At 37.1% G+C, this 144,179-nt stretch overlaps 4 protein-coding genes across 4 annotated transcripts in view; 2 read left to right on the top strand and 2 right to left on the bottom strand.

Annotated features, from left to right (window-relative positions):
* Positions 1–21,348: 21,348 nt before the first annotated feature.
* LOC140160112 (BTB/POZ domain-containing protein 17-like) lies at positions 21,349–22,617 on the bottom strand. The gene has a single exon (XM_072183389.1). It carries the CDS (start codon positions 22,615–22,617, stop codon positions 21,349–21,351), a length of 1,269 nt encoding a protein of 422 aa, XP_072039490.1.
* Positions 22,618–37,648: 15,031 nt separating this feature from the next.
* LOC140161072 (stromal interaction molecule 1-like) lies at positions 37,649–107,918 on the top strand. Its single transcript, XM_072184460.1, is given in 15 exon segments — positions 37,649–38,023; positions 52,649–52,770; positions 53,632–53,687; positions 53,689–53,744; positions 67,370–67,481; positions 78,566–78,681; positions 87,567–87,741; positions 88,829–89,036; positions 94,209–94,376; positions 95,931–96,031; positions 96,586–96,719; positions 98,201–98,329; positions 99,395–99,599; positions 103,484–103,686; positions 105,404–107,918. Coding segments are annotated over 15 exon segments (2,175 nt in total). The 5' UTR covers positions 37,649–37,803; the 3' UTR covers positions 105,574–107,918.
* Positions 107,919–122,305: 14,387 nt separating this feature from the next.
* Positions 122,306–137,046, bottom strand: LOC140160111 (sodium- and chloride-dependent glycine transporter 1-like). The gene is made up of 13 exons (XM_072183388.1): positions 136,926–137,046; positions 135,962–136,093; positions 135,195–135,462; positions 134,442–134,574; positions 133,794–133,928; positions 131,171–131,274; positions 129,688–129,812; positions 128,163–128,278; positions 127,538–127,678; positions 125,531–125,630; positions 124,560–124,660; positions 123,799–123,966; positions 122,306–122,667 (listed from the first exon to the last, which is right to left on the bottom strand). The coding sequence occupies exons 1-13, from the start codon at positions 137,044–137,046 to the stop codon at positions 122,422–122,424; spliced, it is 1,890 nt and encodes a 629-aa protein (XP_072039489.1). The 3' UTR covers positions 122,306–122,421.
* A 5,432-nt stretch (positions 137,047–142,478) lies between these two features.
* Positions 142,479–144,179, top strand: part of LOC140160110 (sodium- and chloride-dependent glycine transporter 1-like) — an 11,103-nt gene continuing 9,402 nt past the window's right edge. Inside the window, exons 1-3 of the mRNA XM_072183387.1 lie at positions 142,479–142,599; positions 143,476–143,607; positions 144,110–144,179. The exon at positions 144,110–144,179 is cut by the window's right edge and continues 198 nt beyond it. Of these exons, the coding sequence (XP_072039488.1) occupies positions 142,479–142,599; positions 143,476–143,607; positions 144,110–144,179 (323 nt within the window). The remainder of the gene's footprint in view (positions 142,600–143,475; positions 143,608–144,109) is intronic.

Genomic DNA, 144,179 nt, shown 5'->3' with positions numbered 1-144,179 from the left:
TTCTTTTTGATTAAATTACTCACTTAAAGGGAAAAAATTGTCAAACACAAATTGAGCATAAAAAGCCTATGTAGAAAATTGCAACTTTTTTTTGGCCAAAAATTTCATAAATGGCTGCATTTTGCAATGAAGATGATAAAAAGTGGCTCAACAAAAACCTGCTCACTTGATGCATAACTAATCAGTTTACAATGTATGTTACAAACTTTAAACAAGAGAATTTATCAAGCTGTTTTTGGATTATACTAAAATGTCTTAGGGGGGGACTTGCTTTTTTGGAACCATTTAGTACACATGTATCAGGAATTCAGGATCCTGAGGCCAATGGGTAGGGGTGTACTCCATTGTTCCCTTTTCATCCCCAAGGGGGAGGGAATTTAGAATTTACCATTTGCATGATTTGGGGAAGAATTTTGTGTTTTGAAAAAAGAAAACAAATAGGAGGGAAAAAAAGAAGAAGTTACAAAAAGTGTATAACTGAGCATGTATTATAAAATATGAAGATAGAGATAGCTTGGGAATAAATTAGATGGTCATTTATGCATTGGCAGCCTGGCAGTGATATGCTCTTCAGGGTAGGTGCATTGACTGCATTCATCAAACTTGTGTCACAATAAGCAATTTTCGCTTCACAAAACCAGTAAGTTTTTACTTACTCTAATATTTCGTCCTACATGTTGGAGGACTTCATCAGATGTGACCATCTGATCCACTTTCCGGTTGTGATTGGTCTTGTCTCTACTCTTTAAAAGTGGGTCATATACGTGACTTAGGAAATAAGTGCCTTCCTCTCTAGGCCTATTCATGGTCTCTGTCCCCCTTTTTCTGATCTCCATCGATTTCCGTTCTTCTCTTGATCTTCTGACATGCTCTTTGCCAAGTATCTTGGAGTCCTCCCAGTTGACAACATGATTTGCCCTTGCGACATGATCCGATATGGCTGACTTTGTTCTTGTTCTGATGCCCTTCGTTCTGACCGAGTGAACTTTTTCTCATTCGCTTTCTTAAGAAGGGCAAATACCATTTCTCGACACGCTTATTGTTCGGAAACCTGATGGTTTGGTAAAGCTCCTAGTATACAGGAAACCAACCCATACTGATCAATATCTCAGTTTTAATTCAGAACAGCCCTCCATCAGAAAATGGGTGTAGTCCGAACTCTATTTCGACCATATGTACAGCGTGGTCACGGAAGAAGCGTATAGAGTGAACGAAGAAAAATATGTGCGTGGAGCCCTTAAAAAACTGCGGCTACCCTAAATGGGCAGTTGATCAAGTCAAAGCAAAAATGCATCAAAAATCTAAAGCAGCTGTGAAACCTAGCGCAAAGAAAGATCAAAAGAATGAGGACAAAAGCAAGGGTATGGTAGTGCTCTCTTATGTTTTATGGAATTTCTGAATGAGTTCAAAGAATTTTCAAAAAGCACAAAGTAGACACTGCAATGAAACCCCATCAAACCCTCAAAAAGATACTGGTCCACCCAAAGGACAAGAGAGACAAGCTATAAAGACAGGCAATTGTATTTATGAGATCGGCTGCCAAAATTGCGATCTTAGTTATGTTGGTGAGACCTCTTGCTTGTTCGGGATTAGGCTTGCTGAACATCAAGCGGAGGTTAAGAAAGCGAATGAGAAACAGTTCACTCGGTCAGAACGAAGGACATCAGAACAAGAACAAACAAAGTCAGCCATATCTGATCACGTCACTAGGGCAAATCATGTTGTCAACTGGGAGGACTCTAAGATACTTGGCAAAGAGCATGTCAGAAGATCCAGAGAAGTACATGTACGAGAAGCGATGGAGATCAGAAAGAGGGGGACAAAGACCATGAATAGAGAGGAAGCCACTTATTTCCTAAGTCACGTATGACCCACTTTTAAAGACTGGAGACAAGACCAATCACAACCGGAAGTCAGTTTCCCGGGAAAGTGGATCAGATGGTCACATCTGATGAAGTCCTCCAACGTGTACATGTAGGACAAAATATTAGAGTAAGTACAAACTTACTGGTTTTGTGAAGTGAAAATTGCTAATTGATATGTTTTACAAACCTGGTGAATCCATGTGGGTATATCATTAACATACATTGAACTGTAGTCAGTTCTTATTATCTCCTTCCAAAAAAAAATGATTTTGAAGCAAACCTGTGAACGCTTTAATATACATGTAGCATATGGTCATTTTCACGGTAAAGGGTGTAACTTTGGATTTTTAACATTTTAATCCGTAGTATTCTAATAAAGCCACAAAATTCCATGATTTTTGGCCACATAAGTCATCTAGTTAGCAGCTACCTTGGGTAGCATAATCAGCTTTGGGAGTTACTGCGTTCAGTTTTAGCAGGCTTAAATGTACCTAATATTGCCATTTTGAAAAACTATAAAAACAGTAACATTTTGTAAAACCCTGTGTTTTCTTCAAATAGTTCATGGATAATTTATCTTATCCTGAAAGTACAGTCATATGTTCAGTAAACACTGCCACATTAGATTTAATTGTGAACAGCCCTGTATTTTTGAGAAGCGGTCTTTGATATTTGTCGTTTCGGAGGCTTCATTTTCCGTTAACAATTGTTAACAAACTTTGTGGGTGTAGCTTTGGTTCATAATTCTTGGTTATTTCTTCACTTCTTCTTGATTCATAACAGTTGTTATCTTTAATAACTTGAAATGGGTAACAAAAATTAGTCGATTTGCAAGCTTTTAAATTTTTTATAAAATCTTGACTTCAAAGAGCCGTTTTTCCGTTAACTTTTTGAAGCCTCCAAACAAACTGTTCAGCAAGCTTGTGCAAATATAAATAAAAGAGCTCATCCAATCTATTTATCAAAATGTAGCAAAGTAGATCCTCAAGTCACATGTTTTTAAATCGTGGAGATATATATCACCGTTTGAAAATGGGACCCAATACAAACTTTCCGTTAACAATTGAAGCCTCCGAAACAAATGAAGCCTCCGAAACAACAATAAGATTAATTATCATCTATGCATATCTAAATTGGTGTGTTTCATACTGATATCGGCATTGTAATTATTACTTGACATGTGCAGAATGTCATAAAAAAAAAAAAAAATTGACATTATGGTTAATGTTTGAAAAATATACTGATACCCAAAAAGCCTGTTTGGAGGCTTCACATGCAAAAAACACCACACTTAACAAATGGGTGAAAAAAATTAACATGTGATAAATCTACAATATCTGCCGCATAGAATCATTGAATCAATACACACAAGAAAATAACAGCTTAGATGATCCCAACACTGCTGTTTTCAAAAAAACTACTTCTGCAATGTTTAACAATTGTTAACATGAAGCCTCGAAACAAAAAAAAATGACTTGCTGTGATAATTTAATTTTTGTCACAACTGAAATTCAATACTTAGAAGCAAAGCATGAAAATGGGTAATTGTAATATTTTTTACCTATTTTTTTATGTCAACTTGTAGTAGTTAGCCAAATATTTTACTTTTATGATCACCTGTGTTGTTAACTGAAGCCTCCGAAACACAAATCGCTTGAATTGCCAATTCTAAAAAATAACTCCAATTTCTGTGAAACTTGGCTGGGAGGTTCCTTTCATCAAGTAGTATTTGTACATGAAGTTAGACATTCAAATTATTTTAGGAACCCAATTAAAACTTAAAAATGTGTTTCAGGTTTGGAAATTTCCATTGTAAATGACACTTGATGTTAAAAATTTCAAAACTGCAATTACAAACATAGCAAAACATGGTATAAAATTTAACTTATATCTGTTGACTTACTTTGGAATGGGATTTCACATGTATTACAGCTTTCATGTCATAGTTTTCTGACGTTATGTAAAATACATTTTTTCTTAGATTTTAACCAAAATGTTATGGAAATGTCAAATTTTTTATTAGAAATCAAAAGGTTTAAGCCTTGAAACATTATTTTACTGGAATTTAAGTTGCTTCTATGCAGTGTTGGAGGACTCGGGACTCGGGTCCTTTTTTCAAGGACTCGGACACGGACTCGGACTTGGACTCGGAAGCTAAGGACTCGGACTCGGACTCGGGGACTCGGCTTCGAGTCCTCCTCGAGTCCGGCAAAATAGGGTCTTTTTAGGTCTTTTATTTTCGTTCATTGTAAACTTTTTCTTATGCTTGATCAATGATCACATCACATGATTAATTTAAGCAATTTTGCATGCAAATAAATTCAGTTTGTAAATAAAAGTACAACCAAAAAGCAAGATTGCTTTCAGTTATATCTTTAATTGGTTAAATGGATTTTAATCATATTCGTTTGTTTTGACATGACTGCTTTGTTAGTGCAAGTCTAGAATGTATACATGAATAATAAATACCCGGGGGCACTCAAGTTAAATTTTGGATTTCTGTGCCGAACTTTGGGAACTAAGAACTGATTTGGGGGCAAAATAGGGGCTTGATGAACTGAAATTTCAACATTTTGTGGAGGTCTGTGAACTAAAATTGGGCCTAATTATAGGCTTTGAGCTAACAAATTCAAAATGTTTCCAATTTGATCTAAAGAGCTATATACAATTTTCAGAGTGTTAGGCTCAATGAACTGGAGCATATATATGATGCAAATGCAGGTTTAACCTTTACATATGAGTGAACCCCCCCCGTCCCGAATAATACTGAATAGGCCTACAGCCAGATCCAACACCCCTTCGTTTTAACACCTGAAGTTTGGTAGTGACGTCATATTTGATTATTATATTGCATCTTTTGCCTCTTTAAAACACAAGCCTAAAAAGTTACTATGAGTCTGTGATTATACTCTGTTTCCAAGGTATGCTACCTAAGGGGCAAAAATTATGAGCATTCCATTGGGGGAGGTAAAATTGAGGGTAAGAATTTTTTGGCCGATAGAAAGGGACGGTGGAAGCAATTTTTGGCTAATCGAGAGGGGGGAACAAGCTATTTTGGGCACATATGGGGCACCTTTCAAATAAAACGCTCTAAAAGGTTTAGAAAACAGTACAAAAACACTTACATATGCAATTTTCCCTGCTCGCTCCGCTCACAACATATATCTAAACCATTTAACAGGCATAAGAATGATCATCCATGAAAAAACCTGAAAAAGCGCGCGATATGAGGCTGAAAAGGCCAAAAACGGGCTAAAATATAAGAAAAGTGTGGAAATTGGGACCACAAAAATGCTGGAATTCTCATGCCGTATTTTAAGGTTTGTAAATTGGGATCCCCAAAAAATGGCATGTGCAAAGGGGGTGCAAAGATTTTTGGCAGGCCGGGAGGGGGGGAGCAAGCGATTTTGGCAGGCCGAGAGGGGATAAACATTTTTTGCAATTTCACCCCTCCCCGGGCTCCGCATAATTATTGCACAGCCCCAAAACAATACCTGGCATGCTAGGTATGACTAGCACATTATGTATTTACATGAATATAATATAGAACTAAAATTCTGGTTAAGTATAGGCCTACGTTGATAAAGTATTGGTGAAAAACCCGGGGCTTGAATTTGATACATAAGGACTCGGACTCGGACTCGGACTCGAACATTGAGGACTCGGACTCGGACTCGGACCTCAGAAATTGACAGGGACTTGGACTCGGACTCGGACTCGGACACCAAGGACTCGGACTCGGACTCGGATGATGAGGACTCGACTACAACACTGCTTCTATGCATGATTTCAGTAAACAGAAACATATTTAAGTGGTTTGAAATTTTGACCCTAAAAATCAAAAGTTACACCCTTTACTGTGAAAATGACCATATACGACAGGGAAAAGTTGAGTTCAGTGCTCAGAAATTCTTCCCTGCCTGGGCAAAAGTGACTAGTGGTGATACTATAGAATCAATATGAACACAAAGATCAAGGGAGCTGGTTTCTGCTTTGGATTTAAAATACAAAATGCATTTTCTTTTCAGTTTGGACACCTAACTACATCTGTATGTAGGGAAGCCCAGGATTCTAAGGGAAGACACCCAATTAGCTCTATAAACAAGTTCTGTCTTCCCAACCTCAGCTTCAGTTCAAAATCTTTGATTACCCTTACTGAGTCATCCTGGAAAATCCCAAATAAAAACATGTTTTAAGACATGTCCATATACCAAGTGGCCCCATGCCCACAACAAATGGACGATTCCATGTGGGGTGTACAATGTAAGGCAATTATACAAAACATTAATTAACAATATTATTGTCACTTGCATAGACTCCTAACCGGAGCGATCTTACCTTTCCGATGTTGATTAAGTTACCTGATCAGATGCTGGCCAATCTTGTACCTCCATCCGTCGGTTACTTGCTAGATCAATCTTTCAGATGTTGATGCAAAAAGTATCTTAATCAACATTGGAAACGATAAGATCGTCCGGTGACGGAGTCTAGTCCAAAACAGAAATCTTTGTAGACTCCTAACCAGAGCGATCTTACCTTTCCGATGTTGATTATTCCCGGACCCCGACTGCCCCCTACAAGTTTGGCCTAGTAGGGGTGCCCGAGTCGGATAAGGGATGATTATCGGGTGTGACGTCACCAAATGGGTGAGTCAACTTGGGGGATCACAGGTTTTTTTTTGTTATTTATTCATTTATGTGGGACAAAATGACTATTGGTTTTCTTCCGCATCTCGGGATCGATACAAGAAGTATCTTAATCAACATCGGAAATGGTAAGATCGTCCGGTGATGGAGTCTTATCTATTGCTTTAAGACCAATTTTCTGGATAATTTGCATAATTTAGATGTTATTTGTTTATGCAAATGTACCAAAGTTACTAAACCTGATGCACCACAAACCTGCCTGAGAAAACAATTGCTATTGATTTTTTTTGCTCAATACATAATTTAAATAACTCATTTTGCTTGATTGCACCACAATTGAGTCACATTGTGGCCTGTAGGCCTACACCATCCTCGATAATCAACTTTTGAAAAGCACCCATAACAAGGATTTAACCCTTGGCTAAAACGATACCCTAAACAGGTAACACGCTCCTGTTTTCACATCCTAAACAAGAATTGGCTCAGGGGCCCCATACCATGGCTAAATTCATGAACTTCAATCAATTGGCTGGGTGCACACCGGATGAGCCGAACAGAAAATTGTGCAACTGCGATATTTTCGTAAAACCACTTGCTTTTTGAAGATCATTTTCACTTTCATATTTATCTCTCCATCTGTCCAATTTAATTACATCCCTTTCCGCATTAGCACATTTGCTACCCTTTTTTCCACTTTTACATGTTTTTGACACCCTAAACATGATACGCGCGTATCGTGCCTACCCATGAAAAACTACCCTTTTTACACATTTTTATTATCGCGGATGGTGTACAGGCCACAATGGGAGTGACCCCCAGGTCTGTTCTACTTTCATACTAAACATTTACTTGTGCAGCAGAACTGTCATTCCGCAGCCACTACGTTTTCTCATATCCCAGCTTCCTTTGAAACGAAGTGGTGATGTGAGCATAATTCTATTGGTTTCTTCATCTAGCATAGTCACTACTCCAGTATGCTTGATGACATACTCATATTTCTCAACTCTCTTTGAATTATCTAATCGGAAAGCAGTAATAGCTAAAGTGAAGCGCTTCCCGGCATGACTCTTGGCTGGTGTAACAGTGTACATTTCATAGATGGGGTCCCCTGAATAGTTTTTGTGCAAACTACATGCCCACACTTCGTCAGGATTCTCATCTCCTGTGAACTGTAATCTTTGTGAGAAACCTACTAAGTTTGAAAGGTCTACTGGTTCCACTTCAATAGCTCGATTCGCCAATCTCCACTTTGTTCCGAATGGCTCTGTGAAGTAAAGTCTTGGGTTGATATGGGGACATACCTGTGAGCTGCTTGTACCACATGAGCATGTTACCTCAACAGAACCTTGTGACAATCTTTGCCTCTTAAACTCTCTGCTTGCTATATTTGCTCTTTCAGCATGAACCTTGTAAGCTTCATTATAATGTTTTGTCAAATTATTCAAAGAAGTAAATGTTTGGAGAAGATCCATATCTATGTTATAAAATCTTACCAATGGCAGCAACCTCTCTGCCCACTTTCCGCTGTCAATAAGAATTAGCAAGCGTATCTCCTTGGACAAAACAAGCTCCTCGTGAGCTTCAGGAACAGACAGAACATCGTTGACTTGATCATAAGTCAAATTCCAGAAGAGGTCTGAGTGATTATCTTGATCAATTGCTATAAAGTTGGTCCTGATTGCACTGTAGCATAATGAGACCATATCACAGAGAAAACTTTCAACATATTGTAGCCATAGCAACCCCGCTTTCAAAGCATCACCGTGGACACCTGTGAGGACATCTTTCATAAAGCTCACACAGTCATCCTTCAAAGCTGGTACATCATACTTGTCTGCCAATGTGTGGATACCACACACATTATCAATAGTTAGTGTTAGTGTCCCTGTGTACAGAAACTTCAAGAATTGAGAGAAAGCCGCCTCTCCTTCAGGCGATTCTTGAAGTGTGATCTTCTTTTCTTCAGATTCTTTCTAGTTTTCACCCATCAGCATAGTCTTGAAAACTTTACTGTGTGTTGCGAGGACAAACCTGTGAGCAGAAAATACCTGATCTCCTACTATCAAAGTCACATCACTGATGTCTGCATTATTGAACTGCTCACCAATGTTGGCAATGAAGTTGGCCTTGTGCTCTATGTACTGCTGTCCTGATGCTTTATATGCCATCTTGATACCAGCTTTAAATGGATGCTGTTTAGAAGTCGACCTAAAAAGAAATTATCAAAGAAGAAGATAATCAAAATTAATTGCTGCCATACCAGGGGCGTAGCAAGCGGGGGGGACAAAACGAAAATTAAATACATGCAAGGGCTGATAATGGAGAGCAGGGCCGGATTTACCATTGGGCTAGATGGGCCCGGGCCCAGGTCCCCCAAACAGGGTCTTAGGCAGGATTTGAAGGTTTGGGTGTGTAAATTCAAAAACCTGGGTGTGTAAATTTAAGATTTGTGTACAAAGTATAGGCCATGTGGGCAAAAACTGGGTGTGTATTTACACATTTGGGTGTGTAAAACACTCCCTACACGACTGGCTGCCTAAGCCCTTGCCCCCAAAATAGCCCTATGCATCTTTCTTTTAACCCCAATAACAGCATATTTTTTGGCCAAAATAGTAAAATTTTCCGCACTTCGCGATTTTTTTCGCATGCTTTATGTGCAAATGTCCTAACATCGGAACAAATTATGTTAGCCCTGAGTTCGGTGCCTCCAAATTTTGGCCTGGCCCAGGGCCCACATAAGGCAAATCCCATCCTGGTTAAAAGGGCCTGTACTGTTCCTTGTAAATGGACCTTTGATGCTCTTGCTACACCCCTGTGCCACAGGGTGGCCAAAGTCTTCTCGAGCTTTGGTACTCCTTCCATTATGTATTTTATATATTTTAATCATTGCGTTGATATGGTAAATAAATAAACTGAAACTGAAAAACCTGAAAAGAAACTGATTTCCAGATTGGATGCAGGGAGGATGATATTAATTAGTGTAAGGAGTAAGGACCCTGGGGTTCTTGAATCTGGATTGGGTATGAATGTGGACTGGACATAGTGTGACCATATGGCCAGCTATGATATTTAAAAGCCTCAACTTTTTTAATAGTGGGGGCTGAGGCTGCGGATCACAAAATTTAAGAGACGAAATTTAAAATATTGCATTGTTGTAGGAAGTGTTTTTTTTTCATACAAAACATGTTAAAAATCAAAATCAAACCAAAATGTGTTAAACACATTAAATATACATTTTTGTGTTTGCTGGCTGTACTATATACATGGTCAAGGGAGGGGGCAAGTGGGGGTTTAAATTGGGGATCTCTCATCACCCTTCCCCAGGTAATGCCACTGTAGAGTGTAGAACACACACACATATGGATGGATACAAAAACCACAGTAACTACCATTGACACAGTCATTTAAGGGATCTAAAATGAGCGTTTATTGCGTTTCGACAGTATTTTTTGTGGCACATGAGAGCACTTCAGACCTATCGATTGTATTCTGAATACTGAAGCATGTCTTTCTGATATCAAATAATTTTCATTTTTGAAAATCACAATATAGTACAAATTTTATGACAAATTATAAAAATTTGATATTTTTCAAATTTTTTATATATAATAGTACTATAAGTAAATTACATAAATCTAATGATATATTCTTAAAGTGTATGTAGCAGGGAGGAAAAGCCGACGGTCAATTGAAAATGTTGACCTTTCATATTGAAGATATGTATTTTTTTCTCAAAAAGACCTAATTTTTTTTGTGTTTTGGGAAAAAAATCCATATCTTCAATACGAAAGGTCAAAATTTTCAATTGATCGTCGGTTTTTCATCCCACCTACATACACTTTAAGTATAAATCATTAGATTTATAAAGTTTACTTCAAGTACTGTTAAATATCAAAAATATCAATTTTTAATGATTTGCCATAAAAAGTGTATGAAATTGCAATTTCAAAAATTCAAAATTATTTGATATCAGAATGACATTCTTCATATTCAGAATGCAATCGATATGTCTGATGTGCTCTAATGTCCCAAAATAAATACTGTCCAAACGTTCATACCCCAGCCCTTAATGGCAGCACACAAATAAGACTTATCATGCAAGGGGGAAGTTACTCATTATTATTAAAACAGAGAAGATATTTTACTCTTCCCTGATCCTTTGCAACATGATACATAACCTCATTACATCATACAGCACTCCTATAATACTTAATTTGCACACATTCCCTTTGTTTTCATGCTGAGAATAGACTAGCTAAACATGGGTTGATACAGTGCCACCGAGAGCCCAGTGTGAAAGAAAACACAGATTTAGAATGGTTTTGAAAAGTAAAACGAGGATTCGCGATTAGGGTCTCATAACACTCATTTTTAACTAGAAGGGGTGTTTTTTATCTTTTGCTTATGGTAGTTTTTTTTAATTACCCAATTAACGGCCATTAGGCCCTTCGCACTTAATTATTAGTTTCCTGGCATGTTTACCGCCTGCATCCAAAATTGAAAATCACAAAATAATTATTTTATTTTTGTTTCTGATTTTCTCCATTAAAATAACTTTCAACTACTTCTAAACACCTCAAAAGAAATAAGTCCCCCTCTGAACATGTCGTCATAACATCGTAAGGTTTCATTTTGTACCAACAAAACTAACTTTGAAATAATTATATGACTGTTTACTAAGTGCTGTGTGAAAATGAGAGATTTCCATGACTTCAGGGCTGAATGAGCCTAAATTGAAGGCAAAAACTGCCCTTTTCAAAAGTCACAAAGTAGGCCTATGCTTGTCACAAAAGTTGATTCATGGCTTGTTACTAATGGAAAACCCCATGTGTTTGAGTGCAGTTTAAAATCCTCACCAAGTGAACATTTACTGTATTAAATGTGTATCGATTCTTGATCATTCAGCCATGCAAATCCCCTTGGTGCAGAGTTCAGCACAGTGAGTTGTAAGATGGTCAGTTCCATTCCTTGTCCCAATACGCCTTGCAGTTAATAAGCATAGGCCTACTTTGTGACTTTTGGAAAGGGCACTTTTTGTCTTCAATTTAGGCTCATTCAGCCCTGAAGTCATGGAAATCTCTCATTTTCACACAGCATTTAGTAAACAGTCATATAATTATTTCAAAGTTAGTTTTGTTGGTACAAAACGAAACCATACGATGCTATGACGACATGTTCAGAGCGGGACTTATTTCTTTTGAGGTGTTTATTTGCCATTTTCTGACTTTAATAACATCAACAATAATGATGAATAAACAAAGAGTACAACTCCACCTTCACTTATATTTATAAAATCAAATATTGTTGTGAAATAATTAAATGCCCGTACCCGTTCTAGTCAAAATGAGTTGAAGGACCCAAGTACAGGGAATAAATATAAGCTTTAAAAAAAAATGAGTTGAAGGTTGCTTGTAATTGTCCAAACTAAGTAAAGAAAATAATAGATAATTAATAATTAATAACTAAAAGTCATCTTGTCCCTTTTTCAAAATCTTTAACAGGAAACTAATAATTAAGTGTGAAGGGCCTTAGCGGTGACATATTTAAAATCAAGTTATTACCAGTGGCTGCGGCGCCACAGGGGGGGCATGAGGGGGAAAATGCCCCCAGTCAGAACTCTTGCCTTCCTGTTGCCCCCAGAAAAAATTAAGAAATTTTCCACTTTTTGCGGTAATTTTTGCGCAAAATTTGTTGATTCCCCTCCTCCTCTGAATTTCACTTTGCCCCCCGAAAAAAATTCCTGGTGCCGCTACTGGTTATTACACCATTACACTCATATGCAATGTCTATCCTTGTTTAGGGCAAATTTCAAGCCAATTCCTTGATTACAGTGTTTTATAATGTCTCTCCAAGGTTGTTTATGGGCAAATTTCAAACCAATTCGGGTGTTTTTATTTGCGCAAAATGTGCACTTTTGTTTCTCGCACAATTCTAGCAATGGCCCAGATGGCTTATGCAGTGTTCGAAATAAGCACTTATCCTCTTGTCCAAAAATCACTGGCGACAACCATATTGAGCTATATGTACTTATCCCCTGGACAACCACTATTTGGATTCTTTGCACGCAAAGGCATGGCATAGGCCCTATATATTTTGGGGACAACCAAAATGTTTTGAGGACAAGCAGAATTCATGCTTTAGTTGTCCTCGGGACAACCTCCATATTTTCCTAATTTCGGACACTGGCTTATGCAACATGCATTATTTGACAGGGGTAAGCACACACCGCCAGTGGCGAAGCGTGGGCCCGGGAGCGTGGGTCATCCGATTGGGGGGGCACAGAGTGACCGACCATTATTGGGGGGCACTGGGTCTGATGGGGAGGGGGGGCACAAGCCGTTTGTTTGGCAATTTTCCTATGGGATTTTCTAAATTTTGCAATTGAATAGGGGGGGCACGTACCCCTCTATGACGCTACGCCACTGCACACCACACACTTAGCAGGTACAGGTAGAACCTTGATTTGAGATGACCATGTAGGCCTAATCGACTTGTCAATCATGATTGATTGTCTTGGTCTTGGATTATTCACATTGTTCAATTTTGACTTTGAGTAGTGCAACCAACATGACCGCGATGACGGCTTTTGACTAACACACGCGTCGCGTCACGTCACGTCACGTCGCGTCACGTCGCGTCACGTCACGTCACGTCACGTTGATATCTTCATGAGCGACCGAACTTGCACCCGCTGGGCCTGTTGAAATCAAAACAAATCTTTGCCGGGGGTCCACTCTTGCAGTAATGTTCATGTCAAATCCGACCCCATTTAATGGGTTCTCTGGGTTCAAAAATCCCACTCAATCAGGCCCAGGAAACTCCACAAATTACCCTCACGGAGGCTCCCAATACCGTCTAAAAAAGAACCCCAAGTGCCCCATCTACTGCAAGAGTGGACCCCCGGCAAAGATTTGTTTTGATTTCAACAGGCCCAGCGGGTGCAAGTTCGTTCGCTGTCGATATCAGCATGTGTGTATCATATGCAATAGAGCAGGCCATGGAAAACACGTGTGCAACAATGTGACCAAGTAAAACAAACACAGCTGTATGGAATTTTCCATTGAAAACTCTGAGGTCGTATTCTTGAAGACGGGTCAACCTTAGGCCTGGGAGGCTCTTTGGCCATGTCAAGTGGGGTGGGCTGGGTCATGTTATTGCGCGGTTGTGTTGTTCATTTTTTCGTGGCGTCTGCGGGTTTTTCTCTGCGGGCCGGGTGTGTCCTGGGACGGTGTTAGCCCCTTTGCGAGAATACTGGCCCGGGTATTTTCCACAGTTTAAAAATAGCCACGCGTATCCCATGCATTCATATCGGGTCTTTTCAATGGAAGTTCCTAGTGCATGTTCATGGTATGTGCTAAGCGAAACATTGATTGGGGTGCAAACAAGGGTCATGTTGAGTTCTGGCTTGTTTTGGGTGATTGGAAAAAAATAAAAAAAGGCAGTAAATACAGGTGGTTGTCAAGCATTCTCAATTGGCAAAAGAAATACAAACTAAGTGGCGAAGGGAAAAAGTTTCCGGGAAAGTTTTTATCAAATAAAAATAAAATAGGAAAATAGGAGTTGAAAACAGAGAATTGAGGGACCCAACGGTACCCAGTTCGTTAGGCGGGTGTTATGTGGCCCACCTCGGGTGCATTCACCCAATGCCCCCAGCTTGATAGAGGTCAAGGTCAAATGGGATCTCAACCGTATGACTTGTTTGTAACTTTTAAGAAGATATCAACGTGGCGTGACGTGGCGTGACGCGACGTGACGTGACGCGACGTGACGTGACGCGACGCGTGTGTTAGTCAAAAGCCGCGATGACCAACTGCAATCACATGTTGGGACGTAAACGACATCATGAAATGCTTAGCCTTATTGATATCAGTTCAGTACTGTCAACAGTGCAGTATGGCACTGAAAACCACCCGGGACTGAAAACTTGTAGTTCAATATTTTGTAAGCTAATTATACTCAATTAAGTAATATCAAAAATTTGATAATCTATGATTAAAGGGGCATTTCGTGATCCACAGCCTCATCCCCCCACTTTTCTCAAAAAAAGTTGAGATTTTTATATCATTGCCACCTCTGGCTACATAATGTTTATGTACAAAATATTTCTTGCAGATTAATTCGTTTAGCAAAGATATCGTGAAATTTGAATTTCGTTCTGGTGCACCAGACCCGGGCACCAGAACGAAATTACAACGCATTATCTATGGAGCAGTGTAATACACATAATCATGCATAACTCGCGAACGCAAAATCGGAATCAACTGCAATTTTGGGAATAGGTTTTTTTCGTGGATATCTAACGAAAAATGACATAAATAGAGGATGCTAGGATCACGAAATACTCCTTTATTAAGGCCAAATTGGTCAAGCTGGGAGATTCCGCGTTTGTTGATAGAAAGACAGCCTAGGCTAATAGAAATTGGCACTCCATTCGTGGGGGATAATAATAAAGTTTAAAACATGTAGGCCTAGCCTAAGTCCGGCACTTAGGCAGGGTGATTCTTTGTTGGATTATTTTATTTGATCCTATTTGTGACCTCTTCTCATAATTTATTACTTTCCTTTTCTCACAAGTAAAGTCTGAAACATCGAGTCGTAGTACCGTCCATGCGAACTTGGATGCCCGGCTTGGATGTAAGCTTAAGCGCTTAGGCCTACATGTTGACGCAAATTCAAGAAAGTAGAAAACTTGGAAGTATGACTATATCCCGGGACTATATCTGCCTCTGTATTTTGCAAACTAAAACAAGAATAGGGCCTACTCTATTAAATAAATACGAAAATGAGAGTAGGCCTAGGCCTATGACTGAATTAATTTAGATGCCACGACACTGAAACTGATATCGTAAAAATCACACCGGCGCTTGCACAAAGTTATGAATGAATCATGCCGTACAATGGTTTATACTCATCACATGTATATCGCCATGGTCGGGGCACGTATGTAGGGCTATTTGCATGCTTGTCATGGGTCGACCTGGCTAAAAATCCTGGTGTTTGCGGGCCGAATGTGGCAACCCAAAATTTATGGTCGACCTGGGAGAAACCAATTTACGATAACTTAGGTGGTCTATCGTGTGCGATACGCTATTTTTGGTCGACCTGGGATTTTTTTCTCCCAGCTTGACCCAAAACGCTTTATTAAGTCATGCATAAACAGCATAATACTGCATGGGTCACCCTTGCACGCAGCAAGAAGACTGTAGAGCACCGTTTCCGTTCTATGACAAAGCAATTGTAAAATCGTTTTTACAGTATCTTACTACCTTGTGATGGGATCCTTTTTGGTAAAATTATCATGCATATAATTTAATGTTGAAATGAAATCGCAGGATTCAATGGCACGGGATCGTGGAGCCAGATCGTCAGATCGTGGCGGGATTTGTTGGTATGGAGAGACTGTCACCCATTACTTACGGGCGCACACCACCAATAGCGCGTCCCATTGAAATACACGTGAAAACACCTCTCTTCTTTGCCCGATTTTAGACCTTTTCGGCAACAAATTGAACATAAATATACCACCAATCGATTGCAAATCGATGAAAATTTAATATATGTTTCAATGTACGGGTAGTCTTCCGATTAGATTTCAAGATATGGGCGTTTAAAGAGCACCATGACCATTTTCGACCCGTTTTACCCTGAAAACCCGTTTCTGGTCATTTTCTCAATCCGAGGGCCTACTTTTTTCAAAAATTGGATTATGCAACTTATTTTGGATCCACGTTCGTGTATAGGTCTCAAACTTTTATTTAAGCTGTAACATGCTTCTCTTTTCCTTACAAGTCCACAGAAAGGCCCAAAATACCTCAAAAAAAATTTCGTTTTTACCGGAACTCATCCACATTACATCGCGCGCGGAGTGAATTAGAGGTGTGCGCCCTCCTTACGGGCGCTCACCGCTACAATATAAAATATTTTATACACTTGAGTGGAGGGGGGTGGGAGCAATTTTGCCCAGGCCGAGATGGGGGCAAGCAGTTATTGGCACACATTTATGGGGCACCTTTTAAATATTTAAAATTTCCTGCTACGCTCGCACTCTGGACCATTTAAAGTTTGCAAATTGGGAACCCTAAAATTTGTCATGTACTAAAGAGGAGTGGCAGGCCGGGGGAGCAATATTTGGCAGGGGAAGGGAGACAAGCAATTTTTGGCACTCAATTTGAATTTTACCCCCCCCCACGGCCCCTTAATACGATTTGCTATTCATTTGGCCGACGCTTCTATTTTCATGTTTTAAAAAACGTGATTTTTTTCAACTTTGAAAGGGGATGGGAGGGCAGGAGAGTCTCGGATCGGATCGGATTGGAGAGGCGAGGTGCTGCGGAAGAGGAGAGGAGCTGCGAGAGGAGGGGGGAGATGGGGAGAGGAGAGGAGCTGAGATGAGACATGTGAGAGAGGAGAGATGAGGGGAGGAGAAAAGATGAGATGAGAGAGGGAGGAGAGAGAGGGAGATGAGGAGAGGAGACTGTGAGGACTGAGGAGATGATATGACATGTACGTGAGGAGAAGAGAGGAGATTTGACTTTTATTTTTAAAACTAGAACACTATTCCAGGGATTTTTTGCTGTTTTCATTGGCTTGGTTTTTGGAAATTAAAATTATTTGCCATCCGAGTGTTTAGATTGTTTTTGGACACCCTGTATCCAAACACTTTTCTGTTTATATAAATTTTAAATGTACTTGTGTTAGCAGTTAGTGTACGATGTACATGTGTATGTATGTGACATTTTGGGTACATGTACAGTTTTGGAAAATGGTAGTCTATGGTCTCCTTCAAAGATCAATTCAAGTCCAATTGCAACCAAATTGAATGTTTATGGTTTTAGAATATTACAATGGTGTTGCCAGGATTTTGGGGTAGAGGATAGGAGAGGGGAGGATCTGACACCCACTTTCAAGAAGGATTTGACTGATATACATGTAAATATTACAGCAACCACCACCCCCAATATGCGGGGTAGAAGGGGCAAGATGTCCCACATGGGTCAGCTGCAGCCTCCTGGGTATATACCACTGCATAACCTCCACGTACAAACTAGCTGTTCAATGACTTAATCATTTGGATCGGCTTTATTTGCATACTTGGAATATTTGGAAAAACTGTTCAGAAAACATAATCGGCAGCAGCACCATGATTTTTCCAGGGGGACGGGGGGGGGGGGGGGGGGGGGTGACAAAGAGAAATGGGGGTGGGGGGGGAGGGAGCAAACATGTCCTTAAATTTGACAATTTTGGCCTAAAATACTGGATTTTGTGTCTTTGTTGCCAAAGGTGAAGGCAAAGGCGCCATATTTAGTGTCAGCTAAAGCTAGATATGGCACCTCCGCCTAATGCCCTTGCCGCCACTGAACATAACACAGGTAAATTAATGATAAAGATGTCATCTTCATCTTGATAACACATATAAAACTGTAAGAAGACAAAATGATGCAGTGTTGTTTTGTTGTTTATTAGTAAAGTTTTATTTGCATAATATTTGGGGATATATGGGGATAATGCCTTCTGCAATTCTGTGCCAGCTCTCTGGAACAAATTACCTGTAAAAGTTCGTACTTCACCTAGTCTGGCCACTATTAAATCTAATCTGAAAACCCATTTGTTTCCAAATTAAGTTTTTTTATTATTAATTAAGTTGTACATTTTATTGTAGCCTAAGATGTAGTGTAAGTTGTACTTTTAAGATCATTGTAAAGCGCATTGTTCATACTTATGCTAAGGCGCTATATAAATTCCGTTTATTTAATTGTATTGTAATCATCTTGTAATCACATAGATAAGACAATTGTGTTGGTAAATTGTGTTGGTACTCATAGGTCTACATTCATTTACATACTTAACAGTCCAATGGAACCTAATATTGGCTGGATAAGGCCAAGTAAAATAAATAACATGTATATCGTCCAGACTTTCTCATAACTTGGTGAGGGAGGCCCCTTATTAATTGGTTAATATGAGGCCCCCTTGAAGAAAGTGTTTGCAATGTGTTTATAAATGATAACCAAGATTTTCTTTTAAACATGTCTTTTCATCACAGCAATTTGAGAAAGAAAGGAAGCAAGCAAATTTAAAATAACAAAAATATTTGTTGCAAATCTCCAAAAATTGGCGGGGACGATATACATGTTATTATGTTATTTATTTTACTTGGCCTAAGTGGAAATATCTTTTAAAGCAAATGGGTTCAAATTTAACACACAATTAATCCATAAGAGGTAATCACACCATCAGAGTCTTAGCCAGAAATCAGAAACCATCCGTCCAATCTATACCAAAATTTGACCCTCAAATATAAAACAACTTGTCTGTACCCATGGATGAGTCAATGGGTTCAAATATGTCCTGATTTGGCCTTTGTCACTTTGAATTAGTCCCAAGTTCAAATACCCTTAAAATCATCTGTTTTAGAGCTATCACATCTGTAAAATCCATTAAATCTACCCGTCTCAAATTAGATTAGCCCGTCTTAAAGACGGGCAGACATATGGCTGGCTAAGACCTTGCACACCGTAGAATTTCATCTAGCATAATGCCTCTAAACGAGTTTTTTGTGACGAAAGGCAGACACCCTCCACAAAAACATTAAAATAGATTGGTCTTATAATAATGTTTGTACAGCCAACTGTATCAGTAATATAGTTGCTCAAACTCCAAATAATGTTTTTGTGGAGGGTGTCTGTCTTTCATAAACAAAACCCTTGTTTTAATAGAGGCATATGCCTGCAAATGGAATTCTATGGCATCCTTCTAAATGATTCAGAGCATGAAATTAAGGTTAAAGCATTAAAGACATTTTCTCAACATAATGAACATCACAAGACCAAATTAATACCAAAAGCTACCAGAGAGATTCTAACTTTTTTTTTTGTTTACTCAGGTTGGTCCGTGAGGTGATCCATGGATTAGCATAAAATTAAATTACACTGTAAACCAGTCTCTTTACACAAAATTACGCAATTTTTTTTTCTAGCTATCACTATAAATAAAAATAGAATAAATTGACATCATAATAATCCATGGAATATTCAGGTTTAAAATGGTGGGGTTAGATAATATTCAATTAATAATTCAATTAGCACACATGAGATTCAGACCTACACCTACAACTATGCTCTAGGACCATAACTCAATGGAAAATACTTCATTTTGTAAATTGATATTCAATTTGCTTTCAACTTTTTTTATCAATAACCTTATCCATCTTAGAAAATAATAAAACAAACAGATACACAAACTCCCACCACCAATCTAGAGATTACAAACTTGTATTAATACATACTACCGCTACACCATGCAGTCCGAGTTGCAAGGAGATTCTTTCTAATTCTTTGTGGTCTAGACTCCATCCCAGCATGTTTGTAAGTCAAAATTCCAAGAGTGCAATCTTATTATACAATATCAAGCAAAATAAAATATCACTGTGAAGTTTCTCCTAATGTGCTTGTGATGTTGTGTGTGGAGTCTGTTGGCAGTTGTATATTACCAGGTACACACAACTGCCAACTGGGGATGCACAACGACGCACAATACATAGCTCTAATCTACTAAATAGGGACTAAATTTTTTTTTGGGGGGTGGATTCTAACAAATTCAAATGGATGCACCCCATCAAAAATCTTTCACTTCATATTGAAGCTAGAGCCCAGATCAATTCAATTCAATTCAATTCAAGAAACATTTATTTCACAACTTCAAAAATACATAGTATAAATGACAAATGCCATAATTTACAAACCAATTACATACAAAGCAAAGTAGTGAATCCGATCCCACATCGGTGTTGAACAATTTAAGAAGCTGGGTATGTTGAAAGTGGAAGACAGAGTTAAACAACTTAAACTCAATCATGTTTTTAAAATCCACAATGATATTGAACCAGAGTACCTAAATTATCTTTTGTGAAATTTTGTCAGACTCACAATTACTATACCAGGGGCAGTGCAACAAATTTTTTGGTATCAAAAGGTAAGGGACAGAAGTGTAATAATTTGCTTCCAATTGATGTAAAAATATCCAAAACTCATTCACAGTTTAAATAGGCTGTTAAAAGCCATTTTTGTTTTGATTTGAAGTCGTGTTATAATTATTATGCAGTTTTATCCTATGCAGTTGAATTGTCTCACCAAAACTATTTATTTATGTAATTCATGCTTTATTCTATAAAGGACCCTTTTTAGGGCTTTCTTGGCATTGTATGTTCTTTTATAAATATATTGTGTGGTGTTTTTTATTGCAATTTTATATGTATGCTGTTACGGTGTATTGTATTTTAAAACCATATAAGAAAACATGAAGTAAAAGGGTGCTTAAACAATTAAGTTGAATACAGTAATTGTGGGAATCATGTGCATTTCATGTTTTAAAGAAGCGTAGCATCATAGGGGTACGTACCCCCCAATCGATCTGAAATTGTAAAAAATCCCATAGGAAAATTGCTAAAAATGGCTTGTGCCCCCCAATCAGACCTGGTGCCCCCCCTGGCCCCCAATCATGGTCGGTGCCCCCCAATATGATGACCCACCAGTAGTGGCGCAGGGGGGCAAAGTGAATTTCAGGGGGGGGGGGCAAAATCAACCAATTTTGCACAAAATTACCGCAAAAAGTGGAAATTTTCGTAATATTGGGTTTTTTCTGGGGGGGCAACAGTTCTGACTGGGGGGCATTCCCCCCTGTGGCACCGCCACTGTGACCCACGCTACGCCACTGGGATCTACATATCTACAATGTAGTATCTGTTTTACTTTCATACAAAACATTTACTTGTGCAGCAGTACTGTCATTCCACAACCACAACTTTTTCTCATATCCCAACTTCCTTTGAAACGAAGTGGCTAAGTGAGCATAATTGTATTGGTTTCTTTACCTCTCATACGGTCGCTACTCATGGTCACTACTCCAGTATGCTTGACGACATACTCATATTTCTCTATTTTCATTGTACGATCTTTTAACCTGAAAGCAGTAATAGCTAAAGTGAAGCGCTTCCCGGCATGACTCTTGGCTGGTGTTACAGTGTACCTTTCACAGATGGGGTCCCCTGAATAGTCAAAGTGTAAAGTACATTTCCATACTTTGTTAGGATTCTCACCTCCTGAGAGCTGTAATCGCTGTGAGAAACCTACTACGTCTGAAAGGTCTATTGGTTCTACATCATTAGTTTGGTTTACCAATAGCCACTTTGTTCCGAATGGCTGTGTGAAGTAAAGTCTTGGGTTGATGTGGGGGCATACCTGTGAGCTGCTTGTACCACACGAGCATGTTACCTCAACAGAACCGTCTGACATTCTTCGTCTCTTCTTGTGCTCTCTGATTGCAATATTACCCCTTTCAGCATGAACCTTGTAAGCTTCATTATAATGTTTTGTCAAATCATTTGAAGAAGTAAAGTTTTGGAGAAGATCAATATCGATGTTATAAAATCTAACCAATGGCAGCAACCTGTTTGCCCACTTTCCGCTGTCAATAAGATTTAGCAAGTCTAATTCCTTGGATAAAACAAGTTCCTCTTGAACTTCAGGAACAGACAGAACATTGTTGACTTGATCATAAGTCAACTTCCAGAGGAGGTCTGAGTGGCTATCTTGATCAATTGCTATAAAGTTGGTCCTGATCGCACTGTAGCATAATGAGACCATATCAGACAGAAAAAGTTCCAAGTACTGTAGCCATAGCAACCCAGCTTTCAAAGCATCACCATGGATACCTGTGAGGACATCTTTCATTAAGCCCATACAGTCATCCTTCAAAGCTGGTACATCATACTTGTCTGCCAATGTGTGAATACCACACACGTTATCTATAGTCAGTGTTAATGTCCCTGTGTACAAAAACTTCAAGAATTGAGAGAAAGCTGCCTCTCCTTCAGGTGATTCTTCAAGTGTGATCTTCTTTTCTTCAGATTCTTTCCAGTTTTCACCCATCAGCATAGTCTTGAAAACTTTACTGTGTGTTGCGAGGACAAACCTGTGAGCAGAAAATACCTGTTCTCCTACTGTCAAAGTCACATCACTGATGTCTGCATTATTGAACTGCTCACCAATGTTGGCAATGAAGTTGGTCTTGTGCTCTATGTACTGCTGTCCTGATGCTTTATGTGCCATCTTGATACCAGGTTTTAAATGGATGCTGTTTCAAAGTCTACCTAAAAAGAAATTACCAAAGATACTGTAATCAAAATTAATTGTTGCCACATTTTTAATCAGTTTCCCTCTTCATTCTCACAATTCCAGATTGGATGCAGGGAGGATGATATTAGGATGCTGTGAGTAAGGACCCTGGAGTTCTTGAGTCTGGATTGGGTAGGGACAGGGTCTTAGTTAGAAATTGAGGGTTGCCGAGGGGGGCCTGTCATTTGAATAAAATTGCCTGTCCTAATTTGACCTTTAAAACATTTACCAGACATCTATAGCCCATTGGGAGTTCAAGAGTTCAAATATGTGCTGATATGGCTATGTTCTACAAATCTGGTCTATTAAAGGGGTAACATCCTGGCCAATTTTTGCTTATTTTTGCATTTTCTCACAAATTATAAGCGCAATCTTGCGTTGGTGACAAGTAAGATATGTATATTATAGGGGCAAGGACTACAACTACTAAGGCTCTCATTTTCGGGAAATTCGGCTCCCGGGTACCCGAACTTTTTTTCGAGCGGGTACCCGGTACCAGAAATAACAAAAAAAAATTGCCGAAATGAAATTTCCAGTGCAGTAGTTGTAGTCCTTGCCCCTATAATATACATATCTTACTTGCTACCAATACGCTTATAATTATTGAGAAAAATGCAAAAATAGGCACACAATTTGCCAGGGGTGTAGTACCACCTTAAAAGGTCAATTAGCTTCTCAACACATACAATTTATTATATAGCATCTGCCAAAGGCATTAATTTTGCACATCCCAGGAGCAAACTCCCCATCTAAAATGACGGCCAGATGGGTGGCTAGCTCAGACACTGGGTAGGGATGTGATATGTGACTAAGGCCAGCCATGATTTTTAAAAACCTCAACCTTTTTTAAGAACAGTGGGGCACAAGGCTGTGGATCACAAAATTTAAAATATTGTATCGTTGTTGTAGGTAGTGTTTTTTCATACAAAACATTTTAAAAATGGCCCGGTAACCTGGATAAAATTTAACACAATCGATCGTCCAATCCTAGTTCACCAGGAGTGATCACGTGGTTTGCCGAATGAAGCCGAATGAACGGTATCGGTGTCGGAACAAGGATTGTTACTTGTAAACAAATCGTTTCGCCGGCATGTTTCAAGAAATTAAATTAAAGATCTTTTGATAATTAGTTAGGGATCGTTTTATTTTAACCTCTGGCATGAGAGATTGAGAATGTGGGTTAAAGATAAGCCACTCTGTGTTCTCATTTTGCAACTAAAATAGGCTTCTCATAAAGCTTAAATTTGCGGGCCATTATGCTGGCCATCCATGTATTTGAAACATGGCGGTCGGCGGATATACCAAGCACCCCGGCCCTCACTACGTTCGGGTCTGTGAGGGTGCTCGACCAGGCATACTTCTGCGTCAGCGTACTTTTCATAGAACAACACAATCGCGCGACCTGCATGACCGAACCTTGACATTGCCTAGCAACGACCGTGTGATTGGTCAATTCTCAAAAGCTGTGTTTGCATAGTAAGCGCCGGTATTTGCGTAGTACGCTCAACGCAAATAACTGTGCGTACTCAAGTTGGCTCTCATGATCGAGAATTAATTATTTTGGCTATAGTCATGAAAGACATGATTGATTGACACAATTGTCTTGCAAGTTGCATGCTTGATCATTGATGGATTATTCATTCAATTTTGAGCAGTGCAACCAACTGCAATCACATGTTGGGACGTACAAACGATATCATGAAATGCAATAGCCTTATCAATTCAGTACTGTCAATAATGCAGCATGGCAGTGCAGTGATTGTAATTTGCATTAAAGGTGAACCTCATTGAAAATAAAGTTATATATCAATGGAAAGCTTATGATGTCAGGATACTAAAAATTATTTTTTCCGATTTTTTGATGGCCAATAAAGCTGAAAAATTAAAAAATGAATGAATTTTTGGTCTTTTTAAGGCGCCAAAAAGCACCCAAATCAATCGTCTATGACCTTGAGAATGCTCGTGGACGTAAGCCCAGGGTTCATGAGTCACGTGATCCTACTCGGAAACATGTAAACAAGACTTGCTTCCTGTACTTTGCAAGTGTACGTGAGGAGAAGAGAGGAGATTTGACTTTTATTTTTAAAACTAGAACACTATTCCAGGGATTTTTTGCTGTTTTCATTGGCTTGGTTTTTGGAAATTAAAATTATTTGCCATCCGAGTGTTTAGATTGTTTTTGGACACCCTGTATCCAAACACTTTTCTGTTTATATAAATTTTAAATGTACTTGTGTTAGCAGTTAGTGTACGATGTACATGTGTATGTATGTGACATTTTGGGTACATGTACAGTTTTGGAAAATGGTAGTCTATGGTCTCCTTCAAAGATCAATTCAAGTCCAATTGCAACCAAATTGAATGTTTATGGTTTTAGAATATTACAATGGTGTTGCCAGGATTTTGGGGTAGAGGATAGGAGAGGGGAGGATCTGACACCCACTTTCAAGAAGGATTTGACTGATATACATGTAAATATTACAGCAACCACCACCCCCAATATGCGGGGTAGAAGGGGCAAGATGTCCCACATGGGTCAGCTGCAGCCTCCTGGGTATATACCACTGCATAACCTCCACGTACAAACTAGCTGTTCAATGACTTAATCATTTGGATCGGCTTTATTTGCATACTTGGAATATTTGGAAAAACTGTTCAGAAAACATAATCGGCAGCAGCACCATGATTTTTCCAGGGGGACGGGGGGAGGGGGGTGACAAAGAGAAATGGGGGTGGTGGGGGAGGGAGCAAACATGTCCTTAAATTTGACAATTTTGGCCTAAAATACTGGATTTTGTGTCTTTGTTGCCAAAGGTGAAGGCAAAGGCGCCATATTTAGTGTCAGCTAAAGCTAGATATGGCACCTCCGCCTAATGCCTTGCCGCCACTGAACATAACACAGGTAAATTAATGATAAAGATGTCATCTTCATCTTGATAACACATATAAAACTGTAAGAAGACAAAATGATGCAGTGTTGTTTTGTTGTTTATTAGTAAAGTTTTATTTGCATAATATTTGGGGATATATGGGGATAATGCCTTCTGCAATTCTGTGCCAGCTCTCTGGAACAAATTACCTGTAAAAGTTCGTACTTCACCTAGTCTGGCCACTATTAAATCTAATCTGAAAACCCATTTGTTTCCAAATTAAGTTTTTTATTATTAATTAAGTTGTACATTTTATTGTAGCCTAAGATGTAGTGTAAGTTGTACTTTTAAGATCATTGTAAAGCGCATTGTTCATACTTATGCTAAGGCGCTATATAAATTCCGTTTATTTAATTGTATTGTAATCATCTTGTAATCACATAGATAAGACAATTGTGTTGGTAAATTGTGTTGGTACTCATAGGTCTACATTCATTTACATACTTAACAGTCCAATGGAACCTAATATTGGCTGGATAAGGCCAAGTAAAATAAATAACATGTATATCGTCCAGACTTTCTCATAACTTGGTGAGGAGGCCCTTATTAATTGGTTAATATGAGGCCCCTTGAAGAAAGTGTTTGCAATGTGTTTATAAATGATAACCAAGATTTTCTTTTAAACATGTCTTTTCATCACAGCAATTTGAGAAAGAAAGGAAGCAAGCAAATTTAAAATAACAAAAATATTTGTTGCAAATCTCCAAAAATTGGCGGGGACGATATACATGTTATTATGTTATTTATTTTACTTGGCCTAAGTGGAAATATCTTTTAAAGCAAATGGGTTCAAATTTAACACACAATTAATCCATAAGAGGTAATCACACCATCAGAGTCTTAGCCAGAAATCAGAAACCATCCGTCCAATCTATACCAAAATTTGACCCTCAAATATAAAACAACTTGTCTGTACCCATGGATGAGTCAATGGGTTCAAATATGTCCTGATTTGGCCTTTGTCACTTTGAATTAGTCCCAAGTTCAAATACCCTTAAAATCATCTGTTTTAGAGCTATCACATCTGTAAAATCCATTAAATCTACCCGTCTCAATTAGATTAGCCCGTCTTAAAGACGGGCAGACATATGGCTGGCTAAGACCTTGCACACCGTAGAATTTCATCTAGCATAATGCCTCTAAACGAGAGTTTTTTTTGTGACGAAAAGGCAGACACCCTCCACAAAAACATTAAAATAGATTGGTCTTATAATAATGTTTGTACAGCCAACTGTATCAGTAATATAGTTGCTCAAACTCCAAATAATGTTTTTGTGGAGGGTGTCTGTCTTTCATAAACAAAACCCTTGTTTTAATAGAGGCATATGCCTGCAAATGGAATTCTATGGCATCCTTCTAAATGATTCAGAGCATGAAATTAAGGTTAAAGCATTAAAGACATTTTCTCAACATAATGAACATCACAAGACCAAATTAATACCAAAAGCTACCAGAGAGATTCTAACTTTTTTTTTTTGTTTACCCAGGTTGGTCCGTGAGGTGATCCATGGATTAGCATAAAATTAAATTACACTGTAAACCAGTCTCTTTACACAAAATTACGCAATTTTTTTTTCTAGCTATCACTATAAATAAAAATAGAATAAATTGACATCATAATAATCCATGGAATATTCAGGTTTAAAATGGTGGGGTTAGATAATATTCAATTAATAATTCAATTAGCACACATGAGATTCAGACCTACACCTACAACTATGCTCTAGGACCATAACTCAATGGAAAATACTTCATTTTGTAAATTGATATTCAATTTGCTTTCAACTTTTTTATCAATAACCTTATCCATCTTAGAAAATAATAAAACAAACAGATACACAAACTCCCACCACCAATCTAGAGATTACAAACTTGTATTAATACATACTACCGCTACACCATGCAGTCCGAGTTGCAAGGAGATTCTTTCTAATTCTTTGTGGTCTAGACTCCATCCCAGCATGTTTGTAAGTCAAAATTCCAAGAGTGCAATCTTATTATACAATATCAAGCAAAATAAAATATCACTGTGAAGTTTCTCCTAATGTGCTTGTGATGTTTGTGCATCCCCAGTTGGCAGTTGTATATTACCAGGTACACACAACTGCCAACTGGGGATGCACAACGACGCACAATACATAGCTCTAATCTACTAAATAGGGACTAAATTTTTTTGGGGGGGGGGGGTGGATTCTAACAAATTCAAATGGATGCACCCCATCAAAAATCTTTCACTTCATATTGAAGCTAGAGCCCAGATCAATTCAATTCAATTCAATTCAAGAAACATTTATTTCACAACTTCAAAAATACATAGTATAAATGACAAATGCCATAATTTACAAACCAATTACATACAAAGCAAAGTAGTGAATCCGATCCCACATCGGTGTTGAACAATTTAAGAAGCTGGGTATGTTGAAAGTGGAAGACAGAGTTAAACAACTTAAACTCAATCATGTTTTTAAAATCCACAATGATATTGAACCAGAGTACCTAAATTATCTTTTGTGAAATTTTGTCAGACTCACAATTACTATACCAGGGCAGTGCAACAAATTTTTGGTATCAAAAGGTAAGGGACAGAAGTGTAATAATTTGCTTCCAATTGATGTAAAAATATCCAAAACTCATTCACAGTTTAAATAGGCTGTTAAAAGCCATTTTTTATCTTGATTTGAAGTCGTGTTATCATAATTATGCAGTTTTATCCTATGCAGTTGAATTGTCTCACCAAAACTATTTATTTATGTAATTCATGCTTTATTCTATAAAGGACCCCTTTTTAGGGCTTTCTTGGCATTGTATGTTCTTTTATAAATATATTGTGTGGTGTTTTTTATTGCAATTTTATATGTATGCTGTTACGGTGTATTGTATTTTAAAACCATATAAGAAAACATGAAGTAAAAAGGGTGCTTAAACAATTAAGTTGAATACAGTAATTGTGGGAATCATGTGCATTTCATGTTTTAAAGAAGCGTAGCATCATAGGGTGCGTGCACCCCCAATCGATCTGAAATTGTAAAAATCCCATAGGAAAATTGCTAAAATGGCTTGTGCCCCCCAATCAGACCTGGTGCCCCCTGGCCCCTAATCATGGTCGGTGCCCCCAATATGATGACCCACCAGTAGTGGCGCAGGGGGCAAAGTGAATTTCAGGGGGGGCAAAATCAACCAATTTTGCACAAAATTACCGCATAAAAAGTGGAAATTTTCGTAATATTGGGTTTTTTCTGGGGGCAACAGTTCTGACTGGGGGGCATTCCCCCCTGTGGCACCGCCACTGTGACCCACGCTACGCCACTGGGATCTACATATCTACAATGTAGTATCTGTTTTACTTTCATACAAAACATTTACTTGTGCAGCAGTACTGTCATTCCACAACCACAACTTTTTCTCATATCCCAACTTCCTTTGAAACGAAGTGGCGAAGTGAGCATAATTGTATTGGTTTCTTTACCTCTCATACGGTCGCTACTCATGGTCACTACTCCAGTATGCTTGACGACATACTCATATTTCTCTATTTTCATTGTACGATCTTTTAACCTGAAAGCAGTAATAGCTAAAGTGAAGCGCTCCCGGCATGACTCTTGGCTGGTGTTACAGTGTACCTTTCACAGATGGGGTCCCCTGAATAGTCAAAGTGTAAAGTACATTTCCATACTTTGTTAGGATTCTCACCTCCTGAGAGCTGTAATCGCTGTGAGAAACCTACTACGTCTGAAAGGTCTATTGGTTCTACATCATTAGTTTGGTTTACCAATAGCCACTTTGTTCGAATGGCTGTGTGAAGTAAAGTCTTGGGTTGATGTGGGGCATACCTGTGAGCTGCTTGTACCACACGAGCATGTTACCTCAACAGAACCGTCTGACATTCTTCGTCTCTTCTTGTGCTCTCTGATTGCAATATTACCCCTTTCAGCATGAACCTTGTAAGCTTCATTATAATGTTTTGTCAAATCATTTGAAGAAGTAAAGTTTTGGAGAAGATCAATATCGATGTTATAAAATCTAACCAATGGCAGCAACCTGTTTGCCCACTTTCCGCTGTCAATAAGATTTAGCAAGTCTAATTCCTTGGATAAAACAAGTTCCTCTTGAACTTCAGGAACAGACAGAACATTGTTGACTTGATCATAAGTCAACTTCCAGAGGAGGTCTGAGTGGCTATCTTGATCAATTGCTATAAAGTTGGTCCTGATCGCACTGTAGCATAATGAGACCATATCAGACAGAAAAAGTTCCAAGTACTGTAGCCATAGCAACCCAGCTTTCAAAGCATCACCATGGATACCTGTGAGGACATCTTTCATTAAGCCCATACAGTCATCCTTCAAAGCTGGTACATCATACTTGTCTGCCAATGTGTGAATACACACACGTTATCTATAGTCAGTGTTAATGTCCCTGTGTACAAAAACTTCAAGAATTGAGAGAAAGCTGCCTCTCCTTCAGGTGATTCTTCAAGTGTGATCTTCTTTTCTTCAGATTCTTTCCAGTTTTCACCCATCAGCATAGTCTTGAAAACTTTACTGTGTGTTGCGAGGACAAACCTGTGAGCAGAAAATACCTGTTCTCCTACTGTCAAAGTCACATCACTGATGTCTGCATTATTGAACTGCTCACCAATGTTGGCAATGAAGTTGGTCTTGTGCTCTATGTACTGCTGTCCTGATGCTTTATGTGCCATCTTGATACCAGGTTTTAAATGGATGCTGTTTCAAAGTCTACCTAAAAAGAAATTACCAAAGATACTGTAATCAAAATTAATTGTTGCCACATTTTTAATCAGTTCCCTCTTCATTCTCACAATTCCAGATTGGATGCAGGGAGGATGATATTAGGATGCTGTGAGTAAGGACCCTGGAGTTCTTGAGTCTGGATTGGGTAGGGACAGGGTCTTAGTTAGAAATTGAGGGTTGCCGGGGGCCTGTCATTTGAATAAAATTGCCTGTCCTAATTTGACCTTTAAAACATTTACCAGACATCTATAGCCCATTGGGAGTTCAAGAGTTCAAATATGTGCTGATATGGCCATGTTCTACAAATCTGGTCTATTAAGGGGTAACATCCTGGCCAATTTTTTGCTTATTTTGCATTTTCTCACAAATTATAAGCGCAACTGCTTGGCGTTGGTGACAAAGTAAGATATGTATATTATAGGGCAAGGACTACAACTACTAAGGCTCTCATTTTGGAAATTCGGCCCCGGTACCGAACTTTTTTAAAGCGGGTACCCGGTACCAAATTGCAAAAAAAATTGCCGAAATGAAATTTCCAGTGCAGTAGTTGTAGTCCTTGCCCCTATAATATACATATCTTACTTGCTACCAATACGCTATAATTATTGAGAAAAATGCAAAAATAAACACAATTTGCCAGGGGTGTAGTACCACCTTAAAAGGTCAATTAGCTTCTCAACACATACAATTTATTATATAGCATCTGCCAAAGGCATTAATTTTGCACATCCCAGGAGCAAACTCCCCATCTAAAATGACGGCCAGATGGGTGGCTAGCTCAGACACTGGGTAGGGATGTGATATGTGACTAAGGCCAGCCATGATTTTTAAAAACCTCAACCTTTTTTAAGAACAGTGGGGCACAAGGCTGTGGATCACAAAATTTAAAATATTGTATCGTTGTTGTAGGTAGTGTTTTTTCATACAAAACATTTTAAAAATGGCCCGCCAACCTGGATAAAATTTAACACAATCGATCGTCAATCCTAGTTCACCAGGAGTGATCACGTGGTTTGCGAATGAAGCCGAATGAACGGTATCGGTGTCGGAACAAGGATTGTTACTTGTAAACAAATCGTTTCGCCGGCATGTTTCAAGAAATTAAATTAAAGATCTTTTGATAATTAGTTAGGGATCGTTTTATTTTAACCTCTGGCATGAGAGATTGAGAATGTGGGTTAAAGATAAGCCACTCTGTGTTCTCATTTGCAACTAAAATAGGCTTCTCATAAAGCTTAAATTTGCGGGCCATTATGCTGGCCATCCATGTATTTGAAACATGGCGGTCGGCGGATATACTAAGCACCCGGCCCTCACTACGTTCGGGTCTGTGAGGGTGCTCGACCAGGCATACTTCTGCGTCAGCGTACTTTTCATAGAACAACACAATCGCGCGACCTGCATGACCGAACCCCCGGGGACCGAACCTTGACATTGCCTAGCAACGACCGTGTGATTGGTCAATTCTCAAAAGCTGTGTTTGCATAGTAAGCGCCGGTATTTGCGTGTAGTACGCTCAACGCAAATAACTGTGCGTGACTCAAGTTGGCTCTCATGATCGAGAATTAATTATTTTGGCTATAGTCATGAAAGACATGATTGATTGACACAATTGTCTTGCAAGTTGCATGCTTGATCATTGATGGATTATTCATTCAATTTTGAGCAGTGCAACCAACTGCAATCACATGTTGGGACGTACAAACGATATCATGAAATGCAATAGCCTTATCAATTCAGTACTGTCAATAATGCAGCATGGCAGTGCAGTGATTGTAATTTGCATTAAAGGTGAACCTCATTGAAAATAAAGTTATATATCAATGGAAAGCTTATGATGTCAGGATACTAAAAATTATTTTTCCGATTTTTTGATGGCCAATAAAGCTGAAAAATTAAAAAAATGAATGAATTTTTGGTCTTTTTAAGGCGCCCAAAAAGCACCCAAATCAATCGTCTATGACCTTGAGAATGCTCGTGGACGTAAGCCCAGGGTTCGCAGATCACGTGATCCTACTCGAAACATGTAAACAAGACTTGCTTCCTGTACTTTGCAAGCTGCCCGGCAAGTCTGATTTTCACAATAAAGCTTGAAATTAGAGGAATCTTCAAGTTGCTGGTTCCTTCTATATATATTAGATAATAGAATTATTGTCAGCACATAAATTTTCCATAAATTTTTGACAAAATCAGTCATAACTCGCTGGGTATAATTGGGTAATTGAGTTTGAATTTCGCGCTGGGATCAATTCCATGCGCAAATGCTTGCTACCGCTCATGTCATGGACTGAATAAAGATGATCGAAAAACAAATTACATACTTGTTTGTGACATTCCTATTCTTGATTCATTTGAAAATATCTGATATTTAAAAATATCGTCTTGCAGTAATCAAAAATTAATAAAAACCCGCCGATTTCATCAAATCCAGCCCATAAAGGTTTTCATATTTAGCGCATTGCGGTAAATACATTCTTTCCACGCAATCACGATTGAAAGAAACATACTTTATTATAAAATAAGTACAATTTAGGCTTAGTAGATGGAATTCTGAAATCTGAATAAAATTAAAATATTGTCACTTGTGTCACGATTCTTTAATGATAGTAAAAATGTAAAATCAGTGTACGGTACTGAAAAAGTGAAACATTCATGTTTTATGGATTACCGAACACGATGCGTAAATTGCTGCTGAAGATATAGCAGGCACCTGACCAAAGTGGATATGCGCAAACACAGCGAGTCACCAAGTTCGTCCTCTGGTAGCACTTGCGGTCCGGTGTGTGTTGCAGCAGATTTGATCTCCGGGATTTGATCAAGTCTGCTTGTATGCATTTTTGCAATTAAGCTTGAAATTAGAGGAATATTCAAGTTGCAAATAATAGAATTATTGTCAACACATACATTTTCCGTAAATAAGGTTATTGAGTTCGAATTTCGGCGCTGTGATCAATTCCATGCATAGAAAATGCTTGCTGCGACCGGTGACCGGTCATGGCATAATAATATAAACATCAAATTAAATACTTGCTTATCAAGTAACATTCCTTGTTCTTGATTCATTTTAAAATATCTGATTTCTAAAAAATATTGTCTTGCAGTAATCAAAAAAAGATTTCATTATAAAATCCAGCTCATAAAAAGGTTTTGATATCTAGCGCCGTGATCATTCCCCGATCGGATATCATTCATCGCGGAAAATATTCTTTTCATGAATTCACAATTGAAAGAAACAAATACTTTATAAATACAATTTAGGCTTGGTAGACCGTTATTTGATGGAATTCTGAAATCTAAATTATAATATTGTCATTTCTGTCACAGTTCTTGATGATAGCACAATCGGTGTAGCCCTACTGAAATAGAAAAACATCTATGTAATTGTTGTATGGATGATGGTAGTAGCGAAATACTGAAGAAATTGCAATGAGCTGGTGTCTGCGCTTCTCGTCTTCCGGGAGCACTGTGTATTAGCTGATTTGATCAATCGTTCCTTGATATTTGGAACATTTACAGGAATAATTTTTGCTGACGAAGTAGCAATAAGTTGGAAATATCAGAATGTGAATATCAAATCGGTCATTTTGTCTGCAAGCAGTACAGTCGCGGATACCGAACACTTGGCGAATGAGACTCAGTCAGTCACTGAGTTTATCCCGTATGCCCCGGCCCGTATGTATCTACGAGTTCGCCTATCATACATGACCGGTTGTAAAACTAAGAAATAATTTAAAAATCCTGTACATGTACCTTATTCTATTCCTTCATTTTCTCATTGTGATAAGTTCATCTCAACTTGGTCTGACGATCTGAACTGGTAGCACTAGTAGTTATTTTTGCAATCTGTTTTCATTCCGGTTCTTCGGCGAATCTTCGCTCTTGCTTTACTGTAATATTCCCTATGCATATCGTGGATGGTTTGGCCTATCCCAAATCACCCCGGCCAGCACATTTTCCATTTTTATCCACACCCTTTATTCAGGAACTTCATTCTTGATTTGATCATGATGTTTCCTTCATGTTATTCTTATTTTATTGAAGATATTTTTCATGTAAAGTAAGTTGACAATGACTGAATTCGTACATTGGCCCGATGCATGCCACAGTAATGCATGGACATTGTGTTTACAATCAAAACCGGAAGTAACTGTGTGTCCCCGAGCTGACGTCATCAACGAAAGCGCCAAATTTGAACGATTTCGTTTTGTAATTTAGGGGGGGTGCCAATATCAAATCTTTGCATTGAGATTGTGTCTAGCCTGGTACGTTTGGCAAATAAAAAATATTCTTTTCTGCTTCCTGACATCATAAGCTTTCCATTGATATATAACTTTATTTTCAATGAGGTTCACCTTTAAAGGAGGATTTCGTGATCCTAACCTAGCATCCTCTTTTTATGACATTTTCCAGTAGATATCGTAGATATCCACGAAAAAAGCTTATTTCTAAAATTTCAGTTGATTCCGATTTTGCGTTTGTGAGTTATGCATGATTATGTGTATTACACTGCTCCACGTGTTGTAATTTCGTTCTGGCGCACCAGAACGAAATTCAAATTTGGCGATAGGCCTATTTTTGCTAAACGAATTAATCTGCAAGAAATATTTGGTACATAAACATTATGTAGCCAGAGGTATCCAGTGGTGTAAAAATCTCAACTTTTTTGGGAAAAGTGGGGGATGAGGCTGTGGATCACGAAATGCCCCTTTAACATGTAGTTCAAGAATTGTAAATTTATAATTTTATGTAAGCTTACTGCCCAGTATGCATGCACACTGCAGAGCACCGTTTCAGTTCTATGACAAACCAATTGTCAAATCGTTCTTACCGTGCCTTGTGATGGGATACTTTTTGGTCAAATTATCATGCATGTACTATTATATTATGAAATCGTGTGTTTTCGCAGGATTAGATGACACGACACGGTATAATCGTGGGCTGCTCGGATCGTGGCGGGAGTTGTTGGTATGGAGAGACTGTCACCCATTACTCACGGGCGCACACCACTATAATATAAAATATTTTGTACAATTTTTGCAAAGCAAAGGAGCAAACCGGGGAGCAAACATTACAACAAAAATGAGAATTTTTAATGCAAGGTCCATGTTTCTATACAACAGTGCATTATGACAACAAAACTAGAACGCAAAGTAAGATCATTAAGTACTCCCTATTCCAAAAAAATACAGAACTAATTTTTTTGTATTAAAAAAAATATTATGGTATCCTGTTTTGCAAAATGAAACATAGGTAAATCCTAATCCTTTAGATAGGCCGAACTGGCAATAAAAGTCAAATTTTAATATTTTTGCAATTAGAGGGAAAATAGTCCAAAAACACTTAATTTTGCATGTTTTCTTACAATTGTAGTCATAAAATTGTAAGACTTGGCACAAGTCTAAACATTCAAATTCTTGAGTAGGCCTATATTAAAGGTTTAATAATAATATTATATATTATTTTTGCTAATTGGTTATGAAAAAGATTGGAAAATATGTTTTCCAGAAATTAGAATGCATAACTTGAAATTAGTCTTTGTTCAAAAATGCCTTTAAATGCATGTTTTTGGCCCTTATTATCAAAAATTGACCAAAAATTCAAATTTTACTTTCATTGCCAGTTAGGACTCAACTAAAGGATTAGAATTTACCTATGTTTCATTTGGCAAAGCAGGATAATATTTTTTTAATCCAAAAAAATTAGTTCTGTATTCATTCTGGAATGGGGAGTAGAGACAAACAACAAACATGATATTGATTTTTCTATTAATTTTATCCTATAAAGGCCCATTCAGTGATTTGCTCATCCGGACGATCATAAAAATCATGATTCAGATTTTGGTATATACCTTTATCATTGTCATAGATATGCTAACATACCGTAAAATGGGGTAACTTCGGTCAGCGGGGTAACTTTGGTCGGTCAAATATATTTTTTTAAATGGTCATATTTTCATACAGCAATATTGTTTTTAGTCATATTTGGTGTCAATTTGTTAAGAAATATATTTGGAAGAAATAATAGTCGCTCATGTCCAATTACGAAAAAATCGGGATTTTTGACCAAAAATGAGCATTTTTTTTTGTCAAAAAAAATAAAAATCGATATTTATGAGCATGGATATGTGCTTGATTAATTTTTCAAACAGCAAAGATCAATTTTTTTGATTCTTCATGGGATGTAGGGGCCTAATACTCTGACCAAAGTTGCCCCAAATGCGGGGTAACTTTGGTCAGGCTATTTTTAACCCCTAGGGCACCCTTACAAAATTATTTTAAAATCTTTTTCAACTTCAAGGTGTAGAAGGTAACCCTAATGTCATAAAAAAGATATAATTAGAAATAGAACTGGTTTTGTTTGGAAGCAGTGGTTTAAAAACTCTGAAAAGTGCCCAAAGTTACCCCCATTTTACGGTAGCCTGCTAGTAGGTCAGCTGAAAGCCATGTATGAACAGACAAAATAAGATTTACATGAATCAGTAATTTATATACTGACATAGGCCTATATAAGTTAGCTACATCATGTATTTCAATGGGGCTTCATCTTTGTTAATAATGCTGTTTCCTTGTCATTTCAGAAATACCTAATTACAATTTTGACGACTTGGCCCATCCTTCACTTTTGAAGGATTTATACACAATCTAATTTGTTTTAAATACTTTTGCTGGGATCACTGAATGGGACTTTAATATACTATTTGGCATCCAAGATCCATCATTATTATTATCTCTATATGTTTAATGTTTGCAAATTTCAGGACAAAATCCCTAATATTAGGCCTATTAGCTATTATTATTGCCAAAAGGCACAATTTTTGATCTGTAATCCATTTTTCATTTAGGCCTATTTTTTTTTGTGAGCCAGGTATACAAATGTAGTGCATCATTTTGTATCTTATTATTGATATTTAATGGGATTGATATGATTTGTATTAGGCCTACCTTTGTTTTTTATTTGATTGTGTTTTTTGTTGATTTTGATAATTAAAAAAGTAGGCTAAAAGCTTGTGGAAATGATAAAAAAACAACAACAAAAAAACAACCAAAAAACAACAAAACAATTTCAAAGTTTTTACTTGGAGCCAGTCAAGCTTTTGAAAGCAGGATCAGTTTTAAAAGGTGATACAAAATGATTAAATTACTAGTATTATTTTTCTTTAAAGCTCAGGATTCTACTTTGAAAATAAGACAGGCCAACAGCCGGCCTTATGGACAAGCAGTTTCCAACAGTTCCCTAAACGCGGCCCAGTGCACTGTATCCACGTATAGTTAACTCACAGAGGGAGTACCAGTTGCAAATTAAACAGCCAACAACAAACTGCAGACACATGCAAACGAAATTCGTCTCGAAAGGTCTCCGTTTGTCAACGCACACTCATTCATGCATTGGATAATAATAAGCTTACGCAGTTGACAGCAGTATGGGGGATACTCTTAATCATGCTCTATTTTTATGTTATATCTTGTGTTTCTAACATTGTGTTGTGCCGATTTTATAGAAGAATGTTACGAATAGGATCTACGACAGTTTTATTTTCGTTATTCGTGGTAGCCGGGGTGTGGTGTAATTTCGTTACAGGTGGGCCAAGTAAATCAAGTTCGTCAACAACATCAACACAGCATCGATCAGCACAGTCAATACCAGCAGGAGCTCAAAGTGGTAAGAAATGGCAGTCTGTACATGTACGAGTGTATTGCACTGAATAAGTTCAAATTAAACATGTTTAATTTGTACATGGGCCTATTTGTACATGGGCCATTTGGCCAAAAAATATGGCCATGCCATGACTACATTTTTGACTAGCCGGGCTAGAGTGTACCTGTTCAAAACTGGTGATGCATGACAAAAATGGGTTGACTGTGGTTTGGGGTCAATGGTCATCAGTCTAAATTACCAGTAAGTTACCACAACATGTACATGTACAGTGACGGCATAGGGTAAAAGTGTTAATAATTTTAAAATAATTTATTGTCCAGATTAGTCTGATCATCGAGGTCTGATCATGAACATGTGAAAGGAAACATAAATTGATCAATTTCATTTTCAAAGACAAACAAGCGCAAACATGCAAAGAGACATACATCATGTATGTTACCTGTTTTCTGAAAGTATACATGCGCCTTACACTGCGTACACGCTTAGTACATGTACAATGTACACTACATGTAAGTGCCCATGTAAGAAATACTTAATTTGATTATATTTTGTCATTGTCCGAAACATTGTGGCCCTCTACTTCCATCCTCACAATTGTAGGACCATGAAGGCAATACTAGATAAATTTGAAAAACGGGGCACCTGATTTTTAATACCATTATTATTATATATTTTGTCATTGTCCGAAACATCGTGGCCCTAGTTCCATCCTCACCATTAGTCTTGCCAGCAAGACTTCAGTCTTTATCATAAACATAATGACATCTACGGACCTGAGTTATAGTTACTAGAACTACATGTACCTCACCATACATTTGTAGGACCATGAAGGCTATAGATAAATTTTACCACAAGTCCCACGGCCCTCACTCACAAGTCGCAACTAATCGAAAATGGCAGATCATGACCGTGCATGAGTATTGAGCCTGAGGACTGGAGGATTTTGCCCAACACCCGGCCCAATCCCGATCAGCTTTTGTCAAGGGAAAAATGGTGACAATCGATTTGGTCACAAGTCTAGTCATTTTAGTTCAATAATTTACACACATATTTGCACCAATTTTACGTTTTGTTAAAAGTCTACATGTATGAGAAATGGTAGGAAGCAGAGTTATAGCCAGCATAAATTTAGTGCCAACTAATTTTTAGTACCCCGGTAGCTGAGTGTGTGTAATACATGTAACTGTAAGGAGAGAGATTTTAAAAGAGATGAATTCGTCCGAGAGGGAGATTAAGACATGAATTGATATGAAGTGATATGATATCTCGATATTTTGTTAATAATTCTGGTTTCTGCTGTACATGATCTCAACAACAGGTCCATGCTATGCATCTAAGACCTGCGTGCGGAGAAGTCATTGGAAATTGTAGTGACGGCCGGAGGTGTGAGTACCTCGCCAGGTTGATTTTATGTATAATTCATTTAGCTTATTATTTGAGCTGTTGTTAGAATTGGAGAAGTGAGCACAATAAAAATCGATTTAAAGTTGTGCCTTATAAATTTCAACTGAGGGTAAACATTCCTCATCCAGGCCAAGGGAAAAAATAAGTGGTAGACAAGAGCCGTTTTGTGACTACCGTAACCACCCGGGTATAAGCCCACCTTCGACTATAAGCCCACCCCCTATTTTTCAAAACATTCTGGGAACAAGGGTGCACTCTAGCTCGAGATACTCTAGCTAAAATACAGGTTTACATTTACTATCTTACATTATTTTGCTGTATTTCAGCTAGAGCTCCAAACGACAAGCTTCCGGGTTTTTTGGAGAACAATACTGTTACGTAAGATGAAGAAGAAACCCGCCTCGAGCCCGCCCTACTCATTATTTCATTGTACTTATTGCAATTTGCCTCCACACATTACGTAATCAACACAAAGCTTTTGTGACGATTAGTGAGTGGATAAGAAATTGACAGTGGAGGATCTGAAGGACACGCCGATTGTTAGTTGTCAATCATGAATTGCCATAGCAACGTATTAATATTTTACTGACTGGCTTTCAGCAAACACCAAGACAAATTATGCCGTATTTTTCCAATTATCTTCTCATATGAAGTAAGCTGAATGCGATCTGTACTTTTGTAACATTCCGATCGCTTTTGATCACCTATTATCGGCGAATTTGCTTGAAAAACACGTGAGTTCATGTTGTGTAAACATAATTAGCATAGACACAAATGAAATTACGATGCAATACAATGCAATTTGAATGCGCAGCAGATCTATAGAAATAACTTTGCCCGGTTTTATGCAGAATTAGACCCTGTCTGGTGCACTCAGGTATAAGCCCAGTACTAAATTTTGGCCGAATGCTTCTTAAATCAAATCAATGCTTTGTTCTCATATTTAAGAACAAATATAAAAAAATATCAGTTGATAATTAACATTCCACACTTATAATTTTAAGAAATTGACATACATATGTAGATGATAGAAATTACTGGTACATTGGGCATATATACCATTGGGGGATGATTAATGTTCTTATTTTTAAATTCAAGCACTAGCCCTTCCCTGGTTTATAAGCCCACCCCCATTTTTGAAGTGAAATCTGCCATCTAGGGGGATGGGCTTAATATACCCGAGTGATTACGGTAATTTTTCTCAAAAAATAACTACACACTGTACTGGTAACAAAAGTTATATGAGCAAGGAATCCAATAACTTCACTGAAATTTCAGTGATTCAAGAGAAGTGGTTCATTAATACAAATGTATGTTAAAAAATGAGGTACATTCTAGCGGTACTCTTTTCTTATCATAACATATGCCGCTTGTTTTGAGTCACTGAAATTCCACAACGAGATTCCTTGCCCCTATACATAACTTTTGTTACCCATGTGTGTTATTATTTTTTGAGAAAAATGCAAAAATAGTCACAAATTTATCAAGGGGTGTCTGTAGTACCACCTATAAACTCATCCAGTACATTTTTATTGACCGCTTGGTGATTAGAAATATTTAATGGCCCCTGGTTCCTAGATTGAATTGGTTGAGCCAGGTGCCATTTTTATGTACATGTACCGTACACGTGCGCTGAAACTCCCCTCTGTATGTACATTGTAGCTCCGGTGGAGTAATTCTGCGGACGGTCGCAGGGAATCCACTGACGGATTTTTGGCGCACGTTTAAGAGATAAGAAGGGCCGGTGGAGTTTCTGCGCACGTGCGTCGAGAACGTTTAAGCCGTCAGTGGATTCCCTGCGACCGTGCGCAGAAATACTCAACCGTTCTGACTCTAAAAATATATATTTCTTACTTTCTAAGTTATTCTTTTTAAACATGAGACATTAATGCGCAGAACCGTTGTAACTTCTGACTCTAAAAATATAAATAATATTTCATACTTTCTACCCTTTTTCTTATCTCTTAAACGTGCGCCGAAAATCCGACAGTGGATTCCCTGCGACCTGCAGAAATACTCCACCGGCGCTATATACGGAGGGGAGTTTTAGCGCACGTACACGCGCCGAAAATCCATAAGTGGATTCCCTGTGACCGTGCCCAGAAATACTCCACCGGCGCTATATACGGAGGGGAGTTTCAACGCATGTGCGCCGAAAGTCCGACTGTGGATTCCCTGCGACCGTGCGCAGAAATACTCCACCCGCGCCTACATAAGGGCACGGTGGCTCAGTGGTTACGGCGTTGGACTCATAATCTGAGAGCTTGCACGACGATGCGTGGGTTCGATTCCCGCCCCACCACCGTGTTGCGCCCTTGGGCAAGCGCGCTTTGCCTCGCTTGCCTCACCCCACCCAGGTGCAATGGGAAGCTGTTAGGGGTAGTCACAGTCGTTGTACTGATGGACCCTGCGCCACTTGTAGGCTGCAAACGTGGTTCCGACATATTCTAATGACGGCGGAATAAATGTAAAGCGCTTAGAGGCTGTTTACGGCATAAAGCGCTATATAAATGTCTACATTTATTTTATTTTTTATACGGAGGGTTGTTTCTGCGCACGTGCACCGAAAATCCGTCAGTGGATTTCCTGCGACCGTGCGCAGAAATACTCCACCGGCTCCTGTATACGGAGGGACATTTTAGAGCACGTGCACAGAAAATCCGTCAGTGGATTGCTTGCGTCTACCGTGCGCAGTTAATCCACTCTCTGAAGTTCTGCGTAGGGGTCGCAGAAGATCCACTGGTGGATAGCTTACAACTCCAGGGCAGCAGAAAATAATTTATTTTCTGGGAACGTGAACTGCTGTTTGGAATATTTTCTGCGAGCGCGGAGCTGGAGCGCGATTATGAACGGGTGGGGTCCAGGGGCGAAGCTCCAGCAGTGGTCCAGGCAGAGGCCAGTCGTTGTTCGAATTACAATCAGATAAAACATTTTTGCAAAATTTATACCAAACATTTGAAAATTCAAATATGAAAAAACGTGACCTTATTTTTCAGATTTTTGGCAAAGTGAACTTAATTTATGAAAACAGATAATTAATTGTTTAAAAAGAATAATGATCAAAGACCGTTATTTATTATTTTTGTTCTTGACCCTTGACTCTCGTCCCCTGTCAAACTTCGCGAGTCTCATCAACAGACTGATATTTGCGACATGATCACTTTGTTTCTTTTGGGGGCTAAAACAGAAAATAATTTTATTGACACTTCAAACCTTATTATTCTTTACTGTAGCGAATTCGATCAATGTAAGATATATATCATAAAATCTTATTAAAAATTAGGCCTACGGCATGAACTAGGCCTACTGTAAAAGTGGTCGTACAGATCACAAAATAGCTTTCCGTAAATACAAAATAGGGGTCACGTACTCACGTTACTAGCCATAAGTCGAGTTAGCTCCAACTTTGAAATATATATATTTGATATCATCTTGTTCAGAACAGAATTCTATATAACATAATTATCTGAAAATGACTCAACATTTTAGGTCTACTTTTTAAAACCATATAAAACAGCCAGAAATATATATTTGATATCATCTTGATCAGAACAGAATTCTACGATAACATAATTAACTGAAAATGACTCAACATTTTAGGTCTACTTTTTGAGAAAATTAGGCACTATATAAAACAGCCAGATTCTCCTGTGTGGCATTCGACTGCTAACCGTGTTCTGTCTGGAGCTCCTGTTGACGCAGCAGCGTTAGAGACTACAGTGGATCGCGTCATATACAAAATTTAAAATCAACAAATTTAAAAGGCATATCTGTTTATTTTCATATTTTGTTTACAAATACTCCTTATGCTCAATGTTATTGATCAGTTATCCTTAAAGTTCACAGAAATATATTTTACAAGAGGTGGTGTTCACAGAATATTTTCAGATCGGCAGGAAAATGGTATTAACAGATAATGATGTTTCAAAATATATTTTTCCCGACTTGATTTTTTTCTGCCACTATGAATTTTTTTTCTGGGAACGCCGGTACCACGATACCGTGGATTTCGTAGCCCTGCATAACTCCTACTTTTATTCAATTTTGACCGATTTACATGTACAGCAAGATATCTGGGTTCAGGCGAATATTCCTAATGACTTGAAACTTTCGATGGGATAGTCCATTTACAGTAAGGGGTGTTTTAACATTGTAATTAGTGACTGACCGATCAGGTCCTTATCTGAATCGGCCGATTGGCCAATCAATTCCCTCTTTGATCTGCCGATTCGATCACCGATCACCGCTTACCAATTCCCCAATTGAAAACAATGGCTGCCATATCCGTGAGTAAATTTCACCCGTATGTTGAAAGGGTACTTGTTACCATAATAATGCACTGAGCATAAAAAAAACACTCCCGTATTCATTTAAAATACTTAATTTTACCATGATTATTCTAAGTTCAATTTACCTTTTCCCCCTGATGTCCGAGTCCATCAAATCATTCGATCGCCCCATTTTAATATTGTGTTTACGTTCAAGTCAGTGTGAGTTTTGCACCCGGCCCGTAGCTCTCTCCAATCTGACACGCACATGTTTAACCCAGAAGCAAGAACTACAATTGTACATGTTTATCTGTTGGCGGTACGGTGTACGGACATGTAGATGTGGGGAATTACCTGATTATCTCAGCTGCGTGCCTGAATCACGGTATGATTATGGGTTTATCGCCTACAAAGCTTGTTCTTTTGCTAAATTTCGCTTGATTTAACTAGTCTAATTCAAAGAAATATACCAATAAATGAATACTTGTTAAGCTTCAACAATTACTTTCAATCATGATATTGGGTGATCGGTGCATTACATCGGCGGATGAAGGAAAAATCGGCTGATGCAGATCACTACCGATAAGCTAATAATAAGCTACCGATCTGATCGGTCAGTCTCTAATTGTAATCATGCACATTGATCATATCATAATAATAGATGTTTTTATTATTCACAATAGAGGTAGTGCATATTATGACGTATCATACCTTACATATGGCGGACTACTGCAATGCATTCAACAAAGCATGATTGCAATCTACCGCGACAGTTTGTCTCACACACATGACAAATGCACTACGATCAAATAGGTTGATGACAACATTTGATTGAATGGACTGCACTGCGCCACGATTACGGTGATGGACATCAGTTCAAATCCTTTCTTTGGAGCCAATCAATAATTTCACGCACAACCTCTATAACTCAAAAGATGTCACAGTTTTGCATTATAACAAATGATAGGGCAAGTTACTATGCGCCTGGAGTGTATTGTGGATTATTATACTCCTCACCAATAACATCAGAGCATTCATAAAGCATACAATTTGTATTTATTATAGAAGATTCAAATACCGCACCAAATTGGCTGCGGGACAGCTGGGACCACTGAGTTATACACTTAAATAAAATGCCATTGAGAAACACTGTCTGCATTTTATGAACTGAATTATGTTGAACAAATCTTTTTGGTGAAGAGTATAATTAATTTACTATTCATCCATTCACTATCCAAAATCACCATACCTACAAATCCGTATAATGAGACCTTCCAAAATAATGGTACCCAACTTATACCGGATTATTTTTAAAGTGTTGAGAAAAACCTTCCAATTTCAATAGAATTTCAGGTAAACTCTCACTCAATGCTTTGGAAACACAAAAACAAAAATCCTGTTAGGTCTCAGCAAATGTTAACACGTTTCTTTCATGAATTTCTTTGAAAGTGGATATTTTTTCAAATAAGTAACAAAAACTGGGTGTCTATTAATTGGACAGACAAAAGTAGTCTGTTGAAAAGTCATGCAAATGTACATTGTACATGTACATTGAATTCATCGACAGGATTTTTATTTTTAAATAGGAAATTTAAAATAAAGCATTGGAATAATGCAATGCTGTGGAATAAAGTAATTCCAATCCAATATCAAGTCATACACTCTGTTGTCATAGAAACTGATACTAGTATACTGGTAGATGTACATGTAATTACCTTGGTGATATTATGGAACTTTTTTTGTTGGGAGCAATTTTTTTATTTTAAATTTATAAGCATTGTGTGTACATGTAGTGTATTTAAAGTGCATTCTGTGTGTATATTAAAGTGCATTCTGATGAAACATAGATGAAGTGATGAATAAATGAACACATGTAGGTTATTTTCATAACCCAGTTGACAGGTTTTTACAACAAAACGACCCCTTTTGTTCTCTACAGTCTATGTGGCTGTATACACATAGTATAGAAAGATCAAAAGTGCAATATATGTAGGCCTACATACATTGTAATGTGTTCAGGTCTGCATGATATGCTTGCACTTTTGCAGAGCAAAGCAGAAATTGATTACATTTAGACGATGGTGGCCGACGTCATTTTAATACGGCAACAGCTATATCGTAAGCAAAACAACAATATGACGGCAACACTGCCTGGATGTTGGACGCAATTATTTTCCCCCGAACCGAGGTGTGTTTTTAGCTCTATTGGCCCAGTTACAGGAAAAAGTGCACAAAATATATTTCCTAGTGCAATAATATACATTTCCACATGATAATAAATGATTTTTGATTCAAAATGAATGTGAAGAAAACAATTACCTGCGCCGGGGATGGGGATTGAACTCGGACCGTGCGGGTGGCAGGAAAAGTGAATTTCAAGGGTGGGGTAATTAACCAATTTTGGACATAATTGCTGCAAAAAGTGGACATTTTCTTAATTGTGGGTTTTTACTGGGGGGAAAGAGTTCTGACTGGGGGAATTTCCCCCTTGCCACTGCCACTGCCACTGACCCCAATGCCTCTCCTACACATGCATTTGCAAACACAAATTACATATGATCCCACAGTGATCATATGACACAAACAAATTGAACTTTTCAAATTGAAAAAATGTGATTCAATTTCAATTTTTTTTCCATCACATAGAACAATATATATCATAAAACAAGATATTACATATTAAATATAAAAGTTTAGTAAAAAACAAGATATCATAAATATCAAAAGTTTTTTATAATAGCAATTACATTTTAAATACATGCGATGTGGATGCCATCAAAACGCTAGGTGTGAGGCTGATGGCACCCAGACAGAGATGGCTCTTGATGATCGTTGATCCATGCTCATGCTCACTGCCACTCATTTCAGGTGAGTGGGGCATGTAGGGGTGGTACAATAAGGGGCTGTGCAATAATTAGGAGCTCCCAATTTCCAAACGGCTCGCCAAAAACGGCCCGCCAAAAATCCCTTGCCCCCCCCTCTCGGCCCGCCAAAAATTTTTGCCCCCCCCCCCCCCTTGCACTTGCCAAATTTTTGGGATCCCAATTTGCAAACCTGAAATAGTCTATATACATGTTGCGAGCGCAGCGTGCAGGAAAATGTGCATATTAAGCCTTTTTATTAGAGTGTTTTATTTAAAAGGCACCCCAAGAATGTGTGCCAAAAATCACTTGCCCCCCTGGCTTGCCTCCCCCTTCGGCTCGCCAAAATTTTCTTGCCCCCCAATTTTACCCTCCCTCAGAGCTCATAATTATTGCACAGCCCCTAACCATGTGTACAATGTACCCCCAGGTGGTCAATTCTAAAATGGTCTGCCAGAAATTGCTTTCCCCCCTGTGGCCTTACCAAAAAATCTTTGCCCTCCCTTTTGGATGTGCCAAAAAACCTTTGCCCCTCTTTTGACGAGCCAAAAATCTTTGCCCCCCCCCTACACACATGCAAGTCTTTGGGGAACTCAAATTTAAAACTTAATGTGAGTATAGCAACCAGGAAATTTAGCATCTTTGAACATGTTTCTAACTTTTTCCTGCACCTTTTTAGGGCGTAATATAGGACCGGTGCCAAAAACATCTGTGCCAAAAATCGCTTGGCCCCTTTCGATTGGCTAAAAATTGCTTGCCCCCCCTTTCGACCTACCAAAAATGCTTCCCCCCCTGTATGGCTTCCAAAAATCTTTTCCCCTTATACATGTAATATTGACCACCCCAAAAGTAATGGAACTGGGGAATTTCTTTCTTCTTTTTTTTCTTTATTCGATGAGTTTAAGTTACTAATACTTTTGTACTGACAGTGGTACTGTCACATGCATGTGGATACCCTAGCTTGTTGCTTTATGACTAAAGGGTGGATGTACACTGTATACACACAAATATAAACGCTGTTAGAGTTCAGTGTAACAACTGTAACCTCCTTTAACATTTTTGCCCCTGAGTTGGCAGCGATGAGATCTTGCATTGAATGACATGTACTGCAAGGAATGAGCTTTTATAGTATTGGCAATTTGGCATCAACATGCATACTACATTTGTACCATGACTTATTTATGTGTAGGCATGTAAATTAATACAGTACAAAGGATATTAAAGTACCAAGTTCATTGCATTTTGTTTAGTTTAGGTATAATTTTGTTTAATTTTTATTCGAAAGCCAAATCACAGCACAGCCTAAACATGGCTTAAACTCCTGGCCTATTTGGCTAATTATTGGGACAACATGCATATTTAGAGTGCTTTTGTATACTGCACATGACAATTAGGCCCAAGACTTGCACTTAAGGGGTCAAAACCACTAAAAACGAGCAATTTAGATTATTGTTATTCTAGTCATGTTTACACGTATATAAAATCAGAGATAACGCTTCGAATTTTGACCCAGACAAATATGAGCACGTAATATTGTGAACTTTTTTATTTATGGCACTTACAAGAAAACTAGCGTTCGTAAAATTCAGGAGTGTTTTTGTCAGGGAGGGAAGCGCATTACTAATGATCGGTTTTCACTATTTGAAATGATGTTTGAACTTGCTTCTTTTTTCCCAAAAGACTTATTTCACCCTTACCATTGGTATCCTGGAGTGAGTGTGAATTTGAACACAGGAGATGTGGAATAAGTAATCTAATATCCATCTTTCATAATTTAGACTATTATCTGGTACTTTAGAGAATCTTATGAAAGTAATTGATTAAAAGTTTCTTGTTTAATGTGTTTGACATACCACCAAATAATTTTCATAATGGTTCCTCATATTGTATTATGTCACTGTTAAGAATGGTAACGTATGTTACAAATCGTTTACATACTCATAGAACTCAAAAAGCTAAAAATGTTGTAAGTTGCTAGCCGTGCAAGGGGGCACTAGACTAACTAAAAATTACATGCAGGCAGAGTCTGATGTGATTTTCTTAAATTTAATCATGGTCGTACAAATACTGGTAACGTATGTTTCGGTAACGGATGTTTCAGTTAAACTTCTAAAATTTCCACATGTTCTGTTAATGATAGCAGTGCAACAAAATTATTTCACTTTTATCAGGGTATCACATGCTAATGTTTACTACCTACCAGGTATATATTCTACCGTTTGATTTTCATAAAATTGGTAACGTAGGTTACTTTCCTTAACCATACGGTCATACATGTAGATCATGGTACTTTGTCTTGCTTTTCTCTAAAATGGATACCCACATTACGTTTTCAGTCATGAATTTTATTTCCACGCTATTAATTTGACATTATAAAAGCAAAACATGATACCTAAATGGATAAAAAGGTTACCAAGGGTTAGATAACATGTCAATGTAACGTAGGTTACACAGAGTATTGCGACAAATTTCAATTGTAAATAAATCATCTTTTACAATTCAGGGATGGTGTTTTCCTTTTTTTTCTAGTAGGAATACACTATAAATTATATTTTGATACTATTTCAAGGCATATTCATTGTGTTCCTTTTAAGCACATTACACAAATATGTGAAGTTAATGATTTGCGACATAGGGGTTTTGACCACTCAGCCAACTTCAAACATCGCTACTTCCAAAATAATACGATTTGAATGATCAAATTTTCAGATATTATAGCCTGTTATGTGTTAAAGATATTCCAAGATCATTTCCTTATATTACGATCCACATTGGTAAAATATATTAAGTTGAATGGTTGCAACAGGATTTTCGCCGAATTGCTCGTTTTTAGTGGTTTTGACCCTAAGGCTAATATCAGGTCATTCTATAAATTTTTGGAAAATAAATTTTCTAATTTATCTTTTATTTATGAACCAAATCAAAATTTTAAATGCAAACTTATAGCTTACATGTACAATGTATACTCCAGATTTATGCTTGTGCCAAATCTTTCAATTTTGTGATTGTAAGAAAACTGACATAATTGCATTGGCCCATTTTCCCTCAAATTACTAAAATTTGAAATTATTGTCAGTACTTGTATTTAGGATTTACCTACGTCTCATTTGGCAAAACAGATTAATATTTTGTTAAATCCAAAATAATTAGTGCTTTATTTTTCTGGAATTAGAAACATGCATTGTACATATAGACGGTACATGTATGTACTGTATAAAAGGTGTATAAAGCTGTCATGTCCAACTTGCTAGACCATAGAAAGTCTTGTTGTGATGTTATCTCTATCTTATCTTAACTGTTAGGTAAATTATTATCTTGTCAAGGGTGATGCTAATGAGACTAAATGAGCCTGATGGCGTGACAGATGGACAAGGTTTAATGGCGTAATTATTAGTGTCAAAGTCTGCGAGATGGACGGCCGAGTTTGTTTGAAGAGTCTTGTCGGTGTTGTCACTTGGCTGTGGATGTTATGTACATAGTATATTGTCTACTTTAATGATGAATTACCATTTCAAGAGATAGTTCATTGCAGTTCATTGCATGTTTTTATATTAAAGCATGAATATATATATTACATGTGATGTGAACATTTCAAAATGAAATGTGTAGTATATGCAGGCATGGGACAAGTGTTAATGTTGTTTTGAAAACAAATCTTGTCGTTCTTGAAATTTGATTAAAATATTAATGAGAAACTCCATTTTGGCCCTTCTTTGCTTTGCGTTATTCCCCGAGTACATAGTTTGTACATCTCTGGATATTAATAACCTGAAAACAATGAAGCAAGCTGAACAAATAAATATTGGTATCTATTTGTGCTGACATTTTCATAGTGCAAAGTTTTGCACTTTTTAAAATATCAAATATTATTGTAGACACAATTTAGTGTACAAAGTAGGAGGCCTACATGTACATTTAGTTTTGTGATGGACCTATTCAGAATGTGTGACCAGGGATACGAGAGAAACTTGTCTACAAAATTTATGAATTTCATGTAAACATTTGTATTTTATCTTACATATCAGTGATTTTTGAAAAAAGGTATAAACAAAGAACAAGCCTGTAATTAGTGAAATGTGCTACATGTAATGAACCAAGCAAGCGAAATACATTTGTACATGTACATGAATGTACATACATAGTAGCAAATATACAGGCCTATGTTATGTATATAGAAAAAAGGGTAATATTTGCTTTAATTCTTGCGGAAAAGTGCTGTTGAATTCAGAAAGTATGATTTTATACATACACGTCACTGGGGACCCATTCAATATCATTTATTCGTAATGACATTGAAAATGTCATTATGAATAAGCAATAAAAGTGATGAAATTCTATAGAAAATCTGTGGTTACCCCTATAATCTACATACATATAATATATATGCAGGGCAGGCATATTTTTCTATTCACTGAAACCAACTGTAAAATACTTTTGACCTGATGACCTACCACACCCTCATTGTATGAGATTCAAAAACATGTTCCATTGATGTGGTTTGTGAGGCATATTTATAATACATTTCTGGCTGTTGATTTTTGTGGCAGGTGTCCCTGGTTACAGTCTCAGTGGGTTGAAACTTTCCACACTCCTCCATTTTCTATTAATAAAAAATGGTTGGGAAAGATGAGGGGACATCCCATTTATGTTTTTTTTCATTTTTCCTTCAAAGGTACTTCCTCCCACCTCACTGTGAAAAAGGGGAGAAGGTGAAAATGAAACCATTACCCCTGAAATTAAAAAATAAACAAAAATGATTAAAATTTGGGTATATTGAGCTCAATGAACCCCTCCCCAGCTCAAGTAGATTGTGTAGCTCATGACTGCTAAAATATCCTCAGTTGAAAAGGATGTTCAATCTGGACTAGTTATAAAGTGTTGTGAGGATATACAAATCAAGTTGCACGATTTATCGGGATCTCCCCTTTCATTCCGAAACACCGTCAATCCGAACCCCCGTCAGTCCGAATCCGAAAATCCGTTAGGGTTATGGTTAGGGTTAGAGTAGGGTTTTCTGACTAATAGGGGTTCAGATTGCTGGTGTTTCGGACTTACGGCGTGTCCCCGATTTATCTTTTGAAAACAATTGAACAAATGCAAAGCTGATAGCGTTTATTGCATTGTGTTTATGAGCGTACATGTTTGCCGGCAAACGAGGACAAACACAAGATTTTTCACGCTAAACTGTGGACTTACTTCCAACCGAGGACAGTCCTCAGTCTCAAACTGCTGCAAAAGACCCCAAATACATGCTTATGCATTATAGCGATATTTGCCAAGTTAAACCGTGGACCACACATGTAAAAACTACAGTCAGCAGTTGATGAATAAAATTCCGTTTCGTATTACACACACCCCCACACACAAAAATCCGCCATTTTAGTCCATGGTTAGGCGATGAAAACATGATACATACATCCCGGCTAGATAGCAATACACACTGTCCTTGGTTGGCGGCAAACATACACAGGGGTGTATTTGCGTTTGTAAATGCCTCCAAACGAGGACCTACATATGGATACACACCATACAACAAGGACACACCTCCAAACGAGGATGTCCCCGGTTTAATACTATGACCAGGATGACGTAAATGATGCAAAAATGCATTTAAGATAGCATAAAGTCCGATGTATACTCCACTTGATCGACCGCGATTTCAAGCAGAGCCGCAAGTAATTTGAGCTGAAATTTGACGACTTCATGAAGGAATTTCCTTCATGGAGCAGGTTACTTTTGGTTCAACTTTTGGGGGGTAGGCCAGCGAAGTTTCTATATATGAAAGCACAGAGCGGGCAATAATTCTTCGCGATACTCTGCGATATTTTGATGAAGTATACATGAATGCCTTCGCACGAAGCTGCAAATTAATTTTTCATCACAGCTTCTCGCGAAGTGGCGAAGTGGAGTGTACATCGGACTTAAGATAGGTCCCCCATAGGGGGTATAGGACGGGTCACAGTTGGATAGTAAGTTGACTGGTGTGTGAGCCGAAGTCGAGGTCCTCATTTGGAGGTATTAATACAAACATGGTGTGTGTGTATTTGGGTGACTTTGATATTAAAAGGCATTGAAATGTTTTTCTTCTTTTACAGAATGTGAGGAAGGTGACGCAGTTTGTATAAAAGAATGGCTAGAAAAAGAAGCGATCGGTGTCCTACATGGCCGAATAGATGACGACCACAATGGCAATGTGGATCTATCAGAAAGTGATGAGGTAATGGGCTAGTCCAGATAAATACATACATCCCCTATGGAAGATTTAAACTTGATCACCCACACATGGGGTGTAGGTTTGAAATGGAATCACACATCTGTTTATTCCAGTTAAAATCCATACCTCCCCCTGAAATATAATATAATTAAACTTGATCTTAATCTCCCACACAGGGGGGGTGCAGATTTTAAAAGGAGTCAAACATTTGAGTAACCCCATTTGAAATTCACTCATTTGAAAAACTGCATTGCAAATGTTTTTGCTTCATATCTAATGTATGTTGTAATTTAAATACTAACTTGGCAAGGTACAATATTTGTATAATTACAGCGAGACCCTGTGCGTGGAAAGCTAAATCTAAAAAGAAAGCATAAGACTTTTTATCTTAAAGGTACTTGCAATTTGAAGGTATAATTGTTTATTTATGTGTGCTCTTTCATATATTGATTCCATTTTCCACATGTAGTTTTCCCTTTTCTTCCTCTTTTTCCTGTTTCTTACCATGTTTTTTCAGAGTTCAAAAATTCTAGGAGCTAAATAGGGTTCAATTGAACCACTCGAACACCCAGCTACCATCAGGCTGAAATTACTGGATCTACATGTATATAAAAGTGAAATCTATAAATCTAGCTAAATATGAACAAGAATAACATGAAAACCATTGTTATTGATTTTTTTGCGCAATACATTTAAATAACTCATTTTGCTTGATTGCACCACAATTGCGTTACAATTGCATGATGTCGTCATCTTTTTAAATCATTATAAACAGTACTAGTGGGAGGTAATCATAAACAAGATGATGGTCCATTCATCATTCTGCATATTAATTATTGCCGTATGTTTTTTGCCCCCTCACAGTTTATTCGAGATGAATTACAATATGAAGATGATTTTGACAGACATAATGTACTTCATCGGTGATAAACTCATCAGCGTGGCGGATCTGTGGACAGGGTGGAAAAATTCAGAAGGTAGGTAGATAGGATGATTGATGGATAATAATTGCAAGAAAGTTGTTTTACACTTATACCAGGGCTGGCGATTGAAATTAAAAAAAGAAATTGATTTTTTTTTAATTCCAAGAACTGCTATACCCCCATGATAAAGTCAAAAGAGGCTAGTGGAATGCTAGACATATGTGCAATCCTATCAGGTATTTACAAAAAATCAAAACATGTGAAAATTTTAAAGAAAAAATTTGGTAAAATCTTGGGAAAAAACCTGTTGAATTCTGCACCTTAGAAATTAAATTTTTAGCCATAGATAAAATGACATCAGAGGTATTTTAATTGTATCCTAAAGTTGTAGAAGTATTAAGAATGAAGTAAAACAGTCAATTCAAGAATGAAATTAACTCTAAAAGTATCAAAATGGTAAGAATAATAATTAGAGAGGGCGGCCTATCTGCTGTGTCCTGGCAGAACATCAGTCAATATTGACTGATGTTCTGCCAGGACACAGCAGATAGGCCGCCCGCTCTATTTATAAGTAATTTACATTGGCCGTGCGACATTTACGAGAGAATAAAATCATTACATGTTCTATTAAGCGGTAGATCCGCCATGAGCTGTCGTGGGCGTGTGGTGGTGAGCTGATCGACATGTAATCGTCAGTGCACGTTGGTTCGAATCCGAACGGTTCTGATTTTTTCTCTCCTTTATTATAATGCCAGTTTGTCTGAGCTCCATTTCTTTAAAATGGTAAGAAATTAAAAAAGTTGATTCAGTAATTTAAAAAAAATATCATTTGATTTAAATCGTGCCAGCCCTGACTTATACAACCGCTTTTTGTAACTACACATCAATTTTATCCCAACCGATGGTGGCACATATTCACAAAAGGGTGCGTCATTCACGCAACATACAAAATTTCTCATTCGCGCAGGTGCTGTGCCCATCAGGGCCGTAGCAAGGTCGAAAAATGTGGGTGGCCATCACAAATATGGGGTGCCAAATTACAAATCTATGCCCATATTGAAATTAAGATACAAAGAAAAACAAAACAAATTTCTCAAAAAGTGGGGCGGCCATGGCATCCCCGGCCGCCCCGCTTGCTACGGCCCTGGTGCCCATGATATATCAATCCCCAGTGTTTGAAGTCCTGCCTATTATGAGCTGAACATAATATAGTACTAATCTGGGCTAGAATAAAAAGGAACAGCCGTAAAGTTTGTTCAAAAATTATTGCGGTGTTATATGTTTTTATTTATTTCGTCAATTATAAGCCGAACAAACTTAATAAAAGGATAATTTAAATTAGCCTTATGTTTTATAAAATAGGCCTCCTGAACATGCTGTTCAAAGGAAATTGAAAAACTGCATTGCAAATATTTTTGCTTCATATCTAATGTACGTTATAATTTAAATACAGATTTTACATTTTGACCTTATAGAAGCGCATCAGATATATGTCACAAGTATGTAGTTTATAGTTTTGAGGAAGCTCATGAGTGAATTTATGAGGTACAGCCTATGAACAGTTACAGGAAACTGAAACTCTAGAAGTTCATATTTATAAAGTGTCATCTGTACATAAAAGATTTATGTCACTATCATTTGATCATGTCTCATGATGTGAAGTTTTTGTGATTATCAGACTGCCAGCTTCCGGGGAGGAGACTTCTCACAGAGGGCAGCACCTCCCTTTTCTATACCACTGCACTGATAAAGAGTTAATAATGGATGCTTAAAATAGGAATAAACATACACACACATGTTAAAATAGCGATGATTCAATGAAGTCAATGTTATATAGGGAAAGATGTACAAAAGCTGGCAGGTGTTATTACACATTGCAATGTATGTCATTAAATCTGTGAATTAAAGTTAATGAGTCACATCTTTAGTTAGGATCAATGCATGGGTATTGATATGATACACCTGCATAGTTTATCACTGTTCTTTCATGCTATTTTCCTCATGTAGCTTAATGTCTGTCTTTCAGTGTCTGTTTTCCGTTGGTCTGTCTGGACCATGCACCAGTGGCATGTGGCATGTGGGTCATCATCAAAACTATTAGGGGCACATGCCCCTGTAACGCTATGCCACTGCCATGCACTGTAGTGTTGTGCACACATTTAGTGTCATCTCCTTTTGTCTTGGATAAGCTCAGCTTTGTCACTAGAACATCAGCACTCTAAGAATATCTCTACCCCTTCTCTCTCTCTCTCTTTCTCCCCCCTCTCTCCCTCTCTTTAGTCATATCTTAGGAAATTCAAGAAAAAATATATAGGCTTTAGTACATCCAGGCTGTTGAAACTCCTATTGCCCATGCAATACAAGAAGGCGAGGACAGCGCAATGCATTACCTGTGTATTATACTGTTTACACAGGGGTAATGCTCGCTATTAAAAGCAGAAAATTGATGCTGTCAAGGTGGAGGCTACATAAATTTTACACATGGCTGTACGACTTAAAATCCTTAATGATGTGACATAAAACAGGCGGCTCCTAATGGAAGAAAAATGATGCCGCCACCAGAGTAGGCTACGTAAAATTAATCAGGTTTTAACAGAAAAGCTGTATTTAGCTCTAGAAAACCTTCAAAATGTTTGAGAGAATAATGCCCGGGGGTCACTCCTATTGTGGCCTGTACACCATCCGCGATAATCAACTTTTGAAAATCACCCTAAACAAGGATTTAACCCTTGGCTAAAACGACACCCTAAACAGGGATTTCATTCCTAACATCAAATTTCATACCCTAAATTTCATTTCCGCGTATTTAGCAACAGTGTTGCCAAAACTTTTCAGCGTAAGGCGCGGCGCAGTGACTCGCCAGGTCGCGGTAAAGGATTCTCAAGTAGCCCAATTTTTTAAGCTTCCAAAAAAGCGCCCAATACCGGATATTTGGGCGGATCTAATTTGAGCGCAAAACACCCAATTGGGCGGAAAAGCACTTGACTTTGAAACTTCCGGTACTTACTGGGAAGTTACTGACCGATCAATAAATGGTCACAAAACCCATTGTAATTTCAATTTGGACCTTCAAAGACTCAAAACCTTTATAAATCGGCTAATTTGAAAGGAAAATACATCAAATTAGTGCCATGCCTGAGACTGACAAAAGTAGCCCAATTTTAGACAAGTAGCGGCATGCTTTTTTGAGTAGCGGCAAGTGATCGTAAGTAGCCCAATTGTAAGCGCCTAAAGGCGCCGGGCGTTAGCATCACTGTTTAGCAATTGCAATTTTGCTACCCTTTTTTTCCAATTTTTCATGTTTTTGACACCCTAAACGCGACACGCCAAGCAGATCGTGCCTGCCCACTGAAAAACGACCCTTTTACGTGTTTTCATTATCATGGATGGTGTACAGGCCACAATGGGAGTGACCCCGGGAATAATGACACAAGATAAAACATTATAAATATTAGAGATGAAAAGCCAATACAAATTACTATTTCAATTACAATTAAAAGTAAAATAAATAGAAAGTGTATTGTTATAAAGACTTCAATGATAACTGTGACATCGCTGTCCTCAGATTGTTACCTGAAGTATGGCATTCGCACACTTTCTGCCTTAAGCAGTATACAGACTTTTTATTGTACGTACAATATTGTACGTTATTTAAATATTTTTGCTTCATATCTAATGTACGTTATAATTTAAATACAGATTTTACATTTTGACCTTATAGAAGCGCATCAGATATATGTCACAAGTATGTAGTTTATATAGTTTTGAGGAAGCTCATGAGTGAATTTATGAGGTACAGCCTATGAACAGTTACAGGAAACTGAAACTCTAGAAGTTCATATTTATAAAGTGTCATCTGTACATAAAAGATTTATGTCACTATCATTTGATCATGTCTCATGATGTGAAGTTTTGTGATTATCAGACTGCCAGCTTCCGGGGAGGGAGACTTCTCACAGAGGGCAGCACCTCCCTTTTCTATACCACTGCACTGATAAAGAGTTAATAATGGATGCTTAAAATAGGAATAAACATACACACATGTTAAAATAGCGATGATTCAATGAAGTCAATGTTATATAGGGAAAGATGTACAAAAGCTGGCAGGTGTTATTACACATTGCAATGTATGTCATTAAATCTGTGAATTAAAGTTAATGAGTCACATCTTTAGTTAGGATCAATGCATGGGTATTGATATGATACACCTGCATAGTTTATCACTGTTCTTTCATGCTATTTTCCTCATGTAGCTTAATGTCTGTCTTTCAGTGTCTGTTTTCCGTTGGTCTGTCTGGACCATGCACCAGTGGCATGTGGCATGTGGGTCATCATCAAAACTATTAGGGGCACATGCCCCTGTAACGCTATGCCACTGCCATGCACTGTAGTGTTGTGCACACATTTAGTGTCATCTCCTTTTGTCTTGGATAAGCTCAGCTTTGTCACTAGAACATCAGCACTCTAAGAATATCTCTACCCCTTCTCTCTCTCTCTCTTTCTCCCCCCTCTCTCCCTCTCTTTAGTCATATCTTAGGAAATTCAAGAAAAAATATATAGGCTTTAGTACATCCAGGCTGTTGAAACTCCTATTGCCCATGCAATACAAGAAGGCGAGGACAGCGCAATGCATTACCTGTGTATTATACTGTTTACACAGGGGTAATGCTCGCTATTAAAAGCAGAAAATTGATGCTGTCAAGGGGGAGGCTACATAAATTTTACACATGGCTGTACGACTTAAAATCCTTAATGATGTGACATAAAAACAGGCGGCTCCTAATGGAAGAAAAATGATGCCGCCACCAGAGTAGGCTACGTAAAATTAATCAGGTTTTAACAGAAAAGCTGTATTTAGCTCTAGAAAACCTTCAAAATGTTTGAGAGAATAATGCCCGGGGGTCACTCCTATTGTGGCCTGTACACCATCCGCGATAATCAACTTTTGAAAATCACCCTAAACAAGGATTTAACCCTTGGCTAAAACGACACCCTAAACAGGGATTTCATTCCTAACATCAAATTTCATATCCTAAATTTCATTTCCGCGTATTTAGCAACAGTGTTGCCAAAACTTTTCAGCGTCAAGGCGCGGCGCATTGACTCGCCAGGTCGCGGTAAAGGATTCTCAAGTAGCCCAATTTTTTAAGCTTCCAAAAAAGCGCCCAATACCGGATATTTGGGCGGATTTACCCAATTTAGAACGCATAAAACACCCAATTGGGCGGAAAAGCACTTGACTTTGAAACTTCCGGTACTTACTGGGAAGTTACTGACCGATCAATAAATGGTCACAAAACCCATTGTAATTTCAATTTGGACCTTCAAAGACTCAAAACCTTTATAAATCGGCTAATTTGAAAGGAAAATACATCAAATTAGTGCATGCCGCCTGAGACTGACAAAAGTAGCCCAATTTTAGACAAGTAGCGGCATGCTTTTTTGAGTAGCGGCAAGTGATCGCCAAGTAGCCCAATTGTGCGCCTAAGGCGCGGCGTTGGCATCACTGTTTAGCAATTGCAATTTTGCTACCCTTTTTTTCCAATTTTTCATGTTTTTGACACCCTAAACGCGATACGCGTGCATATCGTGCCTGCCCACTAAAACGACCCTTTTACGTGTTTTCATTATCGGATGGTGTACAGGCCACAATGGGAGTGACCCCGGGAATAATGACACAAGATAAAACATTATAAATATTAGAGATGAAAAGCCAATACAAATTACTATTTCAATTACAATTAAAAGTAAAATAAATAGAAAGTGTATTGTTATAAAGACTTCAATGATAACTGTGACATCGCTGTCCTCAGATTGTTACCTGAAGTATGGCATTCGCACACTTTCTGCCTTAAGCAGTATACAGACTTTTTATTTATGCGTACAATATTATGCGTTATTTAATCTATTGCCATTCTATTTCCAGTAATGTTTAAGTTCTAACGAATGTTTGATGACGTAAAATCGATAATATATTTCTGCTAGATATTGTATGTAATATATTATCGATTTTTAAATCATCAAACATTCGTTAGAACTTAAACATTACTGGAAATAGAATGGCAATAGATTAAATAACGTACATATTGTACATACAATATTGTACGTACAATACTCGGAGTCTGAAGCGCGCTTTATCATCATTGGCACATGTAGTACAATGTTTATTGATTTTGCTGCCAGATAAAAATAGTGGTTTTGTTTGATTGTATCACAATGTACATTAACAGCTGTTGTGAGCTGTGGAATCCGGTAAAAAGAAGCATGGTTTCTATATGTTTCTGACCTTTCATTAGATACCATTTACTTTTGGTTTAATACATGTATTTACTTTATTATCTCCGTTCATTAGTAATCAGTAATTTGATATTTATGAGGCATCTATTTCTGTTGCTACCATCCATTGATAATCAGTGAGTAAAGTTCAAGCGACCATAACATGTGTTAGAATTATTGAAGAATGCGGACTTTCCCATCATGGTTAGTCCGACTTAATAGGTATCTTTTAACCTGTCAATATTAAACAAGGTTGAAGAGTTACCGAGAGCTGTGAAAAAGATGTCCGTCTTTATAATTCGGCTTTGACTCGATCCATTGACACAGAGAAAGTCACAATTTTGTTTTGACCTCGATTTTGATTGTGACAGTCTGACAGAAATTTATACCATCAATAAATCTGAGTCAGCTGACATTGACACTATCAGTATCAGCAAATTATAGTCATCTTCAAGGAAATGATATGACTTTTTATAGGCCTGTAGGTGTCTATATTTCGTCCACACACAAAAAATGCAAATGATTGAGTGTTTATATAATTACTAGTAAAAGATGCAATTTGAGTCCAATTCAATTTGATTTGATAAATTTATGACTCTTCTAAGCAACATCTGAAGGCATTTTGCATTTAAATAACAATGTACTGTACCTATTTACAGCGCAGCTTTTAAGGGGTATCCCATTATATTTTGTGTTACCATAATAGAACTGCATGCGGCATTGAAAATATTCACACAAAATCCCTGAATTCAGCTGACTTGATTGGGGGGCACAAGCCAGTTTTTAGCAATTTTCCTATGGGATTTTCTAAATTTTCAGATCTGCTACACCAGCACTGGCTTCAACTGCTCTGGTACCTGTTGACGTCAGTACTATATTAGCACTGAATTTGATTGTAACCCAAAAATTCATTATATTGTGTTAACTGTGTCTTTTATTAAAATTCCAGACTAAATGTTTTTTGTATATTATGTTCCCCATAGCTGGACTAGAACTGATTGGCAAGGTGATTGCATATAGCTATATATATGCCTGAACATGTGTATAAAGCTGCAGATATCATCTGCTATTGGCAATATTAAATGTGAGAGTTGAACACCACTTGACTTGACACTTGTCATACATTTGACTTCCCTCCTTTGTATCCTCTGTCTATCTGTCTGTCACTCTGTCTGTTAGTCTGTCTGTTAGTCTCTTTCTCTTTTCCTCTCATTTCCTTGTGTGTGTCTCTCTCTTTTTCTTTCCTTCCTATGTGTATAGGGGTGGGTGGGATGTTGGTAAAAACCTGCAACTGAGGACATTGGCCTGGATACATTTCACATAACAGTGTAAAAAAACAATGTAAAAATGTATATGACCATGTCTCATTTTGCCAGTGGAGGGTTGGGTCTCAGTTGGATTGTAAAACTTCAAGCGGTCTACAGTTACGCACAGTTTCAGGTTACAAAGTTCTCGTAATCAACTGCAAACAAGGATATACACATTATGAGAAATGTGTGTGTAACATTGGACACACATGAACTGCAGATGTCCACGGTTCCTAGATATTGATCAATGAAAACAGCCTTTATAAACATTTTGAAGTGTAGTGTATTTTGAAGTTTTTGTTTTTGCTCTTGGATGTAGTGAAAACTTTTAAGGGTGCAGCAAATAAAACTCAAACTCTGTCCATTGGTCATTGGATAGTAAAATTCAAAGTGGTTTATCTGTCCATGTTCCCGGTGTTTGTGTGTTAGATTATGAATCACATGATCACATTAGTTATGGTTTGTTTTTAATTCTACAGTTATGTGATGAAGTTTTAAAACTAAATTTGCGACATCTGACACAGCTCACATTTGAAGTATAGCTTTCCCCAGCTCTTCCTGATTCAACCAGAAACCACTTGTGACAAAAATGGGCTTAGACTGGACCAGGCTTTTGTATTTCATGCTTGAATTATCCATCCAGGGCTGCCAAATTCTATATTTATAGATTCCAAAACATTGAACCTCGACTGGTGTGTAAAATAGGGAACTGAACTAAAATATCTTCCTAGAACTACAATAGAACTAAATATTGCATACATGTCGTTATGGAGTAAACAAGGTCAAAATATATTACTTTTTTTACCTACCAACATCCAAAGATTGAAAACTCCCCCCCCAAAAGCGAAATTTAATAATAATTTTGGGCAGGCCCGTACGCAGGATTTTTTTTGGGGGGGGTGCTGATTTTGAAAAAGTGGACTTTTTTCCAAGGGGGGGGGGCAATTTTGTGAAAAGTGGACTTTCTTCCCAAAATTTGGACCTTTTTTGACCAAAAAAGCGTAAAAAAACTCATTTTTTTGGCTCACTACGCTCGCAAATTATAATTTTTGGGACTTTTTGTACACTTTTGCCAATTTGCCCCTGCGTACGGGCCTGATTTTGGGGCGGTTTTTTGAGATTTTTTTCAAATTTTTATACAAATGTGTTTATAATTTGGATTCCTTGGATAATTTATTTTCCCAAAAATGTATAAATTTATTAAATACACAAATATTTAAAAAGTACTTTTTAATTTCTTTCTGAGAGTGCACAGTTCTCAAATATAATTGATAATATAGCAGGTTGCGCCAAATGAGACTGGAATAATAAATGATTTTCAAAAATGTGTGTGAGAATAAACCCTTTGTATTTTTGTGCAATCAAATAGTTCATTTAACTAATGTATCTTATAACAAGTCCGGATAACAAGATCACCGCACCTGTAAAGTGTACCTGGTGCATCACAGTCCGTTGGATTCGTACAATGGTGCGTGACCTTGACCTGTTCCTACCTGTGCCATTTCAGGGAAACACCCAGCGCTAAATATAAAAGAAAGGGTTATCAAAATAAAATCTTCAGAAGAAATTTACACGTAAGCATAGATACATGTGCACTGTTTGGAACTTTTATCAAGACATGTGGTACTTTATGGGTAATGGGATTGGAAAAAGTAAAATGAAAAACTGAGAATACAAACAAATTTTTAGGACATTATTGCTCCAGAAAAGTACTTAGAAAGTAATGTTCAAAATAGAAATATTTTTGTTTTATACAGTGAAACTTGGTTCTTCTAACTAAATGGGCTTCTACCTCTCCATTTAAAAATAGAGGTGAGGGAAAGTATATGACTACATTTTGTTACATCCACAATCCCTTTTTTTTAAATTATTCAGTTGTTGAACTTCTTTTGGCTGTATGTTTACAATCCTATCTAGGCTATGCCCGGGGGCTATGCAAATGTAGCATAATTATAAATACACTATATCAAATACCAAATTGCAACATGTGCACCATTTGTGGAACGGTATTTGCATGCATCACATACTTTCTGAAGTGGCTTCATCAGGTCCAGTTTGCAGTTGAGGGGGATAAAAACTGTGATTGAAAAATGGGGAAAATTACTTGACTATAATTATATTTTCATGCAAAGATGAAGCCCACATGGCCACTTCAAGCCTTTCCAAAACCACAGAATGTCCAAGAACCCTCTTTTCACATGCTTGGGCTATATTCCAATTGAAATTCTTTAACCCTATGGAAGACCCGGGTGGAAGACATATTAACACAGGGAGTGTGAATTTCAAATGGGGTTAACTGAATGGGTGGTTCCATTTGTGAATCTACACCCCCTGTATTGGAGATTAAGGCCATGTCTTTCATAGGGTGTATGAATATAAACAGGAATAGCCCATTTTGCCTCTGGATGTCACTACCTATAAAATACTTCACACTTTAAATGTACTTCACTTTGGAGTGGCACTTCACACAACCTATTTTGAGAATAAACCTGCAAATAAAAAAAGTTCAAAGACATCTGAATCAATTTTTTAAAATAACTAGAGTTATATACCCGTATGCGTAAATGCTTATTAAGCTCATTGTGCCCGTATGCATAACAGCAACATAGCATGAACCCACATGAATTTTGACCTCTGTTTGATGACCTTTGATGGCTGTGTCACCCCGTTGACCCCATATGACCTTTGACCCAGGATGACCTTTGACCTTGGATGACATTAATTAATTTAATTAATGTATGCATGTATTTATTTTACTGACTACTCCCTTTCTTACTTAAAGGGTTAATATAAACACTGTATAGTGCGAGTATATACTTGTACAGAATGCATCAGAGCTATTTATAGATGAACAGACAGTGCACACAGGGTGGCACTGTGGATTTAGGATTTTTAACAAAGATCCACATTTTCGCCGATTTTGAGCCTAATTCATTACCGATTTCAACCAAATTGGACCTCCGCATTTCCCTAGCATCAAGGATTCCACCCACCGAGTTACAGCCCAATCGGACCAAGTTTAAAATTTGACCTTTGACCTTCGACCTCCGATTTCGACCGAAGGTAGCTTACGACACTCCCGTATTTTTCTGCATCCCCGTGCGAATTTGGCGAGGCTGGGATCAAAACTGACGGAGCCTTTGACACACACACATACATACACGCATACAACATTAGGCAAATTATAGTAAGATTATCAATTTTGTTTTAATGACTATATAAATATCTGAGTATATTGAAAAATCATTGATGCATTATTTTTCATTACAAATTTCAGTTTTAAGAGTTGAAAACTGCAAATAAAGGCACACAAGTATGGTATATTTTATTTATTTTTGTATCAATTTTTACTGAAATATTACAGACATATGTACAGAAATATTTAGCTTGAAAGATTTGTTTCTTTTAAATTTGAAAAAGTAGGAAACCACAGGATTAAAATTTGCAATATGGTCACTTTCAATATCATATGAAGGAATACAGACAGTGTGATATTGAAATGCTTGCCAATTTCTTTGACATTATAAGTCTGATGGAATTCAATTAAATTGTGTAGTTACCTTGGCAACGGCTTGGGTTTTGGTGTACGGTGTCATGTGTAGGCAATTGAGATGTAGTTGGCAGTTGACTGTGAACTGCTGCATGTTTGATCTGTCTGTGTATATAACAAATTGGGCATGTGTAGAAAAATATAATAATATAAAAAGGAAACAATTTAAACAAACAAAAACAAGTGGTTAATTTTGTGATGATTTAAATTTTGTGAGTTGAGTTACAACAGCGAAATTAACACCTTGTAAATATGTGACAAGACTATGGTCAATTGTAGAAACTAGAGGTATACCCGTATGGCCGTATGCTACGGAGCCTTTTACCCTTCAAAACCCACAGTGGAAGACATTGGCTTTATAGATTTTACCAAGTTCAAGTACATGAATCAGAATGCATCAGAGCTATTTATAGAACACAGGCAGCAAGTGCAATTGTTTATACCATGGTCACTGACTTTTGAAAATGCACATTTTCGCGGATTTTGAGCCCAATCCTTTACCGATTGCAACCAAATGTGATCCCCGCATTCGACCGAAAGTAGCTTAGGACACTCCCCATATTTTCCTTGATCTCTCGTATAAATTACAGCTCAATCGGACGAAGTTTAAAAATTGACCTTTGACCTTCGACCTCCGATTTCGACCGAAGGTAGTGTAGGACACTCCCCATATTTTCCTTGATCTCCCATATGAATTACAGCCCAATCGGACCAAGTTTAAAATTTGACCTTTGACCTTTGACCTCCGATTTCGACCGAAGGTAGGGTAGGACACTCCCCATATTTTCCTTGATCTCCCGTATGAATTACAGCCCAATCGGACCAAGTTTAAAATTTGACCTTTGACCTCCGATTTCGACCGAAGGTAGCTTAGGTCACTCCCCGTATACCCGTATGCGTAAATGCTTATTAAGCTCATTGTGCCCGTATGCATAACAGCAACATGGCATGAACCCACATGAATTTTTACCTCTGTTTGATGACCTTTGATGGCTGTTTCACCCCGTTGACCCCATATGACCTTTGACCCAGGATGACCTTTGACCTTGGATGACATGAATTAATTTAATTAATGTATGCATGTATTTATTTTACTGACTACTCCTTTTCTTACTTAAAGGGTTAATATAAACACTGTATAGAGCGAGTATATACATGTACAGAATGCATCAGAGCTATTTATAGATGAACAGACAGTGCACACAGCGTGGCACTGTGGATTTAGGATTTTTAACAAAGATCCACATTTTCGCCGATTTTGAGCCTAATTCATTACCGATTTCAACCAAATGTGACCTCCGCATTCCCCTAGCATCAAGGATTCCACCCACCGAGTTACAGCCCAATCGGACAAAGTTTAAAATTTGACCTTTGACCTTCGACCTCCGATTTCGACCGAAGGTAGCTTACGACACTCCCGTATTTTTCTGCATCCCCGTATGCGAATTTGGCGAGGCTGGGATCAAAACTGACGGAGCCTTTTACACACATACACACACGCACGCACGCAACATAAGGCAAATTATAGTAAGATAACATGAATGCGCGAAAATGTCTCTCTCACAACAAATCGCAAAAATAACTATGCGAAAATTGCCACTTGTTATGGTATTAGTCAGTGTACTGGAATTTTAATTATCGTGGTCATAGTCAAGTCTTGGTAACAGTTTACCCAACATCAATATAAAAATGTATGCAAGCTGATGGTTCAAAAACAAATTTAAGTTTGTTAAAAGGGGCATTTTGTGATCCACAGCCTCATTCCCCCAACTTACGGCCTACTCCAAAAAAGTTTTGAGTTTTGTACCATCAGGACTACATCATGATTGTATGCACGCATGTAAGCTTTCGTGCAGAATTGGTCATTTGACAAAGATATCGTTCAACTTGTATTTTCGAGCTGTCGATAGCCCGAAATTCCAACATAGTGGCCTATGGGGAGCTGTAATACATGTATATGTAATTATATTTCTCCTATTATATTCAATGTCTGAATCAACCATTTTGGAAATATATCTATGATGGAACCATACCTAAACCAGGCTTCCTCAAATAGATTTGTTGAAGCGCCACATGGAATAAAAGAAAACTGCAAAGCTCCACTCATGGCTGCGAAGGTGCTTTTATTGCGCGCGCTAGGGAGACATAGGGGTGTCCCCCTCAGAAGCTATCGACTTTTTTAATTTGAGGTGCAAATGACGCCATTTGGTGCAACATTTTGTACTATTTTAGCCTGTCTTTACAAAGATATCATTGGAATCGCATTGTTTATTGTTGAAATGTAAAATAAATTATTTTGGAGATATTCCTGATGGATGAAGTTTGATCAAAGGATTTTATTTGATGTATTTTTAAAAAATCTAAGCGGCGCTGCCACTCAGGAAGCCACAGCATGGCTATTTGCGGACCCCTGCCTAAACAGAGGATGCTAGAATCACAAAATACCCCTTTAATGTTTATTTTCTATTGTATCTTTCAGTTTACAATTGGTCTGTTCTTTAGAACCCCTTATCAAGTTTTATGTGTTTTCTGTTGTTTCTTTTCAGTTTACAACTGGTCTGTAGAACAGACTGTACATTGGCTGTGTGAATTTGTAGAACTTCCTCAGTACTCGGAAACTTTTCAAAATAATGCCATAGAGGGTGCTGCCCTACCAAGGTAAGAATTAAAAAACAAAACAAATTAAGATAAAACAAAAAATCGATTGAATACAAAAGAACAGAGGGAAGAGTGAACATGAAGTGATGTGCAATGGGCTATTCCATAATTTCATTTGGAATCTACCATACACCTGTTGATGATTTAATATAACCTATACGGTTTCTTCAGAGGGAGTATGTTTTTCAAATGGAATTGGCTGGGGTTAATTATTTTGAAACTGATACTCCCCCAGTATGGGTTTACCCAGGCAGCGAGTGGCATGATAGAGTCGGCAACTTGTGAAACCGCCCGGCCGTATGGCATTTTCCATATACTCGGTTAGTTTTGTGGGGTTCATTATCGAACCCCAACGGCTTTAGCTTGTATTTATATTATTTTAAACATAGGCCTATTTGTTTGTGATATTTCAAGCGTTTTAAAACTTCAAAATAATCCCATTCAATTACACGGTTGACGATGAAAATTTAATGAATTTAGAGGATGTACGGCGACCACCACCTGGGCTTTACCTATATGTTCCACTGGAGTGAGTGTTTCAAATGGAAGTTACCCAAATGTCTAATCTGTTTGAAAGCCATACTCCCTCTGTGGAGGCTTTAATAGCTAAAGCTTCCACAGGGGTAGTGTGGATTGCAAATGGAATGGCCTAATGGGTATGTAAGTAATTTGTAAGTCTTGCAAAATAAATAACAGCAGTTATTTCATTCACAAAAATAAAATGAGGATGAAATGGCACTACAAATGTACAGCAATGTAGATACACATAGATGGGGTGGCACAACATATTGTTTTATAAAGTTCTATCTTTTTTAAATGTTAAAAACCTACAATGTACTGACAAATATTGATTTATTATTCATAAACAATAACCACAGACACATGAATTCTACGGATTTTCGCTTCCCCCTTCCCTACTACCAGGCTTTAAAAGATGGTTTACTGCAACTTTTAAACATCAAATTCAAGTGTTCATTACTTGTGACAGCATCAATGGATTCACACAATTTTAACATTAAAGATGCCCAACATGCCATTCTACAACAATGGAAATTTGTTGAATTTTTAAAATTGCTTGAAAATAAATTTATTAAAATTTTTTCAGGTGGAACTTAGAAGTTATGTTGCCTGTATGGTAGCGCCACCTGTAGAATGCTGTCAAAACCGGAAAAGCAGCAAGTTTAACTCCCTTTGATTATTGATCAATAAATACAGATTCGGATATATATTGGTCTACAAAGCAATCTCTAGTAATATGCTTGTGCAGTCATAAAGAATAGTCATTAAATCCTTTTATTGTACCAGTTAAAATCATATCTGTGTCAAAATGGAAATTACATGCGGGCTTCTGATTTTAAAACAATACAGAATAATTATTTCTAGCATGCATATATAATTGGATTTGAAACTCGCTGAAATAGGTAGTTAAACATGCTTCATAAACATATTGCAAAAAAAAACCACTATCCACTAACTAAATTAATTGATTGATTTGTTTTTAAATTAAGTGAATTGATTTGTTTAATTATTAATTGTTAATTAATTAATTAATTAATTAATTTATTTATTTATTTATTTATTTATTTATTTATTTATTTATTTATTTATTTATTTATTTATTTATTTATTTATTTATTTAGATTTATTTATTTTATTTATTTATTTATTTGTTTATTTGTTTATTTATTTAAATTTATTTATTTATTTATACTAATTTTTTATTTTTTATTTTTTATTAATTTGTTTATTTATATAAATTTATTTATTCATAAATTAATTTATTCATATAAATTAATTCATTTAAAAAATATATGTAAATTTATCATTTTTTTGTAATTGTAATACTAGTATTACTCGATTCATCATGCAGCTTTGCTAATTATGTTATGTGCTTAATGCCTTTCATTAACTCCTACTACTAACTAAAAGGGGCCATTTCACCATTTTGCCAATTTGTAAACAAAAATGATCATCACTAGATAAACAACATACATGGCCTGCATTTAAATGTTTGTATTGTTTCTATGTGAATGGTAAATAGCAATCCAATACCATCAAGGCTATGTATTTGTTAACAATTGAAGTAATTTGCACTTCTAGCACCAGTCAAGGTAGTGTCAAAGTACAAGTCCCATTCAGACTCCACATCGCCATATAGCAGCCACAACATGATGAAAATGGTCACCACCTGTGGCGGCACTACGAGGGGGGGCAAGGGGCATTTTCCCCCTCCCCCAATATTTTTCTTGCCCCCCAGTTTTGAGGTAAAACCCCCAAAATCACGTAAATTTCCACTTTTTGCGGTAATTTTGCACAAAATTTGCCAATTTTGCCCCCCTAAAATTCACTTTTCCGCCCAATGCCCCCCCGAAAAAAATTCCTGGCGCCGCCACTGGTCACCACCGAGCTCTGCGATAATCCAACTCAAGTTATGTTGACCTTCAAAATAAATTGCAAATTTGAACCCTATGTATAGATTTTTTTTTCAGTAAATGTAGATAACACCAGCATTAAAGATGTGTTTTGATAATTGGATTTTAAATTAATGACAGTTATTCCAGAATCCATACACAAATGTTTTGATTATTTGCTACATGAAAGTTATTTAGATAAAAAAAATACACATCTAGAGGTTAAAAAAATACCGTAACCATTCGGATATAAGCCCCCCCCCCCCTAGATGGGTAATTTGACTTTAAAACTGGAGGAAGGCTTATAGTTGAATTTAAAAATATAAACAATCGTCCCCATTCGTATAGGCCTATATGCCTGATGTACCAGTAATTCCTATCATCTATGTCATTTAAAAAAAATTATAAGTATGAAAATATTAATTTTTAACTGATTGTTCTTAAATGTAAAAGAAAAGGATTGGTATGATTTAAGAACTTAGCCAAAATCACAAAGTACTGGGCTTATACCCGAATGTAGTCTTGTTCCCAGAACGTTTTGAAAAAGGGGGTGGGCTTATAGCAGAAGGTAGGCTTATACCCGAGTGGTTACGGTAATATTCCAAAATGTCAAAATTAATCAAAAATGTTTAGTTTGAATACACTGAGATACATGCATGGTTAGCTGTTAATGTTAAACTGTATGCAGTTATTTTCATGTGGGGTTTGAATCGTTTAGCGAATTTCATGAATGAACATGAAACCAAAATGGGGAAAAAAAGCGCAGTGATTTATAGTGCAATATGCACAGGCATAAAGTTACCCACAAACCTCCACACACTTTGCAGGAATTTCCTGATGACATGCCATATAAACCATTTAGAAACATTCAACAATCGGGGACTTCCAGCGAACAAGCTCACACCCTATTCAAACTACAATAAATCATCGCAGCCAGAATCATCCAGCTCCCAGATAACAGAGACTATTAACCAGTTGGTTCCTTGCCCTAGGGAATTTCAGTTTAGCTCAAGGGCTCTGCAATAATTATGAGCCTCCCAAATTTTCATATGGCCTGCCAAAATTGCCCCCCCCCGGCCTACCAAAAATTGCTTGCCCCCCTCCCTCAGCCTTGCAAAAAATATTTGAGCTCCCAATTTGCAAACGAGATATATCTAACGCCTTATAGATTCTTTGCTGCCTAAAGATGGACCTGGATTTTCATCTGATGGTATATTGCGACATCTATGTGATTAATTAACTCAGGAAAGTCATTTTACCCTCTCTTCTACTCTTTGAATCCAATCTATATTGTGTAATAGGCTAGTACACCATGTAATTTTTCACGATAGTTATTTTCATAGTGTTTGTGAATCATGAAATTTTATACATTTTTTGTATGCAAAGCGGTGCCACAAATATAAAATCACATCATACATACATTTCTAAATTTATAGATTTTGGAAAGTATATCACTTTGTTTTGACAGAATGTTGGAAATAAACATTTATATAGCCACAAAATAATGACTTTTTCAATTTACTAAGTACTCGCCTGCCCTGTGTCTTAAAGATCACAAGTCAGGCTATTGATCAAACTGTCACTGACTTGAATTCTTCACATCAAATTCTTGTTTTCATTCAGTTCATCTAATATGTGATTGAATAGATCAAGTGGCTATATTTTGTTTGTTTTAATAATGGTCACTCTGTGCAGAGGTACACTTGGGTCCTGATGGGACCAGTTTCAAACAAAATGCTCAAACAAGGTTAAAACAAGCCTGTAAGCATGATGACCTGTATGGAGAGAAAGAAAGAAACCGATTTGATGAAAATAAATGTCATTCCCAACAAATCAAGTGACCACTTTCGGTCAGGAGACTCAGTATTATTGGGGCCTGGCAAAAAACGCAATATGTAAAGCCAAAAAATGCACACTTCTTCAAAATCCGAGAAAATTGTGATTTCCCACCCAAAAACGCAAGTTTTTTTCAAATGTCCAAAAGCGAGATTGCCGGGCCTTAAGTATTATATATGGGATACGACCTGATCCATGCAGACCAAAGTCAGAAATTTTGTAAATTGAGTTATTACCATTATATTACCGGTACTAACCTAACCAATATAAAATGCCTTTTCTATAATTTAGTAAGTTTTTTAGTGGGTTTGCCATTGGACAAGTTTGGAAGCAAGTTCCAAACTTGTCCGATGTAAGCCGCTTAAAAACATTTCAGTTGTTATGATTAGGCTAAAACAAATGTTTGGTTGCCATAAAATGATCAAGCATTTGTCAATATTAGCCTTTTCAAAATGGTGGAAAAATTGAGGAAGAATCCATGCAAAAAATCGACCTACCGACCCTCCAAATTTTTGTTTGGAAGGGCAACCAAACAATTTTTTTTGGCCTTATCAAGTCCTGTCGTGAAAACCTATCCCACAATTGTTCAAGAAATAAAGACACGGCGACCCAAAAAGCCAAGGAAGATGCCAATTTTTTAATTTAAAAGTTGCAGTTTGCTCCATTGCATGCCCTATTGATTTGTACACATTAAAACTAGCGTTGGGCTGTCATTGATTAGAATAGAACACAAAAGTGCAACTTTTGATTTCGCTTCTTGATTTAGGTTTTAGATCATCACTGTTTCTTTGATTTTCAACAAATAAGGTCTTGAATTAGAGCTAAAGAGGACAGGTATTGGCTGGTTGTTTTAACTTTGACATATTGGTCCTAATTTAGGATATACAGGGGTGAACACAACTGGTACCTTAATTCTTTGGCTTACTGTATATAGTTGCCCCTAGGGCATTGCATTTTCCAAAGGGGGGTGTTTATTAGAGGTCATTTTTGTCTCGCCTGAACTTTGTTCAGGATGGGACTTATTAGTAATCACTATTTCTGTCTGTCCGGGGTGTCCGTGTGTGTGGATGTGTGTGTGGATGTATGTGTGTCCGTCCGGAGCTGTATCTGGGGAACCGTAAGACTTACGGCGACGCTACTTGGTGGGAGGAAGGGTATCCAAGTTTGCTCCGTAACCGTATGTTTTCGGTGAAAAATATGCAAATTAACATAGCTAATTTGCATAATTTATGCGAAAATTGATAGCGGAGTTTGTGGACAGACTATTTCAAGATCCGTCGGGCGCATGGTAACGAAACCTGGTGACAGGAATGATACACACCTGCTGATCACCTGATTAGTTTTTCGGCGAAAAGTATGCGCATTTAGTTGTTAATTTGCATAATTTATGCGGAACGATTCTACAAATATGGTTGGAAATCTGAAGAAATCCGCCTTATGGAGCTGTATCTGGGGATCCGTAAGATCCATAAGCCCTATGATGATGAAACGTGGTAGGGGGTAGTATGACCAGAGGATCTCAACCCGATTCGATTTTCAGCGCAAAATATGGTAATTAAGTACCTAATTTGCATAATTTATGCGTAAAATGCAAAAACCTATTTTCTCGGAGACTAGGGGTCGCACGTTCTCCAAACTTGGTGGGTGGGTGCATCTTCACCCCAGACAGAACAAGTTTGTATTGGTTAGTGCGTCAAGGTCACCCAAGGTCATCCAGGGGTCATCTGAGGTCAAATGACTAAAAACTGTCGTATGGGCACGAAACTTGGTGGGTACGGTCAACATAACGTGGTAGGGGGTAGTATGACCAGAGGATCTCAACCCGATTTGATTTTCAGCGCAAACTATGGTAATTAAGTACCTAAGTTGCATAATTTATGCGTATTTGATGCGTATCAAGCAAAAAACCCTTGTGAACAGCTTATCTGGAGATCCGTATGGGGTACAGTGATGTAACTTGGTGAGGAGTAGTGGGGCCAGAGGTTCTTGACCTGATTAGATTTTGAGCGTAAATTATGGTATTAAGTACCTAATTTGCATAATATATGCGTAATAAGCAAGATACCTTGTGAACAGATTATCTGGAGATCCGTATGGGGTACAGTGGCGTAACTTGGTGGGGAGTTGCGTGGCCAGTGGTACTCGACCTAATTTGATTTTTCAGCGCAACATACTTTATCCAATTTCGTGAGGTCAAAGGTCACATACAAGGTCAAAGGTCAACTGAGGTCACCAAATCTTTTAATAACTAATTTTCAACTGTGCATCACATATCCAACTAACAGCTTGATCGATCCTGTAACTAAGGAAATATGACAACTCTACGATAGTCGCTATCCATGTAAAGTCGAGGGAAGCAGCACTATCAAAAAGTGATAACACGTAAAGGAAGCATCTTTCTGTTTTGATTTATTTCATGAAATAGTTCTTTGGTATTGCCTAATTTGATTTTTCAGCGCAACATACTTTATCCAATTTCGTGAGGTCAAAGGTCACATACAAGGTCAAAGGTCAACTGAGGTCACCAAATCTTTTAATAATTAATTTTCAACTGTGCATAACATATCCAAATAACAGCTTGATCGATCATGTAATTAAGGCAATATGACGACTTTAAGATAGTCGCTTTCCATGTAAAGTATAGCAAAGTAGCACTTTCAATGAGTGATAACTCGTAAAGGAAGCATCTTTCTGTTTTGTGACGACTTTAAGATAGTCGCTTTCCATGTAAAGTATAGTAAAGTTGCACTGTCAATGATTTATTACTCGTAACGGAAGGATCTTTCTGTTTTGATTTATTTCATGAAATAGTTCTTTGGTATTGCCTAATTTGATTTTTCAGCGCAACATACTTTATCCAATTTCGTGAGGTCAAAGGTCACATACAAGGTCAAAGGTCAACTGAGGTCACCAAATCTTTTAATAATTAATTTTCAACTGTGCATCACATCCAAATAATAGCTTGATCGATCATGTAATTAAGGAAATATGACGACTTAAGGGCTGGGGTATGAACGTTTGGACAGTATTTATTTTGGGACATCAGAGCACATCAGACATATCGAATTGCACTCTGAATACGAAGAATGTCATTCTGATATCAAATAATTTTGATTTTTTGAAATTCGCAATTTAATACACATTTTATGGCAAATCATTAAAATTTTTGATATTTAACAGTACTTGAAGTAAACTTTATAAATCTGATGATTTATACTTAAAGTGTATGTAGGTGGGATGAAAAGCCGACGATCAATTGAAAATTTTGACCTTTCGTATTGAAGATATGGATTTTTTTTCCCAAAACACCAAAAAAAATTAGGTCTTTTGGGAAACAAATCCATATCTTCAATATGAAAGGTCAAAATTTTCAATTGACCGTCGACTTTTCCTCCCCTACATACACTTTAAGAATATATCATTAGATTTATATAATTACCGAGGACTGTTATATATCAAAAATTTGAAAAATATCAAATTTTTATAATTTGTCATAAAATTTGTATTATATTGTGATTTTCAAAAATGAAAATTATTTGATATCAGAAAGACATGCTTCAGTATTCAGAATGCAATTCGATAGGTCTGAGGTGCTCTCATGTCCCACAAAAAATACTGTCGAAACCCAATAAACGCTCATTTTAGATCCCTTAAAGATAGTCGCTTTCCATGTAAAGTATAGCAAAGTAGCACTTTCAATGAGTGATAACTCGTAAAGGAAGCATCTTTCTGTTTTGATTTATTTCATGAAATAGTTCTTTGGTATTGCCAAATTTGATTTTTCAGCACAACATACTTTAGGGTTCATACCACTAAATCCGCATGTGAAGCGGTTTCCGGTAAAAGTTTATCACGACTAGAGTCCCAACTTTGCATACAAATTGTGCAAAATCGGTGCAATATTAACAATTTTAGTGTTGAAAATCGTGTTTTACTAGAACCTGTGAATGTGATCTCTACTAATTTGAAAAGAAAATGCAAAAATTTGAGTGATGTTTACGATTATGGGCGCATGAACACACAAGGTCAAAAGCAGCGGTTAGCAGTCGGATGTAAACACGGGAAAATCTGGCCTTTTTATTTGGCGCTAATTTTCTCAAAAAGTAGCGGAAAATGTTGTGTCATTTTCAGATATGTTATGCAGAATTTTGTTCTGATTAAGATGATATCAAATATATATTTTAAAGTAAGAGGTAACTCGACTTATGGCCTAAAAACGCATAACCCCTATTTTGCACGTAAAGTCTATGGAAAGCTATTTTGTGTTATGTACCCTTTAAGGAGCAATTCCATGCGTTTTCCGCGCGTCTTTATCTATTTTAAATGCACGCGAAGAAATGAGAAAGGACATCAACAAGCGCGTGCATGGACGCCGCCATGTTTTTCGCTGTACGTGCGTTTGCCGCGAATAGGCTTACTTTTATTTCCAATTTAATAAAAGTTTCGATTTTGGTAGAAGTTTGAAGCCTTTTGATATGAATAATAAAGAGTTTCAAAATATTGAAAACATTGTTTATTGGTGTTTGAATTACAAAGAGGTTTTTCAAATTCATTGTTCTTTTTAGCTAATTTTTGTCATTTAAACTCAAGTTTTGGCCTTCATATTTAATAAAATTGCATAAAAAATTAGGTTTTAAGATATTTAAGTTTCTAGTTTGCTTTATATATACCACTGTTCAGTATTGTAAATTGTTATAACACTCAAAGTTAAATTTATATTAATATTTAATTTCAAATAGCCATTCATTGCATATGGTTTCGGACAAAACGGGTTAAAACGGACGCTGGAGGGGGGGTAGGCCTATTTGATCGTCATTGTTTGATTTGTTAAACATTCTGCACGTACTTACAATGTTTTAATTTTGAAGTTATGTACTTGTAGAAGATATTCAAATGACTTTTATTCTTAACATCAATTAATATCTTCATGAAAATGACAAATCTGCAACTATAGTGCGTTCATGTGCATCAAAATGACGAAAAATGGCAATTGTCGGTTATCATGCTTGTATTTGAAATCGCCAGTGTGTCTAAAGTATCAAAGAAAATAACCTAAAATTTCTTTAGATTAATTCAAAACTTAGTGGAAAAGATAACAAAATCATTTTCAAGGCCTAAAAACGATGTTTTAGCCTCTTCAAGGGTTCATACCACTAAATCCGCATGTGAAGCGGTTTCCGGTAAAAGTTTATCACGACTATAGTCCCAACTTTGCATACAAATTGTGCAAAATCGGTGCAATATTAACAATTTTAGTGTTGAAAATCGTGTTTTACTAGAACCTGTGAATGTGATCTCTACTAATTTGAAAAGAAAATGCAAAAATTTGAGTGATGTTTACGATTATGGGCGCATGAACACACAAGGTCAAAACGCGGTTAGCAGTCGGATGTAAACACGGGAAAATCTGGCCTTTTATTTGGACGCTAATTTTCTCAAAAGTAGGCGGAAAATGTTGTGTCATTTTCAGATATGTTATGCAGAATTTTGTTCTGATTAAGATGATATCAAATATATATTTTAAAGTAAGAGGTAACTCGACTTATGGCCTAAAACGCAACCCCTATTTTGCACGTAAAGTCTATGGAAAGCTATTTTGTGTTATGTACCCTTTATCCAATTTCGTGAGGTCAAAGGTCACATACAAGGTCAAAGGTCAACTGAGGTCACCAAATCTTTTAATAATTAATTTTCAACTGTGCATCACATATCCAAAAAAAAGCTTGATCGGTCATGTAATTAAGGAAATATGAGGACTTTAAGGTAGTCGCTTTCCATGTAAACTATAGCAAAGTAGCACTTTCAATGAGTGATAACTCGTAAAGGAAGCATCTTTCTGTTTTGATTTATTTGATGAAATAGTTCTTTGGTTTTGCCAAATTTTTGGAAGGTCATTACGGGGTCATCCGAGGTCACTCAGGGGTCATCTGAGGTCAAGTTATTAAAAACTGTCGTATGGGCATGAAACTTGATGGGTACAGTCAACATTTCAAGCCAAATTTTTGGAAGTTCATTTTGGGGTCACCAGGGGTCATCTGAGGTCAAATTAGTAGAAACTGTCATATGGGCATGAAACTTGGTGGGTACAGTCAACATTTAAAGCTAAATTTTTGGAAGGTCATTTTGGGGTCACCAGGGGTCATCTGAGGTCTAATTAGTGAAAACTCGTATGGGCATGAAACTTGGTGGGTACAGTCAACATTTAAAGCCAAATTGTTAGAAGGTCATTTCAGGGCCACCTGGGGTCATCTGAGGTCATATTAGTAAAAACTGTTGCATGCGCATGAAACTTGGTGGGTACAGTACAGTTACCATCAGCCAGATAATCGTGCCCAGCCGATAACCGCCAAATTCATTTACCTCTCTACCAACAGTTATCGCAAAAGCAGGCGGTCACAAAAGCAGGCGGTAACAAAAGCAGGCGAGACTCGTGGTTCGAGAACCGCCTTGTTAGAATGATAATCCCCGTTAAAATTGTTAGGGAAAATCTTAAAACCCAAGCTGAAATGACAAACTATGAACTTAGGAACTATGACTTCCGGTTCACTTCCGGGTTTACGATCAGACTTTCGGCAACTAGCAATGCCATTGAGCGATCGTGTTTGCACCTTGGTAAGCTTACTACGCAAGATAGCATGGAAATATCACCATTTTTGCATCTTGGTTGAAAAAAAAAAAATGGTGGGGGTGGGGTGTTTAATTGCAGGGGCGACTATTCGAAGATAGTACGGTATACACTTTTTTTCATAATCATAAAAATAGCAGCTATATTTGTCTTGCCTGTCTAATATTCAACTGAATTAATCCATTTGTGTTTGTTTTATTCCTTTTCTGCAGATTGGCTGTAAATAGTGCTCAATTTATGACTGCAATATTGGGAATCTTAAATCCTATAGACAGACAAAAAATATCATTAAAAGCAATGGATGTTGTATTATTTGGACCTCCAAAGCGTAAGTATACCATGCTTGTTATTTTAAGGAATTGGATAGCAACGTTAGCACCGTATTTTTTGTAGGACCTGAGAGCACACCAGACATATCAAATTGCATTTGGAATACTAGGAATGTCCTTCTGATATCAAATAATTTTTTTGAAATTCGCGATATAGTGCAAATTTTATGGCAAATTATTAAAATTTGTTATTTTATTTTATATGTCGTGAATTTCAACACAAAAAAAATCAGAATTATTTGATATCAGAAATACATTCCTCATATCCAGATGTGCTCTCATGTCCCACAAAAAATACTCTGCAAACATTGCTATCCAATCCCTTAACAACCCATTTTGTCTAGAAGTTACAAAAATGCAAAAATCTGATTGTTGAAGATTTTTTAGATTTTACGATTTGGGGCATCACTGATAGCGTCTTTAATTGCATGTTTGATAAATTGAGAAGTACAACGATAACACCTCAAATCCTACATGTAGCTGAAAATCCCAAATGCATAGGGGGGCCTATAAGCCTACAAATTACCCAGTGGAAAGTATAGTGCTTTGTTCACCGATATACAGGCCTATATCACAAATGATCAAAAAATTGTTTTTAACATCACTGTAGTAAACAGATAGAGATCTCATATTAATTAAACAGGATGTGTTTATAGTCTTACTATAGTCTTACTAGACTTCTATAAGCAGATGCATAAATTCTTTGGTCATTCCGTGAGACAGAAGGCTGGGTCATCAATTATACATATATTCTGGTTGGAGACTGAGAAATATATATCCCAAAAGGACTGATGGCAGTTTGCTATGCAATTTTGTCAAATGGTCATGTACACTGCCACATAAAATTGAGCTAGTTTATAGCGATCTTGTTGTAATGTTTACATTGTTTTACTCATGCATGCTTAGTCTGCATTTGGACAAAATAATTTTTGCCCACTGTCACTCGCTGACAAACCATGGGTACTCACAATGCATGTACATAGATGTACATACAATGTATATGCTGAAAATCAGGCTTTACACATTTTCTGTGAGCAATGATTATGATGCAGTGTACTATATCGTCATAGTTTTGGAAAATCATAAAATTATTCACCAGAAACACATGTCACGTACATATATATGTATGCTAGAAATTCAACATCCTTCCTCATGAACCTGTAAGTGGCAAGCAGATACAAATACTGACACATGTGTAGAGGAAATTTAAGCAAATTTCAATTTTCATAAATAAAACTCGGTTTGACTAAAATTGTGTGAAAAATTTAATTTCCCCTTCTAATACCCATTGTACAATACCTAATTAATGTGACTTCCCTCACTACAGGTATATCAAAATTATACAATTATAGGTTAAGGTTATCTTAATTTGATAGTTTGTCTCAAAGCAGTGTCCGAAATAAGGAAAATATGGAGGTTGTCCCGAGGACAACTAAAGCATGAATTCTGCTTGTCCTCAAAATATTTTGGTTGTCCCCAAAATATAAATGTCATGTTTTTGAGTACAAAGAATCCAAATAGAGGTTGTCCAGGGGATAAGTACATAGCTCAATATGGTTGTCCCCAGTGATTTTTGGACAAGAGGACAAGAGGATAAGCACTTATTTCGAACACTGTCTCAAAGCCCCCTGCGCACATTAGTAAAATCTCCCGATTTTTGCTCGTTATTCCCACTGGATTGAGTACATTTTTGACACTGTTTTATTTATTTTTTCCAAATCCACCACACAAAAATATTGCATAATATTTTATAAACCTATTTCATAAAAGAAAAAAAATGTCCATGATTTTTGCTCTTTTTATAACAAAATTATGTCGAAAATACAAGCAAATATAAATGCATCAAAGAAAAAAAAATGAATGCATCCGAAAGCACAGTTGCCAGAGTGCACACCCATGCATGTACACACAATCAATGCATGGTTCGCATTTTTTTAACATTTGCTCTGATTGGTTCTCGCTATCTAACTGCGTGTTTCTACTGGGTAACGGTTGGCGGGTAATGTGGTTTAGTTTAGAGTGTTACCGGTTTAATGTGCTCAGTGGAAACAGATCGGTTCAGAGTGATGCGGTGTCGACACCCGGCAACCGTGATCCACCTCATGAGGTAGACCATGTGGTGTGACACCCGGTATTTCTGTCAGTTGAAACACAACGGTTGCTGGGTGTTGAACTTCTTTTATGTACAGTTTATGTATCACATCGTGACCTTAAAAGCAGCTTGGGGGTCAGGAAAACATTTTCAGTACTTCCGGTACACACCACAACCCTTATTTTAAGCATCAGTAGAAACGTGCTGCATGGTTGTTGCCTGAATCGGATTGTGGGTTACTGGGTAATACCGGGTAAAAATACAGAGTGCTCAGTGTAAACACGCAGTAAGAGTGTATGAAAGTATCATTAATGGTTATAATCTGGTTTTTGTGGGACAGGGTTATTTTGTGCTTCACCTGTTCCCTTTAATATTTGCAAAGTCAGTTTGATTAACCACCAACTCATTGACTTTTTGAAAATATACTGTGTGAATTTCAAATGTGACAGAATTTTAAATCAGGAGTGTGTTGCATCAATCACAGCCTGCTCTTCCCCCTTGGCTATTAGATCACACATAATATTTATTTAGAAGATACGTTGGCAATTGTTGACAAATTGATTAAAAACACTATTTGCCATGAAATCAGGATAGTATCATTCAAATATTTTAGAAATCAACCACATAAAGACGCAGGATTATCGAAGTGCAATCTGTTATAGCATCTGAAGATTTCGTTTTGAATTTGTGTTTACATAAAAACCCTCAGAAGTACTTACACAAGAAAGAAAGTACATACATATTCATCAGTTTGTGTTGTTGTGACTTGAAAGGCATAATAACTGTGTTCAGCTCTTGTCATAGATTCAGGATAGACGTGCATACCTATAGCAAATGTATATATCTTTCAAAATATCTTTAGATACAAAAACAGTGGCTGTGCATCATGAATTCAGGCTAATTTCCATTTGATCAATATGTTAAAGCAAAGACCGAAATTCTCCGTTTTGTAAAAGTTTAATTCTGTGTTATTTTCCCTTTTCTAAAAATAACCATAAAAATGTACCCACTCTAGGGAAGTCAGTCATGTTATCAACGATGTAACTTAAATACAGTCATGAAACTGCAAATATATCACCCCTAAAGGCAAGTACAAGTAACAATAAATTTGAAGTATATTCCATTGAAATGTTTAATCGGTTTATGCATTCTGTTGAATGTACATGTACATTGGAAATTAGACCTGAGTAAGCTTAAATTTTGCCTGTTAATTTATTGTTGCAAAAGTCCAATTTCTACTTGGAATTCCATGAAATTTCTCAGTTTTCCGTAAAACAGAGAACTTTGGACTCTATGTTTAAAAGGGTAATGCATCTTTTTCTGTTACAATACAATTAATTATGGTACAATATGCAATTGTTTTTTATTCAAAATATTAAAAAGAAGAATAACAATTAAAACTTTTAATTAATTGCATTGCTAGATCTAGCTTTACTGTGCTATTACTAAATTGATGACATTCTTATGACATATCCATGTTATGACTTCAGGGTTACCTAGAGATTTATACATGTACTACATGTACATGTAGTAGGCCAATGTCAATATTTTTGTACAAGATCAAGGGTACCATGCCTATTCAGTCTCTCTTTAAGGGCTCATATTGAAATTCCCTTACACAGGAAGGTGTGCGCCATCCTGCAGCTTTCCTGTGCTAGCCTTCTTTTGTTAAAATCCTGGGCAGGGTGTATCACTGATGCATATAATCCATCCGTTTTATGACCGAGCTTATTTCCTGAGGCGCGCGCTTAGCGAGGGGAATCCTGCCTTCTTTCTGTGTGAAAGATTTCAATATGAGCCCTAAATGTCCAGTGTTAGTGCTTTTTAAGCTTTTTTTGATAGACACATAGAATTTTTAAGTTTTAATAGATCAGAAATTTATGCTTTGATACAAAAAGTCCCATCTGTAAAAATCAATAAATGGGCTATTCAGTTGAACTCCATGCACACACCCTGTTTGAAAGACATGTTCTTAATCTCCTACATAGGGGTGAAGACTTGAAACGGAGTTACCCATTCAGGTAACCCCATTTAAAATTCACACCCCCTTTGTGGAAGATTAAGGTCATGTCTTCCATATAGGGGCTGCATAGATTCGTACTTATAGCCCAATATACATCAATAGTAAAAGGAATGGAAAAAAGTTTTAACTTTCAAAAACAATATCTTGACCATCCCTGCTGCAATGTTTTGGAAGCAAATTATAACTCAAGATGAATGGAATTGATTTCCAATATAAAAATATTTCAAGATGCAAACCCGAACATATCAAAATGCATCGTGTGCGTAAGGTTTTGATTCCTGGCAAATATGTGACACGATCAAGGGAAATGAGTCAGATGTCGCTAATATTGATTTTGAGATATTGGTAAAGAAAGTGTTAAAATTCTTTTGTTTTATATTGTTTTCAGCGATTGATAAATTGACTTAACTTCACAAAGAAAAGTCCTATCAACATGGGGTTTTCAATTTCTGAAAGCTCTAAATGTCCTCTTTACAATTATGTGCAAAACTCATTTTCGACCAGGGCCGACATGTGACTCATTCCCCTTGATCATGTCACATATATGAATAAATTGAACCAGCATTCAATTATTGTAGTATTGTACAAATATGAAGTTATTATTAGGTATCAGAAGGGTGTGGTCGGTATATGGTACATCAACGTCTCATCTCTTTCACTCTCACTCTCTCTCTCTCCCTCTTTTTCAAAATACCATAATTGCAATCACGACAGCTCTCTATCAGTATAGTGTATTAATGCTCGAGATGAGCAAACCTTGGCAAATTTAGATTTTTCCACTGCTTGGAAACAATATAGTGAATACAGATGTCGTTATAGAGAGCTACTAATTGTACTGAAAAATATACCTGCCATGATTTTGATTTTGTTTTTTATTTACGAAATTAAAGATAATGCCGGGCGTATCCATTACACCCGTATAATGTGTGTGAGGTAGTAAAAACTTAAATAATGGGTGCGGCATGCATTACTTTGGCGTAAAGGCAGCAACCTTTATTTCTATTCATCTACAGCAAAATGAAGAGAAATGTCAGTTTTAGTTCAAATATTTGAAATTGTTTACATTCAAGGTAAAGTGAGTTTATCCGCAGCACAAGTTACAGCGCGTATCCACATCGCAAGTTGCAGCCCATATCCACAGCGCCAGTAGTAAAATGTAGGCATAACCTTGCATAATGTTCACACTTTATTTTGTTCCACACACATTCAGAGCACATTATTTCAAATACATGTATAGCGCTTTTTATGTGATACATTTTGACAAATCACAGTGCGTACTTTTCAATAATGGGTTGTGAGGGTTTATAGAATTCAATATCAACTTCAAGATTTATAAAATTGCCATAATATTCAACATGTATTGCTATCATGCCAAAGACACACAGTATAGTGATATGTATTGTGCAAACTGCAAACCTAAAGTTAATACATGCTATATAGCCTATAAAATGCTATAACATTATTATCCATTATTGCCCAATTTCAAACTGTGCCAGAGTATAAAATGGTAATTGGTATGGCTACACCATTTTAGCTCCCATACACGACAAACCAATATATTGTAAATTTCTCACAAGATGTATCTTGTTGAGTATTGTTATGCAATACAATAAACACATGGCATATCTATGTCCTATAAAATAAATGTCAGCAATATCCTGTTTTCTCTTTTCACAGAATCTTTCTTTGATGTATACATGACACATTTCTTGTATTTGACATGCAGATTCCTTTCAAGATATATATATATATATGTTGTTGACTTGACAGATAAATTGCCTCACATTTAAAAAACATTCACAATATAGCTTGCTTTCATCAATCTTATACAGGCTGTATCAAAAAGAAATGATTTGGGTGGTTTTTTTGGTGGTGTTTTGAAATACCTGCCTCTTCAGAACGCATCACTGGATTCACTTGATACATGACCAGACCTTTATATTTTTAGTATAACACCTGGTCATTGGATCCAGTAGTGTGTTTGGAAGAGGCAGGCTTTTCAAAAACATCAAAAAAACGGACGGAGAGCAATTATTTTGATACAGCCTGTATCAGACCAATTAGACACATGTAGAAAGGCAGTGCGTCCTTCGCAGAATACTAAATTAAGATTTAAACAAAATGTCACAGGTATATGAATTTGTATTCCATATATGCCTTGACTCTTCAATTTTTCAACTCCATTCTCACTCAGGTACCAACTGAAAGGGATCATTGACAGATTTTGAGTTCTGATTTTTTTCTCACAAATTTTGTTTCATGGAATGAGGAAATATTGTTTTGCCATATCATATGGAGTATAGTTATTGTTATCTAATTAATTACCTTTCTAAGATTCCCTGCTGGGATCACAATTGCAATTATATCTATTATTGGGGTTGTAGCTTCATAAATTTGACTGCTCGCTACATTGTAGCATCGGTATGATGGGGCATAGCCAGAATTTATTTTGGAGGCTGATTTTGTAAATGCAGACCTTTTTCCCAAAAGTAACCCAATATTTTGGATTTTTTTTGACTGAGAAAGCAGAACCTACTTTATTCACTCGCAAACGGGCAAATTTGGGCCTTTTTTGACCAAAATATCAAAAAGACCTGAATGTTTTTTCGCTTGCTGCACTCGCAAAGTGGACCTTTTAGGCCTTTGGTGATTTGGGGCGAGGGGGGGGGGGGCAGTTGTGCCCTAACTACACCCCTTGGTATGAGCATGGACTCAGTCCATGGTATGAGTTTCCAACAACACAACCCCGTCACAGTACAATACATTAGATGTATACACAGGTGTGTGCAGGTTTGAGTACAGTGTGTAAGAGCTGGTAACAAATTATTGGATCCAATTATTTTCATAAAATGTGCCACCCTAAGAAAATCTGTGAACATGCCTTTGTTGCTACAAACACACTCAAAGTGCAGCATGAGGTATTGACTCACATCACAAACAATTATGTTTAGTACTGGTTCTTGATCCACAATGAGCAATCATCAGATGGTTCTGTATGTTATTAAAAAAATCTCTGTTTGCAGCCACAGATTATAGTGTTGCAGCTCACAAGAGGCCATTTTACCTGGAGCTGAATATGTTAATCCTACTGGATCGAATCAAAATGTGGGTCACTTAATATCCATTTAACCTTTACATTCAAATGTGTGAAGAAAATACTCTAAAAGCATGTACATGTACACTGTAAAATTCTGTACATTGTACAGAATTTTACTCTTACATAGACCTGTACTTACTTAAAAAACACAGCAGCAGTTGAAAGGAGTATCCCATCATGCATTGCAGTATATCTGCATGCCCCATAGCAAATGTATACAAAATATAAACAAGAGCCGCTTAGATATTGAGAGCCGGGGGGGGGGCACTCCCATTGTGGCCTGTACACCATCTGCAATAATCAACTTTTGAAAAGCACCCTAAACAAGGATTTAACACTTGGCTAAAACTGTACCCTAAACAGGTAACATGTGCCTGTTTTCACACCGTGCCCTAAATAGGGATTTTATTCCTTGCATTATATTTCATACCCTAAATTTCATTTCCGCGTATTAGCAATTGCAATTTTGCTACCCTTTTCTCCAATTTTTCATGTTTTTGACACCCTAAACACGATATGCGCGTATCGTGCCTACCCACAAAAAACTACCCTTTTTACACATTTTTATTATCGTGGATGGTGTACAGGCCACAATGGGAGTGACCCCCCGGGATTGAGAGCTATGGATAGTTTCACAATACTTTAGGGGTCATATTTTTGCAAACAAAAGTCTAAGCTTCCCTGATTAAAACAAGTTATTTAAAGTTGAAGTGAGGGATTTTGTGTACATTTTCTATGGCACATTCAGTTCTATTATGGTACCGCAAAGCATAATGGGATACTCCCTTCAGCTGCTGTGACTACAAAAGAACATTATGGGCTCATTTTTGTGATCGCAGTAGTTGTGTGGAGGGCAAAAAGTATGAAAATGAATGTTCTTTTAAAAATGTTATCTTTCACACTGGCACAGCATTATTGGAAACAGCCATCCATGACAATTAGTTGTGTTTTCAAACACAAAACAAGGACTTTGAACTAATGTGTTTTGTTAATTACCATTAGGCATAGCTACATGCATATGAACCAATGTTGACTATGTTGTGCATTTTCAATGTTAATTGCTCTATTTATGGGCCTTCTAATTTAAAGCTACATATTTCTTTGTCGCTATCATCAAATATATAGCTTTGTTATATATAAAATGCAAATTATTAGAGTTTTTTATTAGATGGACTGGGGTACCCCCATTTGCAAACATCTAGATTGACCCCCCTCCCTGCAGACTCCCTTCACTTCAACATCCCCATTTTCTAGCATGTTTATCCCGATCCGAAATTTGTCATGGTCCAAAATGGTAACAAATAAAAAAAAGATACAACATTTTTTCTGTTCCCCATAGAGATATGAAAGACCTTGTTATTGTATATGTAAAAATCTGTCTGGCTATTCTGTTGGGCTATTTTCCACTTGAAATGCATATGATACACCCCTATGGAAGACATGACCATAATCTCCCACACAGGGAGTGTAGACTTCAAATGGAGCCACCCATTTATGTGCCCCCATTTGAAATTTATACCCCCCTGTGTTGTGGAAGGTTAATGTCATGTCTATAACAGGGGATTTCAACTGAAATAGTCCATTATTCACAGCAAATTGAGGGAAACTGAATTGCAAAAAAGACACTGTACACCAATTCTGATCTTATGTATATTTTTCTTTCTCTTGACAGCTGTACATAGTTATCTAAAAGACTGGATGTTAGTGGTGTCGTTAGTGGTAGCAGTAGGCGGATGCTGGTTTTCATACTCGCAACATCGCTATTCGCAGTCGCACGTCAAGGAGATGTTAAAAGAAATGGAAGGGTTACAGAAAGCTGAGGATGCACTCAGGGAAATGCAAGAAAAGTGAGTTCAAAAAGTGTCATTAGCTGTATAGACAGGTCAATTAGCCTTTTTCAGATATGGCGGACACAATAGGATGGCGCTACACAAAGTGGGTATAGGCTTTTAAATTGGCTGGATTTTACCCAGATCAAATACTGCCCTCTTATGTGCGCCATACTTCTAAAAGGCTAATACGTTTCATCTAGATAAAATTGGAACATCATTTTTATTTTGTTGTAATTATCTCTAAAAGACCTCCCCAACAATATATTAGGCAAAAAAAGGAGTTAATTTATGTGCCATTGAAGTTGCATGTAATTTGAAAATCTCCCTATTTTTTGTTTGAATCCTCCATATTTTCTGAATGTTAATGTTGGCATCTCTGTGATGATTATCATGATGCTGATGTAATTTTGGGAATTAGTGGGGTGGGGGTGTAGCCGCAGCCCCCCTGCGTCCCCCTGTGTACTGGGCTTGAATTGCTTCAGAGCATAAAAATAAAGTGTCATGGTATTGAAAAATGTGTTTTTCCTTTGATTATTTGGATGGATAACACAGAGACTATAGTGTTTACAATACTTACAGGGTGTCCCTGAAATAATTGTATTGTAAGAAATTTTTGGGTATTTTAGTGCCTGAACCAACCAAAACGATGTAGTTGAAGGGTTAAGGAATGACAAATTACAGCTCCGTTCTTGAAATATAAGAATTTTACAAAACTACATCATTTTAAGTTTGTTCCACAGAGTCAATTGGCACTCCTAATACAGATCATCGATTGATATTTGAATCCTAGATAAGGTTTAAAAATCAGGTAGGTTTGTAAAATTCTTATATTTCAAGAACTGTGTGATCAGTTGTCAAAATTCACAAAAAGTATGTAATATAATTTGCTGATTTATTCCTCAACCACATCAGTTATTTATTATGTTTGGTTTGGCCGTTGAAATCCAATTAAATTTCCGACAATACAGTTCTTTCAGAGACACCCTGTATCATACACATATCTATACTTGCATGACATTTCAAAATGCTTTTATGCTGATTGCATTTTCCTTCATATAAGTTCACACATCCATCAATCTTTTCTTCCCATTGACATTTGCAGATTAGAAAAAGCACAAGAAGAACACAGATCAGCTATAATGGAGAAACAAACTATAGAAAAACTTTTAACCGATGAAATATCGCAAGCCAAACAAGAAGCGGAAAGGTTACGGGCAGCTCGCACAAATAATCAAGAGATGGATGGCGACGAGTGGAGCGCCGTTGAATTATCTGAAAAACTCAAGTTAGCGGAAGAAGAACTTGTACAAGTAAGTACATCCAGGGATATTTGACTAAGATAATAAAGGTATTGTTTTTAGCCACTGTCATGCACAAGGCGAATTTTCGCCAAAAATAACGGTGTCACATGTTATATGAGGCGATAGATGTGCGACAGCGGCTAAAGGCAATACCTTTATTCTCATTCTTAAATACTTCAATTCAAATAAATATATTAATCATTGTATACCATTGTATACCATTTGTTTTAATCAAATTAAATGCTACATTTTACAAGGAATTATTTATAGTATAAGGGCTTAGAATCGATCAATCCCGTTGTTGATATGCACTTCAAATAGCACGTTTGAGTATCGCGTACACACGCATATGCTAAAGTGTGTTATATTGTGTCATACCACACGTCTAAGAACTAATAAGATTTACAGGAACTTTAAGTGTTTAAGAATGTACCTTATAAAATGTATACATGTAGGTATAGAAAGGTGAAGCACATCAAAATTTGATTGCATTGGTATTCTCACTTGAGAGGAGTATGTTATAAATACCGTATTTAACCTTATCAGTCGGATGGCTATTCAACTTTGACGCGCTATTATTAAAATGTACGCTATGAATACACACACAACGAAAATTCAAATTTGCTTGGTTTGGATTGCAGTTTTAAAAGCTTCCAAATTTCTCTCTACAACTCCTAATAGCAAAATATTTTATAAATATCTAGAAGAAAGGCTTTCAACATTCCATACATGTATATATGTTCACAAAACATACCGTAACTTTGCAAGGAATATGATATGGGCACAGAAACACAAATTTTTGTCATGAATTGAGATGAAAGAGTAACAAAAACTACTATATTTTAAAACTGGTGCGAGTTCATAAATCAAAAATTTGCATATGATTAGAAACATGGCTTATTATCCTCATATTAAAAACTCAAGATATTGGATGGTTAAGACAAAAACCTGCTGGGATGAAAAAGGTCGGGATGAAAAAGGTATTTTACAAGACGGAAAATATACCAGTAAACAATAGGCCATGCTACAACAACATTAATAAGATTCATGCGAGCCAGTGTTAAACTGTGCGCGCGTATTTCACTGAACGCAGATGAATGGCACGCTTGGGAGTAACAAAGTCGCATATGTGTACTCGTTCATGGTGTCAAGTCACGCGGTATTGTTATAAAGTTGTTTACTTAATTTTCGTTGATAGGCCGAATTTGGGTAACCAATTTAAACTATTATTAAAGCTTTGAATTTTAAGTTCAATATTTGGGACAAAGAGTAATCGATAGATAAAGGTTGAAATTACTTGTCTGGCTAAAAATTAGAATGATTAAAGCGTTAAGACAGAAAATATCCGGGTTAGAAGTCCTTAGCAACGAAAATAAATTTGAAGGTAAAGCAAACGTACAAATCATGATTTCTAACGACAAGAGTAGACAAAATGGAAATCAAGTAGAGAATTGTGAAGATATTTTCTATCCAATTTATTTGTAAATTGCCCAAGATGATTGGCTACACATAATACGATACATTTCAAATCAAAGTTTTCCGCGGTAAAGGTAAAAAAGCATACCCAAGAGTATGACGGTCATTTTTACAAAGGTTGCGTACGTTAATAATTTGACCTTTAACCCAAAACGCGGATGATGGCCCTCCGACTGTTATAGTCCCTAAAAATGCTATTACCTCCCCCACCAAATTTTTTAACAAAATTTTTTTTTAAATGATGAGATTTTCACGCTATCTTGTGTAAGTAAGCTTACCATGGGCCACACGCAATCGGTAATTGCCGAAAATGACATCGCAAACCAGGAAGTGAAATGTAAGTCATTGACCCTAAGTTTTAATAATGGGCTTATACATCATTATGGCGTAATTTTGAAGCTTATCTATCAAATTTATTGAGAATTATCGTTGTAAAAGGCCTCTAATAAATGCCCCTGTTTCAAAAAACTTCATGCTCTAGGGGGGTGGGGGGGGTTATTAGAGTAAATATGGGAAGAGCTAGTTTCAACTCTGCCATGTTTGCATAACAATAATTTGCATGTTACTCATGAAAACAACCATAAATCCTGGGAGCCATAAATCCAATAATTATGATTTGATGCACACCGTGCACAACAGTCTTTAACCAAAGGGCTAAAATTAGATGCAAAATAGGATGAAAATAGAGGTAAAATTGGATTTAAACATAAATCAATAACTCTGGGCAGGCATACATGTTGTGATCTAATTTGATTTCATTTGGCTTTGCTTTCCAGCTTTGGGCACATTCTTACTGCTCCAATGAACAATATTTTTTTTTATTGTGTGAATTGAATCGTCATATACATGTAAAGGAAATCACCAAGGTTGTTAGAAACATTTCAAAAAACAAGCAGACGATCATCATTTACCGAACTATTAAAGAAATATATTAACCCTGCTTGTAAAATTTCTGGAGAATTTAGATTTTTTTCTGCAATATATTAGTTTTCTCTATCAGATATATTCCGTTTTAATTCAACTTAGTGCATTAACAATGGCATGTGGTAGTCACTTTTAGTGGATCATCCATAAGGCCATATTCACTTTGATTATGAGGCACAAATAGCAGAAATATGAATTTTTCACATGGCTATAGTCATTTTTGACTTTGGTACCAACAGCATAGCAGATGTTTTGAAGTGGTATTCTGCTTCATAAAGGTTGAAAGCAGGGTCCTGGTGTAAATTTATGATATTGATAAAAATGATAAATATTATGACTGCTGCCAAGTGAACTTTGTAACTAGGCTATAGTCTTATCTGGACAGTGTTATTGGTATGTTGTTATAGATAGATCAGAGGGATTATTGACATGACTTTGTGTGGGCCAAGATAATAGAGTTCAGGCTTTCCCTTATAACGCCAGTGTTTGTTGCCTCTTAGATTCACCAATTTATTTGTATGTAAATAGAAATATGAACTATATTCACAGCAACATTTGGTGTTGTGATGACATGAGTATCCCACTTGAAAAGTTAAAGAATTGATGTGTGAGTGATAATAAAACAATTTTAACTGTCTTAAATTTGTGTGATGCACCGCAAAATAAATGAAAAAAAGTAAAGATAGTAATAGTAAAAATAAAAAAGCCAAGTGTGTATATAATGTATGTATATGATGATTGAAATAGAATCACAAGATGAAAGATGTATTGGGCTATTCCATTTAAAAACCACACTACCCCTGTGGAAGATTTTAGGAATATCTTCCATAGAGGGAGTATGTTTTCAAATGTAATTGGTCAGGGTTAATCATTTTGAAACCCATACGCCCCTAGTGTCTTTACCTATATCTTCCACAACTGGAGTGAGTATTTCAAATGGAAGTTACCTAATTGTCTGTTGTATTCAAAACTCATACTCCCTCTGTGGAAGACTTTAGCTAAATCTTCCCCAGGGGTAGTGTGGATTTTAAATGGAATGGCCAATTGTACATCCTGTTTCACTGTGTGATTCTATTTCAACCATTACCATGATTACACTCATGGAAGTAAAGATTTGTATAGTGGCACATTATTTGGGAGTACATGTATCTTGAGGCTATACTCCAGTGGCATCAAATTGAATTGCTGGCCCAAACTTACTGGAGGTACAAGTTCATGCAGTTGAAGATTGATAGAATCAGCTGATTCAGCTCCCACTTGGCACAGTTTTCCAGTATTTTGCAATGATTTTACCAAAGAATAAAGAAAAAGAAGATAAATGTAGACCTTGAATTAAGTTATCAAAGTGTTTGACATATATACCGCTGCCACTGTGATATATAACACGATTTAGCTGCCAACAGCACACATGTACTATTCCTGTGACAGCTCCCTGTTTTGTCACCTGGGTGGAGTGTCTTTTTCCTTGCCCTAATGATGCAACAGCTCCCTGTTTTACACCTTGGTGGAGTGGACAAGCAAGATGAAGTGCCCCAATGATGCAATATGTTTGATATTAGAATCAACAGCATTCCAAACCTTTGTTAGTACCTGTGTATTAAATTAATTTTAATTTAATTTTCACAAAAGGAATTCTCGACTCTATATAGAATGACAGAGAAGATATCTTTAATACACTTCCCACAATGCATTTCTTCCATTTCAACTGTCTGGAGTACCGTTTTTTGCTCTCTAGTGCAGCATGGGTCGATTAGTGACAAAAAGTACCTCAAAATTTATATACAGAGCATATCCAGATCTTGCAAAATATGTTGACTCCTTGACTATCAATGGACCCATGTTTAGCTAGTCTATTCTCAACATGAAAGCAAAGGGAACCTGTAAAAAGCCGGGGGCACTTTAATATGAAATGGATATAGGTGTAGGGCTGGCACTTTCGCACTAAGGGGCATTCGGTGAGAGCAAAATGTAAAAAATATGGGGTCATTGGGTGAGAGCATGATTTTGGGCATTCGGTGAGAGCAAAATGTAAAAAATATGGGGTCTTTGGGTGAGAACATGACCTTTTTTTAAATGGAATCTTTGGGTGAGAGCCGAAACAGCGCCACAGAAACCTCGAAAATCAAATTTCTAGTTCTAAATGGCTTCAAATTTCATTGTTTTTTCAAAATAAGTAACAAAATTAGTGATAAATGAAAGTTGCTGTTCAAGTTGAACTTGTAAGGGTCTTTGGGTGACAGATCAAATGGAAAAATATGGGGTCTCTGGGTGACAGAGCATGTGTTTGTAAAAAAATATGGGGTCTTTGGGTGACAGCGATGCTGAAAAAGGGGGTCTTAACAGCCCTACATACGTGTCACCTCCAAAGTTGGAGTGCCGCCCTCCCTGGGTAAAAAGTAATTGTTCCTAAAATTATTCAATTTTTGATAGACAGATCCAAAGATTTAAAACTCATGTTTCTTAGCTTTTGAAAGCAGGGTATGCCATCTTGATCACAGGTGCTCTCCAGGCTCACTGCATCTCCCGCAGGAAACATGATTTGTCTCACAAAAATTGAATAATAGGAATGCCATTTGATGTAATGAGGAGATGCTTCATGTTGCAAAGGATTCTGGGAAGGGTAAGCTATCTTCTCTGGTAGTGGCGTAAAATGACATGATCTCTATATCTAGCGTTTAGTAAAAAGTGTTTTGTAAAAAGATAATCAAAATGTGAATGAAAGGAGGCAGGAAATTCTATCTTTTGATTCATGTGAGATGCCAATTTTATTTCGTTTTGTAGGTTCGAAATGCACTTGAAGAAGCTGAACGTCAGTTGGATTATGGTGGTCACTGGATCCCCCCATCGGATCTTCTACATTTGTTGCAAGTCACTCATGAAATGGAAGCTAAATTTCATACTATTAAAAGGCAAAATGCAGAGAGACAGCTCAGAGAAGCTAAAGATGTGGTAGGTATTATGAACCCACCCTGAGGGAGGAGTCCGAGTCGGGGGTTAAGATGGGGGTGGGGGGAGGTTAAGATTGAGTCAGTCTTTTATATATTAAGTGGTCGCAAGTTACATATATACTCAAAGGCCTGTAAAATCTCTGTTTAAAGAGGAAGCCCTGCCAGAGTAGTTCTTCTGGGGCGAACCAAACCTGTTTGGTTATCAAATTAATCAGTGACAAGTTTATCTCTGAATTTGATTTTGCTAATTGATGTAACATTAAAACATTAATTAGAACCTGTCATATTCGGAGAAAACCTTGTCACTGATTAATTTGATAACCAGGCAGGTTTGGTTCACCCCAGAAGAACTGGTCTGACAGGACTTTCTCTTTAAGTGGATATCTGCTTCTTTTCTTTTAAAGATCCTTGACCCGATCAACAGCCTCATCCGCCATTTTTCTTCATTGAGAATTTAATATCAGAAGAAAGCTCATATCTTTCTTATTATCCAGTGAAATTTTAACGCCCGAGATATTTTTCATTTAAATGGTGTGAACAAAAACATTTGTGGTAACTGCACTGGAAGTGTATGTTCCATCCTATGGTACATTTTTACACGTTTTTGCTCCTCACATCATACCGCTGGAGCAATGCATCTCAGAATTTGGAAGCATTGTTTGCTAGGCCTCAATCTAAGATAGAAAACAGAACATGATAAATCGGACCAGCCCCTCTTTAATTCTGTGGACAAAAATAGTATTTCCTCTGTCTTTTTAAAATAATTTTTGTTGCATGTAGTTATGAAATGACTTGGAAGTAAGATCAAATGACAGCAGCCTTGTATTATCAATCCAATGTGACATGCCAATTTCATTTCCCCAGTAGGCTGCTTAGCAGTGCCTGTTAGGGACTTGAATATCCAGCCATTTTGTTCAACACGCATGGTTAAGGGGCACGCATGATCACTCTGAACATGGATATTTTAGAAATTTTCTGAAAATGTATACTTTTTTATACTTATTATCATTATACTTTTAAAGATACAATACAAAACAATGTGTAAAATTTTCCATTCAGAGTAATCCTGCGTGCCCCCTTAAGCTTATGAGTCGCACAAATTAAGTCACAAACATTCAAGTTTGACTGTATATCACGAACAAAAATCTTTCAGTCATCAAAATGTGAGTATTGGAAATCAATTTTAATCATGGAAACCTAAGATTGGATGTATTTAGGTAACTATTTGGAAAAGTGAATCAAGGATGTTTAGTTTTTTAGTTCTGATTGAAAATTGGCTTTCCTAACTTGACTTATTAAAATAATTTAAATATATCACCATAATATTGAAGATGATTTGATGATATATTTATAGTTACGTGTAGCAATACATGTACATACGCCCCTTATGGAAGACATGACCTTAATCTCCCACACAGGAGAGGGGATGTAGATTTGAAATCACCCATTCTCATAACCCTATTTGAAATTCACACTTACCATGTTGGAGATCTTCCATAGGGGATGTATGGATCAACTGGAATATCCCAATAAATTCATTCTTTTTGTTTTATAGTGTGACAAAATTCGCAAAAAGCGCACAACCTTTATGGGTTCATTTCGCATTGCTCATGGCAGTTCATTAGACGAGGTGGATCACAGAATAATCACAGCAAGGTAAGTGTCTGTCTGTCTTCTCTAATGAGGCTCATGAAGGCAACTTTATGGAGCCACACTACCCCTGTGGAAGATTTTGGAAATATCTTCCGCAGGGGGAGATGAATTTCAAATAGAATTGATATATTAGTAGCTCCATTTGAAACTCACCCTCCTTCAGTGGTTCAATCCTTCTCAAAGGGTGTATGAAATTCAACTGGAGCTGCCTAATGTGTTCATTCCATTTGAAATTCATACTCCCCCTGTGGAAGATACTTCCAAAATCTTCCACAGGGGTAGTGTGGATAAATGGAATAACCCATTGATGTTAAATTTTTTTTTTTCAAAATTCAGATCATTACAGAATTGTAAATTTTCATAACCATATTTGAAATCAGCATGAAAAATGGATTAAATTGAGTACAAACAAGCTTAGTATTGGTTCAGTGGTTCTTAAGATAGCTCGTGATTTTTTGAAAAAATATCTCAAAACTTGGCACTTTTTATGTCGAAGCTTATGGTTAGCATGCAGAGTATTAATGATTTAGAGTGTGTCAATATTTTTTACTTCTCAGGTCATCTCTGATGGAAGTCACTAATGAAATTCAAGAGAGAGGTCATCGATGGTCACAAATAGAAGCACTGTGTAGATTTCAATTAACAAGGTCACCAAGTGGCACTATTAGTACAGTACTCCAGTCAGATTCAAGTAAGTTATGGAGATATTTTGTAATTTTTTGTTGTTGTTGTAAATTGCAGTTAACAGGGATCAGATAGCAACGTTTGCACAGTTTTTTTTATGGGACATGAGAGCACATCAGACACACCAAATTGCATTCTGAATATGAGGAATGTCCTTCTGATATCAAATAATTTTGATTAAAAAAAAAAAAAAAAATTGCGATATGATGCAAATTTTATGGCAAATTATTAAAAATTGATATTTTTGAAATTTAACAGTCCTAGAAGTAAACTTAGTAAATATAATGATAGGTATTGAAAGTGTATGTAGTTGGGAGGAAACGTCGTCCAGCAATTGAAAATTTTGACCTTTCATATTGAAGGTATACATAGTTTTCCCAATTTTATAAAATTTCATGTGCTCTCATCAGGTCCCACAAAAATACTGTGCAAACATCACTATCCAAGCCCTTAACAAAGTCAAGTAGCAATTTTTAATAGTTCATCACTTCATTCAGATTCAAGTTATATGAAGACATTTGTGCTGTGTAGATTTCAATTAAGAAGGTCACTGAGTGACAGGAGTAAAGTTTGTTCGGTTTATATAAGGTGGAAAAAATACGACTCATAACACTGTGTATTGATATAGAATGGCATGCACACAGTTGGGTGCAATGCTTACGCTTGTTGTGCGTTGCGTAATGTGTGACTTCTGCAAGCTTATGTGAATTTACGCGAGCGTAAGTTGGGACTTTGTTGACGCATGCAGTAACAAAAGCCGAATAATTTCTGCCTTAACAAACTTGAGTTCATACATACTCGCTATATAACGGCGCGCGTGATTGGTCGAGAGCCGGGCATAAACAACGTTTATGCCCGGTGGCCCGGATGTGCGATCACGGGGTAGGAAAAACGAAGGAAATTCGTGGTTTTTAATGATGTTAATTGTTATTTTTATTATTATTTTGATGAAATAAGAATCACAAAATGTTCTGGTATGTATGAGCGGGGTTCATTCATATATTTTCATGACTAAGCGGTTGTTTATGCCCTCGGCCGCAAGCGGCCCCTCGGCATAAACAACCGCTTAGTCATGAAAATATATGAATGAACCCCTAATTCAGTGCTTATTTAGATTCAAGTAAGTTATGGAGACATTTTGCACTCCTGGAATAAGTTATATGAAACAATAATAAAGCTTACTAATTTCATTTTAAGCTATAGTATTTCTATGAGTACTCCGTCGGTGATCACAGTACCGGTGCACCTGTGTCAGTGGACGAGCTTTCATCAGATGTGTCTCTGGCTTCATCATCAGTATTGATGAAGTCAGAGACACATCTGATGAAAGCTTGACAATTCACACAGGGACCAGCTGCACCGGTACTGTGATAAGTGTCGACATACTCTTAGAAATACTTTACATATTATGAATTTCCATCAAGAAACCTACCTATGTATTAATTTCATTTGTTTTAATCCAAATGATGTCTGTTTCTCCAATTTCAGTAAGTGTATCAAGCAGCGTGGTAGGGAGTGCAGCACATATGGAAAGCAACGTTCCTATGGGTATTGAAGAAATGGATGAAGACTTTCCTCCTGTACCATCATATGTGGCTGCTGCCGCTGCTGCATCAGGTAGGTCCTGCATTTTGCCTCTGAAAGCCAGGGCTCAACATTCCATCAATGTTTGTCACACAAAATCCTGCGGAGTGACATTTTCTATGCCTCGATATTCACAATATTTTGTGGTACACGCAATTTGATTTTTTTTTGCTCAATTCACATATTTATGCAAATTTTCATCAAAATATAATGGTTTTCTGAATTACATTTTGTTGTTAAGTGCTGTAACTTCTTAAATTAATTATTTATGCAAAATTTATAAAAGTATATAACTATATATTTTTGGAAAGGATATCAGTCAAGGAATATAATTATAAATACAAATTTGGTGTTTAAACACAAATTTTGAAGAAAATTACAAAAAAAGAAAAACATTTATTGCCTTAAATTTTGTAAATGCACAATAGAAAAGGGAAAACATCCAAAATGTGGCCTTATGTGTTTCAATTTTCGGATATTGGGTTTACTTTTTCAATTATTGACCAAATAAGGCCAAAAATATAACTTTTTACCATTTTTAGTCCAAAATTGGCCTTATTTGGTATATAATTGATGCGTGGTAAATGGTAAAAATGAGAGTAATTTACATTTTCTCTGTTTTGTATCTTGTGAAAATGGGATGTTTGGGTGACAGCAATTCTGAAAAAAAAAGAGTCTTAACAGCCCTATCTATGCATCGGTGTCACTTCCAAATGGGAATGCCCCCACCACAGAGGAGAGAGAAACAGAGAAAGTACCACCAGTCAAAGTCTCCGCATCATCCGATAATGAGGGCCGATTGTTCCATGAAATGCGACAGGCGAGACTGCTACACAATTACCGCATATTTTCATGGTCTATCGCGAAAGCACGCAACGCTCTAGCGCGTATACGCGAAGTCACGCAGTGCTGGCGTGATTGTTTGACACGGCACGATCGAACAATCGGCCCTCATGAATATGTGAGAACTCACCGTATACAATACACGGGGACTTTGACTGGTGGTACATACTCTGTAGTACTCTGTGGCCCCCACCTCCCCCCAACCACCTGCACAGTTTAAATTTCAACCTGTTTTTACTGCATGCTCTTCAACAGGTGGACTTCATCACAACTTAACCTCTGCCAACCTCATATCACAATCTGTAGATCAGCTACCTACGTCACAATCGCCGCAGGCTATGAGAACATCCAAGAGTGTGTCGTCGTTACAGTCCTACAATCGCAATGGAGCGTCACAAACCAGAAGGACATCGCCAACGTCTACGACATGTAACGGGGGCGGGTTCATTGTGGGCGATAGGTGAGGCAATTTTGCGGTGTTGGCTGCATGGAGATCTCTCTCACTCTCTCTCTTTCTTATTGCATCTATATATTTACCCGATTGTTTAGTTAAATTTGATGCTGTTGGAGAGGTGTATTAAGTAGAATATTTGCTGTAAACTAAGAGTAACAAATTATGTTGTTTTATTTAACAAATGGCATGTGGGGATAAATAATTGTTGATTGGAAATGCAGTAAAATGCATGTGTATTAATATTGAACTTTATAATTGTTAAATACTTCTAATAAGGGTGAAAATAAGGTATGACCAAAAGTGTGTTTTGGTTGAGGTTTTTTTAGAAATTCTTAAAGGTGTAATACAGCATGCCAAAATCTTGATTTTGATGTCATTTTGGTTTAAAAAAGGCAAATTTTGGTCATAGAGTTCCTGGTTTTCTCTGTTTAAAATGTATAGTATTTGACTGTTTGTACGCAATCACCTGTGGTTCGGATGTCAGCTTATTTTCACCCTTGACAATTATTACAGTGCATGGTGTTGGGTATTTATAACACACAGAGAACATAAATTTTGTTCTGGTGTATATATCAGGCATGAAAAGTTTCAGCGTTGTAGCTGATTTCAGCGTTTTTGTTACTGTTTTCAGTGTTTTTCAGCCTATTTTGAATCAAATTCACAGAAAATGGTAAAAAAAACATGGTTTTCAGTGTTTTTTTCCAAGACCAGTTTTCATGTTTGATATATGTGACCAATCACATCGAAACACGGCAGTTGTCGGAAACCCACATTTAAAGATAATAAAGAAAATGTGTCCCGAAAAATAAAGAAAATAATAAGGATTCTATTTGTCACATAACATCACCATTCTACATACGACATCAATGGAAGAGGTGTCATTTTATAGCTTAAAAGCAGTCCTTTAGTCTGGTAAAGAAACCTTCAAGTTCATTTTTGACGACAACTGCCGTGTTGCGATGTGATAGGTCACATATATGTGATTACACATACCAGACGACAGCTTATTTTCAACCTGGCATGATAGGTGTTGATACAGTGGTGGTGGGTTGTCATGTCATTACTAAATATGGTTGTTGGTTGTCCATATCATACTAACAGTCACAGTAAGTGACACCACAGCAGCTGAAGGGAGTATCCCATCATGCATTGCACCGCAGTCTATCTGCTTGCTAAACAAGTACATACAAAAATAAGTGAAGCTGGTTAGATATTGAGAGCTATAGATAGTTTCACAATACATTTAGAGGTTATATTTTTTCAAACATCTAAGCACCCCTGATTTTAATGAGTAATTTTGAAAGATGAAGTGAGTGATTTTACGTATACTTCCTATGGCACATGCAGTTGTAGTATGGTACTGCAACTCATGATTAGATATACCTAGCAGCTGCTGTGGAGTGGCATAAATATTGCTAGTGATGAAACACTGGTAGTGATTGTGCGTCAATACAAGCATTTTTAGACGTGGTTAGTGATGTTGCCAGAAAGTTGCCCCGTAGCAACTTTGATTTGGCGCCAGGGTATGCTAGTGACTTACGATCGATAGATCGACGCTAATTTTTCTGATAAAGCAACAGAAGTACACTATCAGATTCCTGTGCAGGGGGTACCAGTGTAGTACCAGTGCAGTACCACTGCTGGTGGGTACTGTGCTGTATCAGCATTGGCACTCTGTACTCTGTAGGCACTTTGTGCGCACCAGTCAGGTACCTCGGCGCCGGTGTACCTGTGCAGGCAGCCACAATAAGAATCTTGTAGTGTAGACATGTCAAGTGTCAGACAAAAATGCAATGATTGTTGTGACGTGGCTGCTTAGTTGTGGCGTGGCTGCTTAGTTGTGATGTGGCTGCTTAGGATGATACAGGGATCACCTTAAAAGGGACATACAGAAATTGATTGCTATAGGGACCTATCATTTGTCCACACTGGATGCCTCGCAGAGTTTTGTTACCCAGCAAGCTGGAAACAATTTAGTCATGCTAAAATTTCAGATCTTAGAGTAGGAATTTGCTCAATTTCTTTGTCAGCAAATGAAAATCCTTGTAAACAAGGCAACTAAATATGGAAACCATGTTCAACATTTATGCTAGCTGACGGCACTGTGATAGGCCAATAGACATACAGTTAGTATTATATTGTTGTTTTAAAGAAGCATGAGCTATGATGATTAAATTTGCCCATTTACACTCGGTTGATCAATTGTTGAGCATGCGGTTAAGCAAACAGTGTTGTTCAGAATGTATCTGCATGTCCCTATTTAAGGACACCCTGGCATGACAGTGGGCTATACCAGTTGAAATCCTTACAAACCCTATGGAGGACATGACCTTAATCTTCAATGCAGGGAGTAAGAATTTCAAATGGCAGTACCTGAATTGGTGACTCCATTTGAAACCTACACCCCCTTTGTAGTAGATTCAGGTCATATCTTCCATAGGGGGTGTATGGACTTCAACTGGCATAGCCCAATAGAGTACATGTTGTTGAATTGTTTTAACATACAATTCACTGTCGTAGTGCATGTTAGAATATGACAGTTGTTAGGTCAACAGGCTCATGCTTTCTTTGTTATGAACCACTGATTGAAATGATCACAACACAAAGCCTATGGCATATCAAAATTCGGAACAGGTGTATGAGCCCAGGCTTGAACCAGTAACCAATGGCTACATAGGTGTACTACGACAGCGAATAATGCCTTTTCTGTAGTGTAGTCAGTGACATCAGTACAAATAGATGCGCATTTTATTGAGCGCTGCTTCAAAATGTGAGGTTTTGCATCAAGTGCTGACATGCACATGTGCTAAAAAGCTACCTGAATGCATTGACTTCACTATCTTGAAATAGCAGAATAGTGGTGTAAGGTTAACATTATCATTAAGGAAGTGCAGCCATTTCATTTCCAGCATAATGGGATTAATTGTCATCCATTTTTACCATTTTTGTTTGTTTGTGATCTGCTCTGATCTAGTTTAGTTGATTGTTATGAAATTGAGATGCGTAGCAAGGTTACAAAATATGGGATAGCCAAAGGAGCGAAACATGCAACAATTGGCAAGTTTTAATCTAAAAATTAAAAAAATGTGGTCAATTTGGGACAGGCCTGAATAGAGATACAAGCAAGAATTAAGATGGCGCAAGAAAGAAAGAAACAGGAACATACGGATTTCTGTTAAGTTTATAAAGTCAGCATGATTGGAACTGGGAATGATTGGAACTGATGGAGTTCAAAATGAAATATTATCCGATAATATTGATAATCCAGATTTCATATCATGTCAGACAAACAGGATCAGATCTCGTCACTTTTGCAGTTTTGTTTAATACTAATAGTTGCACAGTAACATATTCAGTAGTAAAGTTGGCAGTCTTATAAGTGTCAGTTTATGCAGCTTTATCCATCTGTTTTTTCCAGAATATTATTTTCCTGTAATGTTAGTTTCCCAGACAGATTTTTACAACAAAATTGGTACAAAATTCGAAAGTTTGGGGAAAATTTTTGATATTTTATCTCTCTAAATGTGACCTGTGACAATTATGTTCCATCCAGGGTTTGTGGGAATTATTGTATGTTTATGATAATGAATATATTTTAAGAAACACTGTACAATAGACTGCCAATTTCATTATGTTCAAGTTAGATTGATCACTTGGTCACTATTAATATTGATTGTGTAATATATTGATTGTTGCTGATTGTAGCAAAAAAGTATAGTACAGTATTGTATATGCTTGTTTTGATTAGCTTTTCAATTTTTTTGTATTCATGTTATAACTATGTATATTAACTTGCATTCTTACGATGCCAAAAAACTGAGTGTTTATAACATAACATTGAACTATGCTGTGCTTTGTGTTTTGTGTATATTTTGTTTGCATGTTAATAGCCCTATTGAAGAAGAAAGTAAGCCCTTTTCAATGACTCGCTCCGTAACTCAGCCTATTGTCCCTGCGTCCAAACTTCAACCGTCGAGAACGTCAGCGTCGACAAGACCGAGACCCAAGTCCTTACCAGTGTCACAGTCCGAATCCTCCCTGGAGAGCATGCTGCTGAAAAAATCACCTCAAGTCAATGGAAAGAAAAAGAAAGGTTGGTAGGCTGTGGGATATAAGATTTCAAGTAAAGTGGACTTAGTTCTAAAAATGTGTGCAAATAAACACATTAAAGCTATACAGGGTGTCCCTGAAAGAACTGTATCGTCAGAAACTGAATTGTTTGGGTATTTTAACAATTTTGACAATTGACCGCTCCGTTTTTGAAATAAAAGAATCTATCAATGACAACAGATGCCTCATGCTCTGATGATGCGCAGTGATTAGCACTTTGAATACAGATTAACGATTATATTTGAATCTGTGGAAAGGTTTGAAAATGAGGGAGTTTCGTAAAATTCTTATATTTCACGAATGGTGTAGTCAATTGTCAAAATTCAAAAAGCATGTGATAGCTGATTTATTCCTCAACCACAAGAGTTATTTAGTTATGTTAATTATGTTTAGTTGTGGCATTAAAAGACCCAAACAATTAAGTTTCGATGATACAGTTCTTTCAGGGACACCCTGTAGAAACACCCAATGTAACAAGATAAGATTTTTGCCCATAGGTGGTGTTTTACTATATTTTACGCAATGCAAACAGTAAAGGCTAATATGCCAAGTAAGGTTTTGAGTTGAATGATAATAATTTTCTTGACTGAAGCACGAAAGGACAGATTTCTTGAATAAATAATTAAGAAATATTGGGTAATGCAGTATCCTTTAATTTAGACACAAATAATGTGTCAGAGGTAGTAGAAATGTAAATAATAGGCGAGGCATAACACTAGTGCAATCCAAATGAAAATATCACTTTTTTGCCCAAATATTTGTCAACACATCATGCATTTCAGACTCAAGTAGGTACATTACTAAATACTAAATATTAAGTAAATAGGCTTTCTCAACAGGAATTCATAATAAGAAATACTATAACATTAACCAATTATACATGGATGTAAAATTCTTTTCAATCGGATGAATTTTATTTTCCTTATCCCATGCCGCCATGTTTGCAACAAAAAAAGTTACTTGATTTGCATGTTTGTCTATGTTAACGGTGTGTGAACCAATTGATGGCTTCACCACCCTACTTTACACTATCAAAATCTGCGCAGATTTTGATATTAGATGAAAGCTCATATTTTCCTTCTAACCCCTGTGCAATTCTAGTTTCTAATGTACTATGAACAGCCCCACCCCCAGAAGTTGTACTGATCTGTGGGCCACTGTGATATACATTTCTAGGATCCAAAGCAATATGAACTAAGAATATGAATGAACAGGGAATGGGCCTCAATGTGAGATAGAAAACATCCTGCGCTACAATCAGCTGTTCCATTTACACCACACTACCCCTGTGAAAGATTTTGGAGATTTATTTCACAGGAGTATGAATTTCAAATGGAATGAACACATTAGGCAGCTCCATTTGAATATCATACACCCTCTGAGGAAAAGTCAACCCGAATCTTCCACAAAGTGTGAGCGAGTTTAAAATTAAGTTGGTTAATGTGCTAATTCTATTTGAAATTCATACTCCCTTTGGAAGATACTTCCAAAAAGCTTCCACAGGGGTAGTGTGGATTTTAAATGGAATACACTGTAGCCCAATTGTCCTGAGAAGAAGAATTGGAATACCCTCCAATTATTATCCCTCCCAAAGTGAAATTTTTAAATATTCTGAGGAAAACACACTTCCTTATAGATGTTGTCATTGTATCGCATATATAACATTGTATTCTTTGTTTCCTTTTATTTGTATTCAAAAGAATTCCTGAGGAAAAGTCCGGGCCCAACCTTGGAAGAAGAAGGAGCCAACCACTCTAGCGACAACACCGAATCGGACGACAGCATCCGATCGCCCAAGAAACGTGGAAAGTTACAAATTCGCATACCAAAGTTTTCAAATAGTAAAAATGAGTCTGCGAAGACATGCTGATGACGAAGACGACAGCTGGAGTTGTAAACATTTTATTTCATCAGGGTAGAAAGATGGATGGTGTTTTGGAAGAAGATCCTCAGCCACAAATAAGAACCACTGGCCGTTGCTGATTGATGCGGATAAAAGGAAAGTTGCACATTCTGATACCAAAGTGTTTTTATAATTTAAAACATTGACTCTCTGAATAGAGTTTGTGTTGGAACCGTCTGCTTGACATTGTGGCTGATCTTAAAGAAGTGGTTTATTTGATGTCGAATCTCATATTAAACCTTTGTAAAAGGCTATTGATTGAATCTGCATTCCATATGTACTGAGAGATTTCATAGTTTGTGCTGTGTGAAAGACTATATGAAACAAGTGCACTGTGTATTTTATGTGAGATCATATAGTCTCCGTCGCTGACAAGCCTACAATGATTCTGTGCTATATGAGGCGATAAGTGTTATTGAGCTATGTCACTAGGATCCACAGCATGCTCATCTATCAGGGGAACAGTTCTTAAACCCCAATACATTTGTACATTCATTGAATGACCTTAGAAGATTTGGGTACAAAAATTCATATTCTGCAACTTGAGGTCAAATTTTGCACTATGATTATGTAATTGAGGTTATTGGACTATGTCATTGGGATGAGGCTCTTGTGGGCCATAGTGTGTGTAGCAAAGCAAAAGTGGGGATGATTGCTAAGTACTAGAGGCGAGAAGACATTTTGTATACAAGGATTTCCAATTGACTGGAATCCTGGAAGTAAGATGTTAAAACTCGCAATTCTTAGGTCGTGAGTTCAAACCTAGTAATACACATATGCTATAAAAATCAAAATAGGAAATGGTATGTAGTATATCACCTGTCCTTGATATCTATCTAGGAATATTTTATAGGTACTGAAATATGTTGGGGAGAATAGAGCAAATTACATAGAGATGTAGTGGACTATCCTCACCAACATGAAATCATCTAGCCTGCCCTGGAAAGAGGTGGATGCTTGAAAGAGTGATGGCTAATTTACTCCTTAGACTCCAAGGAGTTACTTGCACTGAAAGGAAGTAGATACATGTATCCTCAATGTGTTTTTATCATCGGAAACAAATGCACTTCAGGAGTGGATTGCACTGACATTTACAAATAATGCCTTTGTGATATAATAGTGTGTCTAGTCTCAAGTTGAGAGTAACACCACCTTGGATGCAAGGTTGCCAAACTCATGATTTTGTAGCCCAATTGGACAACTTTTAAACTTCGTCCATGACTTTGACAATTTCCTTCCTCATAGAATCAAAAATTGGATGACTTTTCGACATTGACGCCTGCAACTTTCAGTAGTTTAGCATCTCATACCAATTGGATGACTTTTCAATGATTTGATCTCACGATTTGGGCTGAACATTTTTGGCAACTCTGCTTGGATGTTGCAGTGGCAGTTTTGAATTGCACATACTAACCTAATCTTGAAGGGTGTGCACACATGCGTAGAACTACACTGTCAATGCAACTGAGTAAACGTACGGCCGGCACTCTCAACTTGAAACAAGACACATTATAGTATTATTTATGACTGATACATGTAAGAGATAGGGATTTATTGCTTGAAACCCATGACAAACTTACCATGGATATACATGTAGCAGCCCTCGAATTAAGGATCTGAAGGGGCACGGCAACTTTTTTAGGGCAAGTTGATAATTGCCTTGGATTTTCACTGAAAAGGCAAGGCAGCATGGCAGTTTGTAATATTTCAAGAGGGCATCATGGCAACTGTTGAAAATTTGAGAAGGGCACCAAGGCAATTTCTCAAAAGTGAAGAAAACGCATACAAACATAGATAGATGATTTTATAATGAAGGGGCAGGGCTGGGGCACCGACAGCAACTTCATTAGAGAGCACGACAAGTGACTGCCTTGGGTAAAGGACATATTTTGAGGGCATTACGGCAGTCGGGGTGGGCACCCACGGCAAAATGCCATGGGTGCCGTGGGTTAATTCGAGGGCTGACATGTAGGCTGCTCATAACTGGTCAATGTGATTGATGCTGGACGAATGCTCTGCAGGATCCCATCACAAAGTTACAAAGTGCATGTAACTTGGGTCAAATGTGATGCTGGGAGCAATATTCCTTGTAACTCATATCTTTGCCCTTTGTGTAACTTAAAACCCGCAAGTTAAGAAGTGCGACAGATGTACCTGCTACGCACATAGATCATATTTTTACGGTCTTTCATGCAACACTATCGTGTAACTCGAAAGCATGCAAATCTGGCGTGATTTGCTAGACACGGATGATTGAAGGATCGGTCCTCATGAATATGCAAGAATTCACAGCATACAAAGCAGGAGGACTTGAACTAACTTGCTCAAAAATTCTGGTGAATGGGTTAGGCCAATTGCAATATCCAAACATAAGGGCTTGAAAGTTGTGACTGAAAAAGTGGTGTCAAAATTATTATATGTGACATTATATGTGACGTGTCATGTCAAAAGGAGACACTTTTGGGCAGGATCGTAAATGGAGAAATAGCCCCAAATCTGCCCGGGGGAGATTTTTTTACAATTTGGGTTTGTTGCGAATTTGTGATGTTATTAATGTTTAAAATATTGTCTGATAATTTCAAACCGGAATATAACAGGCATCTTGTATTTTTGGAGACATTTTTCTAGGTAATTCCTACTCTCAACATTGTGAATAATATTTTTAAAGGCAGATATCTCAATTTCCAATTTTATAATACCATAACTTACGAACTCAATATCTTCGCTTAGGAGCGTCCGATTTCATTGGGGAAAACGGCATTGTGGAGCAAAATATCTCTATATTTAAGATATGTAAAAACCTCAAAATTGATAACCTGCCCAAAAGTGTCTCCTTTTGACATGACACGTCACATATGAGCTGTTTGACAGATCCAATGTATGGATATTGTTCATATTTCTAAGGATATGTATGTGCATTCCTCAAATGCTTATTATTTTTGTATAAGTTTACTTTTTAGTTTATTACCAAACTTTCTTCTTTTGAATGCTGGCATTCAAACTGAACCTGTATAATATAGTATTGAGAAAACTATCAAATAATCTTTCAAGAAGGTTAAATGAGGAGAGTGCAGACTGTGTATAACAGTGAGAAATCGGCCATGCTTGTTGGTTGGTTGGTTTGTCATAAATCCCTCTGTTTTGAGGGGCACCAAACAAAATCAGCTTGTTGTCAAGCAGGGTAGCTTAGTCGAAGTTGACATAAAAATAGCAGTAAAAAAGTCCCTATTAGCAGATGATCACTATAGTCTGTATACCTTTCTTGAGTTAGTAATTTTGATATTGTTTTTTATTGTATCTCTAAATGTAATGATGAGCAGTATACAAAAGTATACATTTTCAGAAAGCAAATGATGCAAGGAATCGACTACCATAACCAATTCCTGCACAAATGAACTGTTTTTGAGAAAATCTCAAAATTTGATTTTACTTCACTGACTCAAGGAAGGTATACCAACTATAAGCAACTGAAAGCAAGGAAGCGTCAGTTCACAGCAAGTACTACATGCAACAGGTTGCAGCAAAAATGTTGTATTGTCATGCATGGGATTAAATTATCAAAATGGGCTAAATTATCTGACATTTTATGCTTGACAATGGAATGGTAATTGGTGCCTTCAAATTGTGTTGCAAAGGTTTATGTAAGTTTGTTGTGCTTTACTTGCATAATCGGAGCAACACATCAACATGAATTGCACAAGCATGGCTCACTAATGCCTATATAATGCAAGCAATTGCAGCGTGCAACAAAAAAGTCACTTGTGACCAAATGCTAGCAGGGAATGTAAAACGCTATCAGTGTTCAATGGTAGTGTTCAGGCATAGCTAGCAAGGCAGCTACAAAGTTGTTTTTAAGATTTGATGCTAGAGCATGCTAGCAACTTCCTATTGATATATACATCAGCAATCGCGTTTCCGATCAAGGTACGGAAATATGTCATTACAAAAAAATGCTGCATTCCTTCATGATTCTCGCTATTCGCAATAAGGCGCGCCAGCGGTTTGCCAGTGTAATCGTGATGTATCATGGGAAAATCGTGATGTATCATGGGAAAAGGTCGACATCAAGTCCGCATAATCTGAATATTACCATGCTATTACATAGGAACATGTGACAATATTTTTAGTTTGTCAATATAACGGTATTACACGCAAATCGATAGAGAAAAAATTAATTGTGCACATTTCAAATCACATTATTAAGTATTATTTATAGGTTAATACATGAGTATCACTTGTTGAGAGTGAAATTGTACACAATAATGTATCGCAGCGTACTGAGATGTTGATGCGTCTAATGCACGAGCCCGAAGGGAGTGCATTAGACGCATTAACATCTCAGTACAAGTGCATTATTTTGTACAATTTCTCGAGCAATAAGTGATACGATTTATTAACCTATTTCATACACGAAAAAAATGCCGTGATTTTTGCTATTTTTATAACAAAATCGTCACTAAAAATGTTGACAAATCGAGCAAATATAAATGCATCAACCCATAAGAAAAATGAGTCAATCTTACGCGATGCGAAAGCACTGCGCGTAATACGCTGAGTCTTGGCGCCCTGCAATTATACAATATTAATGCACTAAGCGTATTTTTCTAACGGCTTTTCTGATTGGCTATGTGGTTCTAAGAGTGTATGAATGAGTATCGATTTGCGTGTAACACCTTTATTTTGACAAACTAAACAAATATTGTCACATGTTCCTATGTAATAGCATGGTAATATTCGTATTGCGCGGGCTTGGATGTCGACCTTTTCCCATGATACATCACGATTACATCGCAAACCGCTGGCGGCGCCCTTATTGCGAATAGCGAGAATTGCTTTGTATGATACTATCAGTGGTAGTGTTCAGGCGTAGCTAGCGAGGCTGCTGCAAAGTTGTCTTTAAGATATAACGCTAGGGCATGCTTGCAACTTCCGATTGATATATCAGCAATCGCTTTTCCGATCAAGGTACAGAAATAAATCATCACAAAAAACCGATGTGCTCCCTTATGATTGCTTTGTATGATACTGGCATAGGAATCCAAGTTTGGTGCACAGTGAAACAAATCACGAGGTACACTATTTTCCCTCCCTCTATGGGTGGCAAGCAAACATGGCAGAATCAGAATTCTCCTTCTCTAACTTCGTTGAAATTTTTGCAATGTGTAAATGTGATGTAATCAAGCAAAATGAATCATTGATCACTAAAACCGATTTAGAGATGTAGGAGGCTATTCCATTTGAAACCACACTCCATGAAGAGTTTGGAAGTCCAACCAAATTCAACAGCTTAACCCCATGAGAACTACCTGCCGATTGGCCAAAATTAATATTGTGTCCAATTTTTGAACCCATCATTGAAGGTATTAATAAGATCATCTGCAAATGCAAGTTTGAACATAAATAGTTTAAAGCCTAGTCATAATTGGCCATTTAAATGAGCATTTCAAGTTATCAACCAATCAGAAATGCTGTTTATGACCAGGTTAAACAAATTGTTTCAGTCATTTGAGACCAAACTGGATTTTTATCAATTTCAACCATTTTCAAATGGAATTTTTTACATAAAAATAGCAAAAAATATCCATCTGGATTGAATGCAAGGTGCAACTGGTATTGAAATGGCAGTGAAATCTGGGGTGTGTGAATTTTAAATGGAACAGCCCATTATGTTTGAATTTTCATATCTCAGGAACTGTTAGTCCTATTCTGATTGGGTTTTCAGCATATATGTGACTGGATTAAGAGAGATGGGTATTAAATTTTCAGTTTTTGTTACATCCGATAATTACTAGCCCTTTAAAATATTTTGATGCAAAACAAGGTGGAAATTGAGCTTGTTATAAATTTACAGGGTCTGCCTTTTGAAAGGAGCGAGAGCAATCAGCTCTACAGCTCCTCTTAAGTTGTATTTGCAAGAGCGATTTTAGATAATGGCTCCTCTTGATGCCTCTTGAAAATGCTTTATGCTTTAATGGTCACAGGTGCAAATAGCTCTTTTATATAAGAACATTCTACATAAAACTCATTATCAAAAGACAATCCTTGAATTTATCAGCTGCTGAAAACAATTACAAATTTGAGTACATTTTAAGCCAATAACTTGAAATCAATAGACCACTTGGCATATGATGTCATTGCCCGGCAGTATGTGTGCGCATTATGACAATTTACATTGTTCTTTGCCCTGCAGTGTGCGTAAGCATCATAGTCTGCTAAGGGCACGTGCATTTTAAATCGCCCGCCACATTTCATACAGTACAAGAAAGCCATTGATCAGTGTAGTGGCTCGTTCGAGCATATCGATAGACGAGTCCCTCGCCTTTGTTGATAAACAGTGATGTCAAGTGGTCTATATTAGCGACATTGGACTATTCCTGTTAAAATCCATATACCCCCTATGGAAGATGTGACCTTAATCTTCCACACAGGGAGTGTGACTTTCAAAAGGGGTTGCCTGAATGGTTGACTCCATTTGAATCTACACCCCAGTGTAGGAGATTAAGGTCATGTCTTCCATAGGGGTGTAAGGATTTCAACTGGAATAGCCCATTAGACTCATTGGTACAATAATACCGAATAGGGTGCAACTTGCTAGACTTGAGTCCAGTCCTCATTTGCAGAGTTTAGGGTTTGGGATAGGGCAGTCTTGTACTAAGAGTCTAGTTGTAGAGTTGGACCTATTCGGTAATCGCTCTGACTCACTTTATCGTTTCATATTTTGTAACCTGTGCAATGAGTACAAATATTGGACGCACAAAGACATGCACAACAAAGTGAACAAACACTTATTGAGAAATTACACATTTTGCGTGATTGCATCACATGGTGGAGGGTATGATAAATTATATGCTGTACATTATCGTAGAAATGAAAAGGTTAGCTGTATTCAGTGAGCTGAGAAAAAACAGAAAATTTGAAAGTGAATCACTTTTTTTTTTCATTTTGTAGCAGACATTGTGCTAATAAACCATTAGTAACTTGGTCAGGGAACAGGCCAACAGATCAAAGGCATCCTATAAACTGAACTAATTTTGGTAGGAGGGAGGAGGAGGTTAAAAAGTGTGATTATGTTTGTAAAATGAAGGAATTGGACAAGTTTGGATTTTCAACATTTTAAGTTTTAACCTTCTATCGAAACTAGTTTTGTTGATAGGGCATCTTTGGTCTTTGATTTCTGTAGATATAAAGATGGTAGATATTACGGGCTGGTTTCTCAAAGCATGGCTAGTGGTCAGGCTTCCTAAGCCATCAGGCTTAAGCCCAAAGTTAACACAATTTTGACATAGGGTTGCACATGTGGTCTGACTTTCAAGAAATGCAATGACTTCCCCAAAGGAGGGTTGGCATTCCTTAATTATATGTGTTATATTTTGTAATCTCTGTTATTCCAGAGATCACTGAAAATAGCTTTGAATTCCAAATCATATAATTTAGACCATCAAGATTACAAGTAAAAAAGTGTCGAGATCAATTGTTAGATTAGTAGGATGAGCACAAAAATGAGATCAATAAGCATCTTAAAATATGTTTATTCCATTTAATATTAAAGCCTTTTCCATGTCAGTTTCTGTGATGTATCAAATGATTGTATTATCTATTGAAGAGGCAAAAACTGATAATTGATTTTTTTCTCAATTGAAGATTATAGCCAAAGATAACTGGTCAAATAAAAGAACGTAATTTTTATTAAGAAAATATGTGCTACTTCTGATCATATTTTCAAAAATGAACCTTGGAATTAGTACTGTGTCAATTTAACCCTAACGCCCCAGTTACTTTTTGGTGAGTGGCAAGGAAAGAAGGAACAAAGAAAGAAAAAGAAGAGAAATCTTTCTTCTCTGGTGTAGTTTTGAACCACAACCCCTCGGGTGTCAGACACAGGCCTACCTTGCCACAGGGTCTAGCTTGGCCGGCATGCAATTGCATCACGTGGGATACCTCCCATGCATACGCTTTATGAATTGAGGTTTTTTGGTGTTTGGTACGGTTATGGTTAAAGTTAGCATTATAGAGCAGATTTTGAGGGCCTGTTTGAAAATGGAGTTTATCGGTTTTTGCCTCTGAACGCTTCATCTGAAGAAGAAAAATTGCACATTTGTTCTATCTCAATATCAGATGTTGGGTATAACTCTTCCATCTTGTAAAGTACATCCCTCAATGGGCTGTTCCAGTTGAAATCTATACACCCCCTATGGAAAACATGACCTTAATCTTCAACATAAGGAGCGCAAAATTCAAATGGGGTTAACTAAATGGGTGACTCTATTTGAAAGTTTCACCTCCTGTGTAGGAAATTAAGGTCTTCCAACTGGACTAGCCATTGTTGATATTGCTGCACTTGTACACATATCAAGTTTGAATATTCAATATGCACATCAAATGTCTCATGTTTTGTTCTTATCAAATTTAATAGCAATATTTTGTTTTCTATTAAAATGTTATGGTTTTGATGTAAGGATGATATTTACCATGGTGAGCAGAATGAGTCATTCAACAAAAATCAATTTAACAAATAGGAGTATGTGTCTTTGCGTTTGATAAGCAAGTCCCCTGTAAACTATGTGTCGTAAAAAAGTATGTTATTTATATTTATACCCCAGCATTTGAAACCCCTTCATGTTGGTTGATATGTCCAGTCACTGTTATCTGTAATAAATTGGTGTATATTACCTATTAATAGAAACAATTCTTGGAGTTGATTATATTCCAAGGACGATGAAATGATACAATATATTTATTTATTGCAAAAAAATATATAAAAAATGTTTAAGTTGCATTATGATGTATAGAAAGCAAGGAAGCCAGAATTTTGCATTGGTGCTTGAATATGTATCATGCTGCTTCTTGGTGGTGGTGGCAGAACACATTTTGTGCTCATATGAGATCTAATTGTTTATTTCTTACACAAGATATGATTTTTATTTCATTTTGATGTTCAAATTCAATTTAACTTGCCAATTAATTTTTTTGCAGATCCAGCAAATGTTTTGATGTTGTTCATGTGCTTGCTTGTGTACGAGTAGATTGTCCCCTCTACTAAAGCTACCACACATTTTCCAAAAGTTTTGTATCAATTTGATCTTTGTCTCCCCTGGGGACCTGTGTACTTTTCCATAGGTCATGTGTCATCTTATAGTGAATGGACTATATCCCATTTGAAATATGCCATACCCCTGGAAGATTGAAGAAAAGTCTTGCACAGAGGGAGTATGTATTTCTAATGGAATTAGCATGGTTTAACTATTTAGAAACCCATACTCCCCCTGTATATGGCTTTACCTTCACAACTGGAGTGAGTATTTCAAATGGAAGTTACCTTGTCTATTCTTTTTGAAACCCATACTCCCTCTGTGGAAGACATTAGCTAAATCTGCCACAAGGGGAGTGCGGATTTCAAGTGCAATGGCCCAATAATGGTAATCGGCTAATATTCATGAGTCATGACCATCATTTACCATAGTCACATATAGTGATAATATACTATATAAAGCATTTTCCACCCTGATATGGCACTGACATTAGTGTGCATTTCATTGGGCGCAGCTACAAATCACTAGTGTTTGTTTGAAGCGCTGGTGTACACATGCACATGCATAAAGATGCCGCATAGATGCATGAACGAAACACCTGCCTCAACGCTTTGACGTCACTGCCACATTGCGTTGGAAAATGCTTAAATAGTCATATTTTTAGTATTGAACTCGGAGACTGCATGATGCATCTTTCTTGATCTTTACTGCCAATCATTTAAATTGACAGATAATTTGTGTGGGGAGCAAGCAGAAGCGAGCTGGCAGCGGAGGTGACAAACACTTACAATTGATTTTGTTCAATTTAATAATCCATTTTGATGTCAAGTTCAGTTTGTATTTTTTTGATGTCTGATAAAGTTATCAGTATAAATTATAACCATTTTTGATGTTGTAGTACTTTGTTGTTAATATTTTTGATGTTGGGACATTTCTTGTTTGACATTGTTGGGAATGTCTCGCTTTATATACATGTAATCAAACAAAAAAGTTCTGCATATTTTTTTATAACTCAGTTTCTTGATGTAAATTTGAATGTTGAAATTAAATTTTGAACCAAGGTATATGTATTTTTTTTTTCATTTATGTGTGGGCTCATAAAATAAAGTACAAACTAGACAAAAAGGGCTACAGCTACTCTGCTACTCTATGTATAGCCTAATCTATTTAATACTGTTTCCCCGTAATATTTATGAACCCTGTGAGAACGGTGTCCTGCTGATTGGGTATAAGACAACTAGTATGATTTATTGAGCCAATCAGCAACATGGTAAGAATGGTGGTAGGGCTGAAAAGGTTTAACCCATGAATACTACCTGCTGATTGGTTACAAGACAACTGGTATGATTTATTGAGCCAATCAGCAGCATTGTAAGAATGGTGGTTGGGCTTAACCCCATGAGTACTACCTGCTGATTGGATACAAGACAACTGCTATAATTGATTGAGCCAATCAACAGCATGGTAAGGAATGGTTGTAGGGCTGAAGAAGATTAACCCCATGAGTACTACCTGCTGATTGGTTATAACAAGACAATTATGATTTATTGAGCCAATCAACAACATGGTAAGAATGGTGGTAGGGCTGAAGAGGATTGAGCTTAAATATTTAGAAGCTGTGTCTGAATTGGTGGATCAGATGAATATTTTATGTTATTAACCAGAATTGCTGTAACAAAGGCAAGAGTTATCAGGGGGTTATTGTAAGTAACTTGTGAGATCTTGTGTCGTTGAATAGTAAAATACATTAAAGCAATATTATAACATTATCATACAAAATAGAGTAGCATTTCTTTGACATAAAATGTTAGTTTTACTGTCAGATATATCCCTTTATTTTTGAGCCGAACAACTACGTCAAAGCAAAGAAAATTGGAATTTACTACCAGCGCCAGATAGTCGCCAATACGTACCACTCCTTCGGTCATGTTATGGTACGACCCTTTGTTGTGTAGATCAATCACCGTCCCGCACTGTGTGTTATGAACATCGTGTATGCGTTCGACTAATAATTCCATCGTAATAATAAGCGCCGGTTCGGCGCTTTATTCAAAATATCGGATTTTGACAAAACTGCAGCACCTAGAGTCTTGATTTTTGCAGGGTATATTGGTTTAATAAAGTACAATATAATTGTGTAAAAAAATGAATTTTAAAAAATCAGTGAGGGCGTCCTCAACAGCAAATGTTATAATATGGCTTTAATGTTGTGTATTTTCGATATACTTAAAACTGGAGAGGGATGATGTGGACATATCAGGTTATTCCAGTTGAAATCCATACACCCTGTGGAAGGCATGACATTGCGTTCCACACAGGGAGTGTGAATTTCAAATGGAGTTATATTGCACCTAAATGGGTGACTTCAATTGAAATCTACACCTCCTGTGTGGGAGATTAAGGTCATGCCTTCCACACAGGGTGTATGGATTTCAACTGGAAACCTCAGTCATGACTTTCATGTAGGGCATACCATGTCACTTGTCGTCGTTGGGCAGGAAAAACCTATGTGGCCCCTGAACATGTTTAAAGCAAAACCTCCTATGCAACCTGTTGGCAGTTTTGTTTTAAACATGTTCAGGGGCCACAAGCGCATAGGAGGTTTTTCCTGCCCAACGATGTTGTGTTTTCAATAGTTTCCAGGTCATTGTGCATGTGTTATAGCACAGTTGTGGGCAATTGGCAGTGTTTTTATCGTCTTTGTAAAACATGGTCACAAACCAGTTACATTGCATTGTTCCTAAAGTGTTTTAAGAGGGTACTACACCCTTGGCCAATTTTGTGCCTATTTTTGCATTTTTCTCAAAAATTATAGCGCATTGGTGACAATTAAGATATGCATGTTGTAGGGGCAAGGACTACAAATATTGCTCTGAAAATTCAGCAACTCAGGCAAGTAGTTATTGATTTATTGATTAAATACTGGTTTTCCCTCATTTTTGACTGCAACTCCACAACTGCTGTCTGTGCCGAAATAAAATATCCAGTGCAGTAGTTGTAGTCCTTGCCCCTATAATATACATGTCTTACTTGTCAGCAATGCGCTATAATTTTTGCGAAAAATGCAAAAATAGGCACAAAATTGGACAGGGGTGTAGTACCCCCTTAAGAATCTGTTCTAATAATAACACCACTACTTAAATATTCACAGTTATAACAATTTAATATATGCACTATTAACACATTGTTCTTGTTAAAATTGAAATAATTACAACTATATAAAACTTTATAATACACATTGAGTACACAAATAACTTATCAGAAGAAAAATTGAAATGCTCATCAACTTGCACATTTGGCTATTCCAGTTGAAATCCACCTTCCCCCTGTGGAAGATTTTGGCGTACAATTACCGAATAGGGTGCAACTTGCTAGACTTGAGTCCAGTCCTCGTTTACGGAGTTTAGGGTTGGGGTAGGGCAGTCTTGTAATAAGACTAGTAGAGTTGCACCCTATTCGGCAATCGCTCCGATTTTGGAAATATCTTCCACAGGGGGAGTATATTTTTCAAATGTAATTGGTCAGAGTTAATCATTTTGAAACTCATACTCCCCCTGTATTATGACTTTACCTATATCTTCCACAACTGGAGTGAGTATTTCAAATGGAAGTCACCCAGTTGTCTATTCTATTCGAAACTCATGGTGCCCCCCCCCCCATTCCTGAAACAATTGTGTGCAGAGCACATACAATTTGCATAAATACCACCAATTTGGTTTTAATCAAATTGAATTTTGGTCTTCAAACGATCTTTCGAATAACTATATATGTTAAAATGCACGCACAAATGTTGACTTGCACCACCTTGAGGGTGTTGCAGAATTGATATAGGTGGTACTGAATTGGTTGAGTTTACCTTTTAAGCTGATTTCAGTTTGTTTTTTTGGTTTTGATTTTCAGGTTTTTTTGTACACTTGCTCTGTACAAAAATATAAGATGTTTCAAATTGCAGCTTCTTTGCTAGCTGTTTTCAGCTCTTTTTACATTGGTGACTCGCACCCCTATATTTTGAATGTGTTGATGTTGTTATTGTTTGTGTTGATTGTAAAATAATATTGTTGGTGTTGATAGTGAAAAGATTACATAAATACAAGGAAAGTAGTAAACAATTCACCAGTGCCTATAAATATAATGTACAAAAATTGTATATAAAAAGACAAAAGTAGTACTTGTAAACCACCAAAAACGTTTTTTTTTCCTTTTTCTATGCACTAAGTGGGTAAAAATGAAATAAAGAGATACATGAATAAAGAAGTTGCAATGTTATACTGTACTGTTGATGTTCATAGTGTCATCTCTGAAAGTGGCTTTATCCATTTGATTGAATGTTCTACTATTTTTCACACTGATGTGATAGTGATGTCAGTGCAGCTTTACGGACGCTCAAAGCGTTGTTATGCTCATGTACGCGCTTAAAGACGCCGCATAGATGCTTGCGCAAAACAGCTGCCTCAACCAGGGCAACGTGTTGACGTCACTGCCACATTATAGGGTGAAAAATATAATAGTCTTGCTTACATTAGGTGCCACTGCCTTAACAAAATTGATCACAAATTGGAATTCCTTCCTGAGGTACTGATGTGCCCAGATCACCAGCAGTGGCGGCGCTCCAGGGGGGGGGGCAAGGGGGCATTTGCCCCCTCCCCCCAATATTTTTCTTGCCCCCCAGTTTTGAGGCAAAACCCTAAAATTTCGCAAATTTTTGGGGAAAATTTGTCGATTCCCCCCCCCTCCTGAAATTCAATTTGCCCCCCCCCAAAAAAAAAATTCCTGGTGCCGCCACTGGTCACTATTATAGCTAGAGACAGTACATAATGACACAGATGGTCTGAGTGGGTCATTGAATTAGAGAAAATGATCTTGTGTAGTGTTTTATAGTTAAGAAGCCAGTTTTGACTGGCAATTTGTGGTTAAATGTTGACAGCTTACAACAACAAAAAGGCACAGTGATTTATAGTGCGCTACTCACAGGCACAACGCCATTGTGACGTTGATCGACGTTGATCCACAAGCCTCAGCACACTTAGCACTGCAAAAGATATTGCCGTCAGTTTGGTTAAAAAATGAGGCAAGACATGAACAATTTTATTAATGCAGTGGAATCTGCTCTAAGTCTTATTGCTCTAAGAACATGTTCAGTGTAGAACCTTGTTGTGCCCTGTACGTGGTTCTATACAGAAACAAAAAAAAGGATCATGTATGCTTTAAAGAACCTTGGTCCTTTGAAAAACCATTTCAGCTTTACAGAACCTTTGCAGAATAGTTAGAACCTTATTTACTGAGGACAAAAAGGTTCTTAGTCGAGTGTTTTTCATTTTGACCCCAGTGTGGCTGAAAAACTAACATCCCCTGCTTTGACTGCTCTGCTTATATAAATGAGCAAAGTCAAGAACGGTATGACACTTGTACGTTAAACTACTTTTTCACGGCAGTGAAATGATGCCACTTGCACCCACATCTCATATGCACAGTTTATCCCTTACATATCCTGTGTCTTGAATAGCTATGTAGCCCACCAACCATGTGCTTTAAGAGGATAGGAAATAATTCCTAATATCTCATACCCTAGTTTGTATGCCTTTATCTAATCTCGCCACACATGACAACTTACTAATTAGCCCTAACCCGGAAAAGAGTCTGTCCAGGAGTAGGAATTTTTTAGCCTTTTTTAGAAACATGTTTACAATTGGCTTATAGCCATCACATGCTGACAAAACACATAACTGATTGGTTAATCAAAACTAGCAGGGTCATTGGCCAGGCCTGACTACAAAGTAAACATATCATCATATAGAAAACTGCAGCAAGCGATTTACTTCAGAAAATTACTACATTGCACAAAACTAAGTCCATTATCTATACTCTATAGTTAATTGAATGTTAGCTAATGTTTATTGACTCTTGTAATAACCCATGTGTAAGTCTATAAACCTGTATAATATTGGTGTTCCTGACCCTGACAAAAGCTAGCACGAGCAAGCTGTGTAATTATTTTGTTTACTTGTGATAAAGATACAATTTTCTTTGTAGTTATAGCCACATTTGTTTCCTAGTAGGTGACTTAATAAAATTCCTTTAAAAAGGAATGGGCGCCCAACGTGAGCTTGGTCCGGGGCTTGGTCGTGATGTGGTAAATTTCATGGTGTTTAGATTTGGTATTATTATCTCTTGCAAACCCGGTGACACCTCATTATAGAAATCAGACCTGTCGATAGGTTGTAAGAGGGGATAGCCTTTTCCGGGCACGAATTGGGCCATATATAAAGAAAGTTGTGCTACTTTGCAACGCCAAAAACCTAAATGCAAAACGAGATCCTGTAGGTGGCTCCCGAGGTGGCTTAAAAAACTAAATGCAAAATGAGGTTTTTAAAAAATATTGTTTTCAAGAGAGTCAAGACGCAGGTATCATTATTAAGCCTCATATCACTTATTTATTGTCGAATAAGTGCAGAGTAGGTTAGATATGAATATTGAATGTTAGACCAAAGTAGCTCAAAGTACATGTACTATACACCTGATCCGTGAACTTGTCTTTTTTAAAGACAAATTCTTGTTATATATAATCCTTTAGATGAGACAAATAATTTGGAATTGTTTTTTAAATTCTGAGCAAGTTTGAAATTTGACCATTGTATTGACCTTTGATAGACCCCTTACGCGTTTCATATCACGTATTTTTGGGAATAAACATAATCTGGTATGAAACAAACAAAATGGATGTCATTTATAAATCCCAGGGAAAGGAGTGCAAACTATGCCATGTTTACATCCACAACTACTAGGGGAAGAAATCAAAACTCGACCGGCGGTTCTGTTCGGTTGCCAAATAGCAACAGGACGGAACCGGCGGTCAACCGCCGGTTGAGTTTTGATTTCATCCCTATAGTCGAGTCGGCTTCTATTTAAAGGTTAATCTTTGTTCATTACTCTGGTGACATTTTATAAAAGTTATACACGAATAAATAAGTGTTTTTAAGTCTTTCAATATGAAAGGTTGCTACAAATTAATACGTTATTGCCACAATATTTACATGCCGATTGTTCTTTTGTAAAATGCAGTAGCGTAGCCAGGATATTCGTCCTCATTTGTCAATTTTTGTCCCATTTTTAGTCATGTCAAGTACACTTTCTTTGCTGTCCCCATCTTATCCCTGTCGATCCAGGACTGAAATTTATTGTTAGCATTAAGAATTGCCGGCCTATAATTGTAGTTCACCACGTAAACTTGTATGGCTCAAAATTCGGACCGCTCGCCAGTTTGTGAATGAGGACAATGTATAAGTTCCTTGTACTATAGGCCTATAGTATCAGTTTGTGAATGAGGACAACGTATAATATCCTTGTACTACTATACCTGTATAATGCCAAAGAAATACGGTGCGGCCCTGATGATGTTACACATTTCCTCAACTTTGATCATTAGAAATTTTAAAATGTTGTGAGCATTTCTGTAAACCGGCCTTTCTCACTATATCAGACGCTGTTCTCACAACTTGGTTTAAAATGTTTTAAAAGCATTTTTGTGTTTGCTGGGAACATGGTATGATGAATTGCAGTGGCGTAGCGTGAATCATCCTATTATGTGGTGTGCGTGGGAGGCGGATGACCGACCATGATGGGGGGGCACCGGGTCTGAATGGGCACAAGCCTTTTTTCGGTTTCCTATGGGCTTTTTTAAATTTTCAAATCGATTGGGGCACGTGACGCTATAGCTACGCCACTGATGACTTTTGACGTACATATTCCAAATCTAAGTTAGCAATTCGTGCCACAGTCTAATTCTCACTCATTCAGTTGCTACATCATTTTCACCTTTAGAACTAGTACTACCCTCTATCTGCGCTAGTTCTACATCATAAAATCCTTTATTAATATGTCCATCTACCGTTTCATCTCGCGGCCTCTTGTGCCAGAATTCGTCTTTTTGCTTTATCTTTCCCCAGCCAGGGATAGGTGCATACCCAGCTTCTATACGGTTCTTATTTCTAGCTGGCCCCCATTCTGGTAATGGCGTTATGGCAGTCTTCAATCGCTGTATGGAATAAAAATAAAAAAATGCTAGAAACTCAGGGGTCGCAGGTTCGAAGCCTGACCAAGGATAACTTCTTCCTTGGCCGACTCGAGGTAAAGAATACATTACATTTCGATCAAGGAACTAAATGGTGTAACATTGCTCAAATTTTCTATGTGTAGCTTGGCATCCATTCAAAGTTCTGTTGCAGCATATTCTTCAGTGCCTTATTAAGGTAGGTCTCATAGTCTACCCTTAAATGTGTGCCTCATTACTGCAAAATTGTTGGTCTACTCTAGGTAATATAAAATACCGGTATTTAAAGTGGAAAAGTTTGAAAATCAAACTGTGAATTGAAGTCAGATTTTTGAAGAAAAGAAATCAGTTTCGGAGAAAATACAAAAAAGCGTGATGTTTACCCAAAATTGTTAAAAATGTTTTTCCTATTAATTTTCAAAAACTAGACATGACTTTTGACTAGGCTATCTGGGAAAGCTTTTTATTCACAAATAATGGTTGAAAATGCTCGATTTCTTGGGAGAAAATCATAAAAAACACAATTGACCAAAATCTCTATTACTATTTTTGTAAACTTGGTCAAAATTCAAAAATATAAAAAATGTTTCCTAGATCTTCTTATGATGAGGATGGCACCTGAGTAAGTGAGAGCGTTTTTGAAAATTAATAAGGATAAAAACAGGCCTACTGAAGATTTTCTTTTATGTTGTCGAAACAATTTTTGGTCAAAATCATGTGTTGTATAATTTTCTCTAAAGCTGTACTTTTTTACAGAAATCTAACGTCACATAAAGTTTTGTACACACGCGCGTTTATATACTTTAGACAACAATTTAGCAGTAATGAGGAACAAAAGTTTCCATAATTCCAGGTTCATAGTAACCTTAAATATAGATGTCTACTTTATTCTTACTTAATTATCTGGGTTTTTTTGAAGAAAGTGAATCTGAGGAAATGTTTCAAATTGTACATTTACAAGCAAATCATTATGCAAAAGTACCTGAATTTTAAAATGCTCATTTACCAAGCGCACATTCGTGCAAAAATAATGCTATGAATTATTTTCACGCATGCAGAACATAATGAAATGTTCAAGCCTGAGTAAGAGTTTACTCAAATTTATTTAGTACTTACCATAGTAAGCGGTCCATCCAATGAACATAGATAATATATAAAATATACGAAGAATGGAACAACGGACATCAGAACTAATGCCCAGCCGACCCCCTCAGCCCAGGGTGGAAAGACATAATCCATAACGTATGCTCCAGTGTAATCCACAAGGCTGTAGATAAATATGAACTGAAAAAATATATATATAAGATGGATGAAATTGAACAAAGACGAAGGGTTGTATCACCTTAGTTACTTCAGTCAATTATATAGGCCTATCTTACTTCAGCCCTTTTTTTGGATTCCGTGTGCTCATCCCAAATGGGGGTTTCCTTATAGATATTTAAGAGGCGAAGAAGAATAAAGTATTTTTTAGCTGACGTTTCAATCTCTTCGACCTGTGAAAGTTTGATATCCATAAATACATTTGTATATTTCATTCACAAGATTGTAAGATTATTTCTTTGTTTGTTTTTCAGTCGTAAAACCAATCCAAGAATAAGAATGTAGAGGATAAACCTTAACAAATTTTGTTATTGACCTAAGATGAAACTGAGACGAATATATATACCTAAATGTATATTCGTCTCAGGATGAAAGTATGAAGAGACATGTGGTTGAAATATGGTTAAGACTAACACGTAAGAGGGCAAAACAATAAAACAAAGTAAGTCATTTTACTTATATATTTACGGTTTTTAAAACTTAACTTTTAACCTTTTGAAAGGGTCTCCATGTTGACCAAAATAAGATAAACTCCTGTTTTTAATGTCATTTCTTACCAAGATAACCCCTGGTGTAACAAGACCCCACATGAGTTTCCATATGATACCTGGCGTGTGTCCAACCATGATCTTGATCTCCTTTGTAAACCGATTCAATCCTGGATCATGAACATAAGAATCAATTAATAAACTATATACAAGAAAACATAGAAATGAAAGCATATTATACGATATAGGCATTCGATCTTAGTAATAGTATTTTGCTTTGTCTTGCAGAATTTTTGTCTAAAACTTGGCTAAGTGTTCCTATGGCCCAGCATATTTTACCCGCCCTAATTAGACCTAATTTGCATATTTGCATACCTAAGTAGACTAATTAGCATAGCTATGATAGAATAAGATTATCTCAAATTACATGAGCACAACACAATGGTCAGACAAGTATTGAATCGGGTATTGAACTAATAGCTCAGCGTGCATGTTTGTCCCGCCTGGGCATCCTGGACGTGGAAAAACTACATTACAAACCAATGCTAAACTATAGAGATGATACGGACAAGTGTCATCAAACTTGGAGAAACTAAATCAGAGTTTGTGCTCGTGTGTAAATGTAGATATGCGTGAAATTACACTCGCCTTTTTAGTTCTGTTACTATTCCAATAACGACAACTTCTACCGACATTTTAAGTCGCAAATTAAATGCTCGTTACCTGTAAATATAGCTTCATCACAAGCTAAGTCAATATGGTTAAAATGATCAAGGTTGATTTTAAAAACAATGTAAATTATGTACAATGTGATTTGATATCTTTAAAAGTACGGTAAGAACGTATATTTTTTATGACATTTCAAGAACATACTTAACTTTATCCAACCTTAATTCATTGTGTCAAGATATTGCGCAGCATTGCGAATTTGCGATAAAGTAAATATCGATATATTTGTCATTTGGTACACCGGAAAGAACACCAAAAATTAAGAATAATTTCTTCTACATATCTGACTGGAATAACGAATCATACATTACCATAAATATATGATATGACTATTATTTCTAGGAAACCGAAGAACATTGCACTATATCCAGTGCAGTACCAGTCAAACAATGTCATTATATAGATACCACCCTATAAAAAAAATAGAAATGATTTAAAAAAGAGTCAAACATAATACAGGTAACGGATTTTTCTCCGACACCATGCCTTTTCAAGATGTGGCGGACACAATAGGATGGCGCTGCACGAAATGGGGTTTCATTCATTTCATTTCATTCGGCTGCGAAGCAGGCGACTGCAAAGTTTCTCCATGTACTACGATTTGAAGCCAAGGTGGTAATGGCATCTGGCAGTAAAAAGTTGAAACAATTCCCCAACAGTTTTCGCACATAAGACAAGTAGGATGTTCTTTGCCTTCCAGGTCTTCTTTTACCATGTAATGGGGCGTAGAGTGCATATTATATGGTTCATCTTCCTGCATCCTCAGGATGTGTCCCAGGAATCGTAGTTGTCGTGATCTGACAGAGTTGATAAGAGGCACAGTGTTGGTGATGGTATAGACGAAATGGGTTAAAAAGTTTTGGATTTGCCGGGTTTTACCCATACTGAAGACTGCCCTCTTGTGTACGCCATGTCTCCGAAACTGAGGCTAATTCTGAGCATTGTGTATAATAGACTGGCCCCAGTCTCGGTTCGGTTCCATCTCTGGATAATGTAACAATAAATAATTACGTAATGCCCTATGAAAAAAAAAAAAGCCAACTCCCCCCTTATTTTCTTCAATGCCAAAAGCCCATTCCTCTTCATCCACAAATCGACGCCACTAATTACACCCACCACAGTCAACCATGCAGCAATATAGAAATATAAGTGAACGCGAAAGTCCATTGAGCGATTTTTAATGCTATGTAATCTACATTACCAGTCGTTCTCCACGGACCCGAGGGAGGGTCTATGTGTGTAAAGGATATCCATAGAGGTTATCCGTGTTCTATAAGCTGCATATCCTACCAGCGACTCCTATACCTTGTTTAGGACTTTCAAAAGAAGTACCTGCATGTGCAACCATGACTATTTCAAAATAGCCCGCCAAAGTCATGCAGGTAACTCCGAGGTCGTGCATTGAATTAGTTTGAATGAGGAATACTACGGGAACCAGCGCCTTTTGTTAGAAGTCACGCATGAGTAAAGTGGATAACCTCTATTGGTTTGCCCCGTATTCCAAATGGCCAAGTTTTTTTTTCTAACTGCCGTTTTTGCTTATTATAAGTTAAGAGCCAATTAAAATGTGCATTGGTGGCATTGTTTAGTACACGGCGTGGTGCTTAATTATTTCCAACAGAGTTTTTGTGGTGATAAGCGATTTCAACTTTTCTATACCTGCTTTTCTGCTTATGCCAACAATTATAGTTTTAAATAATAACTCAAAATCATCTGATTAACAGTACATAAAGTGAATGGTTATTACAACTGAATTGTTTACTTTTACCAAATTTGTGCAAACTTCATCAAAAAGGTTTTTTTTTTATCTTTCGACAAACTTCATTAAAAAGTTGTTCTTATATGATTTTGTTTGCGCTGATCACTGAATTAAAAGTTAATAAGCTGAATTTTGTGGGGGAAGTGTCAAATGTTGACTAATTCAAAAGATGTTCGGGTTAACTCATTTTAGAGTTGCAAGAACTTAATTTGGGTGAGTTGCAACAATGTAGGCGCTGTGTTATAGGCCTAGTTGAATTGCATCAATAAATTAGTTCCGTGAATTGTTCAGCTTTTTGTTAGTATAACAGAAGATAAGTAATGGAACCTATAATATTATATGGGCACTTTTAAGTTGTTTGTGCGCATTTCAATAAGTTGTGCTATAACAAGCCATAAATGCCATTTTCATGAGAGTACTTTTTAGTATTGAAAATTGAAGTTAAGCATAATTTTAGGGTGTACAATTATTTCAAAAACATTAATAGCTTTCAATGTCACTAAGCATAATTAGAATCGTCCTCTCATGCCCTTATATGGGCAACGTGGATCCGACTCACCTGTGTTGTAAACGTTAATCCTGCACAAAACATCAGAACACAAACGGCTAAAATTGTAAGCGGCTTTTTGGTACGTAACCATGGCACCCGATCAACAAATTCATCCGTAAATGCTGTAATTACAGTCTCAACTGTAACAAACTATATGATCAGAAAAAAACACACAAAAAAACGACAGCGATTATACTTGTTTTGCGATTTTATTTATCAGTTTTTGGATAATTTCACTCCTGTTTTTTAACATAATCTTCATTATTTGGTTCTGCATGCAAGGTGTAATATTAGTTTGAAATACACATTTATGAAATAATTGTAATAACGTCGAAGTTCTAATAATATATTATTAATGTCTCCTAAAGTCACTAGAATATGATACAATATTCACGATGCCAGAGTAAGTTGTTTGTTTGTTTTGAATCAGCCTAATTATGATGATGATACATTTTTCACGCATTGCATTCATGTGATTTACATTATTTTGTCTCTTGGAAAATTTGCAACCGTAAACTGATCTGCTTTGGTTGTTCCTCGCAAACATGTTTGTTACATGCCCATTTTAAAGAAAGAGTCACCAGCATGGGGTTCGAACCCACGATCACCAGGTTAGAAAAGCGAATGAACTAACCTGGCTGTCCAGTCCAAGCGATATGAGCATAAGGAAGAAAAGAAATGACCATAATTGTGGAACAACTGGTATTCTTGAAATGGCTTCAGGATAAGCCACGAAAGCAAGGCCAAGACCTGCAACATTCAAATATGTATATTAAAATGAATTACTTTTATTTAATAGAAAAGGATATAAAATAAATGCAAACAAAATAAAACAAAACAATATGTTAAAACGTACAGCTCATGAATTGACGAGGGAGGGGACGGATGGAGGGAGGGAGAGAGGGAGGGAAGAAAGGAGAAGTTAGCATTGTTATAGTTTCGGATTTCATAAATAGTGCTTGAGGAAAAGGAGGAGGTCATGTTTCCCTTCCTTTTTCATATGTGAGATTTTGAGGGGAAAACCCCATATAGAGTATACCATAAAAAAGACTTTTTAGAAAATCCCATAGGAAAATTGCCGAAAAACGGCTTGTGCCCCCAATCAGACCCCCCCCCCCCATCATGGTCGGTGCCCCCTCAATATGATGACCCACGCCACTGTTTATCTGTATAAAGATTTCCTGAAGCATTCGAAAGTCTTAAATTTTTGGAAAATCTAACCGTCCTAGAAATTGAGGCGGGAGGGGACAAGAATCAAAACATTAATTTTACACGGCAGTAGGCCTATACAAAGCATTTTGATGTTGAAGTACTTATGAATACATATTATCACTTATCACATTATAATTAGCTCTAAGCTAAATGAAATATAGTATGTGATTAGAGGTTAATGACTGCGTACCCGTTGTTCAGGGTATTATGAAAAATTTAAACATTTTGATTTGGAACCGATGGATATTCTGAGGTTCAAGCAAAATGTTTAGATTTTTCAAAACACCCGAAAAATCATTAAATGCTTTGAACGATATATATTCCACGGTTGGTATTGAACGGACGCGGGCGGGGCGTTAATTTTTCAATTTCTTTTAAAAAACTATATGGAGGGGCTTGTGGAATAAAATTATGGAATCAATTTAGAAGAACTTTTATGTGTTCTGAATACCCGCTTAGTCTTTGGGATGTTAAAAAGGTCAATTGGACTAGAATTGGACCATCTATGAATCTAAAAATTTAGATTTTTCTCAATTACGTATGTTCCTATACATTTACCCAGAGGATGATTTAAGCACTTCCCAGCAAGTCTTGCGGTTAGCACAGCTGTGTGAGTGAACATGACACCACTGCCCGCCCACTGCATACACACGTGCATGGTTAAATTTGAATTTGGACAGATATATTTACAATAAAAACACCTTCAAAAAGTTGGTCGATTTCACATTTTATGTTATCTACAGAAGGTGTGAATTATCCTTCATGCATACATCACTTTAAATCTGAAATCGACCAAGTAATAATGACACACGGGCAATTCTAAAACAACATCTTTTGCACAGAGTTCAATGGGATTTGAAAAGTAAAGTGGCAGTTGAAACTCTAGTGATAACACTTTTACAGTGCATGATGGGGCTTCCTTAAATCATCCTCTGACATTTACCTACCTGCATCCACGACTTTGTCTATTGGTAAACCAATGTCGTACGACATGAACCCAAGAATACTGAATATAACAAAACCTGCAAATATGCTGGTTAAAGCACCGGCTGTGAGGATTATAAACACATCTCTGTAACAACAACAAAAAAGATGTAAAACAACATTATCACCCGAATCTGAAGTATGTATACTTCTTAAGATAAAACTGGGTTTATTGCAAAACAAAACGGGTTATTTTTCATGGTTCTAATTTGAACGCTTTCCTTTATAGGGACTGTTACTAGGTCTCTATAATAGAGCGAACAAGTTGCGGTGACTTTTTTGCTGTGAGCAAACGGGTGCAGGGTGTGTACGTGCGGTAAACAAAGCAATGTTATTCGTAGTGTGCTTTTTCCGCGCCCAGGCATTACATGCATTACAAATCTAATGTAGGCCCTACGTGAAATTGGCTGTATTTGAAAATAGAGGGTAGTGCAAGTATCGAAAGAGTGCCTAGTTGTGACAGCGACCTTAACAAGTCCTACGAATCGAGTCCTTCTGTGGGGGATTTGCCATTTGGTCTAATGTCATTTGGTCGTATATCCATTTCGTCTACATCCATTTCGTCTAAACCCATTTGGTCTATATCCACTACGTCCAATAATCATTTGGTTCTTTAACCATATGGTCCGATAACCATTTCGTCCGATAACCATTTAGTCTAATAACCAATAAGTCTAAAACCATTTAGTCTAACAACCATTTAGTCTAATACCCATTTGGTCTATAATCAATAGGTCTAATAGTTATTTGGTCTAATACTCATTTGGTCTACAAACCATTTAGTCTTACAAGCATTTAGTTTATTAATAAATAGACGAAATGGCATTAGACTAACTGGTTATTAGACCATACGAGTATTAGACCTAACGGTTATTAGACCAAATGGGTATTAGACCAAATGGTTATTAAAGAAATATTAGACCAAATGGTTATTAGACTATATGGTTAGTAGACATACCGGTTATTAGACCAAACAATATTAGACTAAATGGACTTTAGACTATATGATTATTAGACTACGCGGCAATTAGCCTTTCTGGTAATAGACCAATTGAATATAGACTAAACGGAAATTAGACGAATTGGTATTAGACCAAATGGCAATAGACCCTTCTGTGGCAGGAAATTAGCGGAGAAATATCCTTATTTGCATTTCAGCAAAAGTGGAGTTATATTGGTTTCAATTTGATTTTTCCCTCTTCAATATGGTGTATGACCATGCTTGAAAAAAGTGGTGCCTTTGGGCAACAATTTGTTTTATATAGGCCTAGGCCTATTTTTGTGAAATAAGGGGTTTGTCCCTTCGCAATATTTTATGCTATTGTTCGGAACCTAGAGGACTGTATGGGATATGGCAATTTGTACAACATTTGAGAATAATAAGATTTCATAAATTGGTTCAAAAGTGACATGGATGATTAATTTAGATATTTTGATAATACGTACCTATAGGAATCGTTGTGGAATCTATTGTAACTAGATAACGTGTGATGCGTCCCCCAAGCGACTCCATAGGAAAAGAAAACCTGGTTAGCCGCTGCTAACCAAACCTTTTAAAATAACCGGGTTTAAACACAATATCCAGGTTAACAGCAAATTAAAATAGATATGACATTTAATTCATGTTAATTACACAATTATTTCAAACACCCTCAACCCTCTCATCTTCTGTCAGTATTCAAAAGGCAATACTATTTCAAACATTATAGAATGCAATGCTTTAAGGGATCGGATAGCAATGTTTACACAGTATTTTTTGTGGGACATGAGAGCACATCAGACACCTCAAATTGCATTATACGAGGAATGTCCTTCTGATATCAAATAATAAAGAAGGATGACTTGGTCAAACTAAAGTAATGATAGGGCTGTCAACTCTCACTCAGCACTTTTAAAATACTGTAACGTGTGCTGAGGCTTGTGGATCAACATCTAGGCGTTCTGCCTGTGCGTAGCGCACTATAAATCACTGCGCTTTTTCGCACTCTCACGCCAAGGTAGTAAAATCTCACGCAATCGTAGCAAAATTTCACACATCAACAAAATATCGTAGCCATGGATCGGGCCATGGATCGACAAATATCGAGCCATGGATCGACAATTTACAATTTTAGTTGCTGGAATCTTCCATAGACCGGGCCCCGTCACAGCTTACTAGGACTGCAAATGCAGCAGCAGATCTAGGCCTTGTCATCAGCGCACCTAAGACAGAATATATGACTGCAAACTGTAACGCCCATGGTAGTACCATCAACCATGTCACAGACTTCAAGTATTTGGGTTCCAAGATGGGCTCTAGTGTTGGAGACCTAAAAAGAAGAAAAGCACTAGCCTGGGCAGCTTTCTGGAAACTGGAACGCCTTTGGAGAAGCCCGTCCCTGCCAATCGAAACAAAAATCAAGCTGTTTCAGACAACGTGTGTTACTGTCTTTCTGTACGGGTGCGAGTCATGGGTAATTACCAAGGACATGGAAAACAAGATCAATGCATTTGCAACATCTTGCTACAGAGTCATGTTAAACATCAAGCGTGTGGATCGGATTCCAAATGAAACCATCTACAACCTGACCAACACCACTCCACTGGTTGCCCGAGTCAAGATTCATCAACTCAAATTTATCGGCCATATACTGCGTCTTGAAGATGGCGAGCCTGTGAAAGAATATGCGCTTTATATTCCACCACATGGGAAGAGATAACCGGGACGGCCGCGCACACTGTAGGGGAGAGCGGGGAGTGTTCGCCCTAGGGGTAGGTTCGCCCACCCCTTGTTTCTCAGCACTACGGCTATCGGGGAATTTGGTGATGGCAAAATTAGGTGACATAGGTCATTATAAACTTCTCATATTAGCTACGCGACATATAGGGACGTGTTCATCGAACTGCAGCCAAAACAAAAAAAATTACACCAAAACGTAATTTTTTCTTGCATTAATAATGTTGTATTATCATTGATACATAAATACAGATGGTTTTAATGGAAATCTGTATTTGGAACATATGGGATTTGTTAAAGATTTAATGCAGTTATTAACTCCTTATTCGATTTGTATTTTGCATACCCTGAAGAAAATACAAAAATGTGCCCAAGGGGCACGTTCGCCCTTTTGAGGATGGGGCATGTTCGCCCTATATCTTCCCCGGGCGGACTTACCCCAAACTGCAGGGTGGACCTGCCCCATCAGCGTATTATGCAAAATATTGATAATTATACCATTAAACAAGTTAAAACTACTAAAAAGCATGTTTTTTAAAGTTATGTGGTATCAGTATTACTCATACCACCGTTTATGTCCTTATCCATAATCCCCATGAAGTTGTAAACATGATACGTTTACGCTCACTTTGGACCCCTACATTTTACCCTGGCCCTACCCCTGCAACAAATGTAGTGATTCCACAGAAGAGAATGAATGCCCTGTATACTCTTGCTAAATGTTGGCATTGAATATGTTTTTGTTACGCAATGTTTAAACCTTTTTTTGTGATTAGGGTGAACTTACCCCACCATATGGGCGAACCTGCCCCAATATGGGGCAAGTTCGCCACTTTGCAAAACTTGTTTGTTTGCTCTATCCTGTTGCTATTGTAAGGCCTGTAGTTCTGGGATTGTGGTCGTATATAGCTAAGACATAGGGCTTTCACATGGGCTATATCAGGTCATCCCTAACCTTAAAATTGACATTGCTAGGCTGGTCAGAAAAAAATAGGGCGAACACTCCCCGCTCTCCCCTACTTACAGTATGTCCAGCACTTCCTGGGAGATACTGAAGGGATGCTGCAGCCAAACAAAATTGTTTCGCTTGCCCAAGATCGCATTAGTTAGAGAAAGCTTGTAGTCGCCTGCTCCGCAGCCGACTGATGATGATGATGATGATGATGATGATGATGATGATGATGATGATGATGATGATGATGATGAGTTGCCACAATATTTCTTTGCAGTGACGTCCCCATCTCATGTCAAATAATTCCGAAAAGTTGACAGCCCTTAAAAGATTTATCAGTATACCCTTTTTTTAAATAAGAATCTATGCCTGTACTGGCATGGAGTATTTTTATACTGTACCCTTGAGCTTTTTAGTTTAGCGAAATCTGGAGTTATAAAATAAAGAATTCCATCGACTGCACCAGGTTGAAATATACCGACGAAGAACAGGATAACTAACACCAGATATGGGAAGGTCACCGTAACATAGACTACCTGGAAGAAAGAAATAGATGCACAAGTAAGAAATAATTAATGTACCAGTAAGTTACGAAACAAATAAATTGATAAACAAATGAGGAAATAATCAAATAACTAGATAAAATGATAAATAATCGCAAGAGGAAATGTTATAATAATATCAAAGTTGATGGTGATCGTTGATTAATTAATTAATCATTCAAATTAATCAATCAATCAATATATCGATCGGCCAAAGCGAAAGTTTTTGGCAATTGATTTATTATTTAATCAATTTATTAATTAATCAATCAAATTAATCAATCGATCGATCGATGATTGATTGATTGATTGATTGATTAAATTGATTTATCAATTAACTAATTTATTTATTTATTAATACGTAGTGAGTAAATAAAAATTCAATACAGGAATAATTACGAAAAATAAGCAATAAATAAACAACTAAATAAATAAATAAATAAATAAATAAATAAATAAATAAATAAATAAAAAAATAAATAAAAAAAATAAACAAACAATACTTACCTTCCTGACGTTTTGACTCCCTTTAATAATGCATAGATACACAACAATCCACACGACAATAAAACATACTAAAACATCCCACTTGAAGTCGCCAAGATCATGAAGCCCAGCTGACATATCCAATACCTTATACCTACGAAGAAGAAAGATACGGTTTCGTAAAGTTCTTACAACGCCAAAACTGCTGTCTAAATAAAACATTTAAAATGTATTTGAATAAAACAAAACGGGGGCACCTTTATTACGAACCGGGAGCACCTTGTTAACTTGCGAGGTATTTCGGAGATCGGCTTTTGTACATTTGCAGCCACCAGCGACCAATAGAGGCCGCCATGATATCATAGCGCCATAAGATACTTGACGACAATAAACAAAAATAAAAATGACCATATTCCCGGTGTAAATAACGTTTTGCAGTTAATTTTTGAAGTAAAATTCGTGAAATTGCTTCAGAAATTTTGTAATTTTCTTGTCTCAAACAAAATCTAGGCATTTGCAACTTTTGCAACATCTGCACCCTACCCACGATTTAAGAATTTACACAGTTTCCATTTATATAATACGAATTTATGAATTAGGTGTTCTTGACTGATATGGGTTGATGCGGCCAGCTGCATGGAATATAGAGTCGCATTTTGGTATCTTTTCTTAAAGCGCGCGAAAAACAGGTCTGATGTTGTAGTTATTTGTTTTGTTTGTTTGTTTTTTGTTTGTTTTTATTTGTTTGTTTGCTTGTTTATTTACGTTGCTTACTTCCAATACTCTTCACTCGCGTATACTCTAGTCACATTCGGATCTAAAGTCGGAGTCGGACTCGGAGATGGTTCCAGCGTTACACCATCCACTGGTTTGGTCTTCGATGGTGGTTCCCAACACTCGTCCGTATTCCATGTTTGATTACACCCTACCCATGGCAACGTGGATTGACACGAAGCACACATATAATACAAGGCATAGGCGATGATGATGTTGTAGTAGAGACAGAATAAAGCTGACAAGATGACCATACCGTAGCCGATACCTATAATGTAAGAGAACAAAATCACTGTAGCACATTGCTCTACAGACTCCTTAGCTTGTCCATGTCATATTTTATCTGTTACCAACTGTCAACATTTGACGACCATTGCCTCAGGTCAAGATCAATCTGGAAAGTTGGAGTGAGCACAAGGCCATCGGATGAGACTAATGTCCCATCTGGATCGTATACCCCTGACTGTATGGCAAACTGGTAAGCTGGTCATTCACGAAGACAGGGAAAGAATTTCTTTGTGAACTAAATGTAAAGAAGAACTAAAACTTCCAAGGACTTGTAACGTAATGCAACTTCTACATTTATCTTGGGACCTTCGGATTACAGGTTCCATGCTCTACCAATCTGGGGGTAATAGAAACTGGTTATTCCAGTCTTCGAGAATGACTAGTTTACCAGTTTGTCATACAGCCATGCAGATGGGGCATCAGTCTGATCTGATGACTTTGTGTTCAGTCCATCTTTCCAGAATGAGACTTTGTCATACCTTTAAAGATTGGTGCAATTCTCCAAGAACTGATGCATCCAAGACTTCCAAATTGGCCAAAGCAAACTTCCATAAAAACTAATGGTAAGACGATGACGAACAACATGATGAGGTAGGGTAGAAGAAATGCACCTGAAGAGATATATAATAATGGTGGAAAAATTGATTTCATTCCATGCAATGCAAATTGCTTCATTGGACAAGGGGGCAGATATCGTGAACGGCTCTTTTTAGAGCCATCGAATCTTCAGTAGGAAAGTAGAATAATCGTGGTAAATTTGATTCCATTCTATGTCATTCGGATGCTTCAGCGGACAATAGTCAGTTCTCTTGTACGGCTCTTTTCAGAGCCACCGAATCTTCAGTGGGAAAGGGCACTTACTATATAATACCGTTGTCCGTTGCTAATACTGATGAACCAGGCTTGGCAGTTATAATTATACCCAGCAAACAAAAAACGTTTTACAGAAAATGTTTAAATGTCGGGTTATATAAAGGGTATAAAACGTTTTAATAACATTCAAAAAACATTTTGGAAAACTTTATGCAAAACATTCTAATCAGAATGTTATTTAAGCGTTGACAGAATATTTTGGAAATATGTTTGCCCAAAATATTTAGCAATAACGTTTTTAAAACGTTTTCATGATCTTTATATAACCCGACATTTAAATGTTATTAAAACGTTTCGAATGAACGTTTTAAGAACATACTTTTCATGCAGTGAACCCTTTGGAATGTAATTTTTATGATGAATACCGAATCGTATATCGAGTAAATTGAATGCTTTTTTATATCACTTAAATATGGATGCAATATTAATCAAAATATCACGAATTATGATTGTTGTATTATCATTATCTTTATTTGTATTATCTGTTTCTGATCATGCTGTATATAATTCTGACTATGAACTTCTGATGATGATAATGACGATGAGTTTTTGTCGAAGATAAAAACTTACCTCCTCCGTTCTCATATGCCAAATAAGGAAATCTCCAGACATTTCCTAAGCCAATGGCATACCCCATTGCGGACAGGATGAAGTCTATCCTACTACCCCATTGCTCACGTTTGGGGGCCATTTTGTCTGTTTGCTTCTGGCTGAAGAGAATTAAGAATCAAATACTAAAGGCGTCAAAATCAGGGGAAAGTAACTGATATGTGGGCAAAAGATATGTGTCTCATTATTGTAGCTTTAGGCCTAAAAACTGTTTGATTGGCGTAACCCGACCTAACCTAAAAGGCCCCCAGACCATTTTCTTTTGTAAAATAAATAAATAATAAATAAATAAATAAATAAATAAATAAATAAATAAATAAATAAATAAATAAATAAATAAATAAATAAATAAATAAATAAATAAATAAATAAATAAATAAATAAAAGTAAATAAAAATTATATTAAAAAGAAGAAAAAGTTCCAAGGCCTTTATGAAACGCAATGTACAGCTTTAAAAGTTAAAAAATATCCCTACCTACCTACCCTAATTTGTTTTTATGTTACGCCAATCAAATAATTGTTTAGGCCTTATCAAAGATCAGTATAATAACCCAGGTTAAGCAAGTCACTAAACCCTAACCCTTACCTTTATAGCCTTGGCTTAACCCTAACCCTAACCCAACCCCTAACCACAAACCCTAACCCTATATAAACCCTAACCCAAACTCTAACCCCAAACCCTAACCCTAATCCTAAAACTAAACCCTAAAACCATATCATATAATTCGTGACAATGCTTACATGAAGGTATATCCCAAATTTTCTTTTGCGACAGACGCATACAGCGACTAATTCATCGCCAATATTATATAGCAGTGTCCAAAGTTTTCTTTATTGTCTTCCGCTGTAGAATACGTCGAGAAGGAGAACAAATCCCCAAACAAACCCCTGAATAAAACTAATCATACGAGCGTAAAGTCAAGGCCAAGCACCAAAAGTTGCTGTAAAAAAACGAAAACGCGACGTCAGTTGCAGCAGAAGAGCCGAAAAATGTTTGTAAAAACGTCGGACTGTAGGCCCTACTGGTTTTTTTTTTATAGTCGCAGTAGACGCATCAGCCTACAACGTAGTTCGAGTCACCGCACAAGGAAAAAAAAAAAAAAAAAGCTCTTGCTAATACCCCGTATGTGCACAAAATGTAAAGAAAAAAGACAAGTTGACGAAAATGTTCTTCATGAAGGTTACGCTAATATTAAATTATGTTTACAATGTAGTTTCAACTTACCGCCAACTAAATTAAAGTTGCATAAACCGGCAAAGACTGGTCCCTACAACCAGATTCCATTCATGCAAATGAGGCGTTTTAATACAGTGTGTATCAATGCTATAAATAGCCACCTGAATGCGTAAAGTTTCTTCGAAAAAATCCTAACCCCTAAATCATTTTCTTTGTCCATTTTGGTGTAAACTATGTTTTAAATCATCAAGTTCTTAAAATGTTATTTGTTATATATTTCTGAGATTGTTTACTTATAGTTTTCAATATCGTAGGACGGGAATTTTGTCAACGTTTTTAGCAATAATATTATAAAACAAAGTTGGAAAGGTTCGGAACTTCGCAGGTTTACAACCATAGTTATACAAAACCACTAGGTCCATAGGTTAAGTAGCAAACAAACCAGGCCAAATTTCGAAGTCCTATTTATCAGACAGTAGGCCCTTAACTTAAGTGTAGTTATGACTTGTACAATTCCGAACAAACAGCGCAGGTGTGGCTGGACTCTTATCTTATCACCATTAGATAAGGGAGAACGGAAAATTACAATTTTTGTAGTTCAAATATAAAGCGTAGCACAGTTTAATCAATGATTTATAAGACAATCAACCTAAAGTTACGTTACAGGTAGCCTACCTCCGTCAGGACATATCGCGGCGGCGTCCTACTTTACCCACAACCCTGTTCGTTTTTACCCATAATCCTGTTCGGCACAGAGAAGCGGCCGTGCGGATAGGTTAGGAGACTGACGGATTTAGTCTACGTTACAGGCTGCCGTTGGTTACCCTCTCATTCGAGAGCTTGCGAAATGGCGTTACGTTAACTTTAACTTTAACGTCTAGAGGATTATAGAGGATTATGTATTCAAAACCAAGGTGGTTTTGAATACATAATCCTCTATAATCCTCTAGACGTTAAAGTTAAAGTTAACGTAACGCCATTTCGCAAGCTCTCTTTTGTGTTATAGGCCTACTTCCTTGCCGCTAGACGTATCAGCCAATGCCAAGCCTTGATTATGATCTCACACCACAAAATCAGAGTCCCATAGAGATATGTCATAAATATGACTTAATAAAACGTCATTTTTTTCTTCACAAGAGCGACTCAGTTTTTAGCGACACCTATTATGGTTGAAAATCAGTCCTTGCCTGATCCCTCTGGCTGATTATCTTGACCGTCATTATTTTTTACGACTGGCCCTCGAAGTCTACGGTGTGCGGGAATCACCTAATTTACATGCAAAATCATGCCAGTGTTTCTGTAAAGAAAAGGCTGCTTAAAATCATTAAAAACTCATTCGATCTCTCCCATCTGTGGTACACTTGCAGTATTTAACATTTCTAATCATGACCAATCCAAATTGTGCCAAAAATTATGCAATGATCTGTTCATTTTAATGCTTACTTTAGCTATCTATGAGTTTTTCTGAGAATTGAAATTAAGGGCGCACAACCATACATTCTATTTGGTGGTGTGACATCTTATGCTCGTTGTCTGCAACTCGCCTGCAGCACGCCGTTCAGCGGCAAGCGGCATGATAGTATGGAACCAGCGTATAAGGGATCAGTAGTAGCAAAAACATTAAAATATAGCTGGAGACGAGCATATTTTTGCGTCGGTTTTACTGATACATTCAATTTCAGACTATTTTAGCCCAATATGAAGGTGAAATTTGTTACTTGATGGGCCAAAATTTCGTAATTTTAGCCCAGAACACAATATTTTTTGACATAAAAAGAAGATGTGCAGGGCATCCGGCAATTAAGCAATTAAAGGGCAATTGCTTTAATTTTTATTCAATTAAGATTTTAGGATATGAGACGTCCTAAATCCCATGTGAAAATTGTGTGGGGGACGTGTCCCCGTACGATCCTTAGAGTTCCACAAAAACACTTGAACCGTTGACTTAATTTACGGGTAATCATAGGCGTAGATCCCGGGGGGTGGGGATACCCCCCCCCCATATTTTGCCAGGGGGGATGGTCCATACATGTTGATGTGGGTTTCTGACCAAATTAATCTCATATTTGGCCATTTCAACAGATTAGCTTCAAATGGCAATTTTTTCCGCGCGATTCGCGCGCATTTGTATTATAAACTTATTCTTTCGTCAAAATGTGCTGAATTCACTATACTTGAAGATTTTTTCCCAACGGTTCGAGCCCCGGCGACGCCATCGTGCTGTGTCCTTGAGTAAGGCACTTTATCTCGATTACTCCTCTCCACCCAGGTGTTTAAATGGGTACCGGCATTCTTAAATGCTGGGAAGGTAACAGACTCGCTGTAGAGGAGGTGTAGCGATCCCCCTATAGCAACATTACATGGAGGAGTCTGGCTCAATCGCCAATGAAAGAGAGATGGGCACTCTGATCACTGTTTATACAGGATCGTCTCCTTCACCTTTTTCATTATATTATCGTGTACCAAAACTTGTCAAACAGAGCCTTGAACTGGTTTGTTTTTGCTTCTACCATACTCTTTCTGGGAGGTTGCGCCACTCTGAAATCGCTCGGACTGAGAAGAAATTCTTCTTGCAGTTGCTGCCCTTCTTCAGTGCTAACGTCCCGGCTAACTTGTACAACTTGTAGTTGCTAGTTGTGTCCTCAGTACTTCTGCCTCTGGGTATTCAAGGTGAAGAGCTTCGTTGATGTAATCCTTCCCAGTCCTTTCATGATTTTGAATGCTCAATTTAACGTCTCTTCTTAGTCTCTTTTATTCCAAACTGTACAGCTTCATATCTTGTAATCTCTGGGTATAGCTCAGATGTCTAATGCTATAGTATTGTGGCTCTTCTTTGGGCTTTATTCATAATAATGTCTTTCTTGGGTTATAAGGACACCATGCTTGGACTGAGAACTCCAGGTGAGGACGGATATACTTTTTTGTAAAGCATTGTGAAGCCTTTCTTGTTGAAGTGCTTGAAGGTGCGCTTTATTACTCGTAAGCTGTTCATCGCCTTATTCGCCGTCTTTCCGCCTTCTGTAATTTACGGTCAGTCCAAGATCTTTCTCTTCTGTGCCATGTGGGATTAACAAAATAATTATGCTCGTCCCTACCCCACCCCGGGACCCCACCCCACATAAATTTGAATGCTTCCGCCGCCACTGATCACGAATGTCCTGAAGAGTACAGCCTGTAACGTGGCTATTTGGCTTTATGCAATTGATTGCTCATAATTCACTGATAAAACTGTGGTACGCTTTATATCTAAACCATAGAACATCGGAATTCCGTTCTCTTTATCTAATGGAGATGTAGCCACACCTGTAATGCTTTTATGGTATTTTATGACACACGGTCTGATAAAAACGACTTCAAAATATTTGTAATTTGTTTGCTACTCAACCTATGGACCTAGTGGTTTTGTACATCAATGAATGTAAACCTGAAAAATTCCGAACCTTTCCAACTTTGTTTTATAATAATTATTGGTAAAAACGTTGATAAAATATACTATACTATGTTGATAACTAAAACAGATTCAGAAAACTAGAACAAATAAAGTTTTAAAAACTTGATGATTATGCTATGATTGTGATTTTTTTCTTAGGAACTTGACTTATTCAAGTCGATTCATATCTCACATTTATGGCATCATTTTATAACACTGATACACACGGTATTGGTATGCTCATTTGCATAAAAGCTCATGAATGAAATCTGGTTGTATAGTGACTAGTCTTTGCCGGTTAATGCAACTTAGATTTAGTTGGCGGTAAGTTGAAACCACGTAATTACATAATTATTAGTGTAAACTTAATGAATTACATCTTCGTCAACTGTTCTTTTTCCTGTAAATTGTGTACGTATAAACTAGATGTATTCGTCGTACTAATTTCCTTGTGCGGTGACTCGAACTACGTTGTAGGCTGGTGCGACTACAGCGACTATAAAAGCATGCAGTATTATAGTCTACATTTTTCGTCTCTTCCACTGCAACTGACGTCGCGTTTTCGTTTTTTTTACAGCAACCTTTGGTGTTCGGCCTTGACTTTACGCTCGCGTGATTACTTTTACTCAGGGCTTTGAGGGGGGGCTTTATTCTCTTTCTCGGCGTTTTCTGCGGCGGAAGACACTGAAGAAAACTTTGGACACTGCGAACATTGGCGGTAAATTAGTCGGTGCGTCTGTCGCAAAGGGAATTTGCCTGAAAGACGTTGGCATATAACCTGGACTATACTGGTCTTTGATAAAGCTATATACATACATATCGCCAACATTTCACTTATTTCCCCCTAGTTTTGACGTCTTTAGTATTTAATTCTTAATTCTCTTCAGCCAGAAGCAAACAGACAAAATGGCCGTCACACGTGAGCATTGGGGTAGCAGGCTAGACTTCATCTTATCCTCAATGGGGTTTGCCATTGGTTTAGGAAATGTATGGAGATTTCCTTATTTGGCATATGAGAATGGAGGAGGTAAGTTTTTCTTTCAAACAAAAACTCATCATTATCATCATCAGAACTTCACAGTCAGAACTACAACATGATCAGCAACAAGCAATACAAACAAAGATACAGGGTGTCCCCCCAAAAAAATCAAGAACAAAAAACAACAGAACCTTTATTGCGCCTCTCTTTTTTCTATTTCTGAAAAGTGATTTTGATATTTTGATCGTTAGCTTTATTAAACTAAAACAATTATTTCAACCGGCTCACAACTTTTGAAAATGCCCTTTATAAGAAATGTACCCGTTTTCACTCTGTCCACGAACGAGGTTTGCCTAAATCAACGATAACATAAGGGTTCGGAACGCATTCACTAGTGTAATAAACGCCATTTAATCGGTATATTTAACATACAAAGACACTTTTTATTGGTGGGGGGGGGGGGCACCCTGTACGATAATACAAAATCATAATCGTGACATTTTGATTATTATTGTATCCATATTAAAGTGATAAGCATTCAATTTATTCGGTATACGATGCGGTATTCATCATATAAATTGTATTGCAAAGGTTTCGCTGCGGGACAAGCATAACTTCAAGCCTTTATCATCAGGATTAGCTCCGACTTCTTCAGGATAACCATTATTAGAAATTCTGCATGTAGCCTGTCCCTTCTACAGAGTATCATAATGGGCCGTCCTTTGCCCAATAATATGCAAGTATAGATTACCCCTTATACTTGATGCTCAGAAAAGAGTCGTTTACATAGTGCTCCAGTGTTACTTTCCTATATACTGAAGATTCGGTGGCTATGAAAAGAGCCGTTCAAGAGAACTGCCCCTTGTCCACTGAAGCAAATTGCATGGAATGAAATCAAATTTACCACCATTATTCTCTCTTCAGGTGCATTCCTTCTACCCTACCTTATCATGTTGTTCGTCATCGTCTTACCATTAGCTTTTATGGAAGTTTGCTTTGGCCAATTTGGAAGTCTTGGATGCATCAGTTCTTGGAGAATATCACCACTCTTTAAAGGTACGACAAACTATCATTTTGGAAAGATGGACTGAACACAAGGTCATGTGATGGCACATCTGCATGGCTGTATGACAAACTGGTAAACTAGTCATTCTCGAAGACTGCAATAATCAGTTTCTATTACCCCCAGATTGATAGAGCATGTAACCAGTAACCCGAAGGTCCCAAGATAAAATGTAGAATCGAGTTGGATTACGTTACAAGTCCTTGTAAGTTTTAGTTCTTTTTTACATATCTTTAATTCCCAAAGAATTTTGTCCCTGTCTTCGAGAATGACCAGCTTACCAGTTTGTCATACAATCAGGGTTATACCATCCAGCTGGGACATTAGATCTCATCAGATGACCTTGTACTCACTCCAGCTTTCCAGATTGACCTTCACCTGAGGCAATAGTCGTCAAATGTTGACAGTTGGTAACAGATAAAATATGACATGGTCAGGTTAAGGCGTCTGTAGAGCAATATGTGCTATGAGTGATTTTGTTCTCTTACATTATAGGTATCGGCTACGGTATGGTCATCTTGTCAGCTTTATTCTGTCTCTACTACAACATTATCATCGCGTATGC

Source organism: Amphiura filiformis, chromosome 9 (genome assembly GCF_039555335.1).
Source record: "Amphiura filiformis chromosome 9, Afil_fr2py, whole genome shotgun sequence".
In the NCBI taxonomy this organism is placed as follows: domain Eukaryota; kingdom Metazoa; phylum Echinodermata; class Ophiuroidea; order Amphilepidida; family Amphiuridae; genus Amphiura; species Amphiura filiformis.
The sequence above is the reverse complement of the archived record's forward strand: the minus strand, read 5'-3'. Positions and strand labels throughout refer to the sequence as shown.

Excerpts from the sequence above, each read along its gene's own strand:
- LOC140160112 (XM_072183389.1), bottom strand. The coding sequence starts at position 22,617 with ATGGCACATAAAGCATCAGGACAGCAGTACATAGAGCACAAGACCAAC.
- LOC140160111 (XM_072183388.1), bottom strand. The coding sequence starts at position 137,046 with ATGGCCCCCAAACGTGAGCAATGGGGTAGTAGGATAGACTTCATCCTG. Across the intron at positions 134,575-135,194 it reads GCGAGTGAAGAGTATTGGAA|GTATAAGGTATTGGATATGT; the intron begins GTAAGCAACGTA and ends TCTTCTTCGTAG. Across the intron at positions 129,813-131,170 it reads TTCCACAACGATTCCTATAG|AGATGTGTTTATAATCCTCA; the intron begins GTACGTATTATC and ends TTGTTGTTACAG.